This window comes from Nannobrachium achirus (genome assembly GCF_963921795.1).
Source record: "Nannobrachium achirus genome assembly, chromosome: 16".
NCBI lineage: Eukaryota > Metazoa > Chordata > Actinopteri > Myctophiformes > Myctophidae > Nannobrachium > Nannobrachium achirus.
The window spans coordinates 59,321,122-59,444,595 of record NC_137823.1 but is presented as its reverse complement, the minus strand read 5'-3'; the positions used below and the strand labels follow the sequence as shown (position 1 = coordinate 59,444,595).

General features: G+C 42.3%; 8 protein-coding genes across 9 annotated transcripts; 2 read left to right on the top strand and 6 right to left on the bottom strand.

The window, feature by feature from the left end:
* Positions 1-4,681: 4,681 nt before the first annotated feature.
* LOC308300611 (uncharacterized protein) lies at positions 4,682-6,958 on the bottom strand. Its single transcript, XM_080744483.1, has 3 exons — positions 6,581-6,958; positions 6,377-6,445; positions 4,682-5,324 (listed from the first exon to the last, which is right to left on the bottom strand). The coding sequence occupies exons 1-3, from the start codon at positions 6,810-6,812 to the stop codon at positions 4,816-4,818; spliced, it is 810 nt and encodes a 269-aa protein (XP_080600609.1). The 5' UTR covers positions 6,813-6,958; the 3' UTR covers positions 4,682-4,815.
* A 235-nt stretch (positions 6,959-7,193) lies between these two features.
* On the bottom strand, positions 7,194-10,936 carry LOC308301178 (uncharacterized protein; the record flags this gene model as incomplete). The annotated part of the gene is made up of 6 exons (XM_080745073.1): positions 10,867-10,936; positions 9,111-9,270; positions 8,818-9,024; positions 8,602-8,729; positions 8,228-8,494; positions 7,194-7,206 (listed from the first exon to the last, which is right to left on the bottom strand). Exons 2-6 carry the CDS (start codon positions 9,267-9,269, stop codon positions 7,194-7,196), a joined length of 774 nt encoding a protein of 257 aa, XP_080601199.1. The 5' UTR covers position 9,270; positions 10,867-10,936.
* A 2,736-nt stretch (positions 10,937-13,672) lies between these two features.
* Positions 13,673-18,696, bottom strand: LOC308300738 (uncharacterized protein). Its single transcript, XM_080744633.1, has 8 exons — positions 18,600-18,696; positions 17,657-17,739; positions 16,640-16,796; positions 16,308-16,514; positions 16,085-16,212; positions 15,704-15,970; positions 14,842-15,035; positions 13,673-14,595 (listed from the first exon to the last, which is right to left on the bottom strand). Exons 2-8 carry the CDS (start codon positions 17,674-17,676, stop codon positions 13,880-13,882), a joined length of 1,689 nt encoding a protein of 562 aa, XP_080600759.1. The 5' UTR covers positions 17,677-17,739; positions 18,600-18,696; the 3' UTR covers positions 13,673-13,879.
* A 2,852-nt stretch (positions 18,697-21,548) lies between these two features.
* LOC308301276 (uncharacterized protein) lies at positions 21,549-24,259 on the bottom strand. Its single transcript, XM_080745200.1, has 4 exons — positions 24,162-24,259; positions 23,375-23,517; positions 23,189-23,254; positions 21,549-22,686 (listed from the first exon to the last, which is right to left on the bottom strand). Exons 3-4 carry the CDS (start codon positions 23,226-23,228, stop codon positions 21,950-21,952), a joined length of 777 nt encoding a protein of 258 aa, XP_080601326.1. The 5' UTR covers positions 23,229-23,254; positions 23,375-23,517; positions 24,162-24,259; the 3' UTR covers positions 21,549-21,949.
* A 2,545-nt stretch (positions 24,260-26,804) lies between these two features.
* On the top strand, positions 26,805-32,717 carry LOC308300714 (uncharacterized protein). The gene is made up of 10 exons (XM_080744601.1): positions 26,805-26,906; positions 27,438-27,472; positions 28,686-28,779; positions 28,905-29,111; positions 29,258-29,385; positions 29,491-29,757; positions 30,445-30,593; positions 30,690-30,758; positions 30,893-30,958; positions 31,452-32,717. Exons 2-10 carry the CDS (start codon positions 27,441-27,443, stop codon positions 32,342-32,344), a joined length of 1,905 nt encoding a protein of 634 aa, XP_080600727.1. The 5' UTR covers positions 26,805-26,906; positions 27,438-27,440; the 3' UTR covers positions 32,345-32,717.
* Positions 32,718-35,013: 2,296 nt separating this feature from the next.
* ints7 (integrator complex subunit 7) lies at positions 35,014-88,531 on the bottom strand. Its single transcript, XM_080744578.1, has 20 exons — positions 88,316-88,531; positions 87,155-87,284; positions 84,916-85,062; positions 84,190-84,327; positions 82,852-82,898; positions 81,631-81,830; positions 79,992-80,114; positions 78,700-78,817; positions 78,050-78,184; positions 76,803-76,900; positions 73,617-73,856; positions 71,767-71,904; positions 70,202-70,408; positions 69,061-69,255; positions 48,282-48,385; positions 47,913-47,981; positions 41,566-41,701; positions 39,537-39,635; positions 38,246-38,431; positions 35,014-35,893 (listed from the first exon to the last, which is right to left on the bottom strand). Exons 1-20 carry the CDS (start codon positions 88,407-88,409, stop codon positions 35,576-35,578), a joined length of 2,922 nt encoding a protein of 973 aa, XP_080600704.1. The 5' UTR covers positions 88,410-88,531; the 3' UTR covers positions 35,014-35,575.
* Positions 88,532-88,926: 395 nt separating this feature from the next.
* On the top strand, positions 88,927-93,231 carry mtif3 (mitochondrial translational initiation factor 3; the record flags this gene model as incomplete). Its single annotated transcript, XM_080745072.1, has 4 exons — positions 88,927-88,992; positions 90,337-90,814; positions 91,715-91,872; positions 92,989-93,231. The coding sequence occupies exons 2-4, from the start codon at positions 90,340-90,342 to the stop codon at positions 93,229-93,231; spliced, it is 876 nt and encodes a 291-aa protein (XP_080601198.1). The 5' UTR covers positions 88,927-88,992; positions 90,337-90,339.
* A 4,214-nt stretch (positions 93,232-97,445) lies between these two features.
* Positions 97,446-121,477, bottom strand: heca (hdc homolog, cell cycle regulator). Of its 2 annotated transcripts, none has more exons than XM_080744587.1 (5): positions 120,976-121,477; positions 116,679-117,723; positions 110,866-111,032; positions 107,432-107,625; positions 97,446-97,980 (listed from the first exon to the last, which is right to left on the bottom strand). In XM_080744587.1, the coding sequence occupies exons 1-5, from the start codon at positions 121,217-121,219 to the stop codon at positions 97,816-97,818; spliced, it is 1,815 nt and encodes a 604-aa protein (XP_080600713.1). In that variant the 5' UTR covers positions 121,220-121,477; the 3' UTR covers positions 97,446-97,815. The 2 variants fall into 2 exon arrangements, with proteins under 2 accessions (XP_080600713.1, XP_080600714.1); XM_080744588.1 differs by having other exon boundaries at positions 107,432-107,586.
* Between the last annotated feature and the right edge of the window lie 1,997 nt (positions 121,478-123,474).

The window sequence follows — 123,474 nt, the reverse complement described above, 5'->3', positions numbered from 1 at the left end:
TTTACTTTTACCGTTCGAAATAATGATTTATTTTGTTGGCTTTAAGTCCAGCTATTTCTGTAATAGTTTCCCCTTCTAAACTGATGTCAGCACCAGGAAGTTGCTGAGAAATTTGCTGAGTGGGCGGGCCGTGAATAGGGCTTATTTAATATGTTTCTGTTTAGCTTTTTTTAAAGTAGCGGATATAGCCGATCTACAAGCTCACAACATGTCGCATTGCGATGCATTGTGAGCTTATAGATCAGATATAGCGGTACATAGCTACTGTATATTTTTTGCAACATGGAGACGATTATGATGGCGATTATATCATACTTGTGACAGGTCTATCAGTGACATTTCATCCAACCAATAGTAACAATAACATCTAATATGTAACTGACTGATTTACATATCATTAAGGCAGCATCACAGATGTAAGAGTGAATCACTCTGCTTTCATTTCTTAATGATTCTGACATGACATGAAGGACCCATCCAGTCCAAAAGAACATTTAAACAGTTAGCTTCACAAACCACTTTTGTTTTTTTGTCCTGAATGCTTGGATGTTTAATCCTCAATGAAAGTATTGTCTGTGCTCAGAGTTCCTCTGAAGTCTGAACTGAAAACTTTAGACAGACTGCTGACTGCAACCAGTTTACCAACAAGATGAGGGCTGAGCTGGAGAACCCAGTAGGCCTACTGTCTGTCTGTCTGTCTGTCTGTCTGTACCTGGATCCTCTGGTATGCAGTGACAAGTCCTGATCACCTCTACCGCACAGCTTTGGTAGATAATATAAGCACACTATCCAAACACCACAACACTGTTAAAGGTCCTACTGTAATCCTAGACCTAGAGTGGCTGTGATATTACATCAATTTAATGTATTCCATATACAGTATAACGTAATCATATGCCCTCCTGTGTTGGTGACATTGTGAAATGTAAGTGATATCATCACAGCCATTCTAGGGCTGAATTATCAGAGAGCGTCCATACTCACTCAGAAACCTGTTGAAATGTCTCCCACACTCTCTTCTCCTCCAGGATAGTGTGTTGGTTGACCCATAGATATATATCTATGGGTTGACCAGCCAAAGTCCATCTGGTAGTTATTAATGTCAGCTGGTTATTGTAGAAATACTGAGTGAAAACCCAGCCCCAACACACAGACATGCTGATATATCCACACTGGTTTATTATCCCTGGCTCTTCATTTGGTGACAACATTTACCAGATTCTTTAATTCATAAACATCTCTGTTTTCAAAGCGTGGTTGCACTGTCAGATTGTTTCCCTTCCTGCTTCTTTTAGCCCCACCCCCTCTTGTAACTGATAGGTTGTCTTGTCTAGAGTTGATTGACAACTGGATACCCAATGATAGTAGATGTAATTGCCAATCATCCTAGCAAATCCAGGAGCATTGACAACCTTCTTATTATAACTCTATGATTGACAAGCGTGGACAATTTGGCGAGTTGGATGTTTGGCGAAGTGACCTGATAGGCTGATACCCATTAGGCCTACTCATTTATTTATGAACAACAGAATTATCACACAATACACACACAGACAAGTTTTGTTTACATTCAAACGTCATAACGTTACACAATTTGCCATCTAGTGGTTACTGTTGGTATTGCTACGTGAGGTAGTTCAAACAATGCATTGTATAAAATTATTTGCTCAATCATGAACCAAATGGACTTACAGGCCTATAACTCTGAGAGTTGAGTTCCGTGGCCTTATTTATTACATACCAAACTGATAGTCTAGTAGCCAAAATGTGAACCCGGACATTTTGAGTACCCTAAAGTTTTATGTTAGAAATGTTGAGTATGGGTCCCCAGCATGTAGAAACTGCCGGATGCTAACTTGTATATGTTGAGCAATTTGCATAATAAGCTTTAATTAGCATAATCACCTATATGGATAATATGTCAAAAACTGATAGGACGATTTGAACAATATTGGAGTCGTTTTGGGGGTTATTGAAGATGCTGAATCCATTTCTGACATTTTCTAAATTCAAAATGGCCGCTTTAAACCGTAAATGGCCATATACCAACTTCAATTGGGATGATTTTGATACTTTTTTGTTGATTTTGATTATGAATTAAATTATAAATGTGGTTATTTATATGCTTATACATTATCTGCATTTCAAAAGCCAAATATAGACAATCCACACAAAATGATTAGAACAATGACTGACACAATAGCCTAGCAAAAATAGTCACTTCATCATTTGGAAAATCAACAAAAACGTATCAAAATCATCCCAATTTAAGTTAGTATATGGCCATTTCCGGTTTAAAACAGCCATTTTGAATTTAGAAAATGTCAGAAATGGATTCAGCATCCTCAATAACCCCCAAAACCACTCCAATATTGTTCAAATCAGCCAATCAGTTTTTGACATATTATCCATTATTATAGGTGATTATGCCAATTAAAGCTTATTATGCTAATTATGAAAATTGCTCAACATATGCAAGTTAGCATCTGGCAGTTTCTACATGCTGGGGACCCATACTCAACATTTCTAACATAAAACTTTAGGGTACTCAAAATGTCCGGGTTCACAATGGGGCTCTATGGGCTGGCTACTAGACTATGAGGGAGGATCAGTGAAATTAAAACGCTTGAGAACCACTGCTGTCCAGGGTCCCATTATCTCATAATCTGACCTGTGATTTCAGCCAATCTGGGTGGCACTTAATATTCTTTCATATGTTGTAAACTCTTCCCATGTTCTTTTTTAATCTGTTAGTTTTAATGTTCTTGTGTAATGTTCTTGATGTATACCGAGTCCAGGATACAGTTTAGAGTTCACAGTTTAGGCATTTAGCAGACGCTTTTAACCCAAAGCGACTTACAATAAGCAGATCACTATAATAAACAAGATAACATGTCAGAACATCAACGACAATATAACAAATGCATATGAATATCAATCTAAAAAAAACTATATAATCAGTAAAGAGAAAAAAAAAAGGATTCTAAAAAACCTAAAAACAAATGCTAGCTAGCTTCATGTATGGTCATTGAGTGTTTCAGTAGTGCTATGGAGTGTTTCAGTAGTGCTATGGGTTTAGGCAGGATACAATCCTGGTGTCAGTATCCTGGGTTAGTATTTTACAGTTTTTTTGAAGCGGTGAAAGCCGCTTCCAAGGAGTGGCTTTGTGTGTCCTATGTGTGTCCCCCACGTCCATATATGGTCATTTCAGTCCAGAATTAACAGGTTTTATCTGTCTGTAAATGTGTGTCCTGTGTGTGTCCCCCACGTCCATATATGGTCATTTCAGTCCAGAATGAACAGGTTTTATCTGTCCCGTACGTCCAGAATATGTGTGTAGTGTCCGTCCCGGTCTGATGATTGGATGATTAAAAATGTCCAATGAGACCATACTTTGAGAATTGGTCAAAATTCACATGACAATTCGGCCCTCCAGATAAAATCATTCATTCAGAATTCTGAGCTCTGGAACTCTAGAACACATACCGCTTCACTTCGAACCGAATGTATATACAGAGTTCATAGCTCTAGAATACATAGAATAAAAGTTCACCGCTTCACTTCGAACCGAATGTATATACAGAGTATATACATAGATCTAGAATACATAGAATAAAAGTTCACCGCTTCACTTCGAAGCGAGGTTTGATTTTTAATTTGTATCACCACTGTGACCTCTCCAGTCCTCCCCTCTGTGGGTCCTGCTGGGAAAAAAAACCTTACATAACGAGTTCCGTCCAGGAAAATGATACTGGTAAAATCAAAAGTCCAAGTCACTGTCCCTCTCTGGTATAATCCACAGCTAGCCGCAAATTGCAACACAAGATTTTTTTTAATCGGTTGAATCTAGGGTTGCAATACCTCCCATAGGCAGCCAATGCATCAAAACATTTTTTTTGCTATTTGATTGTATTAAACAACGTCAAACTCACCAATATTGGGGCTGTATGGAAAGCTTGGACTATCCTCTTTCTATCTGCAAAGTGTTTGTTTCATAAAAACCCAGCTTATACATGTTATGAGCTACTTTGTACCAATAAATTCATTTCTGGTGATTATCTTTTCTAAGTGCTGGAGTTTGGAAGCGCTCGTGGGAAGTCACTCAGCGGTCCAGTATACCAGCTGGTTCTAAATGTCACATAGCCTAATGCAGGAGGCAGCGGGACATGGCGTTATAGAAGACGAGCGCTTCCGAAGTTCAACAAGTTAGAAGGAAAAAAAAAATGTCTGCTCAGATTTAATGACAGATAACTCATAATATGTCTACGCTGGGTTTTTTTAAACAAACACTTTGCAGATAGAAAGAGGATTCTTCAAGCTTTCCATACAGCCCCAATATTGGTGAGTTTGACGTAGTTTAATTAGCCTTATTCACGGCCCGCCCACTCAGCATCCCCCGGGTGCTGAAGTCACATTTTGAAGGGGAAAATCCTACTATAGCCTATAGAGTTAACACAGAAATCGCAAATGTAATGCAGTTTCGGAATAGTAAAGTATAAAATACGGCTAGCATGATCAAGAACACAAGATAGTAAAAGGCACAAAGCATTATAATTTACTTTACCGTTCTAAATAATGATTTGTTGGCTTTAAGTCCAGCTATTGTTGATGTCAGCACCCGGGGGATGCTGAGAAATTCGCTGAGTGGGCGGGCCGTGAATAAGGCTTATACAAGCTGTTTTGATGCTTTGGCTGCCTATGGGAGGTATTGCAACCCTAGATTCAACCGATTAAAAAAATAATCTAGTGTTGCAATTTGCGGCTAATCCACAGCTAGGTCCAAGAGGCAGAGCAAAAGTCTCAAACTACTGAGAGTCAGTGTTCAAACTGCTGTGGTTCATAGTCTGCTGTAGCGGCCGTTTGACCGTTCAACACCCTAATGATCTGGCTTTGGTCTAGCGCTCCTCCCTGGGAGACGAGAGCCACGATCTGCACGTGTTCAGACGGCTCAGTCTTAGGGGTGCGCCTGGACTTCGTGCGAGTGCTGTGAGTGCTCGACTTTGCTTTTCGCTTAACACTGTTCTTTGGTTTCCTCCCTCCATTGAGCCGGAGTCGCTGTGCAAGCCTGAACTTTGGGCGGGGAATGTTGGTGACTCGCCGGAGAGCGTGTGCGTGCGGAGACGCCAGGCTGTTGGCACCGCTGCAGCCAAACGTGTTCATGGCCGCCAGCAGCACGGAAGGCTCCAGCAGCATGGAACGGTGCCTCACCATCTTTTCTATGGTCTTCTTCATGGTTTTGATTCCTCCTTTGAGTTCTCCTTTGTTGAGCAGCAGCGTTTCCGTAAAGTTTCTCATCGCAGAGCGGAAATCCCCGTCATCGACATCTGGGGGGAATAAAAGAAAGTAAGAGAGAGAGATGAGATCAAGAGATGATCTTGTATCTTGTATTACGTAGCCCGCCTCTGGCAAGGGCCCCGCCGGCACCTCGCGTGTATCAGGCGGACGCTGCTTGCCACTTTGCATGCCCGAGCAGACCGCGGAGGATCCGATTGCCAGACGTACGATAATTATCGTATTTGTACGATAATTTGACCCTCTGTACGATGTACGATCAATAATTCCAAAAATGCCCAAATGTACGATAATTTCGGCATATCATCAAAAAGAGCGTGAATTCACTATTTTCCCTGGCTGCTGATCTGGGATCTGGTTTGGCTTCTCAAAATAAGCCAGGAAATCAGTAAATCTGACCCTAGATCTGTACTTGGAGGCATTAAAAACACTGGTTGCATCTTTCCAGACCAGTTTCAGGCTTTTATTTGTGTAAGCTCCAAGAAGTTGCCTGCCTCCACACAGCAAATCTGATGCGTTTTTGTCACGCAGGAGTCTAAAACGAGGTCGTTTCTTACACTAAATGCGCATTTTTTGGTGAAATTACGTTTTTACGCGAGTGATTTCTCTTTTTTGGCCGTGTACGATAGTTTCATGTCAAATACGATAATTCTGAGCCTCCGGTACGATAATTCAACATTTCCCATCTGGTAACACTGCCGACAACAAAAGGTGATGGAGCCTTTTAACTGGTAGCACCTACTCTCTGGAATACTCTTTAAAAAAATATGAAATCAGGTGATGCCTTTAAAAAGCTGCTAAAAACATTTTTTTGTTGTAATATTGTATATTTCTATGTACAAGTACTGTTTTGCTGCTTTGTGTGTTAGTTATTTTATTATTGCTCCATTTCAATGCAATTAGCAATGTTCTTTTTTTATTAATGTTTATTTATTGTACAGTGCTTTTTATTAAATACATTTGCCTTACCATACCTATTAAATAAATACATATTTTACTTTTATATAAACACGTGTTGCTCATGCGTCTGTCCAGCACCTAGAGCTGAGATTTGGATCAGTCTGCCATTTTTCAGTAAACTGACCTGATTCTTCATCATCGACCACGACCCCTTCAGTGGCTGCCATGGTTGAACTTGACACCGGTTGCTCGGCTGTGGAGAGGGAAAAAAGAATAACTTCAATCGTCCAAGACTGTTATGTTCAATTACAAAGAAAACCATGTGCATGTCAACATGGTGCTGCTCAGACTAATCTCCAATAAAATAAAATAACAACATTAAACTGACCTGATGTTGGAGCATTATCAGACCCTTCACTGGCTCCTCCTACTATGACTGTTATTATCTCTGGACTGTGGTCGCTCCTCCCACTAGATGTATGGAGCGGAGCCCGTCCTTCTGTGCTGCCAAACTCAGACTTGTAAATGCGTTTATACAGGCTGGGAAGATAGGACCAAATCACCAATAAAGAACACAAGAACAAAACTATGTGTAAAGAAGGCCTGACTTTCAAAAACATATTTTTTAAAGGTATATTCAGTGATTGTATTTCATTCAAATAAAAATATAATTAGTACATTTTCCATTCATTCTCCTCACTAGAATGTGTGCTGACCATATAAGGACTTCCACCATGGCCCGTGTTGCGAGCATAGCTAGATTCTGTTTTCAGTGGTGGCCAGCCAGTCCTTGACCAATCAGGGTAGAGTATGGGCGTAGTTATGTTATGATGTTTAGTTATGATGGTCAAAATAAAAGTTTTGAGAACCACAGTCGCTCTGAATTAAGAACGTCTGCTAAATGCCTAGATTGTAAACTACTGAACTATTAAAATGCCACAGTCTCGTAGTAAATCAGTATCATACATATCCTGAAGCTGGAGACGTAGGCCTACCGATATTCAGTGATTGGGTCTAAAGATCAAGACGAGAACATTATAATGGTGTAGAAAATCTATAAAAAACGAAACATTTCCACACTGTGACAAGATGACCCCCGGCCACATCACTGAATACACCTTTAAGCGATCTTGACTTCGGAGATACTCCAATGTGATTCACGATTTAAATGTGTTTATCATTGAACATTAGACCATATGAATAGAGATTATATTTCTGTTTGCCTTTCAGGCTTTGTAAATAAAACTCAAACAGGGCAAACATGACAAAGAACTTAAATATATAAAGAAATGACTGACATATGAGCTTGAAGCTCTGCTACTTTACTTCCACAAAAAATATTTGAAAATGTATGAATATTTTTCAACGTGGACAAAATAAGTGTCATTGTCTCAAATAATTGTGATTAAAAGATGTAATAATTGTGGCCTAGTCGCATGGCAGCTTCCACCAGAGGTTTGTGAATCAGAGATCACTTTAAATTGTATTTAATAAAAGCACTATGTCATGTGTCATTTACCATCTTCACACACACACACACACACACACACACACACACACACACACACACACACACACACACACACACACACACACACACACACACACACACACACACACACACACACACACACACACACACACACACACACACACACTTTGGTTTCCGCCTAAAGCGCGGAAACCACTAGAAGCGGCGTCGCTTTGATTTGGTTCCCTCCGTTTGTTTCCCCAATCCCTATTAAAATGCTCGAGTAGCCTAGTGTAGTCTTTCCAGTTGGACTAAAAGATAAATATACCAAACAAAATTTTCAAAAGCAAAACTACTCTGCATCAAGAAGTTTATTAGGTAGGCCATAAAAGTATGTCCTTGAGCGCAGGGGAATTATTTTGGGTTAAAACTGAATCCGGTTTGATCTTTCCGGCAAATTGTAGTCCTTTGAGTACTACAACATGACGTGTTGTGGTTTCCGCTCCAGACCGGCGGTTACAAGCTCGAAAAGTGAAGTGATCCCAGACTAGTCTCCATAAGTACCTGTTGCAGAACCTCAGGTCAGGGCAAATGGAGCGGTCTGCTGACTTGTGCACATAGTCGTCTCCATACTCCACCTGCAGGTCATACTTAAGAGAATCGTGCGCTGAGGCTGGCGAGTGACCAGCCTCAAACAGCCTGATCAGCTTCTCCACTGCGGCATTGCCCACGTCCCGGTAGCGCAAAGCAGCCGCGTCATGGAGGTTGTGATTGTGGACGTGGCTAAGTTCCACAATGGTTGGATAGGCTGGTATGTGGGGATCAGCGCTCCTGCAGTGAAAACAGTAGGCATGCAGTTATGTACAGCAGTGGAAGAACTCAGACCTCAATGATTTATAGACATTAAAGCGTGTGTATTGGATATTTGTGTGTTAGACCTGCTCAGGCGATGAGTCTCATTTGGGAGGCGCACAATGGTGACTTTGAGTTTAGCGCTGCAGTTTAGGTTTTTATTCTTCCTGTTTGACTTTACGTTCCGGGTCTTGTGTTGGCAACGATATTCTGTCTACAATAGGAAAAATAAATAAATTCAATTGTGGGAACTTGTGGGGACACCATTCAAAAATAAAAATAAATAAAAAAACAAGACTCACTTTTAAGATTGTCTTTTTGCCTTTACTAGGTCTGACAATAGCCACTCTCCATGTAACCGGCATGGACTTCAGCCACACCTGTAAGTCCTCCTTGGTGTTAATGGTCATCCGTAACGTGGCCTCGAAACTGAGATGGTCCCTGGGGCTTGGTTGGCTCACTTCCTCGTACCGACACACATGGTACTGATAGTCCTTTGGTAGATATTCCTTCAACACAAAGACAACCAAATGTACACAGTTGTTTTCTCAGCTGAATCATTTGATAGAGTTGTTTACCGACCCATAGCACATACCATCAGTTCAGGGTGTTGGTCCATATTTATGTCCATGGATGGGCAGGTTGGCAGCTTTGCAATGTTGGCATTCCCCCCAACTGGTGGTCTCTTAGGTCCAGCAAAGGTGGGCGTTATGGACATCTTATTGGGGACTGGAACACGGACATCGTCGGACATGCTACAAAAAGAAGCACCCGTCTTCAAATCCTTCAATAAGCTCTGATCTTTACTTGCCTGGCTCCAGCCAATAGACCCGCCCACTCTCTGAGTGGACTGCTTCTCTTGGTCTGGAGGTGTCATATGACGCGTCTCTTGATTCGGTTTCTTGGCTAACCGACCAATGAAATCAATGCAAGACAGAGGAGGGGTGCGTCTAACTTTTGAAAATCAACAGAAACAGTTGAGGGAGGGGTGGCTCACCAGAGTTCTTAATTGTCTCCTTTGAACTTCAGAATAGCTACAACTACAAGTGTCGATAGCTCGTTAGTGATTCTCTCTAATCAATGAAACATCAAAGACAATGACCTGTTTGGTGCATGTCACAGAGGGGAGGGGGAGGAGGGAATTTTTTGTGTACACAAGTCAAACACAACCCCTCCCACCAGATCTCTTGTGATTGGGAATTTCAACTTTCAAATCCCCTCCCCTTTGTAATCAAATAGAATAGGGACAACTTCAGACTCAAGCTCCAGTGTAGAGTCTGAAATCAGGCTAGATCTTTACGGCCTCACTCAGCTTATTACCCAACCCAGCAGGGTGAGTGAGACCTCTCAAACATCACTCACTCATTGTAACTACAGACAAGTCTAAAATCACCACGAGTGAGCTAGTGTATGTTGTCTATGTGATTACTATATGATTTACTGTACCCGTAAAATACAAAAACCGAAGGCCGGTAGCCACAAAACAGTCGTAGCTAGAAACATTAAGACCACCTTGAATCACAAACTGCTGAATTCAGACCCGAATTTCAGAGTTCACAGGTCGAGGAAGCATGGTTTGATTTTAAATCCAAATTCCTCGCTACTTTAAACACCATGGTTCCCAGGAGATATGGGTGAATTCGGAAATTCTGGAATAAATAAAACTCAAGAGAATAAAAATAAAAATACAAGCAAACAAACAAAAGTACAAGTCTAAACTCATCAAATGCTTCAATAGAGACTCAATGTAAATAAACCATGTGCTTTCCCGAGCTTATCCTTTTAGTTGACCTTGTACCAGTGAACTGTACTGTCATGAAACTGTACCTTTTCCTATGCAAACTTCTAAAAAATACTGCAATCAATCAATAGGATGTGAGATTAATAATAGCTAGACAATTGAATTCACACAAGGGCTTGAATATTGAGTGCAATCAGAGCTTCAGAAGGTCCTAGCCTACATGTACTGTAGAACACACACACACACACACACACACACACACACACACACAGGACTAACAGAACGTAACATTCCAAAAATGCTTTGTGAAATGGAAGTGGAATTTCTATTTTGTCAAATGATTGATTGATTGAATACTTTATTAGCAGTTTGCATGGGAAAAGTACAGGACAGTTCAGATAAAAGGTCTACTAGACTTAATAATAATAATGATGATAACCGTAAACACAGCAAGCTGTAGTAAAAAAAAAAAGAAACGAATCTGTTCTGAGATGATACAAAACAGAGCTAAAATATCTACAAGAATTTACAAGTTAGGGATTTAACAGACGCGAGAACAAATGCAAACATAAAAGCACAAATACAAAATACACGTGATGAATAAACAAACCTCGCTGGGTGAATCTGATGTGATTTGTATTCTCCTTTAGACTCAAACACTACCAGAAATAAACAAACGTTTCTCTTGTGTGTTTAGGTGTAACCACTAACTGTGTCCTCTCCGGTCCTCCCCTCTGTGGGTCCGGCTCGAAACAGCACTTACACAACGAGTTCCGCCCAGAAACGTAAATACAAGTAGTGGCAACACAAACTGACCTTGAAATAAATTCACGAATAAAGAAAAATACAACAAACACAATAACATTAAGACTTAAAGCAGTTATAAACAGATGACAGCTTCCAGTGTTGAACTCTGAAAGTGCGTCAATCATTATGGACTTTATAGTGAGTTGAGGATTTAAGTGGTATGATCTGTCAAACTCTATAAACCAACACTGACATATAATAATGTGTACAGAGTTATTTACATTATGTAGGCTACCTTATGCTAGGTTTTGAAGGCTATCTGTTTTATATGATCAGCAATTCAGCAGCGAAGTGTGATGTCACTTCCGTGAAATGTCGCCCTCTACGGGGTTCATGCTGGTATTGTTTTGTATTCAAATCGCCATTGGTGAATTTGCGATCACCGCATATAAGAACTGTGTTAAAAATATAAACACACCATGTGCGCGGACATGCTCTCAGCGACAGTCTGTCCCAGACACGAGTGTCTCTCTGTAGTTTCCAACATTTAGGACAGCGTTGATTACATTTTCTCTGACAACAGGCTATATCAGATATGAATGAATATCATAAACTATGCAGAACCCCCCGCTGACAGAAACGCGCACATGGTGTGTTTATTTTTTTTAACACAGTCCTTATATGCGGCCATCGCAGATTCCCCAATGGCGATTTGAATACAAAACAATACCAGCATGAACCCCCTAGAGGGCGACATTACGCACAAATGACGACATGGCTTCGTTTCTCTATACCGGTAACCAGTTTATTAAAATAATAAAAATGCATTTAGAGCATTGTAACTATGTCTGAAACAGTGTCATGCATGAGGGTAGCCGCAAATTGCAACACTAGATTTTTTTATAATCAGATGAATCTAGGGTTGCAATACCTCCCATAGGCAGCCAATGCATCAAAACAGTTTTTTGCTATCTGATTGTATTAAACGACTTCAAACTCACCAATATTGTGGCTCTATGTAAAGCTTGGAATGTACTCTTTCTATCTGCAAAGTGTTGGTTTCAGAAAAAGCCACAGTAGACATGTTATGAGTTACTTTCTATCCAAGAAATTTGGTTCAGGTGATAATTTTTTCCAAGTCCTGGAGTTTGGAAGCGCTCGTGGAAAATCCCTCAACGGTCCTGTGACCACCTGGTTCTAAATGTCACATTATGCAGGAGGCAGCGGGACATGGCGTTATAGAAGCGCTTCCGAAGTTCAACACTTAGAAAATAAACCATGTCTGCTTGGATTTCTTGACAGAAAATAAATCATAACAATACGGTGGATTTTTCAGAAACAAACACTTTGCAGATAGCAAGAGTAAATTCCAAGCTTTCCATAGAGCCGCAATATTGGTGAGTTTGACGTCGTTTAATACAATCAGATAGCAAAATAACGTTTTCATGCATAGGCTGCCTATGGGAGGTATTGCAACCCTAGATTCATCCGATTATAAAAAATCTAGTGTTGCAATTTGCGGCTAGCATGAGGGCTAGGCCACGAGGTTGCATGACACTAATAAACTAATTCATTCACTCTTACAATTGCATCCGTTGTATGGTTATGCAATATAACAAATACAAACAATACAGGCACTAAACACCACAATATTGGAGGCGGGTATGGCTGGTCACCTCACCTCCCTCAGCAGATTCTTGCAATATTACACTGCATGTGTCTGTATGAGTACGCCATATGCTGGTTGCATTCGGCAATTTGTGATTTATTGGTTAAGCTGAAATGTTAACATATGATTTTGCCAGGTCATAATATGACTAGGGCTGGGACTTTATAGGCCCATTCCCACTGGGCCAGACAACAGATACAAAGAATATCTGCCACAGATAAAAGTAATATCTGTGGCAGATATATTTTTTATATGTATCTATCTACCATCCACTTTGAATGGAAAAATAACTGGAGAAAGAGATTTTTTTAATCCGTTGTTTGGCCCAGTGGGAATGGGCCTTTAAACTGATTAATTAATTACAGAAAATTAATGCGATTATAACAGTTAACGCATTTTAATCGCACTTGCACCACAGAACCTTCAGTTTCGTGCATACCGATCATAGCGATGCACCAACCAAGAAGAGACAACAAACGCAAAGGGAGAAGTAGCGGATCAGAGCGCTTTGCTTGGCCCAGTGGATGAGAAATTTAGATTTAAAAAAACTCACTCGTTGATTCACTCGTACAAAATGTGAGTTACTTGAAAAAAATGCTTCTTGGGTCAATATGCGATTAAAATTCCGTTAATTAATTACAAAGCCTGTAATTAGTTTGATTATTATTTTTTAATCACATCCCAGCCCTAAATATGACTAAAGATTAAAATACATAGCTCTACTTATTGCGTAAAAGAAAAAAAGAAAAAAACAGTGTGTAGAGTGGTGAATACATACAACAAGAGCAACTGACAACACCAGAAATGTGGGATTTCTTGTATCGTTTGTGTCAAACTCTAAAAGCAGTGTATGATCTGTCAGATTCTATAAACCAATATCAACAAATAGTGTATAGTTATATCAAAATTAATCTGTTTAATGGTTATGCAATGTAACAAATACTATGAATCCAGACAAAGGCAGAATCACCCAACAGTTAACCTTTTCTGTGTGTAACACTAACATTACAATGAACGAACAACTAAAATCGTTTTTGTTATCTCCATAAAAAAGAAAAGGAAGAAGTCACAGCGTTGTACATGGAATTAAGGTGCATAATCCACATGAGGTAAATGACACTGGTATAATCAAAATTCCAAGTCACTGTCCCTCCCTCCCTGGTGTAATCCACAGCTAGATCCAAGAGGCAGAGCAAAAGACTCAGAGTCAGTTTTCAAACTGCTGTTGCCTACAGTCCTGCCACACGCCTCTACTGCTGGGGACGGCCTGCACATAAACACCTGGACTAGTCTGCTGTAGGGGCCTCTGTGCCATCTGCAGTGTCTGTGGGGGTCCGTGGGGCCTCTGTGCCATCTGCAGTGTCTGTGGGGGTCCGTGGGGCCTCTGTGCCATCTGCAGCGTCTGTGGAGGGCCGTGGTGTGCGGCGCTCCATGGTCTCATCTGTTCAGACGGACCACCGCGGCCCATTTGACCGTCCAGCGGCCGAACTGTCTGGACCTGAGCCTGGCTTTGGTCTAGCGCTCCTCCCTGGGAGACGAGAGCCACGTTCTGCCCGTGTGCAGACGGCTCAGTCATAGGGGTGCGCCTGGACTTCTTGTGAGTGCTGTGAGTGCTCGACTTTGCTTTTCGCTTAACACTGTTCCTTGGTTTCCTCCCTCCTTTGATCCGGAGTCGCTCTGCAAGCCTGAACTTGGGGCGGGGAATGTTAGGGTTAGTGACTCGCCGGAGAGCGTGTGCACTGCAGCTAAACGTGTGCATGGCCGCCAGCAGCACGGAAGGCTCCAGCAGCATGGAACGGTGCCTCACCATCTTGTTTATGGTCTTCTTCATGGCTTTGATTCCTCCTTTGAGTTTTCCTTTGTTGAGCAGCAGTGTTTCCGTAAAGTCTCTCATCGTAGAGCGGAACTCCCCGTCATCGACATCTAGGGGGGGAAAAAAAGTAAGAGAGAGAAATGAGCTCAAGAGATGATCTTGTATCTTGTATTACATGTCCAGCATCTAGAGCTGAGATTTGGATCAGTCTGCCATTTTTCATTTTCAACCTTTCTGGAAACATATTAATCAAATATTATTCAAAGATTACAAAAACAAATATGTTGCTACATACTGTACATGTACTGTATGTACTACACAAAAATTTGTTCCCGGCCTGAATGGGTTAAACTGACCTGATTCTTCATCACCGTCGACCCCTTCAGTGGCTGCCGTGGTTGAACTCGACGCTGGTTGCTTGGCTGTGGATGCTATGGCTGCTACAGCTGCTGTTATCTCTCTTCTGTGGTCGCTCCCCCCACTAGATGTATGGAGCGGAGCCCGTCCTTCTGTGCTGCCAAACTCAGCCTTGTAAATGCGTGCATACAGGCTGGGAAAACAGGACCAAATCACCAATAAAGAACACAAAACTATGTGTAAAGATGGCCTGATTTTCAAAAACATGTTTTTTAAGCGATCTTGACTTCGGAGATACTACAATGTGATTCACGATTTAAATGTGTTTGGCATTGAACATTAGAACATATGGATAGAGATTATATTTTTTTGCCTTTCAGGCTTTGGAAATAAAACTCAAACAGGGCAAACATGACAAAGAACTTTAAAGAAATTACTGACATATGAGCCTGAAGCTCTGCTACTTTACTTCCACAAATATATATGAAAATGTATGAATATGTTTCAAAGTGGACAAAATAAGTGTGATTGTCTCAAATAATTGTGATTAAAAGATGTAATAATTGTGGCCTAGTCGCAGTGTACACCTTGCACCAGTGGTTTGTTAATCAGAGATCAGTTTAAAGTGTATTAAATAAAAGCACTATGTCAAGTGTCATTTACCACCTCTACACACACACAAGTGTCATTTACCATCTTCACACACACACATGTAAACATGATCAAAGCGCCAATATGTTTAGGAATGTCAGCTCTGAACTGTACACAAATCATATTTATGCACTGTGCAATATAAATGTGCAACGGTAACCTTTGTTAAAGTGAACAAGTGTTGTTCACGGTCACTGTCTCCATAAGTACCTGTAGCAGAACTTCAGGTCAGGGCAAATGGAGCGGTCTGCTGACTTGTCCACATAGTCGTCTCCATACTCCACCTGCAGTTCATACTTCAGAAAATCGAGCGCTGAGGCTGGCGAGTGACCAGCCTCAAACAGCCTGGTCAGCTTCTCCACAGCGGCAGTGCCCACGTCCCGGTAGCGCAAAGCAGCCGCGTCATGGATGTTGTGATTGTGGACGTGGCTAAGTTCCACAATGGTTGGATAGGCTGGTATGTGGGGATCAGCGCTCCTGCAGTGAAAATAGTAGGCATACAGTTATGTACAGCAGTGGATGAACTCGGAACCCAATGATTTATAGACATTAAAGCGTGTGTATTGTATATTGGATATCTGTGTGTTAGACCTGCTCAGTTGCCCACTCACGGGGCGCACTATGGTGACTTTGAGTTTAGCGCTGCAGTTTAGGTTTTTAGTCTTCCTGTTAGACTTTACGCTCCGGGGCTTGGTGTTGTGTTGGCAACGATATTCTGTCTATAATAGGAAAACAAAAATGAATTCAAGTGTATTTTAAATGGAATTGCAGGAACTTGTGGGGACACCATTCAAAAAAAAAAAAAAAGACTCACTTTTAAGATTGTCTTTTTGCCTTTACTAGGTCTGACTTTATCCACTCTCCACATGTACGGCATGGACTTCAGCCACACCTGTAAGTCCTCCTTTGTCGCAAGGGTCATCCGTAACGTGGCCTCGAAACTGTGGTGGTCCCTGGGGCTTGGTTGGCTCACTTCCTCGTACCTACACACATGGTACTGATAGTCCTTTGGCAGATAGTCCTTCAACACAAAGACAACCAAATGTACACAGTTGTTTTCTCCGCTGAATACCGACATAGCTGTCAGACTAACGAAAAAAGCGTTGAATCATTTGATAGAGGTTTTTACTGACCCATAGCACATACCATCAGTTCAGGGTGTTGGTCCATATTTATGTCCATGGATGGGCAGGTTGGCAGCTTTCCAATGTTGGCATGCCCCCCAACTGGTCTGTTAGGTCCAGCAAAGGTGGGCGTTATGGACATCTTATTGGAGACTGGAACACAGACATCGTCGGACATGCTACAAAAAGAAGCACCCGTCTTCAAATCCTTCAATACTGCCTCACTCAGCTTATTACCCAACCCAGCAGTGTGAGTGAGACCTCTCAAACATCATTCACTCATTGTAACTACAGACAAGTCTAAAATCACCACGAGTGGGGCTAGTGTATGTTCTGTATGTGATTACTATATGATTTACTGTACCCGTAAAATACAAAAACCCAAGGCCGGTGGCTACAAAACTAGAACAAGAAACTAGAAACCTTAAGACCTCCTCTAGCGAGGCCTAAACTGGTGAATTTAGACCCGAGAGTTCACAGGTCGAGTAAGCATGGTTTGATTTTAAATCCAAATTCCTAGCCACTTTAAACGCCATGACTCCCAAGCCAGCTTAGATCTATGGGGCTGTTAAGTCTGACATCATTTTGTCGGCAGAGGAGAACTTTTGGCCCCCAAATAAAGTGAATCTTTTTACTATTTACGATTTTTTCTTCTCTTTGTTGTTGAAAGGAAAGTGGTAGAATTATACGTTAGTCGTTATTTTTGTCTCGGATCTGTTGAAATAGCGAGGGACAGATATTGACAATAAATCTGCTTGGAGGTCTGACTACAAAATGATGTCACAGCTTAAAAGCCCCATGGGTGAATTCGGAAATTCTGGAATAAATAAAACTCAAGAAACGAAAGTACAAGTCTAAATTGGTCTAAACTCATCAAATGCTTCAATAGAGACTCAATGTAAATAAGCCATGTGCTTTCCTGAGCTTATCCTTTTAGTTGACCTTGTACCAGTGAACTGTAGTCATGAAACTGTACCTTTTCCTATGCAAACTTCTAATAGATACTGCAATCAATCAATAGGATGTGAGATTAATTTACCTTGCTTCCGTCGTCTCCATCTTCAGTAGACACACAAACAAAACAGTGCAATCAGAGTTTCAGGAGGTCCTAGCCTACATGTACTGTAGAAAACACACACACACACACACACACACACACACACACACACACACACACACACACACACACACACACACACACACACACACACACACACACACACACACAAACCCAAGAAAGCACAACGGTTTTATTACATCTGGGTTCTTTTGTACTCGATTCATAGAGACATTAAATGACAGACAAATACCGGTATACACAGTACACTGCAAAAATCACAGTAAAAAGTCTGAAACAGTAAACAGGTCAGGGGTAGCTTTTGTCTTTGTTGAAATTATTATTGCAGTAATAACTCCTTGAGATATCATGTAGTATCATAATCGTGTCTTTGAGGAGAGTGCTTGGAAAGTGGAAACTATCTATGCCTTACACTGGTTGCTTCAGCAGAATACCTTGCTTTAAATCCTCTTACCAGATCTTGTATTGAACTGTACTTTCCTGGGTGTTGTTGCTGTTTTCTTTTGTATTTTCTTTTGCAAACTACTAATACCTACATTATTTCAATCAATCAATTCCAACCAACAGACTTTTTTATTCGGATCCCTGCTGGTAAAACAACAAAGTTGTTATGTGTTACTGTCTGATGAACTCAGTGTTGAACTCATCACATCATTCTGATCAGACTCCCAGTCAATTCTCAACGTCTGAGCCTTCACATTAGACATATAATAATAATGATAACTGTAAACACAGAAAGCCGGAGACCACCTGTAGTAAAAAGAAACAGAATCTGTTCTGAGATTATTATAAAAAACAGAGCTAAAAACTCTACAACAATTTACAATTTGGGGATTTAACAGACGCGACAACAAATGCAAATATAAAAGCACAAATACAAAATGCACGTGATGAATAAACAAACCTCGCTGGGTGAATCTGATGTGATTTTTATTCTCCTTTAGACTCAAAAACTGAAAAACTGAGAAATAAACAAACGTTTCTCTCTGTGTATTTAGGTGTAACCACTAACTGTGTCCTCTCCGGTCCTCCCCTCTGTCGGTCCGGCTGAAAACAGCACTTACACAACGAGTTCCGCCCAGAAACGTAAATGCAAGCAGTGGAAACACAAACTGACCTTGAAATAAATTCACGAATTAAGAAAAATACAACAAACAAACACAACAAGACTTAAGGCAGTTATAAACAGATGACAGCTTCCAGTGTAGAACTCTGAAAGTGCGTCATTATGGACTTTATAGTCTGGCTTGAGTTGAGCATTTAAAGCCCCTTTTCCACTGACATGGCCCAACACCACACCACCCACTTGTGCCAAGGTTAGTATAATCATAATCCAATCCAGAGTAGGTCTGAGCTAGGCCAAAAAGGACCAAACACTTCATATTTGACTGATCACTTAATGACTTTACATTTAGACCACCAGGATATATTAGTTGTAATACATGATAATAGATTGTTATAATAACCACTATTATAATCTACTGTATTATAATAATTATCATAGTAATATATTAATCATTTATAGTGTATTATAATCACAGTTATAATCCATTATAATTATTTCTTACCAATTTTGTGTAATGGAAAATCTTGATATTTGTATGTGGTGCGGTGTGGTGTGGTGTGGTGTGGTGCGGTGTAGTGTGGTGCTAAAGCTGCAGTTGAAAAGGGGCTTTAGTGGTATGATCTGTACCGTCATGAAACTGTACCTTTTCCTATGCAAACTTCTAATAAAGTCTTCAATCAATCAATCAATCTGTCAAACTCTATAAACCAATACTGACATATAATGTATTCAGAGTTATTAATATTTACATTATGTATCTTATGCTAGGTTTTGTTCTGTCGGCATCTGTTTTATATGATCAGCAATACTGGTAACCAGTTTATTAAAATAATAAAAATGCATTTAGAGCATTGTAACTATGTCTGAAACAGTGTCATATAATCCCACGAGGTTGCATGACACTAATAAACTAATACAATTGCATCTGTTATGCAATATAACAAATACAAACAATACAGGCACTAAACACCACAATATTGCACTGTACTGTATGAGTAGTGAGTGACAAATCTTGCACATCTACGCCATCTGCTGGTTGCATTCGGCACTTTGTGATTTATTGGTTAAGCTGAAATGTTTACATATGATTTTGCCAGGTCATAATATGACTAAAGATTACAATACAACAGATCTACTTATTGCATAAAAGAAACATAAACAGTGTATTGTCTTGCTCAGGGATGCTTCTGTTTCTGTACATCATAGTAGCCTACATATCTCTGCTGTCGGGCCGAAACCTCCCAACTCCAAAATGTTCATTTTCGGGAAAAAGTGGAGTTAGGAGGTTTTGACCGAAGGGCTTTTTACTACTTTTCATTGGTTCAATATTATTTTAACCAACACACAGACGTAAAGGATGTTCAATAACACACACAGTATTTATGAAAAAAAAAAGAGAGGGCCAATCGGGTAGAGTTAGCTGGTTTGGCAGAAAGTGTGGAGTTTAACCAACACAGATGTAAAGGGTGTTCAATAACCCTGATTTATGCCAAAACATCTAAAACCTCAAACATGGATTTAAAGGACAACTCCGCCCTAAATCACTCCTAGGCTCATTTTCCTACTTATATTGATCCCAAAAGACTGTCCATGGGGTCTATTAGGCAGAAATGCCCTGTTGTCCAGTTTCCCCAGCAGAACGCAGCGTCAGTCATCGCTTTTACATAGTTGTCATTACACATACATCCATGCCTTGGTTGGGATTATTTTTATTTGTATTTGGGATGATCATTCGGCACAAGTGCCAATCAAAGTGACTGCACTGGCCAATCACAGGGCATCTTTTCCGGGACTTGGCAAAACACATAAAAGCATAACATTTATTTAGCAGAGTGTGATGGCTTTTGTGGGACAACGATGACATGGATGTGTTTGTAATGACAACTAGTACCACATTCATGAAAAATAAAACACTTCTGACCACAACAAATAGTGTAAAAGCGATAGGCTCCACTCTATGCTATGAGAGCTGCTGGGTTCTGCTGGGGAAACTGGACAACAGAGGCATTTCTGCCTAATAGACCCCATGGACAGTCTTTATGGATCAATATAAGTAGGAAAATGAGCCTAGAAGTGATTTAGGGCGGAGTTGTCCTTTAAGAGGTTTTGGCCAGACAGTGACGATTATACAGGTTGAGACATCATAGCAGGGTGTATTTAAGTCCTTCCAGGGAGCTGTCACACAGGTGTGTGGACTGCAGACATTCTTTTCTTCTCTCAAGAGTACATGTCTATGCCCAGCACACAGTACTCAAGTGTTACTTTGGATGTGCGTGCTTCACACTGGACATACTATGTACAAACATACTGCTGGGTGGGTCACTTAACGTTTAGTGCTAAAGATGTTGACTCAGTGAGCAAAACATTAAGGAGGAGCCGATCAGACTGGAATGAAATAAACATTAAAATAGTAGGCTTTTAAAACAGTGTGTTGTAGAGTGGTGAATACATACAACAAGAGCAACTGACAACACCAGAAATGTGGAATTTCTTGTATCAAACTCTAAAAGCAGTGTATGATCTGTCAAATTCTATAAACCAATATCAACAAATAGTGTATAGTTATATCAACATGAATCTGTTTAATGGTTTTGCAAAATAACAAATACTATGAATCCAGACAGAAGGCAGAATTACCCAACAGTTAGATTTCTCTGTGTGTATCCTGTAACAGTAACATTAAAATGAATAACTCAAAATAAAAACCACTTTACTGTCACATCACGCTCAATCGTTTTTGCCATTTCCATAAAAAAGAAAGGGAAGGGGGGGGGGGGGGGGGGGGGGAGCAAGGGGGAAGAGAGATAATTCAATAAGAAAAAAATATATATATACACTAGTCCTGTGACCGGAGGTGTGTCCAGTATATGAGGGATTGAATGTCCCAGAGGAGTCTCATGTTTAATGTTGAAGGACCCAGACCGGTGCCCGTTGGGCAGAACAGTCACCATTGACGTCCAGTTGTGAATACCCGTTGTATCCGTCTGTCTGTCTGGCTCTCTTTTATGCCCAATTGCCCATACATGGTGTTCTGTGTCCAGGCCAGTCTGTGATGTCATCTCCACATTTGGGCAAGGTAGTGAAGTCAGTCTTCTCCATATTCGGTCACTTGTTTCATCATGTCAGTCAGTGATGTCGGGCATTGTTTCAGCATGCGGCTGTGAACAAAAGTCTCAAACTACTGAGAGTCAGTTTTGAAACTGCTGATGACTACAGTCCTGCCACCCGCCTCTACTGCTGGGGACGGCCTGCACATAAACACCTGGACTAGTCTGCTGTAGGGGCCTCTGTGCCATCTGCAGTGTCTGTGGGGGTCCGTGGGGCCTCTGTGCCATCTGCAGCGTCTGTGGGGGTCCGTGGGGCCTCTGTGCCATCTGCAGTGTATGTGGGGGGCCGTGGTGTGCGGCGCTCCATGGTCTCATCTGTTCAGACGGACCACCGCGGCCCATTTGACCGTCCAACGGCCTGACTGTCTGGACCTGAGCCTGGCTTTGGTCTAGCGCTCCTCCCTGGGAGATAAGAGCCACGTTCTGCGCGTGTTCAGGCGGCTCAGTCTTAGGGGTGCGCCTGGACTTTTTGTGAGTGCTGTGAGTGCTCGACTTTGCTTTTCGCTTAACACTGTTCCTCGGTTTCCTCCCTCCTTTGAGCCGGAGTCGCTCTGCAAGCCTGAACTTTGGGCGGGGAATGTTGGTGACTCGCCGGAGATCGTGTGCGTGCTGAGACGCCAGGCTGTTGGCACCGCTGCAGCCAAACGTGTGCATGGCCACCAGCAGCACGGAAGGCTCCTGCAGCATGGACCGATGCCCCACCATCTTGTCTATGGTCTTCATCAGGGCTTTGATTCCTCCTTTGAGTTTTCCTTTGTTGAGCAGCAGCGTTTCCGTGAAGTTTCTCATCTTAGAGCGGACCTCCCCGTCATCGACATCTGGGGGGAAAAAAAGAAAGTAAGAGAGAGAGAGAGAGAGAGAGAGAGAGAGAGAGAGAGAGAGAGAGATGATCTTGTATGTTGTATTACAAACAAAAGGTGATCGAGCCTTTGAACTGGTAGCACCTACTTTCTGGAATAGTGTCTTTAAAAAATGATGAGTCAGTCGATGCTTTTAAAAAGCTAAAAACTCATTTGTTTCACAAACATTTTGGGTTATAATATTGCTTATTTCAAAGCAGTTTATTTTTATTTTTTTTCAAAGCAGCAGTTTTGCTGCTTTCTTTGTTACTTATTTTATTGTTGCTCCATTTCAATGCAATGTTCTTGTTTTATCAATGTTTATTTATTGTACAGCGATTTATATTAAATACATTTACCTTACCATACCTATTAAATAAATACATATTTTACTTTTATATAAACACATGTGTTGCTCATGCGTCTGTCCAGCACCTAGAGCTGAGATTTGGATCAGTCTGCCATTTTTCATTAAACTGACCTGATTCTTCATCAGCCACGACCCCTTCAGTGGCTGCCATGGTTGAACTTGACACCGGTGTCTCGGCTGTGGAGAGGGAAAAAAGAATAACTTCAATCTTCTCCAAGACAGTTTTGTTCAATTACAAAGGAAACCATGTGCATGTCAACATGGTGCTGCTCATCCCAATAAAATAAAATAGCTGACCTGATGTTTGAGCATTATGAGATGCTATGGCTGCTACAGCTGCTGTTATCTCTGGACTGTGGTCGCTCCCTCCACTAGATGTATGGAGCGGATCCTGTCCTTCTGTGCTGCCAAACTCAGCTTTGTAAATGCGTGCATACAGGCTGGGAAAATAGGACCAAATCACCAATAAAGACTACAAGAACAAAACTGTGTGTAAAGAAGGCCTGACTTTCAAAGAAATGTTTTATACGCGATCTTGACTTCGGAGATACTCCAATGTGATTCACGATTTAAATGTGTTTGGCACTGAACATTAGAACATATGAATAGAGATTACATTTCTGTTTGTAAATAAAACTTGCACAGGGCAGACAATACAAATAACTTAAATGACTGACATATGAGCTTGAAGCTCTGCTATTTTACTTCCACAAAACATATTTGAAAATGTATGAATATTTTTCAACGTGGACAAAATAAGTGCGATTGTCTCAAATAATTGTGATTAGAAGATGTAATAATTGTGGCCTAGTCGCAGTGTACACCTTGGCATGGCAGCTTCCACCAGTGGTGTGTGAATCAGAGATCACTTTAAAGTGTATTGAATAAAAGCACTATGTCAAGTGTCATTTACCATCTTCACACACACATACAAGTAAACATGATCAAAGCGCCAATATGTTTAGGAATGTCAGCTCTGAACTGTTACACGAATCATATTTATGCACTGTGCAATATAAATGTGAAAAGGTAACTTTTGTTAAAGTGAACAAGTGTTGTTCACGGTCAATGTCTCCATAAGTACCTGTAGCAGAACTTCAGGTCAGGGCAAATGGAGCGGTCTGCTGACTTGTCCACATAGTCGTCTCCATACTCCACCTGCAGGTCATACTTCAGAAAATCGTGCGCTGAGGCTGGCGAGTGACCAGCCTCAAACAGCCTGATCAGCTTCTCCACTGCGGCATTGCCCACGTCCCGGTAGCGCAAAGCAGCCGCGTCATGGAGGTTGTGATTGTGGACGCGGCTAAGTTCCACAATGGTTGGATAGGCTGGTATGTGGGGATCAGCGCTCCTGCAGTGAAAACAGTAGGCATACGATTATAATTACATCTAACGATGCTTCTCCTCCATTCATGTTTGGTGAATGTAGCCTTGGCCAGGAAATTTTGATGTCTTCAGGTGGTAACCATCGATCATAAGGTGTTTCGACCCGCAAACCACAACACCCTCCTGATGGCCGGGTCGGCAGTGGTGGCCAAATCACTGCCCATCTCCTCCTCCTGACCAAGGCTAAACTCCCCTCTCCTGCTCTATTTGTTTTTTCCCAACACGAGGCTTCTCTGGGGAGGTATTGGGTGGGTCCCTCCTGAGGTCTTGAGGTGACACAGGTGCGTAGAGTTCTCCAGTATGAGTTCTCCAGTTATGTACAGCAGTTGATGAACTCTGACCCCAATGATTTATAGACATTAAAGCATGTATATTGGATTAGATATGTGATGTCTTACCTGCACCGTTGCCCAGTCTTGAGGCACAAAATGGTGACTTGGAGTTTAGCGCTGCAGTTTAGGTTTTTAGTCTTCCTGTTAGACATTAGTGTCTTGGTCCTGGTCTTGTGCTGGCAACAGTATCTCGTCTGTTAAATTAGAATATAAAGGTATATATATATATAAGTGTATTTGAAATGGAAATGTGGGAACTTGCTGACGCCATTCAAAAAAACTAAACAAAAACAAGTCTCACTTTCAGGATTATCCTTTTGCCTTTAGAACGTCTGACTGTAGCCACTCTCCATGTGTCTGGCAAGGATTTCAGCCACACCTGGAAGTCCTCCTTGGTCTTAAGGGACATCCGTAACGTGGCCTCGAAACTGTGGTGGTCCCTGGGGCTTGGTTGGCTCACTGCCTCGTACCTACACACATGGTACTGATAGTCCTTTGGTAGATAGTCCTTCAGCACAAAGACAACCAAATGTACACGGTTGTTTGATGTTTTCACAGCTGAATACTGACACACTTTTCAGACTAACAAATAGAGGTTTATGGACATACCATCAGTTCAGGGTGTTGGTCCATGTTTAGGCCCATGGATGGGGCAGTACAGGTTTGCACGGCTTTGCGGGCACCCCCCACTGGTCTCCTAGGACTGGGAGTTAGGATGTGAGATTAATAATAGCTAGATAATTCACACAAGGGCTTAAATGTTGAATGAAATGACAGCTAAAAAGATTAAGGTTAATGTTTACCTTTCTTTCGTCGTCTGCATCTTCAGCACAGTGCAATCAAGAGCCTCAGTAGGTAGTAGCCTACAGGTACTGGTAGAAAACACACACAAAACTTTATGAAAACAAGCCCAGTCGGCAGACTCTCAACGTCCAACTAGCCTTCACATTAGACATTCTAAGAACCGTAAACACAGCAATCTGGGGACCTGTCGTCAAAAAAGGCACGGAATCTGTTCTTGAGAGATTATAAACATAGAGCTAAATACTAAAAACTCTGCAATTTACAATTCATATGCGTTTAACAGACGAGACAACAAATGCAAACCAGAAGTACAAATACAAAATGTAAACAGACCTCGCTGGTTGCACACAAACCTCAATGTAATGAGTCCACAGACAGACAGCTGCTGTAATGATTGTGTAAATCAGAAGTGATTTTTATTTTACTTTAGTTTAGACTCAAAAACTAGCAGAAATAAACAAACGTTTCTCTGTGTGTTTAGGTGTAACCACTAACTGTGTCCTCTCTGGTCCTCCCCTCTGTGGGTCCGGCTGAAAACGCACTACCTAACTTAAGGGGTTCCGGGCAGAAACGTAAATGCACTGTTAGCCCTGACCGTCATGTTTCCACCTCCACCTGGCTTCTTGTGACTGGAAGACAAAGAGCAACGGTTTGCGCTACAAACGTCAAATTTCAAAAATAAAGTTCTTACCCAAGTCTCATTTCAGTCAGAAATTATGCCGTTTGACCAGAATGACATGCCGCTCCTGGATTGTTTAATAAAAAGCATTTTTATCCGACAAATATCTGGTTTCCATTGTTTCCAGAGCCCTCTAGTGGAGAGTCGCGTCAGTGAACGGAGATGACGCAACTTTCTGCTCGAGGGGGAAAACCAGGAAATACAAGGGAAAACAGGATAAAATGCTATTTATTAAACAATCCGGGAGCGGCATGTAATTCTGGTTGAACGGCATAATTTCTGACCAAAGTGAGACTTGGGTAAGAACTTAATTTTTGAAATTTGACGTTTGTAGCTCAAACCGTTGCTCTTTGTCCACCTCGCTAAAAGCCTAGTTGAGGTGGAAACAGGACGGCCAATGTATTCAGGGCTAGTTTCTGCCCGGAACCCGTCAGGTAAGTGCTGTTTTCAGCAGGAGCTGCAGGACACAAAGAGGGGAGGACCGGAGAGGACACAGTTAGTGGTTACACCTAAACACAAAGAGAAACGTTTGTTTATTTCTTGTAGTTTGAGTCTAAAGCTAAAGGAGAATAAAAGTCACATCTAATTTACACACTCATTACATTACAGTTTGTGTGCAGCCAGCGAGGTTGGTTAATTTATCACGTGCATTTTGTATTTGTGCTTTTGTTTGCATTTGTTGTCGTGTCTTCTAAAAAAAAAAGCCCAAATTGTACATTTGTAGTTTTTCGCTCTATGTTAATCTCTCAAGAACCGATTCCGTGCCTTTTCTTTGACGACAGGTCCCCAGATTGCTGTGTTTGCTGCTGGGATCGTTGACTGTTATATGAATGAGTGTTGCATAGTACTGTATATTTGTCTGTCATTTAATGTCTCTATGAATGGAGTACACAAGGACCCAGATGTATGCCTAATAAAAGCATTGTGCTTTCTTGGGTTAGTCAATCAACCATCATTTGATAAAATAGAAATTCCACTGTGCTTTTTTTCATGAAGCATTTTTGGAATGTTGCCTACGTTATGTATGTTAATCCTGTGTGTGTGTGTGTGTGTGTGTGTGTGTGTGTGTGTGTGTGTGTGTGTGTGTGTGTGTGTGTGTGTGTGTGTGTGTGTGTGTGTGTGTGTGTGTGTGTGTGTGCGTGCGCGTGCTTGTCTACAGTGCATGGAGGCTACTAAGAAGACGACGAAAATAAGGTAAATGTCACGTGTTTCATCTTGTTATCAGTCATTTCATTTCAATATTCAAGCCCTTGTGTGAATTGTCTAGCTACCAGTAAGACGCCTCAGGGCGACAAGCCATGTCTTGGTCATCTTGGCCATGTATATCGATGACATCATTAGGGATCTCCATATATGGGCATAATAAAAGGGATTTGTTCCCCTGGCATCACAGGGATCTCTCCAACAGGGCATCATCTGGGATACAATCCCTTGTATGCCCATATATGGAGATCAGTGATGTGGACATTAGAGATCTCCATATATGGGCAAAAATGGGTTTAGTTCCCCCTGGCAGGGCATCGTCTGGTAGCCTAATAAACTGACTCCTCCCATCTTCTGTTCGGCAGGAGGAGGAGTCTTGTTTACGAGGCTAATCATCTGGGATACAATCCCTTTTATGCCCATAATTATATGGAGATCATATTATGGTTCTCCTAACAGGGCCTCCTCTGGGAAACAATCCCTTTTATGCCCATATATGGAGATCTCTGCTCTGAGTATCTGACAGTTTACAGTTTAGGCATTTAGCAGACGCTTTTAATCCAAAGCGACTTACAATAAGCAGATCAAATATCACAATAATAAACAAATGTCAGTACATCAACAACAATATAACAAATGCAAATGAATATCTATCTATAAAAACAGTATAATCTGTAAAGAAAAATAAAATAATAAAAAAGGTTTCTAAAAAACCTAAAAAACAAATGCTAACTAGCTTCATGTATGGACATTGATATTTCCAGTAATGCTAAGGGTTTTGGTGGAGTCTGAAAAGGTGAGTCTTCAGTCCACGGCGAAAGCTAGCGAGTGAGTCCGTTGTTCTAAGTGCGACAGGGAGTTTATTCCACAGCTTGGGGGCCTGGAGGGCAAACTGTCTCGGACGAGTGGGGTTCTGTCAGCATCCCTGTGTTGGCTGATCTAAGTGCACGGGTGGGGGTGTACGGGTTGATCAGGTTTTGGAGGTATGGAGGAGCCATACCTTTGGCTGCTTTGAAGGTCAGCATCAGTGTTTTGCATTCCATGCGGGCCGCTGACATCACCTGTGATGTCACCTGTGATGTCATAGTGATGTGTCAGGGGATCCACAGTGTCAGGCGTTACATGTATACATACGGACAAGCTGTGCCGGTTCTGACAGTAAACTGCTACCTCGCAATTATTAATCTCACATCCTAACTCCTAGTCCTAACAGACCAGTTGGGGGAGGTGCCAGCAAGGCAAAGCTGCTAACCTGCTCATCCATGGACATAAACATGGACCAATATCCTGAACTGATGGTATGTGCTATGGGACAGTAAAAACCTCTATCAAATGATTCTACACTTTTTTCGTTAGTCTGACAGGTGTGTCGGTATTCAGCTGAGAAAACAACTGTGTACATCTGGTTGTCTTTGTGTTGAAGGACTATCTACCAAAGGACTATCAGTACCATGTGTGTAGGTACGAGGAAGTGAGCCAACCAAGCCCCATGGACCACCTCAGTTTCGAGGCCACGTTACGGATGACCATTAACACCAAGGAGGACTTACAGGTGTGGCTGAAGTCCATGCCGGTTACATGGAGAGTGGCTATTGTCAGACCTAGTAAAGGCAAAAAGACAATCTTGAAAGTGAGTAGAACAATTTATTTTCTTTTTCGAATGGTCATTCTTGGTAGTGATTTAATTTCCTACTTTCAATACATTAAGTTGAAAGATTTATCACTGATAAGTCCTCATAATTGCATTTAAAATACACTTGTTTTTTTCTATTGTAGACAGATTACCGTTGCCAGCATCACACCAGGACCCAACCGTCTCGTAGGGTGTCTAAAAACACAAACTGCAGTGCTAAACTCAAAGTCACCATTGTGCGCGTCCCGAATGAGACTTATCGCCTGTGCAGGTCTAACACACAAATATCCAATATATCCGCGCTTTAATATAAATCAGTGGCGTCAGAGTTCATCCACTGCTGTACATAACTGTATGCCTACTATTTTCACTTTAGGAGTACTGATGCCCACATACCAGCCTATCCAACCATTGTGGAACTTAGCCACGTCCACAATCACAACCTCCATGACGCGGCTGCTTTGCGCTTTCGGGACGTGGGCGCTGCCGCTGTGGAGAAGCTGATCAGGCTGTTTGAGGCTGGTCACTCGCCAGCCTCAGCGCTCGATTTTCTGAAGTATGACCTGCAGGTGGAGTATGGAGACGACTATGTTCACAAGTCAGCAGACCGCTCCATTTGCCCTGACCTGAAGTTCTGCAACAGGTACTTACAGTGACCGTGACCAACACTTGTTCACATTAACAATGGTTACTGTTGCACATTTATATTGCACAGTGCATAAATATGATTTCTGTACAGTTCAGAGCTGACTTTCCTAAACATGACGCTTTGATCATGTTTACATGTATGTGTGTGTAGAGGTGGTAAATGACACCTGCACTTGACATTGTGCTTTTATTCAATACTCGTTTAAGTGATCTCTCATTCACACTCCACTGGTGGAAGCTGCCATGCAAGGTGCTAGCCTGCTTATTGGGGACAATTTGGGCTTTGGGGTCTTGCCAACACTGCGACTAGACCTGCCACAATTATTAAATGCAATCGCAATTATTGAGACAATCACAATTATTTTGAATAGTCCAATTTTTAAAAACCGGTGGAAGTAAAGTAGCAGAGTTTCAAGCTCATATGTCAGTCATTTCTTTATTTAAGTTCTTTGTCACGGCTGCCAATTTTATTTACAAAGCCTGAAAGGCAAACAGAAATGTAATCTATACATATGTTCCAGTGTTCAATGCCATTATGCCAAACACATTTAAATCATGAATCACATTCGAGTATCTCCGAAATCAAGATCGCTTTGTGATCGCTCGTTTTTGAAAGGCAGGCCATGTTTACACATAGTTTTGTTCCTTTAGTTTTTATTTGTGATATGTCATGTTTTCCCAGCCTGTATGCACGCATTTACAAGGCTGAGTATAGCAGCACAGAAGGACAGGCTCCGCTCCAAACATCTAGTGAGAAGCACGACCACAGTCCAGAGATAACAGCAGTCGTTGTAGGAGCCAGTGAAGGGTCTGATAATGCTCCAACATCAGGTCAGTTAAGGACAGCACAATTCTGACATGGTTTTCTTGGTAATCGAACAAAACCTTCTTGGAAGATTGAAGTTATTCTTTTTTCCCTCTGCACAGCCGAGCAACCGGTGTCGAGTTCAACCATGGCAGCCACTGAAGGGGTGGTGGCTGATGAAGAAGAATCAGGTCAGTTTAAGGATTTTATTGTATTTTATTTCGTTGGAGATTAGGAGGAACAGCACAGTTTTGACATGGTTTTCTTTGTAATTGAACAAAACCGTCTTGGAAGATTGAAGTTATTCTTTTTTCTCTCTGCACAGCCGAGCAACCGGTGTCGAGTTCAACCATGGCAGCCACTGAAGGGGTCGTGGGTGATGAAGAATCAGGTCAGTTTAATGAAAATTGGCAGACTGATCCAAATCTCAGCTCTAGGTGCTGGACAGACGCATGAGCAACACAAGTGTTTATATAAAATAAAATACGTATTTATTTAATAGGCATGGTAAGGTAAATGTATTTAATATAAAGCGCTTTTCAAACAAATGTTACAAAGTGCTGTACAATAAATAAACATTAATAAAACAAGAACATCGCATTGAAATGGAGCAACAATAAAATAAGTAACAAACAAAGCAGCAAAACAGTACATTGAAATCAACAGTACATAGAAATAACCAATATTACAACGCAACTCTTTTGTGAAACAAGTGAGTTTTCAGCAGATTTTTAAAGTCATCGACTGCCTCGTCATTCTTTAGACAGTGGACAGTGGTCATTCCAGAGAGTAGGTGCTACCAGTTCAAAGGCTCGATCACCTGTTGTTTGTAATACAAGATACAAGATCATCTCTCTCTCTCTCTCTCTCTTTTTTCCCCCCAGATGTCGATGATGTGGAGTTCCGCTCTAAGATGTGGAACTTTACGGAAACACTGCTGCTCAACAAAGGAGAACTCAAAGGAGGAATGAAAGCCCTGATGGAGAACATAGACAAGATGGTGGGGCATCGTTCCCTGCTGCTGGAGCCTCCCGTGCTGCTGTCGGTCATGCACACCATGTGCCACAGTGGTGCACACGCTCTCCGCGTCGCCAACGTTGCCCGCCCAAGGTTCAGGCTTGCAGAGCGACTCCGGATCAAAGGAGGGAGGAAACCGAGGAACAGTGTCAAGCGAAAAGCAAAGTCGAGCACTCCCAGCACTCACAAGAAGACCAAGCTCGCCCCTGTGACCGAGCCGCCTGTACATGCCGTGCAGAACGTGGTTCTCGTCACCCAGGGAGGAGAACAAAGCCAGGCTCAGGTCCAGACCATCAGGGTGCGCCTCGGCAGTCCGTCTGAACAGATGCAGGTCATCGCGGTGAGCAAAGAGACCATGGAGCGCCTCCGGGCACAGCACGGCACACAGCCTCTGCAGATCGTACAGCGGCCGCTGCAGCAGATGACGACCAACCAGCCTGTCGTCCAGGAGGTCGCCATCTCCCAGGAGCCAGCGCCGTTACAGGAACAGGCGGCCACGGATCAGCATGTTGTGCAGGCCGTTCACATACACAGCCAGAGCCCTCAGCCCGACTCCATCAGCCACATCAACGAGCAGATCTCCAACCACCACCACGTCCAGGACCAGACGTTAGACGAGGACCCAAGCAGTGGAGGCGAGTGGCAGCCACCCCAAGTCACCAATGATGATCTCACCTGCCACTTCACTGCAGAGCCTGCTGAGCAGGTCACTGTGCAGTTCCAAGTTCAGGACTGTAGTCAACAGCAGTTTGAAAACTGACTCTCAGTAGTTAAAGACTTTTGCTCTGCCTCTTGGGCCTAGCTGTGGATTACAGCAGGGAGGGACAGTGACTTGGACTTAATTATTATTATACCAGTGTCATTTACCTCATGTGGATTATGAGGTCGACTGGTCGACACATGCCAACACTTTGCATTCTGTGCCAATTTTTCTTTTTAAGATTTCAAAATGACCTGAGATCAAAGAGATGCTTTTCTCTGTTTGTGTGTTCGCTCCCTCGTTTAGCTGATTTAGAAAATGTGTGTTCATGTGTGTTCATTCTAGTGGATGGACACTTTTTTTCATTCAAACAGCTCTATCTCTGGAACCATTTGTCTGATTGACAAAATTCTTTTTGCCACTGAATCACAACAACTGTGTCTGTTGTTGTGTATAAAAAAAAACTTTTTTTTTCATTGCATAGTAAAGAAAAACATACAAAATCGTGGCACTCCACCTTGGAGCCATTTTGGCATTTGGCACAGAATGAGTTAATCCCATGTAAAATGACATGACTTTTTCATTTTTTTCCCCATGCACCATAATTAAGTCCATAGCATAGCATTTACCGCAGTGGTTCTCCTCCTTGTTTGGCTACAGTAGTACCCCCTTATACTTGTTTCTGAAGTCGAGGACCCCCTTCCCCTGACTACTGTATTTTGCTTAGAAAATATTACGTCCCGTTACAATGCCATTATGTTCAAAATAAAACGGCATAATGGCAAATAAACATTGCTTTCTATTCAATAACAGTTGTACTAGTCAAGTTGTTGGTGTAATTTGGTTTAACAATGTACATACAAGCAGGTTCACACCAAGTCTGTCAATGTTTAACAGTAAATACAAATTCCTTTTCCCCCCCTAGTTTTTCCTACTAGCAGGGTTCCCACGGTCATGAAATTCCTAGAAATATTTTGAAATTAGAAAAATATTTTTCCAGTACTGGAAAAGTTTTGGAATTTATCAAGGGTCCTGAAAGGTCCTGGAAAAAATAGCTATGCATTGTCTTTGGTTATTGATTTTGTTAATACCTCTGAAATGACAAATTAAACTTGGGCCAAATTGTCAAATATTAGAGGCAGAAATTAATAGAACAGTGTTATACAAAATTCCTCAACTCTTAGTGCTCGTCAGGGTGGGGGGGTCCCCAGTTAAAACACGATTATTTGGGGGGCCACGGCCTGAAAAGGTTGAGAACCACTAGCATACACTACCTGTCTTTGGGCATTGCGCATAGGAGTAAGCGACCTGTTATTGAGCTGAATTATTGTTGTATAGTCCTGGAAATTGGGTTAAATATTCTGGAAAAGTTTTGGAAATGAATTGGTAAAAATGTGTGGGAACCCTGTACTAGGTACATGTTCCCCCATTTGAGAAACACTGATGTACAGTATAGATCTAGTCTGATTGCAGTCTATGGGCAGGAACCAGGCTAATATAGATCTGCTACCATTGTCTCACCTCAGGTACTACGTCACGTGTAAATATGTATATAATTTGGTTGTTTCTTATTGAGTGATCTCTCTTCCCCCTTGCCCCCCCCCCCCTTCCTTCTCTTTTTAATTGAAATAATAAAAACGATTGAGTGTGATGTGACAGTAAAGTGATTTTTGACTTGGGTTATTCATTGTAATCTTACTGTTACAGGACACACAGAATAGAATTACCCAGCTATTACTATACTACTTTTATAGCTTGATTGACTGGAACAATCCACTTTTCAAAAAGGAACCAGCAGATGGCGATAGATGTGCAAGAATCTCGTACGTGGATGCATTTTGATTGAACTATATAAACTATTTGCCGATTTCGTTTTTTAGAATTTGACAGATCATACACTGCTTGTAGAGTGACACAAACAAAACAGGACGGATATTCAACTTTCTAAGTAGGCCTATATTATAATTCACCACTCTACACACTGTTTTAGAGCCTACTAATTTAATGTTTGGGGGCTCATGTTGCTTGCCACAGTCAGTCGGGGTCACTAGTACAACACACAGAATGTATTTATTAGCCACTTTTTTATATTCACGTTTGTACTTCAATCCATTTTCCCTGGCTTTTCAAATTCTAATTCCAACAATTACACACCCAATATATTTATTAACCCACTATTTATTCATTATTTTAGACATTTCAAAAATCTATAGGCCTATACATGCTAGTCCTGTGACCGGGGGTGTGCCCAGTATATGAGGGACTGAATGTCCCTGAGGAGTCTCAGTAGTAATGTTGGAAAACCCAGACCAGTGCCCGTTGGGCAGAGCAGTCACTCACCATTGACGTCCAGTTGTGCAATACCCGTTGTATCCGCCCGTCTGGCTGGCTCTCTTTTAGGCATCAGGTCACTTCGCCAGAAATCCAACCCGCAAAATTCGCTGGACGAGTCGCCAAAGTCGTCTCGCCGGAAGCGGACAAGACATTTATTTTATTTATTTAATTTATTTTCAGAAAACAGTTTAGAACACAAAAACAGTCTATGGTATTTTGAATGGGAAAAACGAAACAAAAAAAAAAACACTTCTGTGACCCCAGGGGGTGTGGTTACTGTCACCAGACTCTGAAACCAGTGTAAAAAATAATAATAAAGAAAAGAATCGGACAAACGTGGAATATTTCTGAAACATTTTAATAACATTTCTTATATGGGATGGGGGGGTTCCTGGTACAAAATATTTTCAGTTGGGGGGTGGGGGGAAATGTACTGTATATTAACATTAATACAGGAAAAGCATCCGTGTAATTTTCTACTGGCTATTCTGAAATAGCAGATATACAAGCTCACAGCGAACTTGTACATCTTTAACATTTTTTGAAAAATCTTGAAACACACATCTTCTCTTCTGCCACAAAACATTTTCACGTGGGTGGGTGGGGGGAGATCCTAGTCTTTGTCAATTCACTTCTCAGGTGTCCTATTTGACTCTTATTTATTTTCATTATGTAGGCAAGCCATTGTGTACGCAGCGAAAACTATGAAAAGGAACCACTGACATCGTAGTCTCTCAAGAACAGACTAACTGAGCTCCAGTTAAGTGAAAAAGACCTTTTCTTTGACTATGGCTATAGCCAGACTGCTGACATACTGTAGAAACGTAGGTTTTTCAAAAGTAGCAGATCTACAAGCTTGCAGTGCGGCACTCTGTGCCGCGCTGTGAGCTTGTATATCTGCTATTTTTCAATAGTTAAAGCATAAAATAAAAATAATGTGTAGCCACTCTAAATGTGTTAGAAGCGTGCATAGGGGCTGCGCTGAGGGGCGGGTTGAGCCTGCTGTTGCTGCTGCTGTTGTTGTTGCTGTTGTTGTTGTTGCTGCTGCTGCTGATGGCGTAGCTGCTGGGAGTAGGGGTCCTCCAGGGACTTGACCGACACGGTGGTCCGGGGACCGCTCTTCCACTCCACGCCGCTCTCGTCCACCACCGAGGCCTCCACGGCCACGGCGTGCGTCCCCAGCACAGAGAAGTTGAGCAGGAACTGCGTGCTGAAGTAGTCGTTGTGAGGCTCCACGCGCTGCTCCATCTCGTTGGTCCGGGTGTCCAGAGGGGTCTGGAAACAAAAAAATACTCAAATCAAATATCCTGGCTAAATAGAGCAAAACATAGTCTTCATTATTATTATCATTTTTTATTTAAATTTTTTCTGAACACTCTTATAACTAATCAATGTCTTAATTCATAAATAAGTAGGATAGGCATTCACAAGCTTTCAGCTTCAGCCTATTCCTTTTGATCACCTGTAACAATGATTATGTGGATGTACGACTTATAAATGTATGAGTTGATCAAATAAACTAAACTAAACTAAACAGAGGGGGCAGGGATGAGACCATAATAGAAATGATCGTATATGGTGTTAAAACAACAACAACAAAAACACTCACAATGATTGTATCGTGGAGATTTCAATTTATCATGAATATCCGGTACCATTTAATCGGTGAAGCGGACATGGAAATAAGGTCCAGATCGTTTTTCACACTCTATCAAATCTCTTTGCCAAAAAATAGCCGATCTACCAGAGTTGCGACTCGTTGTGAGCTTGTAGATCTTGCTATTTTTTGGCAAATGTTCCGCCCCAGGATAACGGTTGGGGATATTTTGATTGTCGCGATAATATCGTAAAATCGCAATTTCTTTGGTCACATTCACAATAATTGTGACATGACATTTATTTTTCACATCGTCTCATCCCTAACAGAGGAGCAACCAGTTGATCAAATTGATCAATTTAATTCAGAGGTTTTTCAACCGTCTTCATATCAAGGTCAGTTATTCTGCATTTTAACCTCTCAGACCCCAAAATCGTTTTTGTTAACGTTGGATTGATTTTTGTCCACACTTCCATGCTGTGATGATGTGGTATAGAGATAACACTACAGGCAAAAGTCTTCTACGTTCTCTAATTGTGTAGACTTATTCTAACTTAAGTAACGCAGATATTTAATAATGTAACTCTGTATTCTTTTATTTATTAATGAAATTACTTAGAAAATAAATCATTGCTTTTTCTTTTTATTCACGAAAATCGTTTTTTTGGGGCATGTATGGAAAATAATAAAAAGATTATAGTGTAAAAAAACATCACAAGGATGCAGCTGGGACGTATCATCAGTGATGTAGCCTGGGGTCGACGGGTGTTTCGGGTCTCGCAACATCATACACCCTCGCCCAGGTGACCCAGCCGGGGTTGATCAAGTCCCGACTTACGTCCCAGTAGCTATCCACGATCAGTCCTATTAGGGAAAGACAGGGTCACTCAATGTGCAGCACCGGAACTACTCTGCCAGAATTGGGGAGCCATTCTGGCGCGTGGAAGAACTAGGCTCTATGGGTTGACTCCTGGCCGGGCTCCTCCTACGTCTTACCAGGTCCTCTCCTGCTCTCACCAGGTTCAGAACCTGTGCGTTGCACCAGACCCCAATCCAAACATTCCATTCAGCTGCTGCAGTTGAATGGCCCTCCTAAAGGCCTCACCGTGGATTTGTTGGGCTTCTTCCTCACGGAAGACACAGGCTGGGGCGCTAACCCAACCTGCTCCCGGGTGCCGTCTAAATTCCGGCCGTCAACCGAGTCTCCGGTGGTCACCAAACTATTCCTGGTTGTCACATAGTCTATTCCTATGAGCCACTATAAATAGAACTAATAGTGTAAAAAACATCACAAGTTTTTTTATAAAAATAATAACAAAAAAAAAATGTAGGAAACAAAAAGTGAAGGGACCCATAAAGAATTGTGAGAAATGTCAAATTATTTTGGGGGGTCCCCAGATGATGATTAACTTAATGTGCAACATTGTTTTCTCACTCAACAGTAAGCAAACCAACATAAAGTTTAAATGTATAGAGGGTATCTGCACATTTCTAAAGTGACAATTTAAGGACTTTTTAACACCTCTAAAATGAAAAATTAGGCAGAGGCGTTGTGAGCATGTAGATCGGCTATTTTCACAATAGAACCGTGTTATGCAAAATGTAATGCCTCAACTCTTAGTGCTTGTCAGGGTGGGGGGGGGGGACCACTGGTGTACCTTGAAGTCCGGCTGGGTCTTGCTCTGCAGGGTGGACGTGACGTTGAGACAGACTACTGTACCTTGAAGTCCGGCTGGGTCTTGCTCTGCAGGGTGGAGGTGACGTTGAGACAGACTACTGTACCTTGAAGTCAGGCTGGGTCTTGCTCTGCAGGGTGGACGTGACGTTGAGACAGACTACTGTACCTTGAAGTCCGGCTGGGTCTTGCTCTGCAGGGTGGACGTGACGTTGAGACAGACTACTGTACCTTGAAGTCAGGCTGGGTCTTGCTCTGCAGGGTGGACGTGACGTTGAGACAGACTACTGTACCTTGAAGTCCGGCTGGGTCTTGCTCTGCAGGGTGGACGTGACGTTGAGACAGACTACTGTACCTTGAAGTCCGGCTGGGTCTTGCTCTGCAGGGTGGACGTGACGTTGAGACAGACTGACTGGATCTTCCTGAAGAGGCCCGGGGTGGAGCCGTGCTGCACCACCCCCTCCACCTTCAGGGTCAGCTGCTGGCTGCTCTGCACCGGGATGGGCTCACTGGGGGTCCGTGGGGACGGGGACAGGGCCAGCTGGAAGAACAGTGGTGGACAAAAAGTACCCACGTTTTAAGTCAAAGAATCAATAGTGCAATGTAGAAATACTCTGTTTGCAAACAAAGCTCAGGTACAAAAGTATTGGTAAGTCCCATTGCACAAGTTTTTGAATGCATAACGTGTATAAAACATTTGGAAAATATCGGATCTACAAGTGTGAGCTTGTATATCGGCTATTTTCAAATGGACGAAATGTATATAGGGCTGAATAGTTTAATTTGAGTTTTGTAATAATAATCAACATCTAAAAAAAACTACCGTAGTAACTTAAGTGTTCAAAACAATTGCACTCGAGTAAAAGAACAATAGTTCAGGTTCAGTTTTATTGTCACACATATCCATACAAGTACAGATACAATGAAATGCTTGTGCCAGGAGCACTCTCAGCTTTATTACACAGATACATGGTCACAGTGACCGACAGGAGTGTGGACCCACATACCATGCAGGCCACACAAGACAAGTCCCAACAACGACGATACCATACAGTGTAACAGTGTACCCTCTGAGATGTAGTGAAGTAGAAGTAAAAGTACCTAAAACTTGGTTACTTTACACCACTGGCTAAAAACAATAAAGATACTGAACAATGCTACAACTTATCAGCATTTGTGCTTTACTTCGATAGTGACAGCGAGAGAGCAGGATCTAGAGTAGACGGATGACTCCATGACGGTTGTCATAACAACTTCGATGAGGATTGGAGCAAGGTGCGCCTGTGGCACCCAGGCACCTGGTATGGCTATTCTGATGGCAAACCTCTGACCAGTGTTTGTACGAATACAAGTTTGGTGCGGATTGGAGAATCAAACTTTAAACCAGTGTGTACTTGTCAAATTCACGCCCCCGACGACCCATATCTTTTCTGAGCCGGGGTCTCGCACCCCCCCAAGTTCACACCTCAACAACTGTTTTAACAAAGAAACAAGCCTATATGCATATCAATAGAGCTGTATAGTAGGTGTTGAGCGACGTTCGCGACCCCCAAAACATTGAATCACCATTGCACCACTGCATGTTACATTTGTAATGTCCACCGTCTAGGCAATTTTAATATCGGATGGACTTTGAAATCAGTTACCTTGATGCTGGTTGACTGGAGCTTCTGGAAGAAATACCTCTGGAACGACAGCGGCACCTTGAGCAAGGCTATGACGGCGTCACACAGGCAACCTGTGTGCTGAATGACACACAAACATACAGTATCACACTGACAAGCAGGGACGCAACAGTTGAACAAACATTTTACTCAATTAAAAAATAAATAGTCAATTACAATAAAATAATCGATACATCGACGAGTCTAATAAGGCGTCATTATAGGTAAACATGTTCAAAAACCCAAAACTTTCAAAAGTACCGACAAAGGTTGATCTACAAGTTTGTAGATATTTTATGTTCATTTAACGTGGTTAATCAGACTATAATTAATTTAGTTGATTGTATATTTTAAAATGTATTGTTATCTATGTTCTCATGTCAATTCCTTGATATTATTTATTTATTTGAAAAAGTATCCATCAAAAACCCAGCGCTTCTCGATTATTCGATAAATCAAAACTCAGTCAATAGAATATACAGGTAGTGTAAGGAGATACTGGACAGTGTGATTGGTTCTTACAGGGTTCCCACTCATCTTTACCAATTCATTTCCAGAATATTTCACCTGATTTCCAGGACTATATAACAGGGGTCTTCAACAGGGGGTCCGGGCCCCCAGGGGGTCCCCAGAGTTACTACAAGGGGTCCTCCAAATCTTTGAGCGATAGAAACCCTTTCTTCTCCTTTTAAACCACTTGAAACCTAGCATCCATATTCTGAGAACTTTAGCCAAAAATAGCCGATCTACAAGCTCACGTAGATCGGCTATTTTTGGCAAAGAGCTTTGGTGTAGAGGGGAAAAAGAGCAGACTAAGTATAGAGTGAAAGGTCAAGTTTATTAAGTATTGACGGTTCAAGTGGCTAAATATCTGAAAACACAAATTGACATGAATCAAAATATACTGATCTAAGTAAATATACGGAATCTATGAACCGCTTGTGGGGGTCCCTGCTTCATCTCTCTCTCAACTAAGGGGTCCTTGGCCTGACAACGTTGAAGACCCCTGCTATATAACAATAATTCAGCTCAATAACGAGTCGCTTACTCCTATGCGCAATGCCCAAAGACAGGTAGCAGGGGTTGACACTAAGGTCTCAGAGGCACCTGCCCATCGGGCAAGTACAGGTCATGTTCTACTTGCCCGAAGGTAATGCCCACTTGCCCGAAAAGTAAATTGTCCATTATAAAATGATAGGCACAATTTTTATTACCGCTCAATTTAACACTTATTTCTTTACTTTCTGGGGCTGTGCGATAAAATGTCATACCTCAATACCTCCAAATACCAAATACTATGATTGAATATGTCTATGGTTTCACACTTGTTATTTTATATTTTTAAATGTAGCAACATTAAAAACAGCACATTAGGTAAATAGTGCTCTTATTTTACATTCCACAGACCAGAAGACAGCGCACTGACCACGCTCAGGTTTTTAGACAGATATCTTGTGTTGTGTTTAGAGACATTTGTGTACCCTCTCAAATGAGCACTTGCCCTGTCGGGCAACCTGAAAGCAAACTTCACCTGCCCTGATGTTTTATTTACCCGCAGGGGGCAGGTGGGCAAGCCTTAGTGTCAATGCCTGGGTAGTGTATTGCCAGTGGTTCTCAACCTTTTCAGGCCGTGACCCCCGAAATAATCATGTTTTAACTGGGGACCCGGGCACACAAGCATTAAGAGTAGAGTAATTTTGTATAACACAGTTTTATTGTGAAAATAGCCGATCTACATGCTCACAACGCCTCGCAAACGCGAGGCGTTGTGAGCATGTAGATCAGCTATTTTCACAATTTCTGCCTCTAATATTTGACAATTCGGCCAATGTTTAATTTGTCATTTCAGAGGTATTAACAGAATCAATAACCAAAGACAATGCATAGCTATTTTTTCCAGGACCTTACAGGACCCTTGATCTCTTCCAAAACTTTTCCAGTACTGGAAAAATATTTGTCTAATTTCAAAATATTTCCAGGAATTTCATGACCGTGGGAACCCTGTTCTTACCAGGTAGGAGACAGGAGGATGCTTCTTGCTCAGGCCCTCCACCTCCTCCAGAACATGGTTGAACACAGACATCATGCGTCTCTCATACTCACTCTCCGTCTGCACGGAGCCCAGAGTGCCGCCCAACTCCTGAAAACTACAATCACAGGGACAGAGAGGAACATGGGTTTCAATCGCGTGATCTATTTGTACATGCAGATGATTCCACATTGCTGACGACTTACACCCATCTCTGGAGAACTGCCTGAATGAGGAGTTATCGAGGGTTGGCACCTGGCTCACTGACAATATGCTGTGCTTGGCTAAACAGAGTCTATTCTCTTTGGCCCATAGGTTAAGCTCAGTGGCCTTGTGGTTAGAGAGTGCGTCCTGAGACTGGGAGGTCGGGGTTCGAACCCTGGTTGGGTCATACCAAAGACTCCCAGTGCCTCCCTGCTTGGCACTCAGCATCAAGGGTTGGATTGGGGGCAAGTCCCTGCAACATACTAGCGTCATGTCCAGAGGGCATGCTTGTACTTCAAGCTGCCTCACGCTACAGAAACAGGAGATAGGCTCCTGCCCTCATGGCTCGGCAAGGCTTACTTACTTAAGCAGAGTAGGGCCACTGATTTTAAAGTTAGGGCTTTAACAAAGAAGTGGTTTGGTTAAATCATCTGTGAAGTACCTGGGTTACATTTCAGAGAGCAAAATGCGTGGCAGCTTCATGGCCAATGCCCGGCGCCACAAGCTGAGGCTTGCTAAGCATCCCCAATCGGAACATGGAGCACTGGAGCAGCCCCAGTTAAGATTTAATGAATTTCCATTTATTTTTCCTTCGTTTAGTTAGCTAGCATGTTGTACATGGGACTGGGAGTCTGGGGCTATGATTCTCCAAACGGGAGCTTGTGCCTCCCCCCCCTTGCTCATTGGTGAAGCCGGTTAAGGTGCTAATATAATAGTCAGCCAACTGTAAACAAAGCCATTGGCTCACACAATTGCATGCATACATGGGGACGTGTGGGGGCTGACTGTTGGGGTGGGGCAAGACAAGACAAGGAACAACCATGTTCCTCCTTGACCATTGATGACCAGCCTCTGGTCAAGGAGGAACATGGTTGTTCCTCCTTTTTTAAACTTTGAGTGCTTGGATCACTTTTTTCTTTTTTGATGACTTGATCCCGTCGATCCAAGAGCACCATTTATACTCGTTTTTACAAACTTATACTCTCTGACGAGCACCTGGCTTTTTCTCTCTCTCTCACTTAAACAAGACATGCAATCTTTTAAATTCCTTACATTCCTAAAAACCTTTTTGTCATTTATACCTATTCAATTCAAAGGAACTTTTGGCATGAGAAAACATAAATTTACATTGACAAAGCATGTATCAAAATACAATAAAAAATCACACCCGTGTGAAGTGGAGCTGTGTGTGTGTGTGTGTGTGTGTGTGTGTGTGTGTGTGTGTGTGTGTGTGTGTGTGTGTGTGTGTGTGTGTGTGTGTGTGGATCATGTGTACCGATTTTTGTGACATTTGAAGAAAATATGTAGGAAAAGGAGCAAAAAGTGTGTTTTGGAGAAAATTCAAGATGGCGGAAAATCTATCATGGCGCAAATGGGCGTGGCCTATATGGGGAGATGCGTCATGACCCAAGGAATCCAGGGAAAAAATATTTTTAATTTTCCGACCTACGGTTCAAGAGTTACAGGCCAAAACGTAAAGTGGGGTGTTATAGCGCCACCATGAGGCCAAATGACAATTATTTTTTATTTAATCCTTGAAATCATTATGAACCTCCTCTCCAAGTCTTGAAACTGTAGCCCCTGTGGTTTGCGAGAGACAAATAATTGAATGTGAGTTTTTGCGATTCCCATTATAAGTCAATGGGGAAAATTAATTCACTAATAAATTAATATCAATTAAACTATTGAACCTTTCTCTTAGCAAGTTACTAGCCCACGATTCCCGAGTAAGCCGGTCGATTTGACATATGGCGCGAGTGTGTGGTGGCAAAACTGTGGGACTAGTAGCGTGCCGAAGTTTAGGAAGTTCAGGCTACATACAGACACACACACAGACACACAGACAGACCCACACGGCCACGTATAGGGAGCCTGTGCTTCACACAGCTCCAAAAGTTGGAGGGGGGGTACAGCATTATGTAAACAGAGCAATGTCACATTTTGTCCTTATGTACATGTTATATAAAGTAGCAACAGTCATTTGCAGTCACTTTGGGACAAAACAAATGCATCGTTTTCCCCAAAATGATATATATCTATCTGTATGTATGTGTCTATTTTATATGTTGTGCATATCTTATACTATATTGAAATACCATTCCTTTAGCATTTTGTCTTTGGAATGGTTTCTGCATAGTTCATGTGTTTTATTTGTCATTCAATTTAAACTAGTTTAAAAAGGACCCCAATTGAAACAAGCCCAAAGACTTCCAAGGTATCGATGTTTTCTCATGTCAATAAGCCAATACATCTCCTTTGAATTGAAATTGTGTGCCATTACATTTTGCATAGCTTTTTGGAATCAAGCCTTTCTCAGCGTGTTAAGAAAGTGGACAGTGGTGGGAACTTATCAAGATAATATAAAATATAAGAATAAAACAAAACTTCCGATTGGTTTGCTAGTGATGGTTGATTTACCTGGCTGTCAGTCGCCTAAGTAGGCTACTGCGCAGTGAACACAGTCTATATATACAGGCTACAGCGCGCTGCAGCTGACACGCTGTATTGGACATAAAAAAATGTATATGGGCATCCTTCACTTAAAGCAGAGGCATCCTCAGCCATTGTGGCCACCCGCCGGGGCAGATCATGTCAACTACGTTTTGGAAAAGGTTTCTGGTCTGACTATGTTTTTGTCCAGAACCGTTATGTTTTTAGACGGACATTTAACTGATTTTAGATTTACGTAGATTTAGTCATACAGTAAGTTTGGGTCATAGATGCCATGTTTGCAGGATTTCAGGATGATTAACTGGGACTCATGGGTCATGTTGGCAAGATGTGTATGCTAGATCCAGCAATGTTAATGCGTTTGATTTATTTTTGTTATTTCTATTTTTATTTACCTTTTTTTCCTGACTATAGCTACTGCATAGTACTGTGTTCTATCCGTCTGTAATTCAATGTTATATGAGATACTTCAAGGGTTTCCTGTGTAAATAAGCCAAGTGCTTTTCTAGGATCTCCTTTTAGTTGACCTTGTACCAGTGAACTGTACCGTCATTAAACTGTACCTTTTCCTATGCAAACTCCTAATAAAGTCTTCAATCAATCAATCAATCAATCAATCAATCAATCTGTATAAAGGGGAACCCACACTGGACGCGGAGGCGGCGCGTCAAAACATACGGCCCCGTTATTTTCAATGAACTAACCCACACCGGCGGCGTCAGACGCGCGCAGTCGCGGCTCTGCCGCGTCGCCTGCCGCGCCGATACACCACTGTTCTATTTATCCAGCGTTGCCGCGTGTTGAACATGTTCTCCCATGGTTCTCCCCACCGGGGAAATGGATGTACTGTTTGGCAGCGCGCCGCATCCAGTTGGGGTTACCGTGCGGCACTTCATGTGCGTCGATACCGCGGCGCGACGCTGCGCAGCCGTTCGCGTCCAGTGTGTGCTCCCCTTGAGTTCAGGACTCTGAGGGGATTTGGGAAGTTTTACATACATTGGTGCCACACAGTGGAAGTGCAGTCTGGCCACTGCAACCAAACTGCATACTAAGTTTGGAAATAGTCAACAAAAGAATGGCTGTTGTGGAAACAGCATACATTATAGAGAGATTTCTATTTTAAAAGAACAACGAGAAAATATAGCAGGTATAGCTCATCATTGCCCCGGCTTCCTTAAACCAGGGTCTCCTGCAGCACTTTACAGGCCAGGCGCCCCGCCCGGCCAGAAAAAAAAACCCCGCCCCCCAAGGGTCTTAAATTTTTTTTTTTTTTTTTTCAAAAAAAAATGTTTGGACCTCCAATAATGTACTAGGCATGATCGCGATCACGAAATTGCATGTTTAACCCCCATACCAACCCTATCTTTCAAACATGGCAGCCATGTTTGTTTACATTTGAAGAAAACATAAGGGCTGCTATCTCCTGAATGCCTGAATGGATTTCCAAGCGGATTTTTTTGTTTGAAAGCTGTGAAAAGCATGCACATGCATAGTGCATCATCTGTGCACGAATTCGTACACCAGCGTGCACACTATTCTTTTAACCCTTTGGTGGCGAACCGGCAATATAAGAGGTCCCACTTTACATATGGCACCGAAGAAGTTAAAGGGTAACTTCTTTTTTTTTATGTATGTTAATGTATTAATGCATGTTTTATAGTATAAACATTTATATCTCCAAAGTAACAAGTAACTAAAGTTAACTTTGTAAGAGTAAAAGTAAAATACTTGGATCCCAGATGTAGTGGAGTAAATAAGTACTGAAAACAGGAAATACTCAAGTAAAGTACAAATACCTGAAAATCTCCTTTGTACAGTATAAGTACAGTACTTAAGTAAATCTACTTAGTTACTTTGCACCAATGTTTTTTTTTTTTTTTTTTACTGTGCTGCTTTTTTTTTACTGTGCGGCGCACACGGTCAACACAGGAAAGAAACGCAGTGCTTCCTTTTTTCTTACCGGGTTGTTAACACATCTACTGCCTCTTAATCTGAAGGTTGCTTGGTGCCTCGGCGCCACGTCGTTTCCTCATAGAGCCGCCGCTATTATTTTGAAGGGCCGGAAGGGGGTTGTTTTTGTTTTTTTGGATTATCACTTGACGGCAACGATTACGTCATCTAGTCACATGACAGTGTGGGACAAGAAGAGGCAAGATGGCTGCGCCCTGCCTTGTGCCTTGTTTACATTTAGATCTGCTGCAAAATGTCTCAAAATGGCTATTTTGTTTAAATGAAGTTTCTTTATGGGCCTCTCCATTGACTTAACATTGAGGAGCTTCACTTCGCGTGCACGCCCAACGTGCGTTGTAAACAAATCGCCGACATTACCGATGCGAGCGGGACCGGAGCGACATTAAGTAAGTAATAATATCTTTACTGTATATACAGTAAGATTCACAGTCCTCACCGTCAACGGCGCCATGGTATTAACCCTTTCAATGACGGTGAGGACTGTCAACGGCGGCGAAAAAGTTAAAGGGATCCCTGACTAATACGACAAATATGCCTTAATACATTATAAGTGTCCTCTATAATTACAATGTAAAATTAAAAACACCTTAAATATTTTATTTCTTCTAGAAATAGCTAATCTTTCACTCATTAGGGGAAATGCCTGTCGCAAGTTGATGATGTCATAAATGTAATTTGTGATCTGTCCCTATGGAATTTATGGAATGCATGTGCAAATAAAAACAAACGTAATACTTCCTATGGTTAATATGAGCATCAAATCAATATTTCAAATGTGTTTGTGGTTTATTTTGCACATGCATGCCATAAATTAGACCACACATGACATTTATGACATCATCAACTTGCGACAGGCATTTCCCCTATTGACTGAAAGATTAGCTATTTCTAGAAGAAATACAATATTTGAGATGTTTTTAATTTTACATTGTAGTTATAGAGGACAATTATAATGTATTAAGGCATATTTGTCGTATTAGTCAGGGATCACTTTAACAACCCTCAAGCTCAAGTGATGCAATTCGTTTTGGTGCAAACTGCTGCCCCACCACCAGGGGTGGGGATAAAATCAAACGCCTCAAACAAAGAGAGGCATACTGGATTTACACTCCCAAGGCTACTTATTACCCAGGTCTCAATGAGGACTTTGACCTCTCATCATTCTTATAAATACTGCTTTCTGAATTATTACATTGTATACATTTGTTTTAATTAGTTTGTTTTCCCTTTGTGTCCTTGGTTTAAAGTTTAAGAGTTAAAGCTGCTTTGATAAAACTACTCAACTGAGTTCCTATATAATGGTGTATCTGTAACTTGTGATTCACTCACGTTGATTTTTTAACTGTTTTATTGTACACTGGTCCTAATGGTGCCCTTTAATCCTCTATCTATAACCATGGTAAAGTGTGTTAACAGACTGTAGGTATACCCTGCTTTTGTGCTTTCATTCATATGTAGACAACATGTGTAGGATGCCACCAGGGGGCCTGTAGGCTGCAGACTGCAGGTCCTCTCTGTGGACACACCTGGTAGGCCTATAATTAGGCCTACATCTTGTCTTTGTTCAGTAACACCCTGAAGAAGGCGTTTGTCAAAACACGTTGATGTATTTTAATGTTGAATAAATAAAGGCCTTTTATTTCTAAATCCTGATCAATGCATATCAAAGGTTGAGAACAACTGCTTTGTTCATTCAATCTTACCTGGCTGACTGCGGGTCCAGGATCAGAGCTTCTATGACATGAGAGACGAGCAGACAGCTCTGCTGTTGTCTGGACAGACGGTTAAGGACAATGTGGGGTCCGGGGACCCCCCAGGGGTGATTGAGGGGATTTCAGGGGGTCCTCAGCTAAATTAGCTAACATAGCATCCAAATCAGTTTAACCACTTTGAGCCTATAAACATCCATTTGAGATTTGCAGTGTGACAAAACATTTTAAACAACTCTCGTATGGGGGTCCCTGGCACAAACCTTTTTCAGATTGGGTCCGCAGTCAAATACATATACATTTGGGGGTCCATGACATGAAAATAATTAAGAACTAACAGGTTCCAGCTAAACCAGAGGATACAGCTCCACGTTGCGGAGGGTGGCGCAATCTGCGTCGAACGAAGAGCGGTGCAGGTCAGCATAGCGAGTGGCCAGGCTCCGGAACTCATCCATGCACACTTTCATCTGGAGAGGAGAAGAGGGGTTGCATGGTAGAAGCAAGAGAGGCTTGACTGATCAAGCTGTCCCTATATTAAGCAATATTACACAAGAGCAGTGGTGTAAAGTAACTAAGTACATTTACTTAAGTACTGTACTTGAGTACAATTTGGAGGCATTTGTACTTGAGTATTTCCAATTTCCAATACTTTTACTTCTGCTCCACTACATTTCAAATCCAAATATTGTACTTTTACTCCACTACATTCTTTTGAAAACTTTAGTTACTAGTTACTCTGCAGATATAAATGATTATATTATAAAACATACATTAATCCACTTTAGCCCTATTTTATACCTAGGATATTTGAAAATAGCAGATCTACAAGCTCACAACACATCGCATCGCGACCCGTTGTGAGTTTGTAGATCTGCTGTTTTCAAACATTTTGTGTATTTACTTTTGGTACTTTAATTATATTTTGATGCCAATACCTTTGTACTTTTACTCAAGTACATTTTGAATTCCAGACTTGTATTTGTAACAGAGTATTTCTATATTGCAGTATTGATACTTTTACTTAAGTAAAACATCTGAGTACTTTTTCCACCACTGCACAAGAGGGTGTGCTTTACTGTGGTTACTACAAGATCTCTCACACACACACACACACACACACACACACACACACACACACACACACACACACACACACACACACACACACACACACACACACACACACACACACACACACACACACACACACAGTTAGGAAACGTAACGTCAAAACTGCTCACAGCCACCACTCACTTCAAACATGGGTTTGATTTTCACACAATGTTTAGATAAAGGGATCTTTGTGTTCTGAATACGGACCAAATCCCGCAGCTACAGTGGACAGCGAGTCAAACCATTTCATGTTTGCGATCATTACTTTGATTTGGGTTGATAGATATATTTTAACACTCCTGAGGTCCTGCTTTCTGCGTCACCAGGATAGATCTTCATCTTGAGCAATAATACGCAGCCTGCTTGCTTTGCTACCCGTGGGAAATGATGCCCCTCCGGTTGATAGGCGATCTCTGTAGAGTGTGAAGTACAGGAGTGATCTCAGAATGAGTCAGCAGAAGTGATGTCAGAATGCCTATATGGAGATATCTGTCTAATCTATCTGTGTCCATTTTATGCCCATATACAGTATATAGATCTCTGTATCTGTCTGTGTCATAAGTTTTGACCATAAGTTGCCTTTGTCCATTTATGACCATATATGGAGATATCATATATCATATATAGAGATCTCTGTATCTGTCTGTCTGTTTCCTTTTATACCCATATATGGAGATCTCTGTATCTGTCTGTATGTGTCCTTTTATGCCCATATATGAATATCTCTGTCGCTTTTTGTTTGTTTCTTCTTTAAGCAGAATACGCAGATGTCAGCAGCTAGCTTTGACATCAGAACACGTCACACTGCATGTTTGACCCTCAAGGCTTCAGCCTCTAGGAAGAAACCCAAAATACAAAGGGAATACATAATTGCTCTTAACAACCACACCAGGGGGTCTAATGAAGTACTGTCAACTAGAGATCTGCACGGGCATGATTTCTTAATCCCACTACCGCCCGCTCCCGCTTGATTTCGGGCCAACTGTACATTTTCCTGATATTTCATGACTGTTTTGTGTTCAATCTGATTTTTCTCCTCACAGGAGTCCAAACATGGACCAAACGCTCTATTAGTATCTCACAACCTAATTAGGATGGGGTCCCAAAGCAATAGTGTCTCCCTCCATCTGTAACTCCACGTTCATCAGTTGTTCAGTTGTCTAAAAAATATAATGCAAAAATCAATAACGCCTGAGCCTTGCTGACCATCTACTTTTCCACCTTCAGTTGTCTCTACTTCTCGTGATCCCAAAATGTTTAAAACATTTTCCCAAATTTGCATATATTGCGCAATCCATAGTTGGGAGCGATGTGTCATTATCATCACCAAAGTCTCAGGATACAAGAGGGAAGGGGGGGGGGGTCACATGCGCACACACACACACACACACACACACACACACACACACACACACACACACACACACACACACACACACACACACACACACACACACACACACACACACACACAGAGAGAGAAAGAGAGAAAGAGAGATCTAGAACAACAATCAAAAACATAGATCTAGAACACAGAATTCATAGATCTAGAACACATAGAATTCATAGATATAGAACACATAGAATTCATAGATATAGAACACAGAATATGTACAGTACAGTACAGTTAAGTACAGTACAGTAAGGTACAATACAGTAGAGTACAGTAAGATACAGTACAGCAAGGTACACAAAAACATAGATCTAGAACACAGAATTCATAGATCTAGAACACATAGAATTCATAGCTATAGAACACAGAATATGTACAGTACAGTACAGTTAGGTACAGTAGAGTACAGTAAAGTACAGTAAGATACAGTACAGCAAGGTACAGTATAGTACAGCAAAGTACAGTACAATAAGGTACAGTAGAGTACAGTAAAGTACAGTACAGTAAGGTAAAGTAGATTACAGTAGAGTACAGTAAGGTACAGTAGAGTACAGTAAAGTACAGTAAAGTAAGGTACAGTAGAGTACATTAAAGTACAGTACAGTAAGGTACAGTAGAGTACATTAAAGTACAGTAAGGTACATTTAAGTACAGTACAGTAAGGTATAGTAAGGTACAGTAGAGTACAGTACAGTAAGGTACAGTATAGTACAGTAAAGTACAATACAGTACAGTACAGCAGAGTACAGTACAGTAAGGTACAGCATAGTAAAGTAAAGTACAGTACAGTAAGGTACAGTAAAGTACAATACAGTCAGGTACAGTACTGTACAGTAAAGTACAGTACAGTAAGGTACAGTAAGGTACAGTACAGTATGGTATAGTAAGGTACATTAGAGTACATTAAAGTACAGTACAGTAAGGTACAGTAGAGTACATTAAAGTACAGTAAGGTACAGTTAGGTACATTAAAGTACAGTACAGTAATTTAGATTTAACTCATTGAGTGCCAATCCCGAACTAGTTCGGCTTTATTATCGTATCGCAGAGTGCCGATCCCGAACTAGTTCGGCTTTAAAAAAAAAAAAAAAAATTGAAAAAAATATTTTTTGAAATTTTTTTTTTGGACCCCATCAAATCTGGTGAACATGATTTCAATCGCGATTTTGCATGTTCCACCCCCATACAACCCCATCTAACATACAGGGCAGCCATTTTTGTTTACATAACATGTAAAACATAATGGCTATTATCTCAAGAATGCCTGAACGGATTTCCAATCGGAATTTTTTGTTTGAAAGCTGTGAACAAACTGCACAAATCCACTCCAATGCAATCCAGGATTGCATTGGATTTTTTAGAGCTCATTCTTCTCTGTTTTTTCCCATGCATGAGGTGTGCAAGGTTTAATCGTGGCTAAATTGCAGAAAATAGATCTTCTAAAATGCTTGGTAGCCAATAGCTAACTTCAAGCTAACTTCATCCTCTTCCTGTACATGCACAAAGGAAAGTGTTCAGGCATGTCATGGCTGCAGGGCTTGTGCATATACCAGCACTGTCTAAGTAGAATTCTCTGGTCATTGGGGCCCTCTAGTGGTGAAAAAGGGGGCACTCAAAGAGTTAAAAAACTCAATCGTTGATTCACTCGTACAACAAAATGTGTTTTACTTGAAAAAAAAATGCTTCTCAGGTCAAATATCGATGTGCGATTAAAATGCGATTAATTGCGATTAATTAATCACAGAGCCTGTAATTAATTAGATTAAAAGTTTTAATCGCATCCCAGCCCTAATAATATATATATATATATATATATATATATATATATATATATATGTATATGTATATGTATATGTATATGTATATATATATATATATATATATATATATATATATATAGTCGGACGGACGGACGGACGGACGGACAGACAGATGGACAAGCAGAATCATGGGCACTCGGGACATGTGCCTGGCTGCCTTGGGCCCCACACAGTCAGGGCCTTTCTGTGATGTTTTTAGAGAGATAGAGACTAATGGATGGACGGACGGACGGACGGACGGACGGACGGACGGACGGACGGACGGACGGACGGACGGAGAAGACGGACGGACGGACAGACAGACAGACAGACAGACAGACAGACAGACAGACAGACAGACAGACAGACAGACAGACAGACAGACAGACAGACAGACAGACAGACAGACAGACAGACAGACAGACAGACAGGCACTTGGAGAGGTGGGCACCTGGACAACTGGCCACCAAAACCATCTGGGCACTAGGGACATGTGGGCACTTGGAGTGGTGGCCACCTGGACAACTGGCCACTAGGGACATGTGGGCACCTGTAGAGGTGGGCACCTGGACAACTGGCCAATAGGGATATGTGGGCACTTGGAGAGGTGGCCACCTAGACAACTGGGCACTAGGGACATAAGCTCCCGCAGGTGGCTTTTTTTCTAGTCTAGTACTATCAGAACATTGACCCATTTTGTAATTTGAATTAAATCACTTGCCCTAAAACCGTGCAGCAGCGATGCTGGTGTTATTATGAAAGCACGCGCTTTGTGTGCACGCGCGTGTGTCTCTATCTAAATGGTTTCCGTTTCCCATACCGCAGGAGTGTGGTATTAGTATAATACCACACTCCTGCGTTATTGCAAAGGAGAAATCATCACATGGCTGGCGCAGGAGTGTGGTATTAGTATAATACCACACTCCTGCGGTATGGCAAAGGAGAAATCATCACATGGCTGGCGCAGGAGTGTGGTATTAGTAGTATGGCAAAGGAGAAATCATCACATGATTGATTGATGGATGGATGGATGGATGGCTGGCTGGCTGGCTGGCTGGCTGGCTGGCTGGATGGCTGGCTGGCTGGCTGGCTGGCTAAACTTACTACGCAGGTTTAGCAATAGGTTTTTTATGTGTGTGACTGTGTGTGTGACTGTGTGTGTGTGTGTGTGTGTGTGTGTGTGTGTGTGTGTGTGTGTGTGTGTGTGTGTGTGTGTGTGTGTGTGTGTGTGTGTGTTTGTGCGCGTGTGTGCGTGTGTGTGTGTATGTGTGTGTGTGTGTGTGTGTGTGTGTGTGTGTGTGTGTGTGCTCTGTGGTTAGGGGTAATAAGCAGAAGTAACGTCATATGCAAAATGAGCAGCATCCTTTCCATCTTTCACTTGACTTAAAGTGGGTAAAGCAAAGTCCCTGTGGTTTAGGAACTTCAAGAAAGCAGAACCTACTTCTTCTTGTGAGTGAGTGGTGAGTGTGCCTGGCCTGCACAAAACAGCGCCCCTCCTTTAACTAGTGTGTTGTGTGTGGCCACTCAAGGTATTGCCAGGCTACGGACACGGCCAGCCAGCCAGCCAGCCACCCAGCCACCCACATACCCACGGACATACCTGTCTATTGGGAGCGCTTTCACCGCTCCAAAAATGGATAACAACAGTCTTAAAGGAGGAAATGACTTCTATTATGTAGTCTTTATGTATCTTCTTTTTTTTTACCAGAATGCAGGAGGACCGGGGAGCTCCACTGAGGTAGAAAACCCTTCACTTCTCCACTTAAACACTTTCCTGAAACGGAAACCATTTAGATAGAGACACAAGCGCGTGCAAGAAGTAACAGTCAGCTTTGCTACTGCACTTTTGGTCAGCGTGTGAGTGTGTGTGTAATCTGTGTATGTATGTGTGGGAGGAGGGAGGGGCTGGGGGAGAGAGAGAGAGAGACTGAGCACACGAGTCCCGTTCAAGAATCTAATGAGACAGTTATCTCATATTAGTCTATGTTATGTTACTCAAAATGCGCATCCCGTGAACTTCACCTGCCGACCTTTTGTTTAGTTTTTTTGAAGATATTATAGGACCCCGCGATACGATTATCACAGCCATTTTTTATCGCAATATACGATAAAATTGCGCGATCATATCGTCCCATCCCATTGAGATCCAAAACCATTGCCAAACTGAATAAGTGTGCGCGAGAGAGGGGCATTTGTGAGGACGAGTTGCTTACAGAGGTAAAGTGTTTATATTGCGATGGGACATTCAGTACTATATAATAAATAGTTATAGGCTATATTATATTGTGAGTGACAATGCTAGCCTGACAGCAAGCATCATCAGACTCTATCACACACTTCGTTTTGGGATTGAGTCTGAGCCTGGGGACGGAGATTCTACTTCAGCGGGGGCGGGGTAAAGCCTATTGACGTCACACACACACACATACACAGTACACACACACAGCCCTGTGTGTCGCCGACGGCGACGTGGCGTGACGTTGCAAAAATACGTTATTTCTCATAACATATTATATGACTGCATGTTTACGTTAGTGCAAAATGGTATTAAAACGTAATGAAACGGCACTATTGTATAGTTTATTAACACATTCCCCGCCATTTAACAATACCTTCGTACTCTCCCCTGCCCCTGTCTCCATAGACTTCCATGTAATTCATAGTGCACGGATCATGCACACCCATGCCTAGATAATGCAACACGTCTGTCCACATTGCTCACAGCTTTCAAACAAAAAAATCCGAATGGAAATCCGTTCAGGCATTCATGAGATAGCAGCCATTATGTTTTCCTAAAATGTAAACAAAGATGGCTGCCATGTTTGAAAGATGGGGTTGCTATGGGGGTTAAACATGCAATTTCGCGATTGCTGTCATGCCTACTACATTTTTTGGGGTCCAAAAATGTTTTTGAAAAAAAGAATTTTTGATTTTTTTTTTTTTTTTTTTTTGTCTCAGGATTATCGGGCCTGGCGGGGAAAGACATTGAAATAATCTCGGGACTATCGGGCCTGGCATGCAATGAGTTAAAAGAATTCGAGTCGAGTCTGACTCCGCCATGACAGTTTTCACGGACCAATCAGAGTCCACTAGCGGCTCACGTGGGCAGAAGAGCACCAATCAGAGTCCACTACGGACTCTCACGTGGGCAGAACAGCTCCGAAGGGAGGGGGCTGGGACCGGACCAGCCTACCACGTGCCTCAAGTCTACTGCCCTGATTGGCCCATTCAATGCGCCCGCTCTTTAGGCGAGCTTGAAATAAAATAAAATATCTCCGGGTTCAGTCCACACTACACACCACCCACCAACAGGGGGTGGTGATGTGCGGAGTGATTTGTCAGGCTATGACAATGCCACCGTGACAAGCTGCGCAAGGGGTAGCGTGAGAACAAATAGAGAGAGTTACAATTCCATGCGTGCTTAACACAAAATTGTATTCTTTTTTCCCCCCATGTCAACCACTGTTGGTCTAGGGAGGGTGCAAAGACAATCATACGTCTCTCCCGGTATGGAGTTGTGAGCAGCTAATAACTCTGATCTATGTGTTAAAAACTCCCTACACCGTCAGATAATCATCCATCATCCAGTTTCATTCTTTCTTTTTTCCCTTCATCTATTTTGTCGATTGAGGTGGCTACTCAGATCTATTAGTGTGGTACACCTGAGTACATGCTATTGTAGCAGGGTGGGCGTTGACTCCCACCTGCTCATGGTTCAGTCTCCTCCCACTAATCAGCGGGCTGATTACCTGCAGTACTTAAGCAGCACACTCTCTGCCCCGTTAGCTTCTCCTTTGGTTGTGTCCTGAATGTTGCAGAGCTGGCCTGTGGGGCTTCAGCTCTAGCCACGCTGTCAATGGCGTGTGCAGGTCCTGACTATTTTGTTTTGCTTGTTTCACGTGCATCGGCACAGGTATGTCTTGCTATTCATTGTTTAGCAAGTGCCTGCAGTTCATAGTAGTCATGTTAGTCATTCATTTGACTGGTGGTTTTAGCTTTTAGCCCTGGTGTGCTACTACTGTCTCTTCTTCATTGAGAGTAGTACCATTGGTCTGGAGTTGCCTACAGTTGTGGGTGTAACTTCACTACACAGAAGGGGGTCCACTCAATATGCCGACGGGCCGCTGTTCCGACTAGCGTCGGCAGATTAGTTATTCGTCAGTGTTACTGAGGTTAGGTTTAGGGTTAGAGTTGGGGTTAGTTTTATTGTCGGAATACCGGCCCGCCGGCATATTGATGCGGACCCCACAGAAGGTCCATGGGCACATGTGACTGCAAGGCGGTGCGTTTGGCTCATGGCTGCATGGTATGTTATTTGTCTATCTCTGTTTAGTCATTGAGTTAAAGCAAGTATTAGTTGGCTAATAGCTGGGGCTTGTATTCCCAGGGCTTGGTGAGATGAGGAAGACTACGCTGCTGTTTTGCCTTTGCCTTTCTTGGAGTAGCTTCACCACTGCACATCATCTTATCGAACAATGAAGTGTGAAACCCCAGTCTCTAATATCACTGGCTTTTAATATTGTAATGAAGTGTATAGTAACGACAATGTATTAACTGGTTCTCACTAAAGTGTTGTTCCTCTGTTCTAGTTCTGGTGCTAAGGCCTCAGGTTGGGACCAGACAACACCCGCTCCAGGTGTGGTGGTATCCATTGTGTGCTTTTAGATTTGTTTTATTGTGTTGCTGTGGTTTGGGGTGCCACCACCCTGGGCAGGCTAGCCAGTTCCCCTTCTCCCTGGTACGCCTCAGTGCCGAACCCTAGAGGTATTCTGATTCCAACCAATGTGAACCAATGTCTTGATACTGGCTACTACTGTCTCGTTATTAACCCTTTCCAAGCCACGGGGAGCCCCTTAATATTAAAACCGGAATATATCGGACATCTGAGCAAGGAGTCTCAGCCGCGTCGTCTTTTCCCGTACTGGGTCATTAAAACCGAAATAAATGATTTTTATCCGAAAATCGGCGATCGTCTAACCTTCCCTAGTCACCGCTCGTCCATCGATAGCTCATGGCTGCTCTGACATGAAGCAGAGGTGACGTCATGGCCTTTCCTTCTGGAGGATAACATTAGCATAGCTGGAGTGCTAAGGGCTAAGCTAGCCAAAATGGTCACATTCTTGGATTATATGCATGGATTATTATGCGCACGGATCGCGCACGCGAAACGCACGAGGAGATTGATGCTCGGCCAAAACTACCACTCTATCCCAACGGAGATCCAGATAATCACGGTGAGCTAATGACCTGAAAAAAAAAAAAAAAAAAAAACAACGGTGCGGTCCAAGAAGGAGTGGTGGCGGGCTCATGTTTATAAACATAATATTATGTCTCAGATCACAATACAATAATAGAAATTTCACGGCTAATCTACCAACAACCATTCTATTTCGGCTGGCAAACTGTTAAAGTAGTGTCTGTAAGCCTATAGTGAATAAAACTGATATTATTTGTATTGATTCCAGTATCTGCCTATATTATTATAAGTACCACGAACCTTGTGGGGAGTCATTTATGTATTCAGGTGGTTCTTTACATTTCTAAAAACTATTTCCTAGGGCGCAATACCCTAGGCCTAGGTGGCGTAGTTGGTTACTTTTAAATAAATACAGCATGTTACACTATGGTTTTACAGATTCAACTAATTGTTTTGTAACTGTACATTTTCCTGATATTTAACGACTGTTTTGTGTTTAATCTGCTTTTTTCTCCTCACAGGAGATAAGGCTGAAGTCCAAACATGGACCAAACACGCTATAGTAACTAGTACTTATCAGAAAATAGACCCATTTTGTTAATTGAATTAAATGAAAGCACTTACCCTACCTTTAAATAATATTCTGTTTCATAATAATATACATGCTGTTTCATAACATAAAACCAACGCATCTCACCTCAATATGTTGATAAAACTGTGCAGCAGTGATGTGGTCAGGGAAAAGAAGAAGAAGAAGAAGAAGTAACAATGACCAGCATCCTTTCTATCTTTCCGTGTGTTTTTGACTCCCTCCCTCGAGGAAACTAGTTCTCGTGGCTTAAAGCAGAACTAACCTTTCAAATATAAAGCTGTTGCAAGTGTTACTGTACTACTTCCAAACAAGAGGATAACTGCTGAGCTCAAGATGCCACTGACTTTGTATGTGATCCAATTCTATTTTACATTATTTCCTTTTTAAAATTTTATTTTTAGAGAGAGATATTAATTAAGCTAAATGAAAACGAGTAGCATATAATTGAGATGAGATGGGAGAATGAGAATGAGAATGTACTTTTATATGTCTTCTATATTAGCCTAAAATGCCATTCAAATGTTTTGGTTGCTTTTGTTTTATGCTCAACAAAAATCAATATATGACTGTAGACATTTAGCACAATCTACTCTGCGAGAGTGTAGGTGTGTTTGGACTACAGGTAGTTGGATTTTGTCAAGTTAACATAATGGCAGTAACTGGAAAGACTGGTGAGCTCCTTGATCACAGTAGGGCTGTAACAGTTAATCAAACTAATCGATTTAATCAATTATAAAAAATATTATAGATAATTGATCACTTAATTAATACATAATCCATATTGTATTACATGGTAGGCAAAAAGATTCTAAAGATTTCAACAAAATATAGTATGTCACAAAAAACAGGTGATCGATAGATTAATCAAAACAAAGATAATTGTTAGTTGCAGCCCTAGATCAGTGTTTATAGATAGGATTCGCTCTCTCACTCTCGTGTTTTAATGTAGTTGAGGGGAGGCCATTGTGGTTCTTTGTCCTGTAACAGTATACGGCTCTTCAGTACAGTATACGGCTCTCTCTCTCTCTCTCTCTCTCTCTCTCTCTCTCTCTCTCTCTCTCTCTCTCTCTCTCTCTCTCTCTCTCTCTCTCTCTCTCTCTCTCTCTCTCTCTCTCTCTAATGTCGTTGAGGGGAGGCCATTGTGGTTATTTGTCCTACAACCAGGGCAGGAATTTCATGAAGGCCATGGCTGCCGTTGCCCCTCAGTTTGGCTTTGTGCCCCTCAAACCAATGGCATGACCTGAGGCCACAGTGGCCTTAATGCCCCAGCTGACTGTACCACTTTCTCTTCTGTCTATTTCTTATCAATATGTAGACAGTAGACACCAGTGTCTCTTTCTTGTCATGTAGACACCAGTGTCTTTTGTTGACATTCTGAAATCTTAACTCCCCCGAGTCCCCATCTTTAAACCAACTCGGTGACTTTGATTGGTGCAGGGCTGAGTAGGGTTGCCAACCGTCCCGTATTGGCCGGGACGCCCCGTATTCTGACTGAAAGAGGCGCGTCCCGTAAGGGACGTCGCTTGACCCCCCAGGGTCCTAGAGCCCTTCACATACAGCACACATGCACAAAGGCAGGCAGACGATGCCTGGCGCACAGAAAAATATATATTTTATGTGCATAGTCCCTATGCACATAAAATCCTTGTGTAACATGAGCTGCTGTGCGTTATTGAATGCGAGCCAGCGCGGTCGACACAAAACAAAAGTTGCAACTAACATTTCTCTACCGAAAATAAGTACCTGCATGTGAGATGAGGTTTGTTAGCCAAAGCTCGTTTTGCCCCTGAAAGAATGAGTCTCATCTGCAGCAGGTGAGCTGTGTGTGTCTGTACTCTGTACTCTGTATGTGGCAAAATGCTATAATACTATCTATGGGTTCTTGAGAATCTGGATGTTGAAGAGCTCCAAGCAGATTACTTGTTCCCCCTGTCTCTGTAGCAGTATATTGTTGACCAGTGGTCCCAAAACATTTTAGCCCAAGACCAAAAAGAGAAATGAAACATTTACCCAAACTAGTGAAAATAGCAGATCTACAAGCTCACAACACATCACTATGCACAGCTGTTGTGAGCTTGTAGATCGGCTATTTTCACTACTTCTTAAATATAAATAAGTTTTCTAATTTATGGAATGTCTTTGATTTTCATTTTAGTTATTCATAAAATTACTAAATCATGAAAACAAAATGTAGGAAACAAAAAATTAAAGGACCCATACAAATAATTCTGTGACTCACAAATGGGACCCAGTGTTTGGGAACTAGTGTTGTAGACTATGTACAGTAGGCCTTATGCCTCAATTGAAGTGTATCTTATAGTAAAATGTAGGTCTACATGGCAAGCCATGGGTTTATTATAGGCTAGACATATCTGGTGTGTGGTTGAAGCATTTCATTCCCTTATGATTATGGTATGTATGCGATGTTACAGTAAGTGTAACCTGATGCAGATGTAGCCTGATGCAGATGTAAGACCTGTTGTGTTTGTAATGTATTGTGTTATACTGTAGGTATAACTGTCTGAGTGTCTGTGACTGTGCCAAAATGCAGTTTTCTATGCATTTCAGGCGTGTTGAGTCTGTTGACCCCCCTCAAAACACAATTTTTTTTCGGCCACCCGCCTTCGGCGGGCGGCCAGAAGGTGTCCCTTATTTGAGTCTCTGGGAGTTGGCAACCCTAGGGCTGAGCATGGATCAGATTGTAAATACCATCATTTATCTATTTCACTGCATATTAGGTTATCATCCTTAACCCTTATATTCAACAAATTCTTAAATCTTGTTTTATTTGATGGCCTTCCTGCCCTGGCATTTGGCCTTTGTGCCCCAAAAAAATGGACAACACCAAAGGCCAAGTAGCCACGCCCCTAAAATGATGAAACAGTATACGGCTCTTCAGTGTGGTCTCTGTCAGGTGGTGATATTATAGTGTGAAAGCAAAGCTTACAAGTCTCTCTCTCTCTCTCTTTTACAGGGAGAGTGTGAAAGTAAGGCTTACTACGACAGACATTGAGATTGAAATGTCAGGTTTCAAACTCACTACCGGATGTTTGCTTGTAATGGCAGCCTCAGCAATAGGGGCAGTTGTTGTCTACAAATGTAAGTATTTCAAATGACCTGATACTGTACCTTTCTATGACCCAATTCGTGTGATGCTTTTCTGCTTTTATCTTTGCCACGGATGCAACTAAAAGTTTGTATGTGTTTATTTCAGTGCTAAAAAGACCTAAACAAGGGAAGACCTGCTTCAGTGACTGCTGCCATGACCATGACTGACACCTTCACATGACATCACAAATCCCCTTCAGCTCCATGTGCAAATGAATGACTGTGATTTCTGTACATTCATTTCAATAAAACTTTTGATGAAATATGTTGGTGATGCATATTTTATAGATATATATATACACAACCTTAACCAGTAAAAACATTGAGAGTGAGATGTGACGTGAGTCATCTTTTTACAAGAATGACCTTCCCACAAGGAAGACCAAAAACGGACACAACCCCAAAATAACTCAGCTAGATAAACTAATGTGTAAAATAAAACAATAAAAGAGGCTAGACATCAAAACAAGATCAAGTGATTTTCCCTAACCGACCACTAGATCAACGTCCTCTCGGTAAAAACTCTGTCGTTTGGGCCATTTTCCGTTAAATAAACATGTTTATACAAATATACATAAATATGAGGCACATTTCGAGCGACGCAACACTAGTGCCTGGTGTTTAGATCCCATAGCCTTAGTGGATGTTCAGGTGAACGTGTTGCGCCGATAGATCCAGTCAAGGACTAAGCCTGTCACAATTATTACATCATGTAATTATTTTTGCATAATCACAATTATCTTTGCATAATCGTCATAATAATATGTTTTTTAACACTGACTGCCAACCTGACTTTGTAATCGTGACAGCCCTATCAGGGCCCAGTCTTTCTGGTGTTTCACATTATGCAGTGGTGTAAATAACTAAGTACATTTACTTAGGTACTGTACTTAACAATTTTGAGGTATTTGTACTTGGCTTGAGTATATTTACAGTTTTCAGTACTTTTACTTCTACTCCACTACATCTCAGAGGCAAATACATTTAGATTATTATTACAAAATATACATTAATCACTTCAGCCTATGTATATTTTGCCCATTTGAAAATAGCCGACCTACAAGCTCACATTGTTTTTTTCAAAGCTTTAGGTTAGAAAACTTGAAATAGTACGTTCTGCATAATGAGTCAGTGCTTTCTACTTTCAGTGCAGTTTGATACTAATACTTTTACTCAATACATACATATAGAATCGCAGACTTTTACTTAGAGTATGGCATTTCTACAGTACTGATACTGAAGTAGTGATACTTTTTGAAACATTTGTGTACTTTTACACCACTGGCATTCTGTCCCTGTGCTCACCTTAATTTTAACAGAGTACAAACCTTGTCCAAAACCATTTATTTTGTATTTATCAATTTAAAAATTATATAAAACTAGTGAAAATAGCCGATCGCTGTGCGAGGCGTTGTGTGCTTGTGTATCTGCTATTTTCACTTGTTTTGTGCGACAGTCTTGTATGATGAAGCAGGGATTTACTTTACGGGAAAAAAAACATGCAAATTTGAGACTTGGAGATACAAGGTTTCTGCCCGACAGTGATGATATGTATTGTTGCTATATAGCCTACTGTACATAGCAACAAGAACCCCAAAAGGGGTTCCTGTCCGGAAAGGTATAGTTACAATGAAGGGTCCCCGGCGTCCTAAATGGGTTAACCCATTAGGCCTAGAATTATTGAATGCTTTAACCAGTGAAAAATAGCAGATATACAAGCTCACAGCGCGGCACCGAGTGCCGCACTGCGAACTTGTAGATCTGCTATTTTTGAAAAAGTCGCGAAAATGTGTGCAAATCTTTGAATATATGTATTTTCAAAGCGAACGTTTGTAACTCAAATTTTGCTTCTGGGGGGTCCCTGGAACTAGATATTTTGAGATGGGGGTCCGTGGCCAAATACATATCATTTTGGGGGTCCTTCACATGAAAAGGTTTGAGAACCACTGACATAGTAGTCTCTCAAGAACAGACTAACTGAGCTCCAGTTGAAGTAAAAAGGACCTTTTCTTTGACGATGGCTGGCCAGATTGCTGACATAGAAACATAGGTTTTTCAAAAAACCTTAGAAGGATTCAAAAGACACTTATAGAATCGGGTCAAAATTCAAATGTCTCTCTCTCTCTCTCTCTCTGAAACTGTAAACTATCTCTGCTCCTCACCTTGATGTGTCTGTTTGCTGTCACCATCCAGTTTACTCTCTGTTAGGGCTGTCACAATTATTACATAATCGTCTAATCGCGATTATTTTTCATGAGCATCAGGAATGAACAGGAAACAGGAATTATAAATTGACAACGACAATGTCCTGTGAGAAAAACACTTCTGCTTTTGAAAGGAGTAATTAAGATTCTGTACTAACCACACTACACAGTGCCAGTTTACAACACACAGAGAACTGCTCAGCTGAAAATGCCAATGATCATGTAAGTGTTTTTTCTTTTTTAATACATATTAATTAAGCTAAATGAAAACAGAAAAGCATATAATTGAGATATAATTATAATAATTGAGAAGGGATATAAGGAACTGCTGTGTGTTTTGTTTCATGGAGACGTGGTTGAAAGCTGACGTCCCTGACAGGGCGGTACAGCTAGATGGCTTCTCTGTGTTCCGCACGGACCGTTCCATGAAAAACACAGGAAAGACAAAAGCGGGCGGTGTTCTGTTTCACATCAACGACTCTTGGTGTACTAATGTGGATATAGTCTCCCAACACTGCTCGCCGGTGTTGGAACATCTAACACTACGGTGTAGACCGTTCTACCTACCCAGGGAGTTTCCTTGTGTGTTGCTAACGGCTGTATACATCCCACCAGAAGTGAATGCATCATACATCCCACCAGAAGTGAATGCATCGGAGGCTATGGACGAGCTGAGCGATGTCATCGGCAAGCAGGAGAATAAGCACCCAGAGGCCATATCAATCGTGGCGGGGGACTTTAATCACTGCAACTTGAAATCGGTGTTGCCACACTTCTACCAGCACGTTAAGTGCTCAACAAGGAACGACAAGACGCTCGATCATTGTTATTCCACCATCAAGGCTGCCTACAGAGCGATCCAACGGCCCCACTTTGGGAAATCTGACCATCGAGCTGTGTTACTCCTACCTGCCTACAAGCAGAGAATGAAGTCCGAGCAACCCAAGGTGAGGTCTGTTCAGTGCTGGTCCACAGATAATGTATCTAAACTCCAGGGCTGCTTTGAATCGACAGAATGGTCCATCTTCAAAGACTCAGCCACAAGTTTGGATGACTACGCTGACACTGTCACCAGCTATGTTAAATTCTGTGTGGATAATTGCATCCCAGCACGAACCGTTCGCTCCTATCCCAACGAGAAGCCGTGGATGAACTATGACACTCGTCTGAAGTTGAGAGAGCGCCGAGCCGCCTTTCAATCTGGGGACGAGGAACGCTATAAAAAATCCAGATACGACCTGAGAAAGGCGATCAGAGACGCTAAGAGACAATATAGGGAAAAACTGGAGAACAACTACAGTGGCTGTGACGCACGGCGTATGTGGAGAGGGCTGCAGGCGATTACGGATTACAAACCGAAGCCGGCTGTTATTAACACCTCGGACTCTCTACCGGACGAATTGAATAACTTTTTCGCCCGCTTTGAAACTCACAACACGGACCCAGTTACTCCGGTGCGGGGAACACCCGGTGCGGTGGAGCTGCAGGTGACACAACGAGATGCGAGTAAAACTTTCAAAAGCGTTGGGACTCATAAGGCGGCCGGCCCTGACGGGATAGCCTCACGTGTCCTTAAACTGTGTTACGACCAGCTTACGGGGGTCTTTACTGACATTTTTAATATGTCCCTGTCATTGTGTGTGGTACCGTTGTGTTTCAAGGAAACCATAATTGTACCCATAGCAAAGAAAAAACCTGTCGCCTGTCTTAATGATTATCGCCCTGTGGCTCTGACCTCTGTTCTTATGAAGTGTCTGGAAAAAATGGTTATATCACATATAACGCACATTATCCCTGCCAATACTGATCCACTACAGTTTGCATACTGTGCAAATAGATCAGTCGATGATGCTATTTCTCTCGCACTACACATTGCCTTGAAACATCTGGAGAAAAAGAACTCTTATGTCAGACTACTCTTCATAGATTATAGCTCTGCCTTTAACACGATTGTACCATCTAAGCTTGTGTTGAAACTCAGGGGTCTTGGTCTTGGCAGTAGTATCTGCAACTGGCTGTTTGACTTTTTGACAGGCAGGCCACAATCTGTACGAATAGGGAACAAGCATTCATCTAAGATATTGACCAGGACTGGAGCGCCCCAGGGCTGCTGCCTCAGTCCCTTGTTGTATAGTCTGTTCACCTACGATTGTGTTGCCAGGTGTGGCAATAATTCTATTCTCAAGTTTGCAGATGACACCACGGTTATAGGACTAATATCCAACGATGATGAGAGGGCCTATAGGAGGGAAATTGAAGAGCTAACCCTATGGTGCCAGAATAACAATCTCTCTCTAAATGTTAGTAAAACAAAAGAGATCATCGTTGACTTTAGGAAGTCTAAAGTCAATCACAGTCCCTTAACCATAAATGGTTCACCTGTAGACATAGTGGACAGTTTCAAATTCCTGGGTGTTCACATAACAAACTCACTCACATGGTCTCTAAACAGCAAAGGTATCCTTAAGAAAGCGCAGCAGCGATTGTACTTTCTGAGGCGCCTCAGGAGATTTGGCCTGAGCACCAAGGCTCTTGTAAATTTCTATCGCTGTACCATAGAAAGTGTTTTGACAGGTTGCATCACAGTGTGGTTTGGTAACGTGACTGTTCAAGACAGTAAACAGTTACAGAGAATTGTGAAGAGAGCTGCCAAAATCATTGGCACAGAATTACCACAGCTACACACAATCTATAACACACGCTGTAAGAAAAAGACAGAGAACATCTTAAAGGATAGCAGTCATCCCGCCCATTCCCTGTTCTATCTCCTCCCATCCAAAATACGTTACCAGAGCATCAAATCGCACACCACCCGTCTCAGTAATAGTTTTTATGCTCAAGCAATCAGGTTGCTTAACGAAGAGATGAAAGCGAGACCTAGGTAGTCATGTGCACTGTACGCAGTTTTTAAACTGTACACTGTTACACTGTATGGTTTTTGTTGTTTTTGGGTTGTCTTGGGTGACTTGTTGTCGTCTTGTTGTTTTTGTGTGTAATAAGGCTGAGAGTGCTCCTGGCACAAGCATTTCATTGTATGTCTGTACCTGTATGGATATGCATGTGACTAATAAACTGAACCTGAACCTGAACCTGAGATGGGAGAATAGTTGTACTTTTATATGCCTTCTATTTGACTAAAATACCATGCGTATTCTTTGGTTGCTTTGTGACTGTGTAGATATTCATCACAATCCACTACAGAGAGTTGTATGAGTCAAGGGATTTTGTGTTGTGTGTTTTTTTTTGTTCTTTTTTTTTCAAGTATTGTAATTTGTTTTATTAATGGTTTCTTTCGATTATTGTTTGGACCCAATGTTTTATACATTTGTGTCAATAAAGTAAACTAAACTAGACAGTTTTTTGGACTACAGGTAGTTGGATTTTGTAGTGTTATGATGGCAGTAACTGGAAGGATTGGTGGATCTCCTTGATCATTGGGCTGTAACAGTTAATCGAAATAATCAATTTCATCAATTCTAAAAATAATTATTGTTAATTTAATAAAAGCATAGCATGACATTGCAGGCAAAAAACCCTTTACGTCTGTATGTTGGGTAAAATAATATTGAATAAGTAGTAAAAAGCCCTTCGGTCAAAACCTCCTAACCCCACTTGAGCTCATTTTCCAGAAAATTAACATTTTGGAGTTAGGAGGGTTTCGGCCCGACAGCGAACGGGCGGGGAGAGGGAGAGAGAGAGAAAGAAAGGGGGAGAGAGAGAGAGAGAGAGAGAGAGAGGGGGGGAGGCAGAGAGAGAGAGGGGGAGGGAGAGAGAGAGAGAGAAGGGGAGGGAGAGAAAGAAAGGGGGAGAGAGAGAGAGAGAGAGAGAGAGAGAGAGAGAGGGGGGGGGGGGGGGAGAGAGAGAGGGGGGAGAGAGAGGGAGAGAGAGAGAGAGAGAGGTAGACAGATAGTTATGCTTCCAACATATACTTTTAACATAATTGTGATACATGCATTATGATTCATTAACTAAGTGGTGATATTCTCTTTCTCTTTTACAGGGAGAGTGTGAAAGCAAAGCTTACTGTGACAGCCGTTGAGATTGAACTGTCAGGTTTCCAACTCTCTGATGGGTGTTTGATTGTGATGGCAGCCTTAGCAATAGGGGCAGCAGTTGTCTACAAATGTAAGTATTTCAAATGAATTGATACTGTACCTTTCTATGACCAAATTCGTGTGGTGCTTTAATGCTTTTATCTTTGCCATGGATGCAACTAAAAGTTTGTATGTGTTTATTTCAGTGCTAACAAGGACCTAAACAAGGAAGACCTGCTTCAGTGACTGCTGCCATGACCATGACTGACACCTTCACATGACATCACAAATCCTCTTCAGCTCCATGTGCAAATGAATGACTGTGATTTCTGTACTTTCATTTTAATAAATCTTTTGATGAAATATGTTGGTGATGCATATTTTATAGATATATATATACACAACCTTAACCAGTAAAAACATTGAGAGTGAGATGTGACGTGAGTCATCTTTTTACAAGAATGACCTTCCCACGAGGAAGACCAAAAACTGACACAACCCCAAAATAACTCACTTAGATAAACTAATGTGTAAAATAAAACAATAAAAGAGGCTAGACATCAAAACAAGATCAAGTGATTTTCCCTAACCGACCACTAGATCAACGTCCTCTCGGTAAAAACTCTGTCGTTTGGGCCATTTTCCGTTAAATAAACATGTTTATACAAATATACATAAATATGAGGCACATTTCGAGCGACGCAACACTAGTGCCTGGTGTTTAGATCCCATAGCCTTAGTGGATGTTCAGGTGAACGTGTTGCGCCGATAGATCCAGTCAAGGACTAGGCCCGTCACAATTATTACATCATGTAATTATTTTTGCATAATCACAATTATCTTTGCATAATCGTCATAATAATATGTTTTTAACACTGACTGCCAACCTGACTTTGTAATGGTGACAGCCCTATCAGGGCCCAGTCTTTCTGGTGTTTCACATTATGCAGTGGTGTAAATAACTAAGTACATTTACTTAGGTACTGTACTTAACAATGTTGAGGTATTTGTACTTGGCTTGAGTATATTTACAGTTTTCAGTACTTTTACTTCTACTCCACTACATCTCAGAGGCAAATATATTTGGATTATTATTACAAAATATACATTAATCACTTCAGCATATGTATATTTTGCCCATTTGAAAATAGCCAACCTACAAGCTCACAATGTTTTGTTTTTTCAAAGCTTTACGTTAGAAAACTTGAAATAAGACGTTCTGCATAATGAGTCAGTGCTTTCTACATTTTGATACAAATACTTTTGTACTTTTACTCTATACATACATGTAGAATCGCAGACTTTTACTTGTAATAGAGTATGGCATTTCTACAGTACTGATACTGAAGTATTGATACTTTTTACCTAAGTGAAACATTTGTGTACTTTTACACCGCTGGCATTCTGTCCCTGTGCTCACCTTAATTTTAACAGAGTACAAACCTTGTCCAAAATCATTTGTTTTGTATTTATCAATTTTAAAATGATATAAAACTAGTGAAAATAGCCGATCGCGGCGCGAGGCGTTGTGTGCTTGTAGATCTGCTATTTTCACTCGTTTTGTGCGACATTCTCTCGAGTTGCATATCCGGTACCACTTAAACCCTCTATAATTGGTAAAAACTACTTATAATATACGTACTTGATACAGTCTTTTTTGCACTCTATCAAATGTCTTTGCCAAAAAATAGCCCCAGCTCACCTGCATGGAGATGCGTCCACAGCGCTGCAGCTCGTTGCCGGAGGTCAGGGCCACGGTGGTGGCGATGGCAGGCGGCGGGCTGGTCTTCAGACTGTTGCAGGTGCACAGCAGCTGAGACAGAGCCTGCAGCGTGTCGATGCGGAGCTTCACAAAGTCACACTGGAACGCCAGCGGGCTCAGAGGGGTGCTGGCAGCCTGGGATTTGGACAGCAAGTGTTTTGAATGAAATTCCATTTAGTTTTTTTAGACACATTTTTGTCATCTGAAATGTTTTAGGTTTTAGTCTGGTTTCAGTCATTTAAATATCCCAAGATTTTAGTAGACTAAATGTACAGTTGATTTTGTTGATGAAAGTGTATTTTGGCGGGCCTTGATGGCGCCGTGATGCCTGCTTTTACACTGTAGGTCGGCTATTTTCAGAGTACACCACCCAATCGCAACCAAAAGTAAAATGACTTGTCTTTTAGTTCTACTGGATCTCCTCTCCACTGGTCCCTCCCTAACATTTATATCTAACAGTCTTTATTTGCTGCCGAAATGTCAATACATTTAGTCATAATTTTAGTCATCATAGCTTAGTTTTTATTTTGTTTGTAATGGACCAACATTTTTCGTCACAGTTTTAGTATATGAAATCAACACTGCTGGAGGGGGCGGGGGAGGGAATTAGTGTTAGTGGGCAGTGGGACAGAAAGGAAGTGGGACAGACATTTTTTATGATATCTTTTCAGACTTTTTGGGCTTTTTTTAATAGTTTTTCAGTAGAGATAGACAGGAAACAGGGAGAGAGAGTAAGATGGGGAGAGACATGCAGCAAAGATGGTGGGACTCGAATGGGACTCGAACCTGCGATGCGCTGTCAGGCTACATTGGAGCCTTGGTGCCCGGACCGTTGTGAGCTTGTAGATCGGCTATTTCCACTATCATTTTTTTTTTTAACTAGAAAGTTGTCAAATATGTTTCTTTGTATATTTAAGTTATGTGTCATATCTACCATGTTCAACTTCAAAGCCTATAAGCCAAACAGAAATGTAATTGTCAACGACAAAAACACAATTAAATCGTTAAATCGCAATTATTTGAGTGACAATTAATCTTCATGTAAAATGTCATAATCGTGACAGCCCTAGGCCTTACTGACCGTGAGCGAGGCGATGCCCTTCTGGTAGGAGCGCAGGGCGTCAGCGATGGCGCCCATGGCGGCGCTGTAGTCTCCGTCCTCCAGGCGGCTCAGGCAGTTCTCTGCCTGGGAGAACTCCTTCAGGCTGTTGAGCCAGAAGTAGAAGTGCTCCGAGGCCACGCGTGTCCGCAGGCTCTGGTACAGCTCACTGGAGAACTCATGGCAGCCCTGCAACATGCATGCAGGGACGGGACGATATGAACATTTCAGATCACGACTATTGTGACAAAAGAAATCGTGATTTACGATATTAGCGCGATAATCAAAATCCATTATCCTGGTGGCAGAAAAAAATAGCAGATCTACAAGCTCACAATGCGTCGCAACATGACGCGTTGTGAGCTTGTAGATCTGCTATTTTTTGGCTAAGACATTTGATAGAGAGTGGAAAAAAAAGACTGTAACAAGTACGTATATTATAAGTACCTTTTACCAATTATAGAGGGTTTAAGTGGTACCGGATATGCAGCTCGTCAAATAAAAGGTGAATTGATCCCAGTGAATGACGGAGGACGATATCACAATAAATTAAATCTCCACGACAAGATTATCGGGAGTGTTTTTTATCACGATAATATTGCTTCCCATCCCTACATTCATACATTCATGCAACCAGGCACGTGCACAGCACACAAACATCAAAGGGGGCTTGTGCCCCTGCCCTTTTACCCGTCTGTAAAGAAAGTGCCCTCTCCAGACCATGAATGCAGTTTTTACTGGTGAAAGACACCCAAATGCACAGGGTGTTGCGGCTGTGCGCCGACACCGCGGCTACACGGCAGCACTCTGGTTCATAATAAGAACAAATATGTAATATGGTAATTGAAGTTGATGCGTCAAGCACAAGGCCACTTTGGTAGAGGTTTGGTTTAATCCAATTGGTGAGATATATTTCTATTAACAAAATGCTATACTGGGTTTCTCTCCAATTTAGTCGTTATGTTATCGATTCCTACCACACACACTTGTGTTTTGTCATTTGTGACAACGCGTTACAAGTTCGCAACGCGTTAAGAATTTGTAGAAAAATCGATGCATACACATTAGATAATAAGGTTTAGAGTAGGGATGCACAATTAATCGGGCCATTATATCGGTATCGGCAATATCGGCCATAAAAATAATCGGTATTGAACCGATATCAAAATAACTGATCGGTTTTGCAGATATTTTGTTTTATAATATTCACATTTGAATGTGAAGCTGAAAAAGCCTAATAATTGCATTATGATATAATAATGTAATACATATCCGTATCGGAATCGGTATTGACCCTGTCAAATATTGGTTATCGGATATCGGCCATAATTTCATGATCGTGCATCTCTAGTTCAGAGTGCTCATGTGGCCTACAGTATAGTCGCTTCTTGTGGGCTTGTTTTCCTAGAGCTGGTTGCTTATGGTGGAGGAGGAGGAGGAGGGTGAACACTCTACGTCCTCCCGGTGGGGGCTCCTCACTGGCAAGGTGAGTCAGTAGAATACAACAGTAGTGACAACACATACATTTGTGGGGTGTATATAATCACCATGCGCGAGGCTTGTCGTGCGATGCGGTACACCGTCCAGCCGTTGGCCACGCTCTCCAGCTGCTGCTTGATGACCAGCTTGACTTCGGCTGACAGAGACGACTGGCTCGCCACGAAGATCACCGTGGCCAAGGACACCTGCAGCCCACGAGGAGAGGAACATTTAGGCATAGAGGAGCATTAAAGGCATATTTCACTTGTCATTTTATCGTCTAATCAGGCTTTTGGGAACACCCAGGACAGTTTTTGTATTTCGTCATTCAGTATTTAGATATTTGATATTCATTTCCCCCCATTTTCCCCCTTCCAAGACCTTCCTATACAAATCCATTGTAACTCCATTTTAACCATGATAGATTCAATTAAACTAGACCAGGTCACCTGGTTCTGCCAGACCCGCAATGAAAATCAGAATGCAAGGAAGGGGGGGGGGGGGGGGGGGGGGGTGGATCAATCTTAGTCTGGCCTCTCTCCTTTGACCTGTCCGGCAAGCGTGACGCTGGCAGGAGTGCAAGACTCCAGCTGGTATAGCTCGTGGGATCCTTAAGGCACGCAAACCTCCCCACCACGATAAGGTGTTGATCCATGGGGAAGGGGGGGGGGGGTGATAGACAGACAGAGGACAGAGACAGGACAGTGACAGTCATACAGACAGAGGACTAAAACAGGACAGTGACAGTCAGACAGGCAGAGGACTAAGACAGGACAGTGACAGTAAGACAGGCAGAGGACTAAGACAGGACAGTGACAGGCAGACAGACAGCTAAGACAGGACAGTGACAGTCAGACAGACAGAGGACTAAAACAGGAAAGTGGTAGTCAGACAGGCAGACGGCTATGACAGGAACGTGGTAGTCAGACAGGCAGAGGGCTATGACAGGAACGTGGTTATCAGACAGGCAGAGGGCTATGACAGGAACGTGGTAGTCAGACAGGCTTGTAGATGGGCTGAGGAATTTATAGTGTCAGCAGCTCGTCAGCCAACTCAACTCAGCTGGTCCTGTACAGGTGACGGCACTCAAGGCAATCAGCCGAGCAAGGGAAGGGAGGGGCAGATGAGCAGTCAGAGGCAAACACAGGCACACTGAGGAAAAGAGGGACCGACCGACCGACCGACAGACCGACAGACCGACAAAGCCTTTTGTAGGCCGACCCCCTGGGTCTGGCAAACACCTGTCCCTTTTTCTGGTGACTCCTGACACCCTCCGAATACGTGAGCAGGCCGTGTTTTTTCGATAACATTTTTCATTGATTTCTATGTTTGGGAGAAATGAAAAATATTAAATACAATAAAATATTATAAAAAATCAACCCCAATCTCAAAATATTTAGTTCCAGGGACCACGCAGAAGCAACGTTTGAGTTACAAACGCTCACTTTAAAAATACATATATTCAAAGATTTTGCACACGTTTTCATGATTTTTCAAAAATAGCAGATCTACAAGCTCGCAGTGCAGGCTTGTATATCTGCTATTTTTCATTAGTTAAAGCATTCAATAATTCTAGGCCTAAATGGCCTATCATCAGGCCCGTCGTACAGATTTTTGGGAGGGGGGTCAAGATCAAAGACAACGCATAGCGCGGGCGGAAAAATATGTGTTTTTTACGGGAAATTAGTCATTTAGGCTTAATATAATAGGGTTTATAGAAAGTATGATGTCTTAATCTTACCTTGGGAGAAAGTTCTTTCACAGTCACTCAAATCTTTCCTACACAAACTTGACCGTTCAATGGGGGCCCCCCCACCGCAGCCCCCCCCCTGCCCCCTTTCCGGGTGGGGGGACAACAGTACCCTTTGCCCCCCCCTATCTGCGGCCCTGCCTATCATTGACCCTCTCTCTCTCTCACCAGGAGCTCCTGCTGCTGCTCGGTGGAGGAGGTTCTGGCCACGCGGTACAGCTCCACCAGGTCTCCCAGCATGCCCTGGCCCAGCACGGGCAGGTGGCTGGCGATGGCCGCCAGGGCGTGGCACATCAGCACGCGGGCGGAGTCGCAGGCCGAGTGCAGCTGGCACAGCAGGAAGTCTACGGCCGCCTGGCTGAGGTGAGGACCGCTCTTCAGCAGCTGCACCAGGGAGGAGAGAGCCGTCTGACGGGGAGGAAGGTTGAGACATGAAGATGTTTTATAGTACGTATCTACTAGGCTGAGGTGAGGACCGCTCTTCAGCAGCTGCACCAGGGAGGAGAGAGCCGTCTGACAGGGAGGAAGGTTGAGACATGAAGATGTTTTATAGAACGTATCTACTAGGGCTGAGGTGAGGCCCGCTCTTCAGCAGCTGCACCAAGGAGGAGAGAGCCGTCTGACAGGGAGGAAGGTTGAGACATGAAGATGGACACTTAATATTATAAGTTTAAGTATTGTTTTATAGGGGGACTGCCCCATGGTTCGAACTCCCGTTGGTCCGAACACCGTCAGCAGGTTAGCTACTCACCAAGCGTTAGTTTTACTGAGGTTAGGGTTAATGTTAGGTTTAGGACGGTGGTCGGACCAAAGGGAGTTCGAACCAAGGACACGTTACTGTTTTATAGTACGTACGGTATATACAGAATAGAGCACTCCCCTGTAGAGAGCACGTCCACCATTTGCTGCGGTGTAAACAGCAGTATAAAGTAACTTGTAATAATAATAATAATAAAACTCTATTTGTATAGCACCTTTCATGACATGAAATGCAGCTCAAAGTGCTTTACAGAGCATAAAATGAAGCACAAGTGCTTAACAGAGAAAAAGTAAAATAAAATAAAAAATAAATTTTGTAGCCTACATCTATACTATAATTTTGCGAATGTCTGTCTGAGTGAGTGAGTGTCTGTCTGTCTGAAACAGCGTTTCTCCTCAGTGGCTGGAGCAATTGATCTGAAATCGCATCACCATTAGCATATGAACGTATATGAACGTAACGTAAGTATCTCTGTAGCCATTAAACGAAACAGGTTTCTTACATTGATGCTCCTACATCATGCAAGCACCAGTTAAAGTTACTTTCCATCCCTCATATACTGTGTGCACAGTGCACATCCCATAACCCACACACTGCACATCATTTTGGAGCTCATATCTTTGAACGGGTAAGGGCTAGTTTACTTAATTACAGTACTTAAGTACAATTCAGAGTATTTGTACTTTACTTGAGTATTTCCCATTTTCAATAATTTGACTTCCACTCCACCACTGGCTGCTGTTTGCACCGCGGCGATGGCGACGGCGCTCCTTCGGTCTCTTCCTAGGAATCTATAGTTGCCCCCCCTCCTATTTCCCCTGCCAAATCTCTTTGTTTGTCTGGTTGAAGACCCATACTTTTGGTAGTTTAACCTTTTTCATTAATCAAATGACACGATACTTCTCCAAACCACCTGCCAGCAGGCAGGCAGGCAGGCTTCATGCAGGTTTCAATAAAACAACATTAAACAATACATATAGTTTTGTCTCCAAAGGAGAAGTATTTGAATTCATTAATCAAGTCACCCTGATATATTATTATTACTAATGACTACTGGAGGTTTCGACATGGGTGTGTTGAAGAGGACACCTAGTGATTGAAAACGATATTACCGATAATAATGACATGGACTAAGGGTGTTAAGAACATCTGACACCATAATAACAACCCCAGCTTTGAATCCTCCATGGTGCATCATAGCTTGGACAGACAGACAGACAGACAGACAGACCTCTTTCAAGGCAGCAACGTTGAATAAATAAAGTAAGACCATTATACCCTAGTCCATTTAGGCCTAGAATTATTGACTGCTTTAACTATTGAAAAATAGCAGATATACAAGCTCACAGCGCGGCACTTGATCTGCTATTTTTGAAAAATCATGAAAAATGAGTGCAAATTTTTCAATATATATTTTTCAAAGCAAACTTTTGTAACTCAAATCTCTGCTTCTGGGGGTGGTCCCTGGAACAACATATTTTGAGATGGTGGTCCGCGGCCAAATACATTTAATTTTGGGGGTCCTTGACATGAAAAAGTTTGAGAACCACTGATTTAGAGGAAGGATTTAGAAGTCGGGGTCAAAGATCGGGTCAAAGATATTCAAAGACTTGCACACAATTTCACTTTTTTTCAAAAATAGCAGATATACAGCGCGGCACTCGTGCCTTGTGTATCTGCTATTTTTCAATAGTTAAAGCATAAAATAATGTTTAAAGTGGTTAGAATCTAACGGATGCTGTAGTATGATCAAGTAGGGCATTAATTTACGAAAATAATTGGTACTTTAAGTACATTTTGATACCAATACTTTTGTACTTTTACTCAAGTACATTTTAATTCCGAACTTCGACTTGTGGTAGAGTATTTCTATATTGCAGTATTGATACTTTCACTGAAGTAAAGGATTCAAGTTATTTTCCCACAACTGTTCATTAGAAAGGAACGGCTCCCTACGGCGAACCGGATCCGATCGTTCATTTCAAAGAGCCGTTCAAAAGACTCGATTCGCTGTCGAACGTCCCATCTCTAAAAGCGGTCCTCACCTTGAGCGTGGCGTGTGCACTGGCGCTGTGGTCCTGACTGAACAGCATGGATTACTTAACCCATTTAGTGCTCCAGACATGAACGGGTTAAATGTCTAGCGTGCCGCTCACAGGCTCCTATACGCATCCATTGTCTTATTTTGAAGGCCAGAAGTCCATTGCGTAAACACTTCCGGGTTGACGTCATGACGTCATTCAACGGGAGCGGTCATTCAACGGGAGCGGTCGTCATCCCATGCCGATCCTAAAATGGACGATCGATGCCTTTGTTATTATGTTTTTGTAGCGAGAATCTAATGCCATCCTTGGCTTTAAAAGTGTTGTTTGGAGATAATGGACATTAAAGATGAGATCGGCCGTCGGCCTCCATGTTATGGGATTACTATTTTGTGCACGTGGATCCGTGATGATGATGAATCGGCGAGGCCGATCGTGCCCAGACCTTCCGCCGGTTTATAGGGTAAGAACGCCAGCGTTACTCTATATACAGTATTTTTCACGAGTATACTCGGGATCGGCTAGAAATGAGTTAAGTAACGCGGTCCTCACCTTGAGCGTAGCCTGTGCACTGGCGCTGTGGTCCTGACTGCAGAGCACCAGCAGACACTGCACTCCCTGCAGGCTCTCCTGCTCCAACTGCACCATGTCTGGAGACAGGAAGTGGAACACACACCACAACCACAACAACAAATATCACTGGCATCAAATGTACTCCAAAATACAGGGTTCCCACACATTTTTACCAATTAATTTCCAAAACTTTTCCAGAATATTTAACCCAAGCTCAATAACGAGTCGCTTACTCCTATGCGCAAAGCCCAAAGACAGTGGTTCTCAAACCTTTCAGGCCGTGAGCCCCGAAATAATCATATTTGAACTGGGGACCCCGGCACCCTGACGAGCACTAAGAGTTGAGGAATTTTGACACAGTCTCATGGTGAAAATTTTGAAAATAGCAGATCTACATGCTCACATCTACATGCTCACAACGCCTCGCTTGTAGATCTGCTATTTTCACAATTTCTTCCTCTAATATTTGACAATTTGGCCAATGTTTAATTTGTAATTTTAGAGGTATTAACAAATCAATAACTAAAGACAATGCATAGCTAATTTTTCCAGGACCTTCCAGGACCATTGATCAATTCCAAAACTTTTCCAGTACTGGAAAAAATATTTTTCTAATTTCAAAATATTTCCAGGAATTTCATGACCGTGGGAACCCTGAAAATAAGCCGGTCTAAAAGCTCAAAAACGCCATGCGATGATGCATCTACTATTTTTACTTTATGTGAGCTTGTAGAGATACAAATTTCGCCATTTTTGGATAACATTTTTGATCATGTTTGAAGTTCCTTCCCAATTTGGGAACAGGTTCACCTGCAATAAGATGCCCAATATGGTGCTGGCAAGTGTTTATGTGGTGTGTAGGGCTGTCACGATTATGACATTTTACATGCCGATTAATTGTCACTCAAATAATTGCGATTAACGATTTAATTGTGCATTTGTCGTTGACAATTACATTTCTGTTTGGCATGTAGGCTTTGAAGTTGCACATGGCAATCATGACACATAACTTAAATATCGCGACGCGTTGTGAGCTTGTAGAACGGCTATTTCCACTACTTTTTGAAAGTGTCTGTAACTATATTAACATTTCCCCACATGCAAACGATTATGACGATTATGCAAAATACCGTAATTGCGATTACCTCAAATGTTTGTGTTTAGACGATTATGTACAGGTAATAATGTTGACAGCCCTACAGTGTGCTGTATGTACAGTAGCTGACCTTTGTCCTGACAGGAGATGGTGATGTTTGTGAGGAGGATGACGCCGTGCGCCGCCACCGCCAGGTTGCTATGGTAACAGCAGTCCTGCGCCAGCTTCACCAGGTCGGTCTGCCGAGGAGGAACCGACGAGCTGCCTGGGGAGAGAGAGAGAAGCATGGACGGATTGTGAGCTTGTAGATCTGCTACTTTTGCAGAATTTTCTGAATAGGGCTGTCACGATTATGACATTTTACATGACGATTAATTGTCACTCAAATGGTAGCCAATCAGTAGGGAATATGGGAAATGGGACAGATCAATGTTGATGACATGACTGTAGAGATGCTGTGTACCGGTTTAAGTGATTTTAGGGCAAAATCTGTAGGAGGAGCAGTGTCCAAACATGTGTCTAGCAAGAATCGGCCTCATAGTAGCGCTAGAAGAGGGCCATGTGACAAATGAGGGGTGGAGGTTGTGGTTTGGCAGCCAAGGAGTGTGTGTGAAAGGTTTGGCATGGATCGGGGCAACGGTGGCGGATATATGAGTAGGGCAAAAGTGTGACTTGACTGACAGACTGACTGACAGCCGGTGGAGGTTAATGCGGAGGTTGGAGGTTAATTGACGCTCAGCATCAAGGGTTGGATTGGGGGTAAGTGCATCATTACAGTACCTGTAATTGGGCTGAAGTACTGCTTGATGGCAATGGAGCCGGAGAGCTGGGAGAGGACGGACAACATTCCCAGCTTCAGACTGATGTAGGGGCTGCTCAGAGCACACTCACACAGCGTCTGCAACACAAAGCCAAGGTTCACAACATTTCATTCACTAGGATGTATCGATATTCAGTGATGTTGCTAGGTTTTCAATGTAATGGGTCCCGGGACCCACATGTGGTCATTCAAATGGGTCCCAGAATTATTTTATGGGTCCCACGACGACACACGCTTCAAAAAGGACTTTAATTTAAACAAATAGTGGCAGATAGCTACTTGTATGTAGTTAATAAAGGATAGAAGCAAGGATTTTGAAGACAATCTCAATCATCTCATCAATAATGCCAGAACGCACAGCTGTGGAGACTCCACCACATGCAGCTCAGCTGGTGCAGTGAAATGACTGATAGCAGGAAGGATAGAGTTGTATGCGTCCTGGGGATGCAGTGATGCTTAGTTTAATGCGTCCTTTATTTAAAAGTATGTGTCAGGGACGCAGGATGCAGGGCAAGTAGCAACACTGGATATTATATTGATCATATCATCATGATGTGTCACTATTTAGCTGTGATTTGATATTGTGATATTGTGATAGGGCATAAGTGTTGTCTTTTCCAGGTTTCAATCACTTAGTCCAGGGGCTATAGACTAGAGTCTATAGCAATGATTACCATCATAATACACAGGCGATTTAACAATTAGATAAAAAGGAAAAGAAAAAAGAAAATCCCTCACAGCTCCCCACTTAAACCCTCTATACTTGGCACACTCCAGTTTCACTCTACACTGAAAATAGCTCAGCAATAGATCTACAAGCTTGTAGATCTGCTATTTGGGGGCGAACGTTAGGGCTGTTGCGATTATGACATTTTATGCATATAATTGCGAAACGATTTGGGTTTTTGTCGTTGGCAATTACATTTCTGTTTGGCATACAGGCTTTGAAGTTGCACATGGCAGATATGAAACATAACCTAAATATACAAAGAAATGACAGACATATTTGACAACTTTATACTTAAAAAAGAACATTGATAGTGGAAATAGCCGATCTGCTATTACCACTATTTTGGAAAATGATTGTAAATATATGAACATTTTTCAACATGTAAACGATTACGACATAATAATTGCAATCAAGTCAAATAATTACGATTAGACAATTATGTAATAATTGTGACAGGCCAGAACAGGGATGGTGAATAGATTTGTTAAGGGTTGTTAAACACGTGTTCCTCTGAAGGCCCACCTGAGTGTTCCCTCTGATCCAGAGGTGAGGAGCCTTCTTGGCCAGGAACTTCAGGTCTTGGACCGCCAGCCTCTTCACCGCCCTCCTGGGGTCGTCTTTCAGGTACTGGAGGAGAAGCTGCAACTGGAAGGGGACAAATCAAATACATGTTGTGAGATACGGTTGTGCTCAAAATCATTCAACCCACCTCTGCAAATCTGGTTCATTGGCTAAATTCACAAACTGTCAACTGAATGAAATAAATAAATCATACAAAATAGCTCAACAAAAGTAACATTTGGTGTGTTTTCTTCCCCCTGCTAATTCAGTGCTAGATGACACTTTCTTTCTTTTTTGTAACTTATTTTTTATTATCTTCAATAAACATACAAATATGAGAAAGGCACATACAATCAGAAAATAAGGGAATAAAAAAAAGGGGGGAAACAAAAGAATATAGAATTGTGTTGAGGTGGGCATTATATCAACAAGGTAGACCTAATAATGGATAACATTTCCTTTTTTTTTTTAAACATACAATCAATCAATGAGTTACAAGTCAGTTACTAAATGCTCAGTTACAAGGCGCCATCTAGTGGAGGGTCAACATGGTTTGTGGTATCAGGTAAGAGAACCATTTCCTCCAGTTCCTCCCATATTGGTCCGCTCTCAGCCTAAGAGAGAAAGTCAAACTTTCCATGATGTCAATTTCGTTGACTACTGTAATCCAGTCGTCGTCCAGATTGACTGGACTACTAAGGTAGTAGCTAATGGGGAAACCAAAACAAACATAGTGAGCCCTCCCTGTCCTATACCTGGTTGGGGATGTCGATGAGGGAGGAGGCAGCCAGGTGGGTGCAGGGTTAGGGTTCTGTACCTGCTTGGGGATTGTCTATGATGGAGGATGCAGCCAGTTGGGTGAAGGGTGCGACCGCGTATTTCCCAGGGAACCTGTGCGCAACGGTGGGGACGTGGGAGTGTGGGGAACAACACACACCACTCACTATTGCTGATGATGGAGAGGTTATAATATAGCTTTATGTATTGACAGGCACTCTTGCCGATTCCGTAAGAGACTCGTCGCCAATTGCAAGATATGTAAAAGTTATTTGGGTATATGACGATAACCCCTTCTTCCCATTATTAGACTAAGGGTTTATATTGTCTGTGTTATTGTTTACAACCACAATTATTCACGTGTGGCAAGATCGCGGTTCCACTAGTTTTACTAGTAGGCTAGTGTAGGCCTAGAAGCCTTTTCAGAAGTTAATTTAATGTTTTCCATTTAATGATTTCCTTTATCTTCATCTTGCGCAAATGCACACAAATGTTTTTGCCAGGTTTAAGGTCTTATTTTAGTTGTTTCTCATAAGCTCGCGACCCTCCTTGCCCATCGGCCCCCACCGTTGTGCTTAGGTTCACCGGGAAATACGCGGTCGCGTGAAGGGTTAGGGTTTAATGTACCTGCTTGGGGATGTCTATAAGGGAGGAGGCAGCCAGCTGGGTGAAGGTGAAGGTGAAGGGTTAGGGTTAGGGTCAGGGTTAGGGTTAGGGTTCTGTACCTGCTTGGGGATGTCTATAAGGGAGGAGGCAGCCAGCTGGGTGAAGGTGAAGGTGAAGGGTTAGGGTTAGGGTCAGGGTTAGGGTTAGGGTTCTGTACCTGCTTGGGGATGTCTATAAGGGAGGAGGCAGCCAGCTGGGTGAAGGTGTGCAGGGTGACGATGACCATGGCGGTGGAGGGGTAGGAGTTGACCAGCCGCTGCAGCAGCTCTCTGCTGGAGGAGGCCAGGCTGGCGTCGTGGTGCATGTGCTGCATGACCGGGATCAGCTTCAGCTTCAGGTCCACCGGGGTGTCCAGACCTGGAGGCCCGTCACAATTACCGGTATTACATTATCGTCTAATTCATTAGTCCGGTAAAATGAAGGCAAAGGTTGGACAAAATTGTATTATTTCGTTTTTCAACTGATTCTGTTAGGAAATTAGGTCTACTAGCCAGGATAAAAGATCTACCATAATCTGCTCACTGCAAATACCCACAGTGGCCAAATCAAGTTGGGCTCCCATCGACTTTCTATACAGGAGGAAAATACCCAGAAAAGAAATCTGCTTTAAGTAGGATGTGAGGGGTCTAACTAGGGGTTTGTCATGGTGCTGAATCCATTGCAAGCATTTGTTTTGCACAAAGAACATTCATTGGCCCCAGAAAACTCCAACAAAAGATGATTTTTTTGATGACTCATCACTTTTCATCACTAAACCATCACTTTCTGGGGCCATTTTTAGCCCAAGGAATGTTTTTTGTGCAAGACAAATGCCTGCAATGGATTCAGCATCATGACAAACCCCTAGTTAGACCCCTCACATCCTACTTAAAGAAAGTTGATGGGAGCCCAACTTGATTTGGCCACTGTGGGTATTTGCAGATCATGGTAGATTTTTTTTATCCTGGCTAGTAGACCTAATTTCCTAACAGAATCAGTTGAAAAACTAAATAATAAAATGTTGTTCAACCTGAGTGTATTTTTTCCCTAGATTTACTAGACTACATGGGTCTTCAACGTTTTCAGGCCAGGGACCCCTTAGTTGAGAGAGAGATGAAGCAGGGACCCCCCAAGTATTGACGGTTCAAGTGGTTAAATATCTGGAAACACAAATTTACATGAACCCAAAATAGACTGTCAAACAACAAACGATGAAACTATATGGTATCTATGGGTTGTGGGGGGTCCCTGCTTCAACTAAGGGGTCCTTGGCCTGAAAACGTTGAAGAACCCTGCTCTAGTCTAGAGCATGAAAAGGCACCTCGTTCCTCCGGCCACTCCGAGATTATTCAGTCAATCAACGTACACAATGTAAGGAATGTTTCCTTGTTTTATTTACCTTGAATCATCTCACTGATCTTGTTGCAAATGCCGGCTGCAAAGTCCCTAAAAAAAGACAACAAAACACAAGCCTCTTAAAAGATCTGTTGCAAACAGCAATGACACGGAATTCAAGAATTAAATATATACTCTGTAATACTACACCGGAAAGAGCAGATACATAAGCTCACAACACATTGCGGACGCAGCGCGTTGTGAGTCTATAGATCGTTTCTTTTCGGGTTTGCCGACCCAGCATTAATCGGGCTTGCCCCAGATGTTTGGGACAGAAGTAGTGAAAACAGCAGATCTACAAGGCTCACAATGCGTCACTTTGCGCCACGTTGTGAGATTGTAGATCGTTTATTTTCACTACTTCTTAAAAAAAATGTTTTCTAATTTATGCAATGTCTTAGATTTATTTTATTTTTTAATGAAATAATTATCTTAGCTATCCTAGTTTTTTTATATGTTTTGAAATAATAATTAAAAACGAAATAAAAGAAACACAAATGCAGGGGTTGACACTAAGGTCTCAGAGGCACTTGTCCGTGGGCATTGGGCAAGTACAGATAATTTTCTACTTGCCCAAAAGTCAAGCCCACTTGCCCGAAAAGTAAATCGCCCATTAGAAAATGATAAGTAAAATCTCAAATGAGCATTTGCTCGGTCGGGCAACCTGAAAGCAAACTCCACCTGCCCGAAGGTTTTATTTACCTGCCGGGGGCAGGTGGGCAAGCCTTAGTGTCAATGCCTGCAAATGTGTCCACGACGCACAAATGGGTCTCGACCCAGTGTTTGGGAACCAGTGTTCTAAACCAGGGGTTCCCAAATTAAATTAAAACCTTTTTGTCTCAGGGCACCCCATAAATATTTTTTTAATCTGAGGCACCCCTACATTATAATTTTCACTCCCAGCACCTTATATTTATAGCATATCGTCGTTGTCGGGTGGAAACCTTGTATGTCCAAAACCGTTCGTTTTGTATTTATCATCTAAAAATGTACTAAACTAGTGAAAACAGCAGATCTACAAGCACACAACGCTCGACAGTCTTGTATGATGAAGTAGGTCTTTGCTTTACCAAAAGACGTACACATTTGAAACTTGGAGATACGAGGTTTCTGCCCGACAGTGACGATATTTTGGTGATTATGTTGCGAGGAAAACGTTGAGATAAGTCATTTTGGTTAGAACTGACTGAAAATAACTTTGTACTTCATGTTTAAAATGATACTAAATATTTTTTCAAGTGTCCAAATAAATTCCAAATATTATCAAATGATCTCGCGGCACCCCTGGACTGCCGTCAAGGCACCCCAGGGTCCCCCGTCACCCACTGTACACTCCCTTTACTTTGACTGTGCAGAGAAGCTGGCAGCAGCGAATATGGCCGCCTCCACCTCCACGTTGTCGTGAGAGTCGAGACTCTGGCGGATGCTGTGGTGGGCGTTCTTCCTCTCAGGGATGATGGAGGCCAGACTGCCAAGCATCCTGCATCCAAACAACACCAAGGGACAAGAAGACACATGCAGTTAGGGCTGTCACAATTATTACATCATCGTCTAAGCATTTAGATAGACAGTATAATGTGTTTTTTACCAATGAAATTGCCAATAGGTTTGTGGATGACGCAAAGTGAGAGGAGATGAAAAAACCCTTTGTGAGATGTCTGTAGAACCTATTAAGTTACCGTACTCACTAATAAATGGATTGATTCTGTACCTTTCTGTCTTTTAACTTTTCATCCCATGATTTTGTAACCCATTTTTCACGCAGTGCCAATTGCCTAAGCTATAATCCTGAGCTCCCAGGCTGGCCATGGGGAGGCATTATAGAGACCAGGATTACTGCATGTTTATGTGAGGGTATCTACCCTAGGAGACAAAGGGAGAACATGCAAACTCCACACAGAAAGGCCCTTTCGCCAACAACACCTCGGGTATGGGCACTGATGATGTGGAGGAGATAACACGCCCACCAGCGCCCACAGCGCCCCCCCCCGTCCCCCCGGCGGCAATCGAACCCAGGACCAGGAGTTGTTGTCAGGAGTTATTTTTCACGTGATATTGACCTACGTACCTCAGAGTGATGGCTCTGGCCACAGGGTCGTTGCTATGGATGACAGAAAACACCCTTTTGACAAACTCGTCCACGTTTAGGATCTTCTCCAAGTGCTTCTCACTCTGCTGGGTGACCTTCAGCACGCACAGCCGCAGGAAGTTGTTCCTGCAAGAAAAAAAAAAAAAAAAAGGAATCAGAATCAACCTTATAGTCACATCGCAAAAATCTATCCCCTACCTCGAGTTTGGAAGGCACACAAACACTTTTCGCACAAAGACTTGCTTCCACGCTTGGGCGGCGTGGACTTGAGTGCGAATACACACACATGACATCATGCATCACTGTTATGCAGTGATGCACATATATATGAAAGGACCGCAAAGTAAATCATGTGTTTGTTGTTTTGTGTTTTATCTTTTTGATAATGGTGTGACGATATATGCATCTTAAATATCATCTCTATTAGGTGGAAACCTTCCATGATGTCCCAAACTGTTACTTTTCAGGATTCTAATTCAAAAACAGCAATATAGATATAGATATATTGATTTACCAGACTGAAAGAGAAAAAAAAGAGCATGCATTGTTGCATTTATCTCTGACTTAATGTAAAGTTGCTCGAAAGAAAAAAAAAGAAACTTGATTTACCAGACTGTAAACCACAAACTAGAAGTTTTTAATCTTTAAGTTTAAAAAAGTTGTTTTTAAGTTTTAAATTCTTAATGTACTCCCCCCTCCTTTTGTTGAATTGGATTTTTTTACTTAAAGCTATACTGTGTAAGTTGCTCAACTAGTGGTCAGAGCTGTATAGCAAAACGCGGTCGCGTCTGCGTCTTTCGGACGTTTTTCGCCGCGGACCGGGCCTCTCGCCACCGCGTCCGCCTGCAGTTCGCCGAGATCTATCTTTAGAGGGGTTCCTGGTTCCTGTGCGTTCAGGCATTCCGGAGAAACTGACTCCTTCACCCGAGTATGTTGTTGTTATGTTGAGGCAAGCTACTTCCTGAGAAGTCAGCAAGATGCGCCTGTGATTGGCCGGTAGTGTACCATGTGTTTATGATCGGTGATATGATTGGCCGGTCATTTTGCCGCAAAATTCTCCCCCCCTCACGGCTCATAGAAAACATATAAAGAGAAGGCTTTAGAAGCTGAAATTAACGGAGTGGGGGTTCTAAAACTTTAGCGATTTAACAGTTAGGACAATTTTAAGATTTGTTTTATAAAAAAAGTTACATGGTATAACTTTAACTCATAATTATATATTATGAATTATAAGACATAATACTTATGGAAAGTGGAAAAACAGTATATCTCCAACAGTTTGTGGAACAACAAAGTCCGTACAAGCAATATCAGCAGACAAAGGGAGCAGATAAAACAGACAATTTAATAAAATGAGGGGGGAGTGCATTAACAATGTAACAGATTAAAAATGACTAGTTTGCGGTCTGGCAAATCAAAAAATATATATAAAAATATATATATGTATATATAGACTTACTGTTATTCGTCTCAGGTACTACAAAAAGGTTAGCCGCAAATTGCAACACTATTTATAATCAGTTGAATCTAGAGTTGCAATACCTCCTTTAGGCAGCCAATGCATCAAAACGTTTTTTTTTTGATTGATTGATCTGATTGTATTAAACAACGTCAAACTCACCAATATTGTGGCTTTATGGAAAGCTGGAATTTACTCTTGCTATCTGCAAATTGTTTGTTTCAGAAAAATCCACCATAGACATGTTATGAGCCAGTTTCTATCAAGAAATTTGGTTCAGGTGATTATTTTTTCTAAGTCCTGGAGTTTGGAAGCGCTCGTGGACAATCGCTCAACGGTCCTGTGACCACCTGGTTCTAAATGTCACATAATGCAGGAGGCAGCGGGACATGGCGTTATAGAAGACGAGCGCTTCCGAAGTTCAACACTTAGACGCTGGGTTTTTATGAAACAAACACTTTGCAGATAGAAAGAGGATACTCCGAGCTTTCCATACAGCCACGATATTGGTGAGTTTGACGTCGGTTAATACAATCAGATAGCAAAAAACTGTTTTGATGCTTTGGCTGCCTATGGGAGGTATTGCAACCCTAGATTCATCCGATTTAAAAAGAAATCTAGTGTTGCAATTTGCGGCTACAAAAAGGTTATAGAGATATGGAATTTCTGCCCTGAAAGCGACGATCGCTTTTATTTTAATAAAGAGGTCAAAGTCAAACAACAACATCAACAATTGAATGCAATGAGGCGTTTCCATACGCGAGTCTGAAGATGTCTGCCAGCTTGAGGAAGGCAGAGTTGATGAGGATGGGGAAGGGGTACTTATGGAACAGCTTAGGGAAGAGCACCACCGCCTCACACTGCTCTCCCAGCTTCCCTGACCGCAGCCCTGCAGAGGACAGACAGACAGACAGAGTCAGTCAGTCAGTCAGTCAGTCAGTCACTCACAATTCATGTAAAGAGTTGATGCCATAGTTTGGTACTTGTGTCTATGGAGTTAACATTACTCTAATACAGTGTTTCTCAACCTTTTTTCTGCATGGGTACACTTTTCATGTCCCAAGAATCCATGGGCACACCAACATAATACGGGGGTGTAAATATCGTCACTGTTGGGAAGAAACCTCGTATTTCCAAGTTTCAAATTTGTATCTTTCTTCGCAAAGTAAAGCCCTGCTTCATCATACAAGGCTGTAACACAACAGTAGTGAAAACAGCAGATCTACAAGCACACAACGCCCGTTGTGTGCTTGTAGATCTGCTGTTATCTGCTGTAGATCTGCTATAGATCTGCTGTTAAATCATTTTTAAAATGATAAATACAATACTGGCTTTCTTTCAAGCAGTTTCAAGGGGCACACTTGACCCTTCTCAGGGGCACACCAAAGATCCCCAGGCACAGTGGTTGAGAAACACTGCTCTAATAGACCCCCAGGTCAGGTGTGGTTATAATATGCACATACATTGTCTTCCCTGTGTATTTTTGGTTAGTTCCTGAAAGTTGAAAGCCTCCAAGTCAAAAGGTCCATGAGGATCCATTTGGGGGTCCCCAGATGGGGGGTTCCCAGCTAAATAGGACGGGTCCATTTGTACACTCTCCCGAGGTAAATCAACATTGATTTTATAAAATTAAGTGTCCCAAAAGATAGAAATACCATTAATGGGGGTCCGTACGTAGCCTTATGGATGTCAAAAAGGGGGTCCTTGAAATTAAAATGCTTGGGAATCACAGCTAGATTCGTAAAAATCTTCTCTTATGGGGGTCCCTGTTATATCTGTTCAATGTGGTGGTGTCAATGTGGGGGTACTTGACATGAAAAGGTTTAAGAGCCAATGGTCTTCCAGACGTGCACGTGAAGAACGAACACGCACACACACACACACACACACACACACACACACACACACACACACACACACCTTTGTCCAGCTCCATCAGAGCAGAGTTTGCGTCCAGTTCTTGTTCTCCATAACCAGCCTCTGACAGGAAGGAGCGCGCGGTGGAAAGAGACATCACTGAGTTTAATTTAACACCGCATGCAGCTTACTGAATAGTTAACACAATCATTTAATGTGTACTGTAACGTTAGCAGTGTGCTGTGTGTTCACTGTGTTCATGTGTGTGTTGTTGGTAAAATCACCGATGCTTCCGCTGAACACAACAGCAACCAAAAGAGTACTTCCGGTTATCACTCTTCAAAATAATATATGCGTGTGTGTGTGTGTGTGTGTGTGTGTGTGTGTGTGTGTGTGTGTGTGTGTGTGTGTGTGTGTGTGTGTGTGTGTGTGTGTGTGTGTGTGTGTGTGTGTGGTGGGGGGGGGGGCTTTTCATATGTTCGGACTTCAGAGAGAAAGGTTGGTTAAATGTGTTCAAAGGAATTTCTGCCGAATATATCCGTTCAAATCTATACCAGAATAACATTTTCAGGAAAACGAATTGCTAAAACAAAACACACTCTTTTGATTTCACAGAAGAGCTTTTAAAAGATAGACGCGCGTGCTAAACCGGAAGTTCCGTCTTCTATTAACCACGCTGGTTAACTTTACACACACGCATCAACAACATGGACATACGACTTTGACCTCCCGCTGCAACAGTAAGCGACTATTTTATAACGAGGCTGAACAAATAGATGTTTTATCTTGCAGGATTACTTTTAAAACGGGAGTATCCCTGGTACATCTGCCTACAGACTAGAGACTGTACTATATGAACAACATGTAACTGTACTGTACACTGCTCTCACAAACGACACACTGTACAATGCCAAGAACATCCACTCAAAACAGAATTCAGTTATAAGCAATCAAGCTGATTTTTCATTGCCCACGCAATGTCTACCTCTGTCTCTGGCCTACCCCAGAAAGCGAGGTTACTCTGGCCAGAATCATCACGCAATCTGTCATTTATCATGGCTCATCGAGTGATTATATTTGAGATTTTGAGCTTATTTTGCAGCTGAGCCCACTGCCCTTTGTAGTTCTGGTCAATGGCAGGCATGCTATTCTTCTGCCTTTGTAATTATAGTAGGCCTACTGTATATATTTTTTGCACTGTTATTTTTTCCCCTTTTTTCTGACTATATCTACTTGTACTGTATTCTATCCGACTGTCATTCATTCAATGTTATATCAGATACTTTAATGGTTTCCTCTGCAAATAAGCCAAGTGCTTTCTAGGATCTCCTTTTAGTTGACCTTGTACCAGTGAATTGTACCGTCATGAAACCCATAGAGTAAAAAGAAAAAAGAAAGAAAAAAAAGTCCATCCCCATTGTACTCAACATTATTATATTTCTCTACTTCCTTCTCTAAACCGAGTTCACCAGCTGTCTGTTTAGGCTAAATGTCATGGTTTTGACTTCATGGACAGAACTCTTAATTGTCTTGACTATATTCTGATGGACAGTAGGTCAATAACTGCTGTCAAGGGAGGCACCACGCACAACTTTCGTGACGGTGGGACTACACCAAGCCGTTTCGCGCGCGTCAGTGCGTATGCGTGCGTATGCGGGGCGCGCGCGCGTATGTGCGTTTTGGATAGATCCAATGTATGTCAGTTCAGCAGGCTACACCAGGCGTACGGATAGCGCGAACCACGGATACGCATTCCCTAAAAATAGGATCGGTTCTATTTTTTAAGCACGCCTATGCGTTTTGTACACAGACTATCTGGTCTTCCTCACATAAACTCCCTCCTTGGTGTAGCCTGGAGCGTTTACGCATACGCTAGCCTCTTCACGGACAGTACGCGCGTATGTGCACATTTTTTGGTGTAGTGCCACCGTTAGCCTCACAGATTCTCAATTGAAAATGAGTTTAGACACTTGCAATAATGGATTTACAATTTGATATAGTACCTTGATAAATATGTTTTTTTATTTTTTTATTTGGCATAATGTTTAAGCATCTTTTCAACATAATTGTCCCTGCTGGTCCAGGTCATGTCTGCAGGCTGCCTGAGGTGGGCCCTGAGCCATGCTGTGAGGGGGGTGTGTGCTGCCAGCAGCCCTGCATCCCAGAGAGCACCGTCCAGATATCTACTAGGTAACGCCAGGAGGTGTAACGTGATCGCCCCCTCTTGGCCATGGTCTCTGTTCTCCACTACAACAACAGACGATGTAGACGAGGTTCCTCCCACCGCGAAGAAGAAGAAGAAAAAGGAGGACCCGAGGGCTCGCGTCACCATCAACAACGTCGGCCGTAAGATCCAGCAGCGTCAGCTGCAGGTGATCGGCGAGACGGGGGAGAACCTGGGCACCATGCACCGCGCAGACGTCCTCAGGATCATGGACGAGCAGGGCCTCAAGCTGGTGCTGCTCAACGACAGGTCTGATCCTCCCGTCTACCGGCTGATGAGCGGCAAGCAGATCCACGAGGAGCAGCTGAGGTTGCGGGAGAAACAGAAAGAAAAGGCAGGTGTGTACTTTTCCTAGCCTAGTCTGGGATCGCTTCACTTTTCGGGCTTGCAACCGGTCTGGAGCGGAAACCACAACACGTCATGTTGTAGTACTCAAAGGACTACAAATTTGCCGGAAAGATCAAACCGGATTCAGTTTTAACCCAAAATGATTCCCCTGCGCTCAAGGACATACTTTTAGGGCCTACCTAATAAACTCCTTGATGCGGAGTAGTTTTGCTTTTGAAAAAATCGTTTGGTATATGCATATTTTAGTCCAACTGTTAGCGACTGGCAAGACTACGCAAGGCTACTCAAGCATTTTAATAGGGATTGGGGAAACAAAAGGCGGGGAACCAAATCAAAGCGACGCCGTTTCTTCTAGTGGTTACCGCTCTTTAGGCAGAAACCAAACGGCCTGTTGTGAACGAACACCAGGCTTTCCCCCAGAAAGCCTGGTAGGCGAGGTTAGTAAACTGACTCCTCCTGCCTTCTGAGGCTAGTACTTTACCACCTACAGTAGGAACCTAGAAATATATTTGTTTGGTTCCCAGAGAAAATATAGAGGATAAAGTGCCTGTCTCTGGAGACGCATAATGCCCCTGTTTGTCGAGGAACAATTCCCACCTGGATCCACTCGACTGTTCTCTCTGCCCGAAAGAAGAAAACTATGTTTGTGGGGCAGATAATATCATGAATAATATGAATCATATGATGAAAATCCAGCTCTAACAAGCAGGTCCCACAAAGTAACTAGAATAGCAGGTCAACATCAAATCTAGCATTTGTCCTAATAACCACTTGAGCAACCATTTAAATACATTTTGGGTCCATTTCTGGTGTAGGCAGACCGGTGCGATTTATTTTTTTACTGAATGGGTTCCCAGATTGGTGAAATAAAAATGCTCTTTTATCCACAGGGCCTGTGTCGGTGAAGGAGATCACGTTTTCTTCTGGTATCGGCCCCCATGACCTCACAACCAAGCTGAAACAAGTCCAGAACTGGCTGGAAAAGAAGAATCATGTGAAAATGACCCTGCGGTCGGGGCGCAGACACACAGAAGACACAACATCACTGGTGAGAAAATATAACGTATTAAATCAGTTAGAACTAAAAGAGAACGGCTACACGCAGGTGTCAGGTATTGATCAAATGAAAGAAAATGGCTGGGGAGTTTCCCATGGAAGTGGGGATTAATACCCACATTACCTGTGACATACTCCTCTGGCAGTGGTTTGTTTCATCATGTAATGGTTGTGGCATCCAGATGAGAAAGAAGCTGATAAACAGCTGAAAGATACGCACATCCCAGTCCTACTAGGCTGGGTGGTCCCAAGTAAAATTACAAATGGGGGAGCAGAAAAACTGGTGTGTAGATTTGTATCTTGTGGCATCCATTCATAAGTCTGTTGCCTGACGCTCAACATACAGGTACCAGGGTTCCCACAGTCATGAAATTCCTGGAAATATCTTGAAATTAGAAAAATATTTTTCCAGTACTGGAAAAGTTTTGAAATTGATCAAAGGTCCTGGAAGGTCCTGGAAAAAATGAATACCTCTGAAATGACAAATTAAACATTGGCCAAATTGTCAAATATTAGAGGGAGAAAGTGTGAAAATAGCCAATCTACATGCTGTTGTGAGCATGTAGATTGGCTATTTTCACAATAAAACCGTGTTATACAAAATTCCTCAACTCTTAGTGCTTGTCAGGGTGCCGGGGTCCCCAGTTTAAATATGATTATTTCAGGGGCCACAGCCTGAAAAGGTTGAGAACCACTGTGGCATACACTACCTGTCTTTGGGCAATGCGCATAGGACTCGTTATTGAGCTGAATTATTGTTATATAGTCTTGGAAATTGGGTTAAATATTCTGGAAAGGTTTTGGATATTAATTGGTAAAAATGTGTGGGAACCCTGAGGTACTTATCCACTTCTTTTTGAGCCTACTACAGACAAACCACAGTAATACATCTGTGAGTCCAAAATATATAAAGCCTAATTCATACTTTCTCATGCAACCAAAAATAATTACAGGTATGCTTTTTTTAAGAGGAAATCTCTTATTTTCAGCGGGCAATACCATCGTGTTGCAATGGGCGTGACTGAAACCATTTCAAAGCTGTACAATTAAGACAGCCTCCAGAATAGTCTGTCTCTAAATCCCACGTTTTGGGTCTTTTAAACTGCAGGACTCAACTCTGGAGCAGATGGTGCAGCAAATGGAGATGATGGTGGGATTTGTTTCCAAGCCACAAGTGATCCGTGACGGCAAGGCTGCTGTCTGTGTCGTCCGGCCACCTTCAGCCAAGGAACTTGCCCAAATGGGAAAGAACAAAAACATACAAGCATCAAAGAAGGAGGACTCAGTCATGCAGCCTGACCAGCCTAAAGCATCAGATGAGAAACCTGAAGGCAAAGACACTATACAATGATGAACTATTGTACAAAATAAAACAATTACATTTTATTTGTTTTCTGTTTCTGTTTGCTCAGAAGAATAAGAAACTGATTTTGCCCATTTTGGTATTACACTAAAAAATATGCATCTGGTCTATCTTCTCCTGATCTGCTTGTGTCTAATGCACTTATATAGACCTTTTTCCAGAGTTTTAACGTGTAGCTGTGGTGTCAGTGCACAGCCGCACACACACATAGATGCTGCTTGACACCGCAGTTAATAATAATAATAATAATAATACATTTTATTTATAACGCGCCTTACATTCTTGCGAATGTCAAAGTGCTATAAGTTAAAACAAGGCAAAAAACTGCATAAAGAAAACAGCATATATAGGCAACCAGTCATTTACATGGGACCAAACTCGGCTAGAAAAATTAAGAAAATGCTTGGTTAAAAAGGTTTTTAGTCCATTTTTAAAAACAGTGGACTGAGGCGCTCTCAGGTGTTCGGGGAGGGCGTTCCACAGTCCTGGGGTATAGCAGAAGGCCCGGTCGCCCATGGTACGGAGGTTGGTGTCCGGGACAAGGAGGAGGTTGGTGTTTGAGGAGCAGAGGCTTCGAGTGGCTGGTTTTGGTTTTAGCAGTTCAAGCAGTTATGGTTGCCGCTCTGAGAAATCAGTCTATGGGCATGGCACATGCACAGCTTCCATACCAGAGACATTCTGCATCAAGGTCTAACATTTACCTTAAGGCTGAACTGGCTGAACTGGTTAAGAGACTGAGGACATGATATTGGTTGGGCCACAAGAGATGTACATTTTACTCATTACATAATCATAATGAATTGCATTTTTTATAGCGCTTTTCTAAGCAAGTTGCGAACTCAAAGCGCTTACAATGGTCCATTCATTCATACATTGGGAGGTGAAGCGGCGAACAGTCAACGCCAGCGTCCTCACTTCCCACATTCACACACCAATGGTGGCAACTGTCAAGCTAACACCATTGGAGGCAACGCAGGGTTCAGTGTCTTGCCCAAGGACACTTCGACATGTAGACAGGAGTAGCTGGGATGTGAACCGCCGACCCACGGATCATTGGCCACCCCACTCTACTTCCTGAGCCACAGCCTGCCTGCAAATAGTAAGATACAAACATATGGAGAAGCTATTTAGGATGATGGGCCTGATATGAGACAAAAAGTGATGGAAATGTATGGAAGCAAGTGGCACATACTGTACATGCTATAATATAGGCCAGGGGGGGAGGGGGTGCTCGGTGGTACTTGCCTTTTGTATGAAAATGCTGGCGAAACTTGAAGAATGGATAGAAGAGCCCTTAACAGACTCAGTTGTCTCATTGGTCATAACACACTTTGACCACAGGATGGCACCAAAGCACAGTTTTGTTTAATACTGACAGCTTTCATCATTGCAGAAATAACTCGGAACAATAGAATGAATGGGTTCAACTTACTGTATGATTGAAATTGCCTCCTTTGAATTCTCAGTAGCTAGAATGAACAATACAAAAGAGAAATGTAAGCAAGGTACATTTAGCCCTTACTGCATTAAAAGGTGGGAGAATACCAGGTGCTGTGATCTATTGGGTAGGCTAGGCTTTGCTACATTTGTGAGGTGTTTTGGGTGATGTAATTGTCTTTCTGTTTGTTTTGGATTGTCTGTTTTTGATTAACCTCCCTGTATCATAAGATGTATAAGACATTTATGAGTTTTATGAATGTAGGCTACAAAGACCACCAATTGAAAACAAAGTGTAAGCAAAACTTAAAAAAGAAAAAAATAAATTGTGGAAAAGATGTACTTTCTTACAGTGGTGGAAAGTAAGTACATTAACATATATCAGTTCCATTGACCGTAAAGAGTAATAAGCTTGTCCATAATAGACTTGAATTACATTTTGGACAACTAACCTTACATTGTAGAGCACAACATAAATATTTTTTTTTGCAACAGTGCATACATTATGCATAATAAACCTCTAAAGTATGAGGGCCAGCAAGGAGTCTATCCACTGGTACAGAAGGGTTGACGTGCCTCACATATTTGATGTCTATCTTAGGTGTTAAATAAAGCTGGGCCTTTTATGGCTTTAAAGGGCCGTTCACACTGAGCTATAGTTATATAAATAACTATAAAAATATAGTAAAATTGTCTAATAAAAAAAAAGAAAAGGTCTATAAGTGAATGGCAGTTTACACCAACTAGAAAAAACAATAGGGTGAACAATATAGTTATAGTGCTCAGTGTGAACCTTAAGGGCCATTCGCAATGAGCACTTTAACTATAAAGTATATAATTTTAAATATCGTTCTAAGTGAAGTGGATGGCAGAGTTCCCACCGATTATATAAAAAATACAATGGTGAACGATATAGTTACCGGTAGTTATCTTTATAGTTACAGTGCTCAGTTTGAAAGCCACTTTAGGCTGTTTTTCTGCTTTATTTTATTAGAGGGAGAGACAGAGGTTGATGCACTATCCAGTCAGCTACCAGCACACACCTAGGCATAATTCCTTGGTAAGACACACTTTCTGTTCCTACTTGAAATAAGAACAATTATACCTACTTCAATTCCTCAGCCAACAGTACAACTAAGGTATGCAATCTTTCCCTTATGAGTCATTTTGTCATTGCCCTTGATTGTGACCTTATCCTCTGATACTTTCGACAGGGTTCCCACACATTTTTACCAATTAATTTCCAAAACTTTTCCAAGACTTTTCCAGAATATTTAACCCGATTTCCAGGACTATATAACAACAATTCAGCTCAATAACGAGTCGCTTACTCCTATAAGCAAATAATCATATTTGAACTGGGGACCCCGGCACCCTGACAAGCACTAAGAGTAGAGGAATTTTGTATAACATGGTTTTATTGTGAAAATAGCCGATCTACATGCCCACAACGCCTCGCAACGGGCATGTAGATCTGCTATTTTCACAATTTCTGCCTCTAATATGGGATGTCATTTCAGTGGTATTAACAAAATCAATAACCAAAGACAATGCATAGCTATTTTTTCTATGACCTTCCAGGACCCTTGATCAATTCCAAAACTTTTCCAGTACTGGAAAAAAAAAAATCTAATTTCAAAATATTTCCAGGAATTCCATGACCGTGGGAACCCTGTTTCGACCCAAAAGGTAATGGTCTCTTCAGAGCAGCCTATTGATCATTATCACCACATTGAATTAAAATCTGTTCTTGATTTCTACCTTAACCTTGACTGTCTGTGACCTTGACATCTCTGCAGCAGCCTACTGATAATTCCCACAAGTTTCATGTTAAGTCCACCAATCCATCCTTTCCTTATTTTTCAAAGATAGACAGACCAACCAACGGAATTGGATGAAAACATACATTCACGTTATGCTCTTTGTTGTTTCACATTGTTTTAGTGGATTTATTCCCCATCAAAATCTGTACGGATTCAGCTCTCAACCTGGTGAATTTATCGTCCTAAAATAACAATATGCTTTGGCAGTGAAGATTGACTGCACGGGACGTCCAGTCCGATTGCATAAATAATTCCCTGAAATTAAGTAAATTGTTGTTCTAACTAAGCTTGGTTGTGTACTTTGGGAAGAGAAGGCCTCGTTTTGTAAATTGCTACACCTTTTGTGTGCAAGTTAGGATGCAAGAATTATACAAGACAAGCCATACTAATACAGTGCTATATTTATGTAGCATAATTATACCAGTCGTAGAACAATATACAATTATACCACTTTTTATGCTTGTACTGAAAGATGAAGGATGCAGGTATGCTGTTTGTTGTGTGCTTTCTGTATCCTAAAGGGTGACTTGCAACCGTCAAAACCAAAAATAGCTCTACAGTCAAGCTCACAGCGCAACGTGTTGTGAACTTTAAGATCTGATATTTTCGGTGTGCGACATGGCACGCAACAAAGTATAAATCAACCAATAATTCCATTATGTCAATATATTTCACACCTCTTCCCACTTCCTGTTACTAGACTACTAAAATACTACCTGAGTTCATAAAAAGGTCAGTTTTAATTGTTTCGTAACATCCTTGATTTTGATCGTATTTAATCAGATTCTACATCTGCTGTATGTGCGTGTGCATGAGTTAAAGTGCAAGAAAGAGAAAGACGGATACATGCGATATACGATTGTATGCAAAACGGATTGTGTCAAATTGAAGTCCATTTCAGTAAAGATGACGCAATGAAAAGAGCAGCATGTAGACTTCTCACGTTTACGCTCATTTATTTTCAACTTTTTTTGTAAAAAAAGAAAAAAAACTAAAAAGCTAATTTGGCATACAGTCACATTCACTTGTCACAGATAAATGTGTTTGCTTAAGTGCCGGTTCCAACATCCTTTACTGGCAAGCCACACCTCCCACTGAGGCCACACCTCCCACTGAGATTAGACATACCGCTCTGGGCCCTTCTGAGAGTCATACTCTTCCCCCGTACATAAAAAAGAAACGGTTCGACAACATAAAACAAAAAACATTCAAAAGCGTGATATGTCCTGAAAAAATAAGTCATTTAGCCTAGACAAGTAAAAACAAATAGGAAAACAACAGGAACTGAACTAGAATGCATGCACAACATTTGTCAATAAGCCTCGAGTACTTTGTAGGAGGAGAAGGGTTTGACGAAATGGTAGTCCAGGTTGCCGCAGTGGGGGCACTGCTGGACGTTGCTATACTCGGAGAAGTACTGCATCCCCACGCGTACGTCCACCACCGGCTTCCCGCAATGCTTACAGTTGAGGCGGGCCTGTGTTTACAGGAGAGAAAAAATGGGATTTATTTTGTCATTCATTGCAGACAACTCACAGTTAGTGTTGTCAAAAATATCGATTTATCGAAAAGTATCGATTTTCAATATGACTTTTCCATAGTTTCAATAATATCGATAATATCGATATTATCAATAATATCGATTTTTACAAAAGATATTATCGATAATATCGATAATATTGATCAGTTTTTACCTCTCTCGTTGGTTTACACCAACATTAATTTTATGTGTGTCCTTCCTACTTTGGCTTATTCCTAGTTATTTTAAAGGCCTATTTGTACTTAGAATGTGAAAAAATCAAAGGCAGGCCTTTAAAAAGTGCACTACCATCTACCTCAAGAAGTTCTGTATTTTTCTTTAAATAAAAATAAACCTTTTTGCACTGAAATCGCTTTGGTTGCGTGGTATCGAAAATGTTATCGAGTATCGAAATGTTTCAAAATATCGTATCGAAGTTAGAAATCCAGTATCGTGACAAGCCTACTCACAGTAGGGCATTCACCAAATATTCGAATATCAAAGTCACTATTCGACGTTGTTCACCAAAGTCGAATATTCGCTTTTTTTTTTTTTTCTTATTTTTTTTTGTTCTCTTTAATAAATATATAGTTTATAAAGCTTGGCTAGATAGGAAGTCATAAGAATGAGTTGTCAATGCCCCTGGTGGATGAATTTGTTAATACTCTATAGGTTCCCAAACCTTTTTAGGCCTGACCCCCAAAATAAACATATTTGAACTGGGGACCCTCACCCTGACAAGCACTTGGAATTGTTGGTATTACATTTAATGTGACTCGGTTCCGCAGATAAATATTGTGAAAATAGAAGATCTACATGCTCGCAACGCGAGGCGTTGTGAGCATGTAGATCTGCTATTTTCACAATGTTCGCCTCTTGCTTACTTAATATTTGACAGTTTGGCCAGTCCTGTCGAATATTCGACTATTCGAATACTTTGAGGTTGAATAATTCGAATACTAAAAATCACTATTCGTGAATGCCCTACCAGTCAGGTGATCACAAATACCAAAAACTGGAAACTCTCGTCTGTACCTTCCTACACCCGAACCGTGGTCTCTTCTACTCAACAGGATTAAGCCCAACCACAAATCTGTCTGTCACCTACTGTAACCAGGGTATGCGCACGCACGCACGCACGCACGCACGCACGCACGCACGCACGCACGCACGCACGCACGCACGCACTATGGCGGCTTTATCGTGCCACATGGACGTTGCTACACTCGCGCGCACGCATTCGATTTTATCTGTGTTGTACTGAACGCATGAACGTCTCCTGTCATTTTCAAATGGCTTTTGAATCAGAACGCGCAAACGTCGCCGGCACGCGTCCCCCTGTGCCTTCTCTTTTGTGCCTCACAGGGGAACGCGAGGTCGCGTAGTGTTAGGCGTTTGTGGCGAACGCATGTGTTAACGCACGCATACATCTAATGGCCATGTGGCCATCATGCGTGAGACGACACGGTCAAATGCAGCGCCGCCATGAACTGTACGCGTGATTGACTTGTTGCTCTGCTCTGGAACGCACGTGTGAGATGTGTGCCACCCATTTGATTCTCAGCGCTAAACCTGCGTGTGTGTGTGTAGACGTGTATATCAAATAAAACATCCAGACGTTCATGCGAGCATGCGTTGGTCTGTCTCCACTGTGGGCTGCATGCTCTCTGTGCTCCTTGGCTGACGTAGCAAATTTGCTTTATATAGGCCTATTTGAATTGGGATAAAATACAGACCCTCAAGGACCACCGGTGGTCCTTTGGTGAGTTGGTGGTCCTGGTGGTCCCCCCCCCAAGGACCACCGTTGGCCAAGGACCACCGTTGGTCCTTGGGGGAAGTTCCAAGTGGTCCACAGCTAAATTATGGAGAGTTGTTAACCAAATGGATCTTTTAAATCTTTAGAGTATAAAGTGAAACCAAATAGATTTCGTTTCATTTTCTGGAAACACCCCGCCATTCCGAATATATTATTTATTATTATTTGGGCGATGATGTGATGTTGAAATGTAACTTTCAGATCAGCGCATGCATGAGTCACGGCCTTGCGCCCTGCTGGTTGGGACTAATATATTAAGTAGAAGTGTGTTGTGTTTATGGACTAAAATAACAGATGCTGGTTATTTTATTTGTTTTGCCCATTTTTATATTTGCATTTTAACCAAATGTTTTAATCCTTGACTGATTGAGACTATACATATTTCGTTAATTTATTTATATTTATTTATTTATTTATTTATTTAACTGTTTTTGTTTTGTTTGGTGTTCCTAAGTTGAGCCCTTCGGAATGGCTGCCTTCTGGTTAAGTTGTCAGTTAAATTGCTTTATTTATTATTTGTTTAGTTCTGTTCAGTTATGTTGTGTTTAGACCTTTATTTCGTTATTTGTTTGTTTTGTTTAGCTGTTAACTTCAGCTCTGAGCAGCGGCCTGGCCTGCCGGGCTCAATTTGTCACGCACATGTCGGGCTTTGGGCTGGGTCGGGCTTGAGAAAAATAAATAAAGAAAAAAATTGGCAAGATCTGTGCTTTGCATCCCGGCCAGCAGCAGTTCCAGTGAACGGGTTTTCAGCGCTGCGGGCAGAACCATCTCCGAGCGAAGGACATCGTTGAACGATTTTCTTCATCACAATTTATAAGATCGGTGAGTACAGCCTAGCCTTTAACTGTTGGCAATATATACCCAATGGCCAACGTAGAATGTAGTCATCTTGGTCTCTTGTGATCTTATCATTTATTTATAAATGTATTTTATTTAATTTCAGCTGCTTGCTGTCTGATTGGATTATTCGCCGGTGCGGCCTCCCGGCGCGGCCTTGCGCCCAGCGCTGGATTTTTGGGACTATTAAACTGAACGAATAAGTGTTGATTCATACAAAGAAAAGTGCTGTGTTACGGACTAAAATAACAAATGCTGTTTATTTTATTTGTTTAGCCTATTTATATACTTTAATTTAACCAGGGAATGGGAATGTTTCGTTGCTTGACTGATTAAGGCTATTCATTCTAATATTTTATACACATACTTAACTTGAGATTGTTTATTTTAATTGCACAAATGTCGCACAACGCAAACTCAAAGGATTGTTCATTGTTAAATTGTCCTCGGGAGTCGGGACCTGTTTCACAATTGAATAAAGACAGTTGGAAAGGGGTATCATGTCTCTGTTCTTCACCAATATTTAAAATGTAATGAAAACAAAAGGCCGCCGCTACACGCACTCTGCAATTAAGCTTGTTTAGAAAAATGTCGGTCTTCGGGCGTCTCCAATTGTCAATTATGTATCGGGCTTTGGGTTAGGGTTAGGTTACATTAGATTTCTGACCATTCTGGCCGCCTCCTCCCCTCATTGATTTAATTTCTGATCACCCCTCCCTCCATCGCACATAGTGTATTATTTGTGAGGAGTTGCTCACATTTAGATGAAAGGAAAGTGCTTCTGGAGTCACTTGTATATCATATATAGGCTATAGGCTAATATAATATAGGCCGATGTGTGGGTCTCTCGCCCTAGCTCGCGCGCGCTGCTCTCTGTGCCAAATCATGTCCAAATGGAGACGCTTTTGCGCAGCGAGTGAGCCAGCGGAGGGCAAGACGAGGGGCAGAGAGAGAGAGAGAGAGAGAGAGAGAGAGAGACGTTGTCCTCTTCGTAGATATTCATATCTTGATAAAGTATTTTCTGTCTGGTTTATTGCTGGTAGATTTTGCAAGACTCTCCCGCCGCCGCTGGTTTTATTTTTTGATTGCCCGTTTACGAACGTTGACCGCTGATAAATATTTTTTGATTGCCCGTTTACGAACGTTGACCGCTGATAAATAGGCTAATGCGGCGCTTGCGGGGGTCCTGCGGTTACACACAGGGAGATGGAGGAGGCATTATTATGCAGCTTGGATACATTCATGTCCCTGGACAGACGTGCACGGACGATTCCTTGTTTCGGATGACAAAGTGCAGTGCGAGCGCAAACGTATCAATTAAATATGCAAGAATGTGGCAACTTCACCCCTCCCATTCGCACGACTAAACCGAATTATATTATGAGAATGTGGCCTCACCATTTAGGCCTACTGCTAATCTGCATAGATTCTCTGCCATTCCGCCATTTTTTTTGTACCATGCATGTTCCAAGCTCCTCCATGCTCCGGTTTAGATAACTACTGTACAACGCATTTGCCCTTCGCAATAGGGCCAGGTCTGTCTGTCTGTCTGTCTGTCTGTCTGTCTGTCTGTCTGTCTGTCTGTCTGTCTGTCTGTCTGTCACGCAGCAATGCATGCATGCGCTCAGCGGAGAGGCAGCCCCTTGCCTAGTTAGTAAAGCCTGGTGTGCGAGGTTACCTAGTTAGTAGTATAGTAATAAGGGTAATAATAACCCCTCCCCCTCTCTCTCTTTCCTTTAGTTGTCTTGTTATAGGCATATAGGCATAAAACGTACGGCTAAAGTGGATCAATGGATGTTTTATAATATAATAGGCCTAATCATATCTTTTAATTACCTCAACATTTTACTTGAGTATACAGTATAAGTAAATCTACTTAGTTACTTTGCCCCACTGCGCCCAGTGAGAGCAGAGAGAGAGAGAGAGAGAGAGAGAGAGAGAGAGAGAGAGAGAGAGAGAGAGAGAGAGAGAGAGAGATCTCGGCAAGCGCCGAGGTCCATTTGGTTACCAACTGTCCAACTCCATCATTAATAAGCTGGGGATTGTGGACCACCTCAAGCCTCAAGGACCACTGGTGGTATTTGAAGCAGATGATCAGATCGTGCAAAACTCGGAATACCCCGAAACGCTTTGCGTGGTGTCACAGGCGAGAGAGATGAAGCAGGGATCCCCACAACCTTCATAGATTCCATATAGTTTCATTGTTTGACAGCACAATCATTTTTTTTGCGCAGCCTCCTCGCCAGCATGGTGCTTTAAAACGGCGAAATTAAACAAATATAGGCCTATTCGCTATATAAATATTTTGTTCGTGGGCCTGTGTTTCGCCGTTAATAGTTCTCCTTGGCTTTATTTATTTTTTCCTATAGGCCTACGCCAATGTAATGTGCACAGGAGTATTTTAGTTGCACAAAAAACAACCGCTCACCCAGAACGAACCAACGGCGCAGTACAAAACCAAGGCAGGCAGGGTCCATTTGGTTTCATTTTACGCTCTCAAGAGTTAAGGGTCTATATAGTTCCGTTTGGTTACTCTCCATATTTTAACTGGAGATCACCTGCATGGAAACCCTAACCCCTCAAGGACCAACACAGCACTGGTGGTCCCCGGACCACTGGTTGAGACCCACTGCTGTAGACTCAATATAGGCCTACTGTAATCATATCGAACAAAAATAAATACCCTATGAATTCAATGAAATGTCGGCTTGACAAGTGTAACGCTGACACTGCATGTGTAATGGATGTGTAATGAATGGATGGATGAAATAATAAAATGTACTTTTCATCATGTCTGTTGCTAAGGTATGGCAACATGACTGGTGTCTTGCACGCACGCGAGGGCGCGCGTGCAAGACACCAGTCATGTTGCCATACCTTAGCTTTTGCTGAACTGACGCCACTGGTAAACCCCGACTCTGCAGGGTCTCCAGCGAACAAGACAGCGCTGATTTGGGACAAGCGCTAGAGCTGCAGGCAGCTCGCCCCGTGTTGCGTATCTATAGCAGATATACAAGCTCATAGCGTGGTGAATTGCGTGAGCTTGTAGCTCTGATATTTTCAACGCGCGTCACCATCGTACGACGAATAGGCTGATTTTTAACAGCACACAGCACATCTTGCCTTCGGGATTTAAACCACGCTGACAGATCATGATACAAAAATTATGATTTGTTTTAATGGTTGTAGCCTACTACTTTAACCAAATAATAATAAGAATAATAGGCTTAAATCTGATAAAATAGCCCAAAGGGAGCCACATGATAAAATAGCCTATATAAGGGAGACATTTTCCCAGCCGGTCACAGTGTCCGGTGCCGGTGGACTTTATAATTAGGCCTACCGGCCAATTAAACATTTTAACGGTCAATGGCACAACGTATGCTTCGCCAATATCTTTATATATACAGACAGACAGACAGACATAGAGAGAGGGGGGGAGAGAGAGATAGAGAGAGAGAGAGAGAGAGAGAGAGAGAGAGAGAGAGAGAGAGAGAGAGAGGTAATGTTCATGAATCATGGAGACTTGTAGAGGATTGATTGAATAGCCATTAGACACCTGGCACCCCCTCAAGAACCACTGGGGGGCCCCGGACCACTGGTTGAAATCCACTGTCAGTAAGAAAGTAATGACGTGCTGCCGTGCATATCACCGAAAAAAAAAAGAAAAAAGAAAAAGTAGGCCTATACCTCTGCCCTCATGAAAGTCAGGCAAGACTGACGTTAACCTTTATTTTATTTAGAACATAAGATGAAACCAAATGGACCCTGTGTGCTGTGTTCATGAATGAGTTAGAGCTTAAAATAGTGAAAGTCGGAAAAAATGCATAACGCACCAATGGACGCGAGCGAGGCAGCAAGTGGAGTAGACTACAGAGGCGCACATGGGTATGGTAGCTACCGTACCTTGATTACAGGAGAAAATAATAAAATGTACTTCTTAAAATGAATTCATCATGCTTGTTGCTAAGTATTGGCAACATGACTGGTGTATTGCATGAGTGCCTTCCTTCACACGTGCAAAACAACAGCCATGTTACCATACCTTAGCATTTGCAGAACTGACGCTGCTGGCGGGATCGCGCAGCCGAGGAGGAGGAGGAGGAGGGCCTATTCGTGGACTCTTTTCATTCTGTCTGTCTGTCAGCATATTCATTACATTACTCCGTGTGAGTAGCCTAATGGCAAAGCATCTGGATAAATCACTGTCTGTCTGTCTGTCTGTCTGTCTGTCTGTCTGTCTGTCTGTCTGTCTGTCTGTCTGTCTGTCTGTCTTCCTTCCACACTGTGTGGACAAATTGAATGAATTTTGATATTTTTATAAATGAATTAATAGGCCTACTGTCATTGCATTTCCATTTTTCAATTATACACCGAATAGCGCAATTAAGTAGGCCTAGGTCAACGAGTCAACCCAATTAGCACTCCCGCAGCTGGTCTGATTGGACTCTGACCAGCTCTGCGCTTCTCAAAGTTACATTAGATCATTTAAACCATTGTGGCATTATTCTCAGCCAACTAATGATAGTCTATTCTGCATTCTGGTTGTCGTCACCCCAAATAATGGATTACTTCTTCATATAATTAATATAGGATATAATGCAGCAGCACTCTTTATGTGCAAAGCCCTCTTCTATAATGATCAGATTCATTTTTACTCACAACAGAGTAAAATATATTTAAACTCTTAGGTCTGCATTGTTAAATGCAACGGAACAGGCAACAATAGTGGATGGCAATGGCATAGAATTGAATGGTTTGGTCTGTATTTGAACTGGAATGAGTTACTGCTTAAAACGAATACAATTAAACCATTGATATAAGAATCACTGTACATTTACAGAATTAAATTCTGTAAAAAAAAAAAAAAAAAAAATCTGAGAAATTTTATTTTTTATTTTTTATTTTTTTTACATGACATGTCACGCGTACCTTCGCGGAACCATCGTGTAAAGACGCGATGCGTCCAGACGCTTTGATGCAGCGCAACGTGTGCCCCGGAGTGCCACTGGAGCAGAACTAACGCATGCATGCACGCACGCATATGTAAACAAAAAGCCATTTGGCACACATGCGTCGCTTCGCTTAGCTGGCACGGAAAAGCCGCCATACACGCACGCACGCACGCACGCACGCACGCACGCACGCACGCACGCACGCACGCACGCACGCACGCACGCACGCACGCGTGTGTGTGTGTGTGTGTGTGTGCGTGCGCACACACACACACACACACACACACACACACACACACACACACACACACACAACTTTATACGTGCCTTTTAATTATTGGTGTCTATGGTATATTTATGGCTACTTTATGGATTTAGTTTCTCCTACGACATGAACTGTAAGGTTCCCTGTGTATAACGGTATGGCACAGATTAACTCTGACTTGACACTGGTCTCTCAACAAACATCTTATGTTATCGAATGTGCTTACCCTAACCCTAACCCTAACCCTAACCCTAACCCTAACCCTGGGTTTTCAAGGAACAGACCTGTGAAATCTAATGCTTTATAAACATTCTAGAGCTGAGGCTACTCTACAGAACTCCCCCCATGCACAGGTAGGTCTTGTAGATCAGTGGTTCTCAACCTTTTCAGGCCGCGACCCCCAAAATAATCATATTTGAACTGGAGACCCCACCCTGACGAGCACTGAGAGAGGCATTACATTGTGTAAAACACGATTCTATTGTGAAAATCTACATGATCACTACGCCTCGCAATGCGAGGCGTTGTGAGCATGTAGATCGTCTATTTTCACAATTTCTGCCTCTCATATTTGACAATTTGGCCAATGTTTAATTTGTCATTTTAGAGGTATTAAAAAGTCCTTAAATTGTCACTTTAGAAACTTGCATATATACTCTCTACACACTTAAACTTTATGTTGGTTTGTTTACTGTTGAGTGAGAAAACAATGTTTCACATTAAGTTAATCATCTCGGGACCCCCCAAAATAATTTGGGGGGTCCCGACCCACAGGTTGAGAACCACTGTTGTAGATGTACTGTTCTACCACTTTTTGTGGTCACATGTTCAGATAATGGATTCTCATTGGCTTAAAACAGTGGTAAATCAGTCAACAACCTTGAGTTGGCTCATGGACCCCGCCCACTGTTGTATTGCAGTTGTATAACTAAATAACCTTGCAAGTTACAACTGTGTTTTCTTTCATTTATATGGTAGAAGTAGCCTGACACTCAGCCTGAATTGACATTTCGTTCCACTTCATTATTCAGTCTGAACTCACTTCCCCCCAGGGTGATTGCAGGGATGGGCGTTGCCAAAAAGAGGCAGTCTTCAGCGATTGGTTCACCGACCAACACATGACTGGCTGGCTAGTGGCTAGCCTGTTGCTTGCTAGTTCTACTTGCTAACCAAAGAAACAGTCAGAATAGGAGCACTACGAACTAGTAATCAAACACAACATAACATGCCTGATCGATACGATCGCATTTTACCGCAATGTACAGCATTTTAGTGCGACGCGATGCGCGGTACGGTACGGCGGCGGCGCTAGTGTACTTGGAAACACACATGAGTTCTGGGAAACCCCCACCCACGCTGATCACAAGACGCTGATTCACGACGTTGATTCGCCGATCGGATTTTCAACCGAGGCAGTGCCTCTTCAATAAGAGCGATGCTAGACCTGAATCGCCAAAACAACGTGGGTTGTTGGCTGATTTACCACTGTTTCAGGGTTTACCACTCCCTCTCATGGTAAATGGCTTACTCATGTACCTGGCAACAGGGTGAAGCAGCCAGTATGTCGTAGGTGTACATGGTGCCCAGCTGGTGCCAGCTGCCGTCCCACCGCGACTTGCACTTGATGCAGACTATTTTATGGACTCCTTCCAGACAGTCCACACAGATGGCATACAGGTGCATCAGTCTACCTGTTAACACACAGATGGCATACAGGTGCATCAGTCTACCTGTTAACAACGAAGAACAGACAACATGTTAGAGAGGATCGTATAAATAAAGAATATGACTCTGGCATGTCATTTGAGTACCTGAGACGAATAACAGTCTAAAGGCAGTTGCACACTGCTGCATTTTTCGTTGCGAAATGCGTTTTTCAGGGCTAGGAGAGAGAGAGAGATAGAGAGAGCAAGGGACCGAGTGGTGCGCGAAACGGGCGGCCGTGTGCAAACGTGACTGACATAACGTGAGGTTGATTTTTTTATTTGCGTGCTCCGAAATTCACTCTGATATTCGGCCCGAAAAACGCAGCAGTGTGCAACCACCTTAAAGGAGTAGTTCACCCCCAAAATGATTTTTTTTCTATTGATTACTCATGCCATGGAGACTAGAGTTCAATAATATGTTTTGGTTTTTGTCACATTCCTAAGACAAAAATTTGATTCGAGTAAATTTTCCCCCATTGATTCCGGATGGTGACCCGTTTCGAAACGGGTCACCATCCAGAATCAATGGGGGAAAATGTATTGTTATCACATTTTTTTATATTAAATCTTTTTAAATATTTACTTAACTGTTATTCGTCTCAGGTACTCAATAATTGCTGCAGCTGAGGTTGAAAACCAAAACATATTATTGAACTCTAGTCTCCATGGCATGAGTAATCAATAGAAAAAAAATCATTACTGATGGCGACAAATGCTGCTGAATGATCATTTGTTTATCTCATAACAATTCAGTAGCGAAGTGTGATGTCACTTCCGTGAAATGGCGTGAAATGTCGCCCTCTACGGGGTTCATGCTGGTATTGTTTTGTATTCAAATCGCCATTGGGGAATTTGCGATCACCGCATATAAGAACTGTGTTAAAAATATAAACACACCATGCTCTCGGATGGACCCAAATGGATATGAAGCATCGACTAAGGTGGAAATGTACAGATTTACCCAAAGAGTAACACAATAAACGCTAGAAACGAGTTACAACAGGCTATATCAGATATGAATGAATATCATAAACTATGCAGAACCCCCCCGCTGACAGAAACGCGCACATGGTGTGTTTATTTTTTTAACACAGTCCTTATATGCGGCGATCGCAAATTCCCCAATGGCGATTTGAATACAAAACAATACCAGCATGAACCCCCTAGAGGGCGACATTACGCACAAATGACGACATGGCTTCGTTTCTCTATAGCTTTTAGTCACAAGGATGATTAACTCACTTAGTGCCAAACGACTTTCAGATCAACTATCTCACTATGGACTTTTTTTTTTATTATTATTTTTGGACCCCATTAAATCTAGTAAACATGATTTCAATCGCGAGTTTGCATGTTCCACCCCCATACAACCCCATCTTTCATACAGGGCAGCCATCTTTGCTTACATAACATGTAAAACATAATGGCTATTTTCTCAAGAATGCCTGAACGGATTTCCAATCTGATTTTTTTGTTTGAAAGCTGTGAACAGCCTGCACAAACATGGTGCATGATCTGTGCATGGGCGTGCATGATATGTGCACTATAAATTACATGGAAGTCTATGGAGACTTATGGCGGGGAGATCCCAAAGAAGGCATATTTAAATGGCAGTAAGTAGCGAGGTCAATTTTCATCAACTTCACCTCCCAGGATGTTTTTTTTATTTTTTACTACAGCAAAATAAATACACATTGTTCATGGATAGCTGCCCAGTACAGTAAAGCTGGTTGCACAATGCACACCGCTGTGTTTTTTTGTTGCGAAATGCATATTTCAGGGCAAGGAGAGAGAGAGAGAGAGAGAGAGAGAGAGAGAGAGAGAGAGATAGAGAGAGCAAGGGACCCAGTGGGCCGAAAAAAAAAAATATCAAACGGGCGGCAGTGTGCAAACGTGATTGACATAACGTGAGGTTGATTTATGTATTTTTATGTGCTCCGAAATGTGCTCCTATATTCGTCCGAAAGCAGTGTGCAACGACCTTTTGTCCTGGTAAACCCCTCGGCAACTGACACAGAAGCAGAAGTGCTACCCAGCACTATAACTGCCTTTCCATTTCCCCAACAAATAATCATCATTACTATAACTTCCACGTGAGAGGAAGATAAAACCAACTTTGTTCTCCATTGCAAGGTTCCCAGGGCACCAAAGGATGCAATTAAGTAACCGAGGCAAATGCAGAGGTTAAATAACCGGACCCACATGTACCCATAGCTTTGATTTCTAAATGGTCTGTTTAAATAAAAATAAACACGGCCCACTCCCCTTTTAAAATAATATAATCTACAGCCAAGTGAGCCAACACTACATTACAATCACATTTCCATTTCTAAGAGTAGATTGTTATTCAAATAATGTTCATTCATCTGCTCCGTTCACCCTGAGACAAAAGTATATAAAAAAAACAGATTATATGATTATTCATTTTATATTATTAATTTATCTAATGAATAATGATCATGCAATTAAAATACAGTGTGAGTAGCTCAAAGAAGCCTCATTTGTCTGTTTGCTGTCCTAATTTATATTGTGAACCCAGGGAGTAGGAAGCCCTTAATGACCAAATACATGTACACACGTGTGTTGTTAATGTATGTATTAACAGATTCAAATAACATCGTTATTAGCCAGTATTTAAAACAAAAAACTAAATGCTAACATTTCTCCTGTTTTACTGCGGCCAATACTCACACATCATAAGTTTTGTGTGCCAACATTGATAACAATGCCTATGGAGCCTTGTAGCTGTAGGCACTTTTAGCGACATGATCTAGCTGATCTGTGATAGATCATAGATCTACTTTTGTGGGGACAGACATGCATAGAGACGGACAGTTTGAGATGGCTAGGCTCTGTGTGGAGCACGCCATAATAAAAAGCTTTCCGATTGATAAATAAATACACAAGTGTCAGGTGACAATTAGGGATGTGCGCGATTATTCGATTATCCGATTACACGGGGCTGATCCCACTATTCGGTTTGTAAATAAAATTCGTTTAATCTATTAAATATATTTTTAATTGTTGAGATATGAACTTTATTCAAAATTTGCATCTTGCATCCATATTAATGTCATTTCTTAATAATAAAAGTTTGCTTTAATAAGTAAAATAAGCAACTTAAGAATTACCATGGGTGAATTACCATGGGTGATTTCGTTTATCCGAGTATTCGGTTACAAAATTGTCGTGTACACATCAGTGAAATTAGTCGCTAGGAACATCCCTAGTGACAATGTGACCTTTGTTGAATCCCATGCTGACCTTGAAGGTGGCAAGGGACGTCGTACTCAATCTCGTCGTGGCGTGATGGGCTGAGGAACAGCGTCCCGTCCACCAGGGGGAACTGTTCGAACACCGGCAGGGCCCGGTGGCACAGGGCACAGTTCACCACGTTCCGTTGGCTGGCACTGAGGGCCGACAGGATGAACCTGGAGGAGGAGAGCAACAACCTCAGTCTGGGCAAAATAGCTCTGCACATGATGTGTGAAATACATACAGGGTTCCCACACATTTTTACCAATTCATTTCCAAAACTTTTCCAAAATATTTAACCCAATTTCCAGGACTATAACAATAATTCAGCTCAATAACAAGTCGCTTACTCCTATGCACAATGCCCAAAGACAGGTAGTGTATATGCCAGTGGTTCTCAACCTTTTCAGGCTGTGACCCCCAAAATAATCATGTTCTAACTGGGGACCCGGCACCCTGAGGAGCACTAAGAGTTGAGGAATTTTGTATAACACGTTTCTATTGTGAAAATAGCAGATCTACATGCTCACAACGCCTCGCGTTGCAAGGCGTTGTGAGCATGTAGATGGGCTATTTTCACAATTTCTGCCTCTAATATTTGACAATTTGGCCCATGTTTAATTTGTCATTTCAGAGGTATCAACAAAATCAATAACCAAAGACAATGCATAGCTATTTTTTCCAGGACCTTCCAGGACGCTTGATCAATTCCAAAACTTTTCCTGGAAAAATATTTTTCTAATTTCAAAATATTTCCAGGAATTTCATGACCGTGGGAACCCTGTACATAATTCAGCCATGGTTTATGGCAGGGGTCTTGAACGTTTTCAGGCCAAGGACCCCTTAGTTGAGAGAGAGATGAAGCAGGGACCCCCACAACCTTATCATTGTTTCACCGTTTGACAGCACAATCATCAGTGTATTTTTGGGTTTATGTAAATTTGAGTTTCCAGATATTTAACCACTTGAACCGTCAATACTTAATAAACTTGACCTATCACTCTGTACTTGGTCTGCTCTTTCCCCCCTCTAATACTGTAATTGCACGAAGAAACGCTCTCAGCTAGGGCTGTCACGATTATGACATTTTACATGACGATTAATTGTCACTCAAATAATTGCGATCAACGATTTAATTGTGTATTTGTCGTTGACAATTACATTTCTGTTTGGCTTTTAGGCTTTGAGGTTTATATGGCAATCACAACACATAACTTAAATATACAAATAAATTACTGACATATTTGACAATTTTATAGTTAAAAAATAACTTTGATAGTGGAAATAGCCGATCTGCTATTTCCGCTATTTTTAAAATGTTTGAAAATATATAAACATTTTTCGACATGTAAACGATTATGACGATTATCCCAAAATAATTGTGATTATGTCAAATAATTCCGATTAGACGATTATGTAATAATTGTGACAGCCCTAGTCTCAGCATGCAAGGACCTTAACCATATGAACCCTAGCATCCCAATAACTAAAGGTGGACAAAATTACTATTGCTGCCTTCTGCCTCTTCACACAGAACTTGTGCTTGCCTGTCATCATTGCCTATTAGGCCTGCATTGGGATTTTGCTAGCATATACAGCCTAGATAGACCTTTGTGCTGTGGTATGATAGACTGATCTATATAAGAACTTATGACTTATGTACACACGTTGCATCCCGGTGCAGCACATTGTGAGCTTGTAGATCTGCTATTTTTGGCGAGTGACTTCGTTGTACGACAGATAGAGTATAAATTAAGCATCACATGTCATATCCTACACCGTGTGCGCATCCTGCTGTGACACTACCCTAGTGCAGGGGTTCACAAACTTTTTTGTCTCAGGGCACCCAATAAATATTTGTTTTAATCTGAGGCACCCCTACATTATAATGTTCACTCCCAGCACCTTATATTTATAACATATCGTCGTTGTCGTTTGGAAATCATTCGTTTTGTATTGATCATCTAAAATATGTACTAAACTAGTGAAAACAGTAGATCGGCTGTTTTCACTAGTTTTGTGCGACAGTCTTGTATGACGAAGCAGGGCTTTGCTTTACCAAAAGACGTACACATTTGAAACTTGGAGATACAACGTTTCTGCCCGACAGTAACAATATTTTAGTGATTATATTGCGAGGAAAGCGTTGAGATAATAGCCATTTTGGTTAGAACTGACTGAAAATAACTTTGTACTTCAAGTTTAAAATGACACTAAATATTTTTTCAAGTGTCCAAATAAATTCCAAATATTATCAAATGATCTCGCTGCACCCCTGGACTGCCCCCATGGCACCCCAGGGTGCCCCGTCACCCACTTTGAAAACCCCTGCCCTAGTGAGAATACCTTATCTTTTCTATACTTCACTTGTCTGCATAAATCTTATGGCATTATATTGGAGCCAACTACACGATCATAACATTGTGGCTGAAACTTTCTTGTCTCCTCCACTTCCTCTCGTAGTCCCTGTCACTGAACCTCCAATCAACACTACTGTACGTTACAATCAAATGACCATTTCTAAGAGTAGATTGTAATTCAAATAATGATCATCCATCAAATTCCATTAACAAAATATATTGTATGACATACGGTGCGAGAGTTATTGGGCAAAACGTACAAACGGCCCGTTGTACAGTAGTTCCACCATAAGGCCGATTTGAAAACTTTAGGGTGGAGTGTCTTACTTGGCCTACTGGGAGTGCGCAGGTAAAGTTTATCATAATCTCTGCCTCCCGGCCTGTTGGCCTTGTGGAGATAATTAGGTGTTTATTTTTAAGGCAATATTTGAAACAGCCGATGACATCCAAAAAAAGGAAGAATGTTTTATTTTATTTTATTTCCTAATATTTTGATGATGTCACTTTGGGAATGGCGCAATGAGCCAATGATATTAATGTATTGCTTTACTCAATTTCTCCCCTCGCCCACAGCAACTTCCTTGCACTAAACCAGGAAGTGATAGAAATGAATTTTATATATAAGTCTGTGTATATAAAATGTATCTTTGTTACATCAACATTGTTCATGTGAATGTTTGTTTATGCTTATTTATTGAAATGGCGAAAACGCTAAAATTAGTGCTCTCTGGGTGTCCGGCAGGTGGGGGGACGGGGGGGGGGGGGGGGGACGGGGGGGGGACGGATGACTTGACTCTCCCCGGCTACGAGCGCTCTCACTTCACTTTTCGGGGTTGTAAAAGGGTCTGGAGCGGAAACCACAACACGTCATGTTGTAGTACTCAAAGGACTACAATTTGCCGGAAAGATCAAACCGGATTCAGTTTTAACCCAAAATATTCCCCTGCGCTCAAGGACATACTTTTAGGGCCTACCTAATAAACTCCTTGATGCGGAGTTGTTTTGCTTTTGAAAAATGTGTTTGGTATATGCATCTTTTAGTCCAACTGTTAGCGACTGGCAAGACTACACTAGGCTACTCGAGCATTTTAATAGGGTCTGGGGAAACAAATGGAGGGAACCAAATCAAAGTGACTCCGTTTCTTCTAGTGGTTTCCACGCTTTAGGCGGAAACCAAACTGCCTGTTGTGAACGAACACCAGGCTTTCCCCCAGAAAGCCTGGTAGGCGAGGTTAGGTGGAGACTGAAGGGCTCTTCATGACTAGGAAAAATGCCGATTGTGCAGCGTTTCTTTTTCTTATTCATTTCAGCAATGTATACTATATCCTCATTCAAATCACTTACTTACACCAACATCATTCATAAGAAGTTGTTTATCCATGTTTATTTAAATGATAAAAATCGTTTTGTGTCCCGCTGAACTGGGAGAAATACACGCATTGTATCTTCTCCAGCCAGCGCCAGTTGGCTACGTCGGCCTCCCCTGGCTGTGTAGCCATTCTCTCCAAGAGAGAGTTGAAATTAGAACAACCAAAAACAGCAATGATGTTGAGACACGTTTGCTTTGCAGTTTTCAATGCGTTGTCTTATCTTCCTGATCCCAATGGAAGCCGGGAGGCTGCCTGGGAGTACACTACACAGTGTGTGTGTGTGTGTGTGTGTGTGTGTGTGTGTGTGTGTGTGTGTGTGTGTGTGTGTGTGTGTGCGTGCGTGCGTGTGTGTGTGTTTCATGTACATAAGTTGCACGCCGTTTCAAACTGTTTTCAGAGACAGCACGTGACTTAACTGTATGATACATGATAATTTCGGGCCGTGTCATTGGGCCTTTAAATGTCCCAAGCAGGTCAGTGGAATGTGCGATGAGCTGATCCAGAGTGTTTGGGCCAGTTATAATGACCCTGTAGAAATTAAGGTATTTAGACCCACGGGATGACGAATAAATGATATGAAAATGTGCTGGCATTCGGCACATACCGTATTTCACATCAAACTATTGATACAGTTGATACCTTTATTTTAGGCCTGTGCAAAAAAAAATCGATTCACTATATTATCGTGATGTTAATGCTGGCGATTCAATTAATCGATTTTCAAAGTTCAGAATCGATTTCCCGATTTTATTTATTTATATAAAAAAAAATGTTTTCTTTTTTTTCTTTTTTTTTTTTTTAAGGCAAAATTAACCTGAAGGTGAATTTGATGAAATAGCCACTTTCAGTCAAAGTAAGTACAGGTCCAAAAGGAACAGTTTTAGGTCATGAGGATGTCATGTTATGGCTAAAGCTAGCACAGTGCTGTAGTCCTGCAGCAAAGCGATTTTCTTTTATTTTTTATGACTGTTGTGTTCTGTGTTTTCTGGCATCTTGACCAGGAACATATTGTTGTAATGTTGTACCACTAGTCTGGCACTTTGGCTGAAATAAATGTCAGAAAGATTGACTGACTTTATTTGGCTGCATTGATTTATGATTATGATTCAACTTTTAATGTTTTATATTGTTTAGATTTTTTTTAAAATATTTCAATATAAAAAAGATAATCGTGATTCGAATCGCAAATCGCAGGAAAACGCAATAATCGTGATATAATCAAATCGTCACCCTATGAATCGAAATCGAATCGAATCAGGAAAAAGTGAATCGTCACAGGCCTACTTTATTTGGGGTGAAAAATCAACAAAATCGCTCTCAGCGTGGACCTTAACCACATGAACCCTAGCATCCCTATTGTCGTCCTGTCATAATAGGTAAACATTCTGCAAAAGCTGTCAAAACATTGAGTGAAAATTGCAGATCTACAGGCGCATGAGCTTGTAGACCGGTTATGTGTGGCGAATGAATTTGGTGTGTAGAGGGAAAAAGGACGGTACCAAGTATAGTCCCCTAGGGAAGTGTTTCTCAACCACTGTGCCTGGGGACCTTTGGTGTGCCCCTGAGAAGGGTCAAGTGTTCCCCTTCATTTTAAAAATGATTTAAACTAGTGAAAACAGCCGATGTACAAGCACACAACGCCTCGTGGTGCGAGGCGTTGTGTGCTTGTAGATAAGCTGTTTTCACATTTCACTGTTGTGCGACAGCATTGTATGATGAAGCAGAGCTTTACTTTCCGAAGAAACGTACAAATTTGAAACTTGGGAGATACAAGGTTTCTTCCCGACAGTGGCGATATTTACACCCCCGTATTATGTTGGTGTGCCCATGATATTCTTGGGACATGAAAAGTGTGCCCATGATATTCTTGGGACATGAAAAGTGTGCCCATGCAGAAAAAAAGGTTGAGAAACACTGCCCTAGGGGCTCAGATAGTCACTGTGATCATTTCCACTTGATCTAATAACACACCGGATTGTTATAAATGACTGGGAACATTCAAGCGCTGCTGAACTGAATGATGACATATAGAGGAAACTAATACAGTATACAACACATGGTGCTGCTCTAACCTCCCCTCCTCCTTACACACCTGCGCAGATCCTCTCCCTGGCCGGCCTGCGCGTCGTCCTCCATGCGGACGTGGTAGGTGTTGAGCTTGTGGCGGGGGACGTGCGTGAGCAGCTCCGAGAGGTCCAGCCTCTTGAGGAACTGCACGGGGTGCCCGTGTCCGCCGTCTCCCATCCCGCCGTGGGTGAGCCGGTGGGGCAGCTGGAGGGCGAAAGACAAAGAGAGGGGGAGAACGGAGCCGGGGTCCAGGTGGCCGCCGCCGCCACCACCGCTGCCTCCCGTGGCGCAGCCCGCGGCCCGAGCGAGGGCTCCTCCTGCCAGCAGGTGCTTCCGCTGGTGCTCCAGGTGCACGGCCGACTTGAGGAACTCTCCCAGGTGGCGGGAGCCTCGTGAGCCTCCGCCAGCGCCACCGCCTCCCAGTGCTGCTCCGAAGGCAGCGGCTGCAGCCGCCGGGGCGGGGGAGAAGAAGGTGAAGCCAGTGGGAGGGGACTGTCCCGGGGAGTCGCAGGGAGACCTCTGCGGAGGCCCCAGGCTGAACAGTCCTCCTCGCTCCGTAGAGTTCTGGCGGTCCATCGACTGCCGCCGAGGCAGTTCCTGACTGGAGGCCCTGTGGGCCATCTTTCCTCCTCCGACTCCGACTCCCGGAGGCTTGCTTTTCTTCAGCTCCTCAGGCGGGGCGTCTCCGGAGCCCAAGCCCCCGGCCTTGGCCAAGCTCCTGTCCGACGGCTTCTTCTTGCGGTCGTCGTGCATGCGTCGGACCTGGTACCAGTCCGTGTCTTTCTTCAGGTGTCCCTGACCGCAGCGACAGGAGCAGAAGCGGAAGGCCAGGTCGTAGCCCTTCTTAGTCCACATGTTCTGCCGACACTGCTTCTCGTTCCAGGAGCGCGCCCGGCCGATGCAGTTGAACTGGACCAGGATGGAGCTCTCCCACTCGTAGAAGCACTGCAGGTGCATCCAGTTGCTGTAGGGACAGGTCTCGCTGTTGCACAGCACGCGCTGGTAGTCGTCCTTTTCCAGGTCGATGGCGCGGCCCAGGCTGCACACCAACGGGCTCGCACAAGGGGCCTCTGCAAAAGGAAAACACAGGAGAGGGGGGGGGATGGGTTCAGGACACGTTAATGCGCTGAAAATACATGTAACTACAACCACGCTACTGATGGAGCTGGCTTTCTGTTTTCATGCGAGACTTAAGCATTGGATCAAATGTTCTGCTCTTCAGATGTAGAAATACCCTCATTTGTCAGTTTAACATTACTATATCGTCCTGTGTGAGAATGGAAGTTCTCAATATCTAAGCAACTTTGTAAACAACATCTAAAGACAGCTTACAACACATAATTTCAGAGAACTACAGAGGACTGGTACAGTTACTATTGCTGTACTTGTGTACATTTCCCCATGCTGCACAATATAAAATATAAAACCCATAAAGATTATTCAACGGTTAACTGTGCCTAACCGTTGTTTAAAAGGTCTACCAGGGAGGGTGAAGATCATCTTTTAAATGATGATGATGCTAAAAAATGTTACGGATTGTCAGTAAGAATGCCTTCATTACAATTTACAACATGCCTAGACAACAATGGAACCCAGCACTTAAATACTAACAATTGCAGTGATGTAAAAGGATATATATATATATATATATATATATATATATATATATATATATATATATATATATATATATATATATATATATATATCTGTAACCATGCACAATTAAGAGAAATTGCACCAGAAATCGCTACAAGCTTATTTTCAAGTCCTGGGGTACAATCACATAACTACAATACAAGACAATGAGAAAAATACAATATATATATATATATATATATATATATATATATATATATATATACACTTCAGAGAGTGACAGTAGAGTGTCCCCCAAGTCTGCAGTGATTGTACTGTAATACAGTTAATGTCACAAATGCCCCCCAATAAAAGCCAAATATCTTGTCAAAGACCTGGTTGATCCCCACCAGCCGACCATCGGAGTGGTGGGCATTAGGCAACGGTCTCACTCCCTCCAGTACTGTGAAACCTAGCCTAGCCAGCTAGACATCATCCCCACACATGTTAAACCTATGGTTAAAACAAGGAGTAACTGCAGTTACTAGTTAGCTGCATTAGTATAGGCTGGCCCCAGGCTATGTGAAACCTAGCCCTAGAACTCCACGGGGAGAGGAAGTCAACAGCACTAATGTTTTGTTTTTAATCATTACATACAAGATTATTAATAGTAATACATGTGTAAACTACCACTGATCTTGTACGTATCGTCACAATAGTCACCTTCAAACACTGAATGAAACTGTAAAATCTGGACAGCAAAGACTGGAGGGTAAACAATATAGGCTATGCAACCTTATCTGCTTTTCAAAGCACGTTGTTTAGCCTGCATGTGAAAGAAGGCTATCCATTTCTTGACGGGCCACAGAAAGTCACCTAGGAGGTGTGATGCCATAATGTGGCCTACCTGCAATGCACACATTTATGTTTGGGTGTGCGTGTCTGATAGGGGAGGAGGGGCGTGTCTAAAGATAAAACTTCCATACACACACACAAGAGCCTAATACAATAGGCTAATGCCTGTGCAGCTTATCCGACTCACGAGGCAATCCCTGTCGAATGGACACAGTCAAATCCTGTGTTCATTTATCCATTTGTATCGACAGTCAGTGTACAAATAACGTTTTGGTAGGCCCACACTGACTCAGATCCCAGATCTCCATACATCTACCGCTCTTAGAAAAACAAAATCCTCTCAGTTATTGCATTTACGGGCTTCAAGCATCACTGCTTGTCAACCAGCAGGCAGGTGTCCTACTATCCAACACGGAGTCTACATTTCTCAATGGAAGAGTATGGAGAAGATCTTCTCGCTACTGCAGATGTGCAAGTTATAACATATCCAAATAACGTCATGTAGCCCATTAGTTCTCAAAGTGGGGTCTGGGGAACCGCAGGGGGCCTTGAGGGAGTTCCAGGGGGTCCCCAGCTAAATGATAGTTAACTGTTAGGGTCCATTTGGTTCCATTTGTGCACACTCTTGAGTTAAATCAACATTGATTTTACAATAATAGATTGGGCTCTCAGAGATAGAAATGCCATTAAATGGGTCCGTAGCCAAACTGGGGGTCCTTGAAATTAAAATGGTTGGGAATCACTGCTAGAGCCGTAATAAAGAACTTCTCTTATGGGGGTCTCTGGCGTATCTTTTCAAATGGGGTCCAGGGGCAAATAAGTGTCAATTTGGGGGTCCTTGACATGAAAAAGTTTGAGAAGCACTGATGTACAGTTGCCTATTCATTGCAATAAGTTCCGGGTTGCAGCTTTAGCAGCGCTGATGATTTATTTGACAGTGAAGTTGAACTTGCAGTGTGCAGATCTAGCAGTGTCAGGATGACAGACAGATACCTTTATTATCCCAAGAGGGAAATTCAGTTGTCCAGTTGTAGCACAGCAGTATACAGTTATTTACAAAGTTACAGAGAAGTAAGAAAAAATATAGATAGGAGGAAAAAAACAAGAGCAGTACAGTATTGACTGACTGACTGGCTGGCTGGCTGGCTGACTGACTGACTGACTGACTGACTGACTGCACGGGCCTCGGTAGGTTGTAGCTACGCTACGCTCTAAAGATTTCGGTCACGGGGGCATTCCTGTTGGACGGACCGCCGGATTTGACACTCAACCCTGCCCAATTATGGCATCAATTGTTCGAATGGAAGCCTTCATCTAACTTGGCCTTCATCTAACTTGGAGTGTTGCGGGCTTTGTTGCAGATACCTTTCTCTCTACACGCTATGGTAGCTGCCAATTGCCATACCTTGGCTACAGGGGGAAAATAATAAAATGTACCGTAATCGTGCCTGTTGCGTATGGCAACATGACTGGTGTCTTGCACGCGCGCACACCAGTCCAGAGGTGTCAATTGGGTATGGCAAGCTATGGCAGCTGCCATACCTTGGCTACAGGCGAAAATAATCAAATGTACTGTAATCGTGCCTGTTACTGTAAGGTATGGCAACATGACTGGTGTCTTGCACGCGCGCCAGTCATGTTGCCATACCTTAGCTTTTTCTGAACTGACGCCGCTGCACCAGTCATGTTGATGTTGCCATACCATAGCTTTTTTCTGAACTGACGCCGCTGGCAGCGTTGCAATGCAAAACACCCACCAAGAACAGGAACTTCTTCGGGTATGCAATGATGATGGCCCTCCACCCAAGCCTCCACCATGATGATCCTAGACTTACCTAAACCCAATGATGGCCCTCCACCCAAAGCCTCCACCATGATCCTAGACTTACCACTTAAAGTGCGTTCGTTTCTTGGTGCAGCAGCCGTGGCCCCCAGTGGAGCAGCGGCCGCTGCTGCCGCGGCGGCTGCTGCGCCTCCTCCTGTTGCGGCCGCCGCTCCACCAACACCACCACCAACACCACCACCTCCACCAGCAGCGCCGCTGCTGCTGCTGAGGGCTCCATTTTCCTGCTCGTCTCCACTGCTGTTGGTGCGCTTGCTTTTCTTCCCCTTGTTGCTCTTCTGGTTGGGCATTTTAGAACAGATCCTGGCTGCTGTATCACTATTTAAAGCCACTATCAACAACTGTCAGCCGTCTAGCATTTCTGTGGATTCCATGTTGTCGGGGCTTCTTCTTCTCTCTCGCCCTTTATAGCCGTTAGAGACGTCGCAGGTTTCTTTCTCTCGGTTATGGATGTGTATGTGTATTGCGGTTTTTAATAAAAACAGATCAAAATGTATCTTTTCTGCACTTGTATGACAGCAGTCTGTAAGGTAACCTATCCGAGAGAAGGCGTGTCCAGCTCTTGTTTTGATTCCTGCTCAGAGAAACGGTCAGACGCTGTTTTCCACAGGCCGTGGTGACGTCAGACGCAGGGGCCCCTCCCCCTGACGCTAGGTTATTATTTAGCATGATGAGAGAAGCTGGCCTGGGACCCCCACATTCCAAAGCATAAGGGGCAGTTGATGATGGTCACACAACTGTAATATTTGTCACATTATAGTCGTATTCGAATTTTGCCAAATTAAGGCATTTATTTCTGAAGCAGGGGAGTCACAAGGGGGGAAAGCGGGACTGAGTTACCAGGGCCCAAGGTGGAGAGGCCTTAATTGTTTTATACTTTAGCTATTTGAAAAGTCGTGAAAATGTGTGCAAATCTTTGAATAATATGTATTTTTTTCAAGCAAACATTTGTAACCCAAATTTTGCTTCTGGGGGGTCCCTGTAGCTCTGGTCCATCGCTTTCACCTCCCGCATTGCTCCCGGTGAAGCTCTGACAGACCCGTCGGGAAACGCATGGACTCGAGATTGTCGGCCCCGCCGAGCGCTCAATACTAGTGAAAATAAACAAAACCGTTTCACTACTCACCAAACCAAAGGTAGTTTTGCGTTGTTGAAAGTCTATTCTCCGCGGTGGTAAACCTCTCAGCACCCCACCTACTCTGTAAAATACATTATTTTTGTCATGAAATAAAACGCACTCACCTCAGGCCACCTAGCGGCCACCGCAGATACAATGGTTCACAACCCGGAAATAAGCGGCGGTCGAGTTGGATGCACTTTATTTCATGCCAAAAATAATGTATTTTACAGAGTAGGTGGGGTGCTGAGGGGTTCACCACCGCGGAGAATAGACTTTCAACAGCGCAAAACGACCTTTGGTTTGGTGAGTAGTGAAACGGTTTTGTTTATTTTCACTAGTATTGAGCGCTCGGCGGGGCCGACAATCTCGAGTCCATGCGTTTCCCGACGGGTCTGTCAGAGCTTCACCGGGAGCAATGCGGGAGGTGAAAGCGATGGACCAGAGCTAGGGTCCCTGGAACTAAATATTTTGAGATATGGGGGGTCCGTGCCGTGGTCAAATACATATCATTTTGGGGGTCGTTCACATGAAAAGGTTTGAGCACCACTGACATAGAAACATGGGTTTTTCAAAAAACTGGTCAAAAATATTCAAAGACTTGAACACATTTCTTTAAAAAAAAGCAGATCTACAAGCTCGCAGCGAAGCACTCGGTGCCACGCTGTGAGCTTATATATCTGCTATTTTTTCATTAGTTAAAGCACAAAATAATGCGTAATAATGCGTTCCCATTCTAAATGGGTTAAACCCCCTCCCCCTATGAAGACCATTCATGAAGGGCCCACAGTGAATCCCTGTACCAAGGGCCCAGAATTTGGTGCGACACCCCTGTTCTGAAGTCCTTTGTGGTAGGACATCCAGACAGTAGGGGCCTACTGCAATTATATTGGATCAGTTCTTGTCATACCAATGATCAATTCTCTTTTCATTTGACCTGTCTTTCTTCTCATGTTCACCCTGAATACTAGTTCAAAAATGTGAGGTCTTGCTCATAATGTGCAAAGTCATGAGACGAACCGGGCATCAAAGTAGTTTCAAGCTGGATTTTTATTTCTTGAAGTGTATAGTATCCCACAGTAATAGAAATCTCCATCCTCTTAGGAATTGTGTCAGTGCCAGTACAAAAGACAACAATGGACTCACATCACACTCGATCACACAAGCAGGCAATAGAGAAATGTCCAGAGAAGGTGAAGTTGCCGGGTTCAAGTCTTTCGTTATGTTATGTGCAAACTAAGCTTCTTTCCCCCCTCAAAAACAAAACAAAAAAACTTTCCAGTATGTTTAAGATTTCAGGCCACAGATCTTATCCAGAAGTACAACAGTGAAATTAGCTTAATTTATAGATCACAAGCTTGAACCCATGTCACGTTTATTCTGGCGTTTAGTCTCTTTGCACAGCTTTCCACACTGCCACTTCCCTTG

Excerpts from the sequence above, each read along its gene's own strand:
- ints7 (XM_080744578.1), bottom strand. The coding sequence starts at position 88,409 with ATGTCTCTTTCCACCGCGCGCTCCTTCCTGTCAGAGGCTGGTTATGGA. Across the intron at positions 85,063-87,154 it reads GCAGACATCTTCAGACTCGC|GAACAACTTCCTGCGGCTGT; the intron begins GTATGGAAACGC and ends TTTTTCTTGCAG. Across the intron at positions 41,702-47,912 it reads CTGGACCCGCAGTCAGCCAG|TTTTCAGGAGTTGGGCGGCA; the intron begins GTAAGATTGAAT and ends CTGTGATTGTAG.
- LOC308300714 (XM_080744601.1), top strand. The coding sequence starts at position 27,441 with ATGGAGGCTACTAAGAAGACGACGAAAATAAG. Across the intron at positions 29,112-29,257 it reads GCAAAAAGACAATCTTGAAA|ACAGATTACCGTTGCCAGCA; the intron begins GTGAGTAGAACA and ends TTTCTATTGTAG. Across the intron at positions 29,386-29,490 it reads GAGACTTATCGCCTGTGCAG|GAGTACTGATGCCCACATAC; the intron begins GTCTAACACACA and ends TTTTCACTTTAG.
- heca (XM_080744587.1), bottom strand. The coding sequence starts at position 121,219 with ATGCCCAACCAGAAGAGCAACAAGGGGAAGAAAAGCAAGCGCACCAAC. Across the intron at positions 117,724-120,975 it reads AAACGAACGCACTTTAAGTG|AGGCCCCTTGTGCGAGCCCG; the intron begins GTAAGTCTAGGA and ends TTCCTTTTGCAG. Across the intron at positions 111,033-116,678 it reads CAGGGAGAGGATCTGCGCAG|GTTCATCCTGTCGGCCCTCA; the intron begins GTGTGTAAGGAG and ends CTCCTCCTCCAG.
- LOC308300738 (XM_080744633.1), bottom strand. The coding sequence starts at position 17,676 with ATGGAGACGACGGAAGCAAG. Across the intron at positions 16,515-16,639 it reads ACCAACACCCTGAACTGATG|GACTATCTGCCAAAGGACTA; the intron begins GTATGTGCTATG and ends TTTGTGTTGAAG. Across the intron at positions 16,213-16,307 it reads GCAAAAAGACAATCTTAAAA|ACAGAATATCGTTGCCAACA; the intron begins GTGAGTCTTTTT and ends TTCCTATTATAG.
- LOC308301276 (XM_080745200.1), bottom strand. The coding sequence starts at position 23,228 with ATGGCAGCCACTGAAGGGGTCGTGGCTGATGAAGAATCAG. Across the intron at positions 22,687-23,188 it reads CGTGGCTGATGAAGAATCAG|ATGTCGATGACGGGGAGGTC; the intron begins GTCAGTTTAATG and ends TTTTCCCCCCAG.
- LOC308300611 (XM_080744483.1), bottom strand. The coding sequence starts at position 6,812 with ATGTTTTTGAAAGTCAGGCCTTCTTTACACATAGTTTTGTTCTTGTGT. Across the intron at positions 6,446-6,580 it reads TGATAATGCTCCAACATCAG|CCGAGCAACCGGTGTCAAGT; the intron begins GTCAGTTTAATG and ends CCCTCTCCACAG. Across the intron at positions 5,325-6,376 it reads GGTCGATGATGAAGAATCAG|ATGTCGATGACGGGGATTTC; the intron begins GTCAGTTTACTG and ends TATTCCCCCCAG.